This window comes from Ovis aries, chromosome 5, assembly GCF_016772045.2.
Source record: "Ovis aries strain OAR_USU_Benz2616 breed Rambouillet chromosome 5, ARS-UI_Ramb_v3.0, whole genome shotgun sequence".
NCBI classification, from domain to species: domain Eukaryota; kingdom Metazoa; phylum Chordata; class Mammalia; order Artiodactyla; family Bovidae; genus Ovis; species Ovis aries.
In genome coordinates, this window is record NC_056058.1 from 100,981,274 (window position 1) to 101,125,452 (window position 144,179).

Consider the following 144,179-nt stretch of genomic DNA (forward strand, 5'->3'; position numbering starts at 1 on the left):
ATTTATGTCCCGTTTGCTGGGACTAAAGAGGAAATGCAACCAGATCTTAGTAATGAAAGGTCAGGGCACTGAAACATTTTTATTACAATCTTTTAAAAATAACTGAGGGCAAGAGACAAGCAGCTCTTTCCACAATTTGCAGATTTCCACTTCACGTGGCACTTGTACCTCTAAGTCCTAAATTTGATAGCTATTTACATGCAATACCCTTCCCCCCTCCCCTTAAAACATTTATATCATTGTTTTTATTTGTTTCTCCAAGGTAAAAGAGTAGACTACATTTCTTTTCTTCAACCTTTTCGCATTTTGTTAAGTGATAAAGTGTTTTTAATTAGGTGACTGGAATACATATAGTATGAATAATCACTGAAATTAAGAATTGAAAGTTTTTAAGTTGGAAAGAAACATGAAGATAATTCAGTAATCCCTTTTTGACAGAGGTGTGAACTTGTTTCTTGAATGTTGCTTCTAATTTTTATAATGTTTGCTAACATACAAGTTGGAAACACATAGGGGATGGCTACTAATAAGCCCACTTTTACCTAGTTTTAAGTCTGAAGGACAATATAGTTTCTTCCCTGTCCTTGTGCTCTGAAATTATTTCTTGACACCAACTTTCAATAGCACAGTGTGAGGCTCTATGGAAGACAGAATGAATGAAACATAGACCCTGTCCTCCTAAGAAAAAAAAAGAAGTCTGAAGTATTGCTAATTCTCTCAAAAGTCACCCATCAGATGTAGCCATTTGAGTAATTTATGCATTTATCATTATTCTACTTTCGCAGTTGCTGAACACATTTACAAGAGAAAAGGATAAAGGGAAGTTCTGTCATTGTGGCATAGTCTAATGGATGAGATCACGTATATAATTATACACATGAATGCCTTGTAATTCTTAAGTGGGTAATCTTCTCTAGCTAGAATAACAGAGGAAGAAAGGAAACAATGATATCTAAATATTTTCAATGATTCAGGTAGACTCACTATATATATACATACACACACACACACACATAAATACATAAATATATTTGCCCTGAATAGGTGGAATAAAAAAACAGAATTGTCATGATTGGAGCTAACTGTAAACAACTGAATAATCAAAATCTAGTTTAATTTCAATTTAGGTATAACATGCCCATTTAAAATCATTAGATAAAAACAGAAGGTTTTGTTGCATTAATTATGTTTGATTATTAAGCTTGCTACACGTCTCATTACTTCGGTTAAAGTACAGCCAACACATATGCTCTTACAAACGTCGTCTTCTTTTTTTTTCCAGGAAAAAGAAGATAAAAAGAAAACAAATATTGAAGTGAAAATAACAACAAAATAGCTCACATGTATTTTACAATTCCAATCTTGCTTATTTGACAATTTTATAATTAAATTTCAGCAAGCACAATTACAAAAGCAAGCAAACACACCCACCCGATTCTTGCAAACTATCCTATAAGCAGAATAGTTTTAAAGCTGTTAGGTATTATATGTGTTTTTTTTTTTTTTTCTTATTCTGGATGAAGAAAAGCTAATGTTTTTCACTGAAAAACATTTTTGAGATAGATGCAAATTCACAGGAAGAGAATGAATGTAAAGTTATAAATCAAAGAAGTATTTTTATATAATGATGGAAACAGCAAGTCACTTACTCTTCCTGGGCTCATATTTAAGCTGAGAAGATTGGATTATCCTAAGGTTTCATCCAGTTCAAGCATTATGTGTTTTAGGATTTACTGCACTAGCTTCTCTTGCTTTTGCTGTTTTTTTCCTGTTAACTCACTCAACATTTACGGAAATGGAAGCTGTACCTCTGAACTAAAAACATTTCCCTTGTTAATAGCGACCGTGGGTCTAAGAATGCCCATAGATTTCTGGCAGAGCTCTAAGCTAAAAATTAGAAAGAAATAATTACAAGCTGGAGAAAAAATATACTGATATGTAAGAGAAGAGAATAGGGGATGATTAGGAGAGCCGCAACGAACACTTTATGAACCTCAAGAAACACTTTAGAGTAGGAAAGAGGTGGGTAGACAGAGAAGACAGAGAGAAAAAAAAAATTGTTTACATCTTAACCCAAGACATCTTTTTTTTTTTTTCAAAATTGGAAAAGGAAAAAAAACGGGTTTTAAATCCCCAAAGCAATATAACATTCATATTTTCTCTGTGTGTATGCTTCTTTTAGCACATTTGGGGAGATAAATATCTACCTGATTTTAAAAAATCAATTTTATATTGGAAAAATATTTAAGTTTTATAGGAAAACCCTAAGCCAGCTCTTGAATTAAAAAAAAATAGAAATAAAGGGATTGCCTGTCTCAGCTCTAATGAAAGATATCGTTCCTAGCCTTCAAATGAGGAAGACTGGACAAAGTTAAAGTTGTTAACTTTTCATTAGAGTATTGAAGTCACAAGTCAAACTACCACCCTGAATTCTAGAGGGACGAGTGAATCCAGACAGATCAATAATACACGTATCTGGAGCAGAGGCGGAATGCGCTGTAAACTGGTGGGAACACTTAGATGATAATTTTGATGAATTGCTGGACGCTTCATGAGGACACCCTGAGAGTGACAATCTTCCAGGCATTGGTTCTGACACCACGATACACTTGGCTGGATTTCAGTAGATTGGTGAATAGACAGCGTCTGAGGCCAGGCAGCACTGTCCTTTTGTAGTCAAAGGCTGCAGGCCGGCAAATGGAGAAGACGCAGTACTGCATTCAGTATCTTACAGTTAAGAGTTATATCAGTGTTTGCATAAATCAATATTTAAACTGAGAGAACTCAAATTTTGTTTCTTTTAGATAAACCAAAGGTATCGTTAGCCTTTTTCTCCCCTCAACATTCCTTTCTTCATTTTAGGTTCTCCTTTTCATCACACCATATTTTAGTCAATTTTTTCTTCTATTAGTTTTGATGCTATGCATCTTTCTCATTAGTCTTTTTCTCCTCCTCCTCCACTTACCCTCCCCCTTGTCTTACCCTTCCCCTCTTCTCCTGCTCATCCTCACCTCCCCCTTCTCAGCCTCCTCTTTCCTCTACTCAATATCTTTACAAGTGTTCTTTTATGTTTTCCACATGTTTACACTTTTCTTATATTAAGACTTCAGGTTTTAGAGATGTTTTAAGCTCACAGCAAAATTGAGAGTAAGGTAGAGATATTTTCCATATACTCTCTACCCCCATATATGCATAATTTCCCCCGTTATCAACATCCCCTCCTGAAGTGGGATTTTTGCTACAGTTGATGAACCCAGAAACATCATAATCATCTAGAGTCCATAGTTTATAATAAGATTTATGTTTGTTGCAGATTCTATGTGTTTGGACAAGTGAACAGATGTGTATCCATCATTATGGTATCATGAAGTGTGTTTTTACTGCCCTAAAAATCCTCTGTCTGCCACAGATTATTCCTTACTTCCTCAAACCCTGATAGCCACTTATCTTTAATGCTATCTGTATAGTTTTGTTTTTCTATACTTTACATTTTGTTCTTAAAGTTGCTCAATCATGTCCGACTCTTTACGACCCCATGGACTATACAGTCCATGGAATTCTCCAGGCCAGAATACTGGGGTGGGTAGCCTTTTCCTTCTCCAGGGAATCTTCCCAACCCAGGAATCGAACTGAGGTCTCCTGCATTGCAGGGGGATTGTTTACCACCTGAGCTCTCAGGGAAGCCAAAAACCTGACACTTGTAGCTTAAGAGAGAGATAAAAAGGTGTCTGACACTTGCAGCCTGTTTCCTCCATTTGGAGGCCTCTATCCTTCCTGCCTATTACCCTCTCATTCCCCCCTCTTCTTTTAGGAGAACTGTGTTGCCTAGGGAAAGGGGCATAAACTGGTGAGGCAACATATTCTCACCCTAAATTGGTGAGGCAACAAATTCTCCTAACTCTACTATTGAGGGTTTCTGATCCAGGGGCCCCAAGTGGTGGTTGGAGGCAGTAGCTGGAGGAGTGGTTGGAGGAAGCTGCTGCAGAGGCAGGAGTTTAAGCAACCATTTGTGACTTAAAAGCCTTCATAGGGCTACAAACAAATCCAGCTACACAGCTACAGATGCAGGGAAGATTCACATGGTATGTAGCCTTTTCAGGTTAGTTTCTTTTATTTAGTAAAGTAATATGCATTTAAGTTCCCTCCATGTCTCTTCATGGCTTGACATTCTTTTTAGCACTGATTAGTATTCCATTGTCTGGATGGACCTTGAGTTTATTTATCCATTCACCTACGAAAGTAAATCCCAGTTACCTCCAAGTTTTGGCAATTATGAGTAAGACTATTATAAACACCTACATACAGGTTTTTATGTGGCCACAACTTTTCAAGTAAATACCAAGAGGAATAATTACTGGATCATATAGTGAAAATGTTTAGTTTTGCAAGAAACCACCAAACATTCTCCAGTGTAGTTGACCATTTCTCATTTATACCAGCAATGAATGAGATTTCTTTTTGATCTAAACTGTCACCAGAATTTGGTCTTGTATATGTTCTGGAGTGTTCAGGTATGTAGTAGTATCTCAATGTATTTGCATTTCTCTGATGACATATGATGTGAGACATCTTTTCATCTGCTTATTTGCCATCTGTACGTCTTCTTTGGTGAGGTATGTATTAAGATCTTTAAACCAGTTCTTAGCTGGATTGTTTGCTTACTGATTGTTCCCACAGAGAGCTTTTTCCTTGTGAGTTCTACGATTCCAAGTGTTCTGTTTTCTTTCATCTTATTTAATGTGCAGATTTATATTCTTTCAGTATTTGCAGAATCTGCATAAATATGGGGAGACTTTGTTCAGTTCAGTTCAGTTCAGTCTCTCAGTCGTGTCTGTGACCCCATGGACTGCAGCATGCCAGGCCTCACTGTCCATCAACAAATCCCGGAGCTTGCTCAAACTCATCTCCATCGAGTTGGTGATGCCACCTAACCTTCTCATCCTCTGTTGTCCCCTTCTCCTCCTGCCTTCAGTCTTTCCCATCATCAGGGTCTTTTCCAGTGAGTCAGTTCTTCGCTTCAGGTGGCCAAAGTATTGGAGCTTTAGCTTCAGCATCAGTCCTTCCAATGAACATTCAGGACTAATTTCCTTTAGGATGGACTGATTTGATCTTCTTGAAGTCCAAGGGACTCTCAGGAGTCTTCTTCAACACCACAGTTTAAAAGCATCAATTCTTTGGTGCTCAGCTTTCTTTATGGGCCACCTCTCACACCCATACATGACCTCCGGAAAAACCATAGCCTTGACTAGATGGACCTTTGTTGGCAAAGTAATGTCTCTGCTTTTTAATATGCTGTCTCGGTTGGTTATAGCTTTTCTTCCAAGGAGCAAGAGTCTTTTAATTTCATGGCTGCAGTCACCATCTACAGTGTTTTTGAAGACCAAGAAACTAAAGTCTGTCACTGTTTACATTGTTTCCCCATCTATGTACCATGAAGTGATGGGACCAGATGCCATAATCTTTGTTTTTTAATGTTGAGTTTTAAGCCAGATTTTTTACTCCCTTCTTTCACTTTTATCAAGGTGCTCTTTAGTTCTTCTTCGCTTTCTGCCATAAGGTTGGTGTCATCTGCATATCTGTGGTTATTGATATTTCTCCTGGCAATCTTGATTCCAGCTTATGCTTCATTCAGCTCAGCATTTTGCATGATGTAGGAAAACATTGGTAGTCAACTGGAGTAGCATGCAAGTCTGACCTTGAAGGACTTTGCTAACCGTTACCAAATGATCAAGAATCCATCACCAGGGCTTATTGAAGCCCTTTAAATCTGAAACACTTCTATACTAGTACAGTATAAAACAAGCAGTGATGATTTAACTTAAATTGATAATGTTTCCAACCTCAAAATATGCCTTTAATTCTAAGATAGGGAACAAGGGAGGCAGGTGGGTATCAGTAAAGTAAATGAGGGGCAGAATGGAAAGGAAAAATTTATGAGGTAGAAGAAGGGAGAAGTGGATGTGTCAAAGATGTTTGAAAGATGTTTATTTGGAAATAATTGTTCTTGTGCCAACTTGCTCTTTTCTAGATTGTTTGCTGAATGTCATTCCTTAATTTTGAAATGGTAGTTGTTTGAATAGTCAGTATTTATAGTTATCTAATACCTCTTAATCTTTAAATCCTCAAAACTTTAATCTGAAATATATGGTCTACTATTCCTAGCTAAGGCTAAATTTTTAAAAGGTAGAGGGATGGTACAGGGAGGGAGGAGGGAGGGGGGTTCAGGATGGGGAACACGTGTATACCTGTGGCAGATTCATGTTGATGTATGGCAAAACCAATACAATATTGTAAAGTAATCAACCTCCAATTAAAATAAATATATTAAAAAATGAAAGGTTGGAGAAATATTGCTCTTAAAGTAGGAAAGTTAAAATTTGAGTATGTAGTAGGGATTTCTTCCTCCTACAGTAAATACTTCATTAATACCAGTGAGGAAGCATTGTTACTGTTCAAGAAAATTAAGCAATAATTTTGTTTATTTTTCATATAATCTCATTCTTCAAATGCAAAGAACTTCCTTATAGAGTTCCATTTAAAACTGTCAGTTCTTTAGGGAAATAGCTCTATTCCAGTGGAAAGGCATTTAATAGCATGTTAAGTATTTAAGTCAAGTTTTACTTGACTTTAGCCTTTATATACATGGCCACAACTTGCCAATTATGTACATGAACTGATTAAATAATTTATGATGTGTAATCTGTTTTGCATATAAAAATGGCATATGTTTTTCTGTATTTGTTTCTTTCACCTCTAGTAAGATTACAGTCTTCTCTCAGTCCATTTAGTATGGAGCATGTAGGGCAATTAAAGAGAATTGAGGTGGTATCTAAATTATCACTTCATATTGATGGAAACATGGTTGCCTCAATCATATTAATTGACTTTTTTTCTTAATAACAACTACTTCCACTCAAAGGGCTGTTTTTTCAATAAGATGCTTTAACATTGGATGTCAATATTGCTTAGTGGAATATATTTAAACTTTGGTCGCCAAACCAAAATTTCAAGAAGTATTTTTTATATTTTTGAGATGAGATTTTGGAAGAGTACTAGGAAAGGAAATAAATTGTCATATCTTCTTTAGCCATGTGAGTAAATTCTCTCAGAGAAATCAGAATAATCTTGAAATTTAAGGATTCAACATGGAAAATGACTTGAAAGATGTTTTAGACACATGGACCATCATTTGGGTGTCAGATTAACCAGGTATTTATTCGTTACGTCATCCTGGGCATGTTACCCGTGCTCTCTGGGTCTCCGTTGTTTCAAACTACAACGTGGTGATAATACCGACTGCTTGATGGAGTGCTCTGAAATTGCTGCAAGATAATGTAGGTAAAGTACTGATGCCGATAGCTCCTGATATAATCAATAAACGAAGCTGTCTTCTCTGCAGTGATTAAAAGGCAGAAGTTTCTTTCTTGTAAGGCAAGATAAAGAGCCCCAGATGACTCTGAATCAATATATTTTTACTATTCCCATGTAATCGTGAACAAGCCTTTATTTTAATAATGAAGCTTGTTCAAATGTAATCAGTTTTGAGCAGGTTCAGAATAGTACACAATTGCACACACACATGCACGCACACAAACACGATTGTTCCAGTCATTGCTTTTCATTGTGTTTCATGGAATCTCCATTTTAATAGGTTTCCTATGTTTACAAGTTCAGTTATAATAATCACTATGCTTTAAAATGCTAAAGTCAAAGTTGATGTAAAGCTCATCTCCACTCTCACCTATGTATCTGCCAGGTGTTGCCACACCTACTCTTCCTCTTTTTCCCATTGCAGAATCTTTTATTTTGTTAATTTGAGGTTGATTGATTTACAGTGTTGTGGTGGTCTCTGCCATCAGTTCAGTTCAGTCACTCAGTCGTGTCCAAGTCTTTGCGACCCCAGGAATCGTAGCACGCCAGGCCTCCCTGTCCATCACCAACTCCCGGAGTTCACTCAAACTCAAGTCCATCGAGTCGGTGATGCCATCCAGCCATCTCATCCTCTGTCGTCCCCTTCTCCTCCTGCCCCCAATCCCTCCCAGCATCAGAGTCTTTTCCAATGAGTCAACTCTTCTCATGAGGTGGCCAAAGTATTGGAGTTTCAGCCTCAGCATCAGTCCTTCCAATGAACACCCAGGACTGGTCCCCGTTAGGATGGACTGGTTGGATCTCCTTGTAGTCCAAGGGACTCTCTAGAGTCTTCTCCAATACCACAGTTCAAAAGCATCAATTCTTTGAGGCTCAGCTTTCTTCACAGTCCAACTCTCACATCCACACATGACCACTGGTCTCTGCCACACCTCCGTGCAAATCTGTCACAATTAGGTTCCTTCGCTCTTGAGCCTCCTTGACGTTCCCGCTCCAGGTTGTCACCGAGTGCCAGGCTGGGCTCCCTGTGTTACATGGCAGCTTCCGCCAGTTCTCTGGTTAACACATGATCATTTATCGATGTCAGTGCTACTTCCTCAATTTGTCCTAGCCTCTCCTGTACCCACTGTGTCTACCAGACTGTCTACGTCTGCATCTCCATTTCTTCTCTGGAAATAAGTTCATCAATACTGTGGTATTTTCCAGGCAAGAATACTGGAGTGGGTTGCCATTTCCTTCTCCAGGGGATCTTCCAGACCCAGGGATCAAACCCAGGTCTCCCACACTGCAGGCAGATGCTTTACCCTCTTAGCCACCAGGGAAGCCCTCATCAGTACTACTTTTCTAGCTTTCATACAGGTGCGTTAATATGCAATGTTTGTGTTTCTCCTTCTGACTCATTTCACTCTGTATGACAGCTCTAGGTTCATTTGCCTCACAACCACTGACTCAAATCTGTTCCTTTTTAGACTGAGTAATATTCCATTGTATATATGTATCACAGTTTATTTATCTACCCATCTGCCCATGTATGTCTAGGCTGCTTCCATGCCATTGCAGAATCTTGATATGAAAAGATGTGTGTGATTCAGTTTGTCGAGTCTGCTCTGGGATTCCCATACTCCTCCCCATATAGGTTCTAGCTCAGCCCCTCTCAAAAGGTAGCCAACATCTTCTAGTAAGCGTTATAATGTATGGGCACTTTAAAAAAAATTATCACAAATGACTGTAGGATACCACTGGTATTTGTCAGAGAAATGCATGATATACAGTAAAATTTTCCTGTGTAACTGTTATAATATAATTACAAATACATATTGGTAGTACTTTAACACAAAATAGCTTTGAAAAATATTAAAAGAAGGTGAATAAAAGTCCTGATAATTTAGGAAGTTATTATAGAATGGGAAATTTAAATGTTAGAAAAATATTACTTATTGATAAATTATTTTGTATATGTTTCCCCCTCAATATATCATTTTACATCTTGATATATTGGTACTGACTCAGTAATTCCACCTTTGTTTAACATGTATTCACTGTTATTAATGATAGATTTTGGGTATAGACCACAGCGTCCCTTAAAATTTTGCCAATAATATTCACAAAACAAACTAGAATGGAGAGTAGCTGAAGGTTTAAGAGCAAAAGGAAGACTAATGACCAGTGAGGCTGTAGGCAGTCTCTGTCCATTTCCGTTCAGATGGTAGCGCTCTCTTGTCTTTTGTATATTTCTGAGTCCAGAAACAAAACAAAAAATATAGAAAAGTAAACCCCAACTCAAAATTTAGTCCCTTAAAACAGTCATTTACTTTGTCTGCAGTTATTTTGACCAGGAGTGTGAGTAGAAAACCCTGAGATGGCGCATGTCTAATCCATGGTATATACTGGCTGAAACTAGAATGGCTCAAATGACCAGGAAACAATCAAATGACTGATTCACTCGGGGCCACTTACCAGGAATAGGACTCTGGTCTTTGCTGAGTATCTTGTTTCTTCCGCATACAGCATCTACTGGGGGGCGGGGTTAAAGTCAAGGTGGATTCTTTATTCATTTGTCTGTCGCCTCCACTGGGATGACTTGAACAACGCTGGCAAGTCACCTCTATGTTGCTGTGCATTCTCTCCGATGTGTCTAGCTTACTCTTTCTTATAGTAAGGCCGGCCTGTGATCCTTAACCTTCTTATGTTGGATTTGACATCCCCAGAGCCATTCCAAGAAGCCTAGGGAGGACTTAGTTTTGTCTGTGTCGCTTCTGCTGTATTCTGTGGGTTACAGAGGACTAACCCCATCGAGTGGAGAAGGGAACTACCCAGGGCGTGTGAAACAGGAGAAATCATCACTTAGGCTGAAGGCAAGGTGGGGCGGGGCATCTTTGAAATCAGCTTCCACACCATATATATACCCTCTGTTAGCTTCTGTCGTGGGGTCAGTGAGTCAGTTCTTTGGAGAGCCTTGCCCAGCCTCCTTCCTATACAGTTCACAGATTTGGAAGACTTGGCTTCTAAACATGTTCTGCTACTTACCGAACTCTATCAACAGTATGCTTTTTAGCATCTTGCTTTTTATAAATTCCCACTTTCTGGTAGGTGTCATCTCAGGAAGGATACCAATGGAATTGTCCCTATGTATTCTCTGAGAATTACTCCTTGGGAGGAAAGTTATGACCAACCTAGACAGCATATTAAAAAGCAGAGACATTACTTTGTCAACAAAGGTCCGTCTAGTCAAGGCTATGGTTTTTCCAGTAGTCATGTATGGATGTGAGAGTTGGACTATAAAGAAAACCGAGCACAGAAGAACTGATGCTTTTGAACTGTAGTGTTGGAGAAGACTCTTGAGAGTCCCTTGGACTGCAAGGAGATCCAACCAGTCCATTCTAAAAAAGATCAATCCTGGGTGTTCATTGGAAGGACTGATGTTGAAACTGAAGCTCCAATACTTTGGCCACCTGATGCAGAGAACTGACTCATTGGAAAAGACTCTGGTGCTGGGAAAGATTGAGGGCAGAAGGAGAAGGGGATGGCAGAGGATGAGATGGTTGGATGGTATCACCGACTCAATGGACATGAGTTTGAGTGAACTCCAGGAGTTGGTGATGGACAAGGAGGCCTGTGTGCTGTGGTTCATGTGGTTGCAAAGAGTCGGACACAACTGAGCAACTGAACTGAACTGAACTGATTCTCTGGGATGTGCAGTTAACCAGAGGAAACTCAAGCATCTTTTTCTCACCAGATTGTGAAGTATGTCAGTGTAAGAGCTGTTCCCTTGTTCTTTCTCCCTCTATGATCTCTCTTCAGTTTTGTCTTGTTTTTTCCCCCTTTACACCCAGTGTCCACTCCAGCTAGACCCAAAGGCAGAACAGATATCTATTTAAGGCAACAGTTAATCTCTGTCAGTTATTCTCATAACCTCTCCTCATTTGCCTTCTAGAACATAAACACCCCTCTATTTTTCTTGTTTACAAAGAAAGGAATTTTCATTCCTAAAACACATAGTACTTACCAGCAGATCCGAGAAGACCTTCTCATCTTCTGACTAGTATTTTAGTCGACAGTTGTGAGCAGGAGGAGGCTGTGACAGGGCCAGTTCTCTGCCTCTTAGTAAGACTTGAAAGAGAGTATATGTCTCTTTACAAGTTACAAGTGGCTTTCTTTGCAATGTACATAATTTATGTCCCTGGTTTTCTTTTACCTGAATGCTCTAGTAGCAATTCCAGGAAACAAAAAATTCCCAATCAATATTGTCTTAGACAAACCACATGACCTTTTGTCTGCAAGTTCCTGATTTATGAAAGTGTTCTGATTGATTATTCATTCTTGGGGAAAGGTATAAAAAGTTTGTTCCAACTATATGATTATATAGAGAAGAGGATACAAATCAATTTTGAGGGAATAGCAGCCACACATATCTAATTAGGTAAAAAGACACACTGATGGAAAATTAGACTTAGTGTATGGGCCTCCAGCAAATGATTTCTTCTCCTTCAAGTGATTTAAGTAATTTGAACATACAAACAGAAAATGATATAATGGAAAACAAAATAATTGTTTATATTATACTTTCTTTAGATAAATATAATATCTTCTACTTCTAATTTTAACTTGTCTTTTTTTTTTAATCTTGTGTTTTAATGTGCTAATCTTATGCTAAAACAGAGTCCTTTCATCTCATGTAAAAGAATATTTCAAGGACTATCCCCCATTATACTGGGCTATATGCTTCCAGTGTTAGAAAGGGAAGCTTCGATTGATATTAGCAGGAATCACTGTGCAGAGAATAAAGACACTCTATTCAATGTATCCAAATTTAGTTTATAGCTGATGGAACAAAATGCATCACTACTGTCAGAAGCAATCAGTTTTAGGATGGGTCAATCTGGAATGAGATAATGAATTTTGGCTTAAGTAAAATGGCAAATATTAACTAACAGAAGGTAAAAATATTAGTCATTTCTATCACATCTACTTATATAACAAGCAGAAACAGGAGACATTTGTGATTATAAGTGAATAAGGTGATTTATTAGTTACAACTCTTTTGTTTCCAGCTGACAGAAAGCCAATACACTATTGGTTAGGATTAAGTTTGTGGGATAGGGAAAAGGCAAAATAACAATTGTCTAAAAGAAAGAAGTTATTTATCTTTCATAGAAACATAAGCGTTCAGGAATTGGTATAGATATTGAACCAGCTTCCATTTAATGTTTTACACAGTCAAGTTCGATGTATGACTTTTTACATTGTGTGTCCACAAGGTGACTGCTCATTATGTCCATATTATATCCACAAAAGGCAGGAAAAAGGAATGGTATGGTCACACTCAGCTTCAAGGAAACCTGGGAAATTTATCTTTTTGTTTAATGGTAGTTCTGTATACCTGTTCTACTGCTGAGAAAGGCAGGCAGAATAGTTGTTGGGGATTAACTAGCAGCATCTGCCATGCCTAACAATATAGATTAGTGACAATGACCTTGGTAAAAACTGGGATGGTTTAAAAGAACCAAGAACACCTGAGCAGAAATAGACCTTCCCAAGCCATCCAGGGAGAAGGCAATGGCAGCCCACTCCAGTAGTCTTGCCTGGAAAATCCCATGGACGGAGGAGCCTGGTGGGCTGCAGTCCATGGAATCACTAAGAGTCAGACATGGCTGAGTGACTTCACTTTCACTTTCCACTTTCATGCACTGGAGAAGGCAATGGCAACCCACTCCAGTGTTCTTGCCTGGAGAATCCCAGGGACGGGGGAGCCTGGTGGGCTGCCGTCTATGGGGTCGCACAGTCGGACACGGCTGAGGTGACTTAGCAGCAGCAGCAGCCATCCAGATTCTCTGTCTCCCGTCTCCTCTTGTGTATGTTTGTCACGTTTCCTTCTCAGGCTTTCTACTCCATACTGCACCAAATATGACCGATGCTGCTGCTGGAGCTTCTGGAATATCTAATTCTGTTCTTCACTTTCAAAGTTCCCCGACAGTAGTTTTAGTTCAGCTTGGGTCAGCCACTGATTCTTGGACTGTGACCAGTGGAATGGAGTAAAGGGTATAAAACAGCCATTCCTTTGTTGACCACTGGTGAAGATGGGTTGCTTCCCGTAATGAAGAGGAGATTAGATAAAATAAATGAACAAACGGAATTCTGGGCATCTGTAACTTAACTGGGCTTCCCAGGTGGCTCAGTGGTAAAGAGTCCACCTGTCAGTGCAAGAGACGCAGGAGGTGTGGGCTTGATCGCTGGGTCAGGAAGATCCCCTGGAGGAGGAGACGGCCACTCTCTCCAGTCTTCTTGCCTGGAGAGTCCCATGGACAGAGGAAGCTCGCAGGCGACAGTCCATTAGGTCTCGGAGAGTCAGACACGGCTGACCATGCATGCAGGCTAACTTACTTACACATGTGAGGATAATTATATTTCAAGTTTCCTGGCAAGTAAGCTCAGAAATATTGTAGTCTCCAATAGCAAAGAGCTTTTGCTGTTTCTAATTCATAAATAACTTGGTGGTTGATTTTCCACTTTCATTCCTGATCATTTATGATTTTAAATGATTCAGTATTTTGAAGTACTTTGCATTGGGCCATTTGAGTATGAAACATCTGGTCTTCAGTCTGATTTGGAAAAAAATACACGAATCTAAGGGATATAAACTAATTTGGTAACTTATAAATTTATCCCGATAAACTATTTTATTTATTGAAGTAGACCTTGTGTGTATATGTGACTGTTTCTGAATCAGCCAGTAGAAGTGGTTCTACAGATAGCCTGAGTGTGTTTTGTTACATCATTACCTAATCACAAGTCTTCTGAAACCTGTGTTTCTTCTGTTCTTATAGCCAAGAGTGCTGCTTGTTAATTTCTGGGTCAAAAGTGAATCAGCCTCACACAGTAGGTCAATTTCTTAAGACTCGATCAACTTCAAATTGATTTAAGTTAATCGAAGCTGTCACTCTGGGACTTGATTGTGAAGTTCATGCCAGGAAGAAAAAGAATAACTTCTTCTCCCACATGAGAGAGGTTATTGTGATTTGTATTGTTTTGATGCGCTATCTAGTGTATAATAAAATCTCGTTGAGCAGGATGGAATAAGAATCACAGTAAATGTACCAGGGATTGACTTCTATAGCTCATCATGGTCCATCTTTCCAATATTTTACCCTACTTAGAAGGAGATATCATGTCTGTAGCTGCAAGTAGGTGGGGCAAACAAGACTTTAAAGAGATTTCTTTATCAACGAAGCATACAACAATAATCATTCATATTTGAAACTATATCGTATACTTCTTTTGACCGTATGTAATGCTTAATTTACTCCTCACAATATACCTGGGGAAGGCAATGGCAACACACTCCAGTATTCTTGCCTGGAGATTCCCATGGACAGAGGAGCCTGGTGGGCTATAGTCTGTTGGGTCGTAAAGAGGGGGCTGCAGCTGAGCGACTAGCTGGCACACACGCGCAGCACACTCCGTACTTTCCTGGTGGCTCAGATGGTAAAGAATCTGCCTGCAGGTTTGTGGAATAAAAGGATTCACCATCATTTTTGGATAAAGGAGTCAAAGAATTAATTGATGTCCCCAAGGTCACAAATAGACAAAAGGAGCAGAGCCACAATTTGAACATGGCTTGAGTAGTTTAAAACCTTGCACTCTAATTTACATTTTTTTTTTTTACCAAGTAACAGTGCTTCTAAGCTGTGTAAATTTATTAATAATATTCTAATTTGCTTCTAAAGTAAAGTGACCACATTGTTGTTTTGTGACAATCCTGAATTCTGTCCTGAGTTTCCCCTTGCACATATTTAATATACTTATTTTCTTAGGGCAATTTACTCGACAAGTGTTTGTGGCCTTAATATTCAAGAAGTACCCAAGGGAGTGTGAATGGGGTGATGAAGAAACCGTTTTAGTTGCTTTTAAACCTTGTTCTCATAGAACTGTTGTGTGATAAATAAGTGATTAGTATCACATTACTTGAACATTATTAGACACTAGAAATACTGTGGTAAACAGGATAGAAAAATAATTCTTGACTTTATGGGGCTTGTAACCTATGAGATTATAGTGAGTATGTTAACAGACATCTGTGGCCAAGATAATTTTAACACATAACTTCACAGTTAGATGAAAAATGCAGGCTTGCAGTGAGACAAGCTCTCCATTTCGAGTAGGGTGAGCAAGAGAGGAGACTGTTGGATGACAAGGTCAGAGAGACAGGCCGGGACAGATCGCACTGGTCTTATAGACGAAGACAGTGTGGTCATTAGTCTGAATGACATGGGGGCCACACAAGGTTTTGAGCAGGAAAGGGGAGTAATCTGATTGATGTTCTTCAAATATCACTGGGCATCTGGGTGAATGTGTTGTAGGAGGTCTGGAATGGGGCAGGAGAACCAATGAGCAGACTTTTGAAATCCTATACGCTTAGTGCTGTACAGCAACTCACAGACTGCAGTTATGAAGAAACCCATAGAAGTCAGCTAACTGTTTTTATAAATATAAAAAGCAAGCAGAGACCAAACTATTAACACTATGGAATATTCAGTTCAGTTCAGTTCAGTCGCTCAGTCGTGTCCGACTCTTTGCGACCCCATGAATTGCAGCACGCCAGGCCTCCCTGTCCATCACCAACTCCTGGAGTCTACCCAAACTCACATCCATCTAGTCGGTGATGCCATCCAGCCATCTCATCCTCTGTTGTCCCCTTCTGCTCCTGCTCCCAGTCCCTCCCAGCATCAGAGTCTTTTTCAATGAGACAACTCTTTGCATGAGGTGGCCAAAGTATTTGAGTTTCAGCTTTAGTATCAGTCCTTCCAAAGAACACCCAGGACTGATCTTTAGGATGGACTGGTTGGATCTCTTTGCAGTCCAAGAGACTCTCAAGAGTCTTCTCCAACACCACAGTTCAAAAGCATCAATTCTTCAGCAGTCAGCTTTCTTCACAGTACAACTTTCACATCCATACATGACCACTGGAAAAACCATAGCCTTGACTAGATGGACCTTTGTTGGCAAAGTAATGTCTCTGCTTTTGAATATTCTGTCTAGGTTGGTCATAACTTTCCTTCCAAGGAGTAAGCGTCTTTTAATTTCATGGCTGCAATCATCATCTGCAGTGATTTTGGAGCCCCCCAAAATAAAGTCTGACACTGTTTCCACTGTTTCCCATCTATTTCCCATGGAGTGATGGGACCATATGCCATGATCTTCGTTTTCTGAATGTTGAGCTTTAAGCCAATTTTTCACTCTCTTCTTTCATCAAGAGGCTTTTTAGTTCCTCTTCACTTTCTGCCATAAGGGTGGTGTCATCTGCATATCTGAGGTTATTGATATTTCTCCCAGCAATCTTGATTCCAGCTTGTGCTTCTTCCAGCCCAGCATCCCTGAATTTCACTAAGTTAAACATATTAATCAGTCTTGGCTTTCCTCTTGCTCTCATCTATCTTTTCAGTGATGGATTCAGGAGCGCTTTGCAGTTTCTATACATTCGGGTTCCACTTATTATAATTCACCAATATTGTCATTCTTTTAAAATGTAAAACAGGCTGTGAAATCAACTTCAAATAATTAAGTATAAATTGATCATTTACCTGAAAGAACCAGCTGGAGAAATACTAATCATTGTAGGCGCACTGGTCAGCTATAACATAAGAACTTTTTTCAAAGATGAAATATACGGGGATTTATAAAATAGCCACATTAATTTTTCCCCTCTATCATCAAAATGTCTGATTTCTTTCAAGATTTTTATAAAGGACTTACACAAAAATGGTACCCGATGCAGAAAATTTGTGCCCTTGCCATTGCTTTACACTTCAGTATTTCATCTCAAAGGAGCCAGCACTCTTAATTAAAGACAAAGATGGATAGGCCTTGGTGCAAAGTTGCTTTGATTTCTGAATGAGCACACTTAAACACTGACTTCCTCCAGAGCAGAGCCAGGTGGAGAGATGGAGGTCACCTCTGTGTAGCAGCAGGCTCCTCCCAGATCGTAGGAAGCCAGCAGAGCTGTCATCCTCAGTGACCAGATGGGTCAAGTCCTGCAGAATAGTCCAAGTTTGTTATTTGGTGCTTCAGGCTGTGCAGCTGATTTCAAGATAACAGACAAGAGGGAAAGGGCTGTCAGGCTTGACTGCCTCCTGTCAAGGCAGGAGCCCTGCCACAGTATAATTCAGAACATTTTTTTCAATGTGGGTAAGCTAGGATGGAATCCTGGCAGGGTGATTCTTTGCCGTGCAGTCTGAAGGTGCAGTGGGAATCTGGTCTTTGATGCCTGGGCAGTGACTGGCCCGGCTAGAATAGTCGGTCAAGATGCGTGGCTCAATTTCACAGGCAAGCCCCATGGAGGATTCTGTTTTCTGGGTAGGAAAGAATTTAAAAAGGCAGAAAGGAAGGGTAGACTTTATTTTTCGAAGCCTAACTAAGACATTCCATGTGTCTCAATAACTGCCTTGTCTTTATATTATAAACTTACTCTTCTGTCCGTATCTAAATTTCAGACATCTTCCTAATATAAAATTCCTTCTCTGCTTATAGTCAGATTGGTAACTTGGGAAATGGAGAAACCAATGTCTCAGGAACAAGGAAACATACTCTAAGTGTCGCTACAGTTATACTTTGACTTGGATTGGGCAAATCAGGCTGCAGTAACTGTGGCATATATGGATGGATTTAAAATCATGCATCAGGCTGTGCTAAATCATGTGAAAAGCGTTTGAATGAAAACATTAATTACATCTCATAGTAAACATCAAAGAGACTACACAAGTCATGCTTTTGTTTAACACTATAGGTGTCAAAGCTGCTAGACTACAGATTCCCTAGGGCCCCTTTATGTTGCTGTATTTCATCTGTTGTACAACTTTGCGGACATTCAGGCTGTTACTCCATGGTTTACAAAATAACAATAATGTCAATGGCTTTTTCCCAAGCTCTTACTAAAACTTTAAAATAGGAACATAGGGATCCATTGGAATGAAAGGTAACATTCTGTTCAATAAATATTAGAGTTCATGTGCCTGTTGGTTAGAAGTAAACTCCAGGAATAAAAGATAAGCCAGTCACAGTTTATTAAGCAATGGACAAATTAAGAGAGGTTTCTGAAATGAACTGTATTTTCTATTTGGAATATCAGGAAAATAAAGTGAAATGAATCCAAACCAAAAGAAAATAAGTACAATGGAGCTTTGTAGTTTTAGTTTAAGATGAAGTTTTTAAACAGTTCTGTGCTATAGATTAAAATACCTAAAAGACATGATCGATCTTTGTCTTCAAGGGGCTCATGTGCTGCTGGAAATACTCATCCAACAAATATTTGAGCAATTATTAGGAGAGGTTATGCAACTCTGGCATCTTTACTAGTATCACTGAAATATATTTTTAAATCTGAGATATTAAGTAAGAGTTTCATCTGAAATATTTGGTGATGTAGCATAAGAAGATTAATTTTCTCTTTTGGTTTTAAAAAATCCACGTACATAATTTATTTGCTTACAAAATTTGATGTTGTTTCACAAATGGGTGCAACATAATCAGAAATGATTTATGTAATATTTAAAAGAACAATTATATATATTTTACATATTTTATCATTCATAAATAATATATATAAGTTTGATTTGGGATTTATTAAAAGGACAAAGTTAATTTTCAAAGTAATATTTGAACTTTAGCTGTAATAAATAAAATCTTAGTAAACTGATTTTCTAAGGAAAGTAAGCATATCTCACGTGCTTATTTGCGGATAATCCAATAAAATGTGTATATCCCTTCCTTGCTAGTTTAATTTTGGTATTTACCAAAGGGTGTTAAATGTAGTGATATTATTTTTCTGAAACAATCGTATGGCATAAGATGTTTTATTTTTTTATATGTGTAGGACTAGATTTGTTAATATTTAAGGATTTTTGAGTCTATGTTCTTGAGAAATATTGACCTGTAATTATGTTTTCTTGTAAAGTCTATGTTTAGTTTGGATATCAACTTAATTCTGGCCTCATAAAATGAAGCAGTTTTAGTATGTTTTCAGGGATGTTTTGTTTAGGTTTGGCATTATTTCCACTTTCATGCTGATAGACTTCAGTGGAAAATCCATTTGGACAGGGGATTTGGATACTAAGGAAGGGATGGTATCCTCAGTGGGAATAATCTAAATTGTAGACTAAATTTTTTAAAAATATATAAGGCAATTCAGCTTTTCTGTTTCTTCTTGTGACAATTTTGACAAATTGTTTTCTAAGAAATTTGTGCTTTTCATATATGTAGTTGAAATTATTATCACCAAGTTGTTCACACCGCAGTCTTTTTAAACTATAATACCTGAAGGATTTGCAGCAATTCTTTCTCCTGATTTCTGATCATCTTTTTATTTGTTCTTTTTTTTTATGAGTAGAGTGGAATGATAGAAATATTCTTTCTTTTTACTACAAGTCAGTCTTTGATTTAATTTTTTTTTCTTTATTGTTCTTTCCCATTTGTTGATTTATGTTCCTCGCTTTATTACGTCTTCATTTTTGCTTGCTTTGGGTTTCACTTGATCATCTTATTCTAGAGTCTTATGATGAAAGCTTAGGTCACTGACTTTGGACCTTTCTCCTTTTCAAATATAGACCTTTTAAGGTGTAAAGAATCCTCTAAGTATTGTTTTTGCTGTATTGCACAAAAATAATGTCTTGTCACTTTAATTTTATTTCATGCAAAATATTTTCTAATAACTTTTATGTTTTCTCAGTGAAACTTATTATTGTAAAGAATGGTGAATTTCTAGATATTCATGGATCATCCAGATATGATTTTGTTTCTGATATCTGATTTGTATTAATTTTGATAAAGGAACATGTTTTATTCTTTCAAATTTTCAAAATGTGTTACCTGGCCCAGTATGTAGTATCCTTAGGCAAAAGGTTGCTTTCACAGTTGAATAGAACGTGATTCTGGTTGAAGGTGGTGGTCTTCAATGTTGTTGAAGGTGATGACCTTCAAATGTTAAATAGATCAAATTGCTGCTCCTGTTCTTTAGGTCGTCTGTATGCTTACGGATTATTGGTCAATATGTTCTACTGGTGAGAGGTTTTGAGTTGTACAACAATAATAGTGGATTTTTGAATTTTTCCTTTCAGTTTTCTCTAACTTTTCTCCATACATTTTGAAACTCTATTATTCAGTGTTTAATACTATTATATATTTGGCATTTACCCCTTTTATTATTAATTAATAACTCTTTATCCTGATACTGTTCCTCAACCTCTACTTTTTTTGATATTAATGTGTTCAGTTTGAATCTCTCATGATGAGAGACTGGACAAATTTTTTTCCTGTTTTTTAAAAATTAACATTTCCATTTTTTCTTGAAATATAGATATCATAGAAGTGGATTTTATTATTAAAAATATCAGAAAATCTCCTTTGTTTTCCTTATCTTGGGCATCACAATCCTCAGTAATCAATGTCCAATGTTATTTTACAAACTGTGTCCATTCACTCTTTTATTATTATTTTTTTTTCTGTGATGAGAGGACAAGTCTTCTACAAGTTACTTCAGCATGGCCAAAATAAAGCCTCATACTTTATTTTTAACTAACTTTTCACACACTAAAATGTGTGGTGTTTTTGTTTTTTTCATCAGTTATAAAATTATAAGAGCTATATAATACTCTTCAAAAATATTTCCTTCCTGATCTCAGGAAACTTGAAACTCCCCAAAGAAGGGCATTGACAAAATTGTTCAAACATCTGTACAACTGCACTCATTTCACATGCTAGCAAGGTTATGCTCAAAATCCTTCAAGCTAGGCTGTAAGAGTACGTGAACCGAGAACTTCTAGATGGACAAGCTGGGTTTGGAAAAGGCAGAGGATACAGAGATAAATTGCCAACATCTGTTGGATCATAGAGAAAGCAAGGAGACTCCAGGAAAACATCTATCTCTGCTTCATTAACTATGCTAAAGCCTTTGATTGTGTGGATCACAGCAGTGAAAATGTGTTTTAAAGAGACGAAAGTGCCAGACCACCTGACCTGCCTCCTGAGAAACTTGTATGTGGGGTCATGAAGCAAAGAACCAGATATGGAGCAACTGACTGATTCAAAATTGGGAAAGGAGTATAGTAAGTCTGTATATTGTCACCCTGCTTATTGAACATATATGCATATTACACCATGTGAAATGCCAGACTGGATAAATGGCAAGCTGGAATCAAGATTGGCAGAAGAAATGTCACCTACATCAGTTTGCACATGATACCACTCTGATGGCAGGAGGTGAGGAGGAACTAAAGAGTCTCTTAAAGAGGGTGAAAGAGGAGAGTGAAAAAGCTGGCTTAAAACTCAAGATTCAGAAAATTAAGATCATGGCATCCAGTCCCATTACTTCATGGCAAACAGATGGGGGAAGAAGTGGAAACTGACATGTTTTATTTTCTTATGCTTCAGAATCACCACGGACAGTGAATTGCAGCCATGAAATTAAGATGCTTTCTCCTTGGAAGGAAAGCGATGAGAAACCTCGACAGTGTTCTGAAAAGCAGAGACATCACTTTGTCATCAAAGGTCTGTATATTCAAAGGTATTGTTTTCCCAGTAGCCAGGTATGGGTGTGAGAGTCAAACCGTAAAGGAGGCTGAGCACTGAAGAATTGATGCTTTTGAACTGTGGTGTTGGAGAAGACTCTTGAGAGTCCCTTGGACTGCAAGGAGACCCAACCAGTCCATCCTACAGGAAATCAACCCTGAATATTCATTAAAAGGACTGATACTGAAGCTGAAACTAAAATAATTTGGCCACCAGATGTTAAGAGCTAAGTCATTGGAAAAGAGCCTGATGCTTTGATTTGAAAATCAAAGGAGAAGGGGTGACAGAGGATGAGACGGCTGCATAGCATCACTGACTCTGTGAACATGAGGGAGAGCAAACTCCGGGAGGCGGTGGAGGACAGGGAAGCCTGTCACGCTGCAGTCCGTGGGACCTGACTTAGCAACTGAACAACACTATAATACTCTCCAAAAAGGTTTCCTTCCTGGTGTCAAGAAATTTGACACTTCAACTTGTGTGCATATTTTGTTTCTAAGAATTATAACATAGTTTAATAAAAAAACTTTCAAGTAAAAAATGTATGTTATATGATATAAGGATAAACTACTTTATGGGGCATGTGGGATAAAAATATGGTTTCATGAACAAAACGAAATATGTAACATCCTAACAATTTTGGAGAAGATATTTTTAAAGGTGATGATAGATTTAAAATCACTAGGCTTTAAAATTATAGTGAATATACTTTAAACTGTCACATAACCATTTTATTTGATAGTAGTAATATCTATAAAACACTGGAAATTATGTCACTTTCATGTATTTAAACTGAGGATTACTTTTTTAAATATCACTTCAAATATGCTAACAGTAAACTGATTTTCATTTTTTTAATGATCCACAAGAACAAGAAAATGGAAGACCACTGTATTTCACAGATTTTTTGATAGTCAGCAATAGATACCTTGGTGAAAAATATTTCAGGTAATAAGTAAGAAATAATCAAAGGCAAAATAGTCATTTGTATTCATATAACAGGGAGAAGTCCTAGTATTTTAGAATAAGAGAAACTATTAGGGTAAAAACTTATATATAATATACATGTACACATATATGTAAATGATAATAAATACTTATAACATATATATATCATAACACACAGATATATTACACATGTTATAAAACATGAACACATATATATATAAGAATACATATAACCATTTATAGAAATTTTAATTTTAATTTGTGATAAAGTAAGTGCTACTATAGGTCTTTGAGAAAAGAAAATGACAAGATAGGGTATTATCTTCTTGAAGTCGAATTTAGTAGCAAATACAAAAATGAATGATAACTGGAAGAAGGTAGGTAAGGCGCTATTGGTATTATATAAGCAAGAGGAGCTTCCCTGGTGGCTCAGAAGTAAAGAACAACACAGAAGACTCAGGGTCAATCCCTGGATTGGGAAGAGCCCCTGGAGAAGGGAATGTCAACCAACTCCAGTATTCTTGCCTGGAGAATTCCATGGACAGAAGAGCCTAGAGGACTACTGTCCATGGGGTCACAAAGAGTTGGACACGATGGAGTGACTAACTCACACACACACACACACACACACACACACACACACACACACACACGGCTCTAAGGATCTGGGTGTATGTCTAGGGGATGAATGAAATGACTCTTTTGAACTTAGAAAAAATGTCATTTTTTTTAAACAACAATTTTATATTTAAAGCCAAAGTGTTTTATTCATACTAAGAAAATATGTTATGATGAAAATATCTAGCAGAATTCTATAACCAAGACAGCAAAGTTGTTTTACTATTTCAGCTGTCACTAAAATTAAATTTTACTGTATATCCATTTTTTACTTCATAAGAAGTGAAGTGAAGTCACTCAGTCGTGTCTGACTCTTTGCGACCCCACGGACTGTAGCCTCCCAGGCTCCTCCGTCCCTGGGATTCTCCAGGCAGGAATACTGGAGTGGGTTGCCATTTCCTTCTCCAGGAGATCTTCCCAACCCAGGGATCGAACCTGGGTCTCCCGTATCACTGGTAGACGCTTTACCATCTGAGCCACCAGGGAAGCTCATTTACTTCATATGTGAAGCCTCAAAATATTTTGTTACCCTAACTCCAGGCCACAGTTTTTTTTTTTTTCTCTTGGATGGCCTTGGTTTAACTGGCTCTTGCAAAGGTTGAGTCATCAAAACAGGTTTGGAGGGCTCAGCAGCCTTCCGGACATTTCTAGTTATCCACTCAGGCTCCATTTGGCCATGATATTTCAGCAGTTGTCAACGGTAGATTATGCCATAAAAACAAAGTTGCTCTGTGTGTGGCATCTGAACGCTTCAACTAAAATGAACGGAAGCAGAATCTTAACTGACACGGGGATCATGGTAGCATTTATCCTCGATGACAGTTGTTAAAGTTATCTCAGCCTGAAAGTCGGGGGCTGACAATAACAGCGTCTCGTTTATGACAATTCTTCGGGCTGACTGGTAAGTTCCGTTGCTTCACTCCCTCATTCTGCTGGTGCTCTCTTGCGACTGTTGGGTCTAAGATGCACTCATTCACAGGGCTGACTGTTGGTCCCAGTTAGCGGCTCAGTTGGCGCTGACAGCAAAGGGCTTCAGTGTTCCTCCGTTAGCGTGCATCTGTGTAGCTGCTTGCGCCTCCTCACAGCCTGGAGGTCTCAGGGTAATGAAACGTCTTACAGCAGCTGCCTTTGAAGACTTGAAAGCCAAAACTGCTAGGGTATCTTAAGGTTCTTGTTTGTAACTGGAAGTGTATCAGTGTTGCTATGTTCTATTGGTAAAAGCATATTACAGGACCAATCTAGAGTCAGAAGGGTTTATACAAGTGTATGAAACCAGGGTATGTATGCGTCAGTGGTGGCAACAGATACTGCGGCCTAATAATGTCCCATCAAAAATGGCTCATTCTCATTGTCTTCTTTCAGTGAGTTTTCTGGGTTTATTTTTACCATCCTACAAGATCATAGTTGCTTTGCTGTTGATAACAGTAAGTTGGCTAAATCTAATTTTCTAGAAATGTATAGCCTGCAAGGTTTCTCCTAGAAATTTCTCTTTCCTAGAATGTCATAAATATAACAGCTTCTAAATATAAAGAAATTGAAATTCTTTATGTTTTATGTGAAAATCCTTTAAAAATAATATTGATGCTATTTTCCATTAAACATTGTATTTTCTTAATTCTCTTGATAAATCTTATGCTACTCTACTTCTCATTGTAGAGAACAACTAACTCATCACATTGTGATATGTGTAGATTTGTGTGTGTGTGTATTTATGTGTGTGTATATATATATATATGTCATTGTGATATCACTGAATTATACAAGTAAAAGTGAAATCTGAGGAAGATTGTTTAAATATTCTCACATTCCTTCAAGTCATGGAAAGAATGTTTCAAAAATTTTTCTTAAAAGAAGGGAAACTTATAATCTTTAAAAAGCATTTATTCTTAATCACAAATTATTATTTTGGTTCTGTTGTTTTTTTTTTTGTATTTAGTTTACCTCTGAGAAAGAAAAACACAATTAGTATGGATAATAAGTTAAAACATAAAGCACTCTAAAATTTTTGTCAGCTCAAGTGTTTTTACTTTCCTGTTTATTAATCTCTTCTCTCGTAAAAGCAAATAAACTGTCTTCACCAAACAACATTAGTTTCCTGGTACAGAAATGACACTCACTCTTTTGTATTCAACACAGCCATGTCCAAGGGACCTGTGCCTTTGTGTCTACTTGGTATCACACGCGTGGATAGTGAATGCAAATGCTCCTGACAAATAGTTTACAAAGTTAAGTATATCTTGAGAGTTTTTCCTTGTTTGATTGAGGGTTTTTCAGTTTACTAAGACAAAAATTGCTTCCAGCACTTGAAATGTGACTGCACTGTTTAGATACAGATCCTCAAGTGTCCTGAATCACAGATATGTATCTTAAATGTCAATGGGGACTGTCTGCACTAATCCATCCTTTTTCAGACAAACATGCCCTTGGCAGTTCCACTCAGGATTCAGTGATGCTTTTTAATTGACAATTTAAAATTTGCAACATGCAATGCCTCTTTGCCTAATCCCCAAACCATATTTGTGTCTCTTGTAAGTCATAAGCAGGCCAAGGACACAGAGGTCTTTAAGTTTCAATAGCCTGTGGGATCTGGAATGTATATCAGCCTGTACATATGTAACCTGCTGAGAAATAGCAGTGGTGCAGAAAAATATGGTTCTATTTCTTGATCAGTATAAGTTAAATAGTTCTTTATATCCTCCCTTTCATTATGTATTTCTAGCTCAATGCTGTGAAACCCACTGACAGTAAATCCCTGGAAACTAGGGTGTGAGACAAGAATTTGTTTACTTGTAGGGAAATTGAAATTACCCCCTGCAGTTTTGGGGGATACAATTTGCAGACCACTTGAGTGTATTTTTTACCAAGGACAAATTTTATTTGCTTGTGATAGAATTTAGCAGTTTCTCTTGACATGCAAAGGTGGGGGGGCACAAATTTTGACTTGGGAGCAGTTGCTGTTATGCTACTAAAATATATATATATATATATATATATATATATATATATATATATATATATATATATGTTCCTAAGACTTAGCAGGATCAAAAGAAAGTAGGGGCGATTTGTGAAGAGAATGAGGACAGAAAATCACTTACTGAATAATTAAAAATCAGCAAAAGGCATGATTGTACTGTTCCATACATAAACACTATGAAAAGTTGCAATCTTTGATGATTTTAGAATACTTTTATAGTAATTCTAGGATAAAAGGGTTTTGTTTTAATTTGTTATTTCTCTGAAAGAATTGCATAAAAAGAGATAGGAGTATCTGCATATACTGTATAGTCCATTTTTTTTTCTCTGTTGGAGGCATAGACATGAAAGTTCAAACAAAGGAAAGCAAGAAAACTGATTTCTTAAAGAAGCTTTCACTTTCTGAAAAATCAGAAAGGAGTAAGATAAAAACTAGCAAAACCTTCAACAGTTATTTAAAATAATTTTTGATAATTGTGACCATTATAGCTTGTAGATAATTATATATCTATAGTTGGATATGAAACAGAAAGCACTACAGTGTAACAGATACAGCAAAGGAAAAATATAGGTCATGACTCCTAATTTGAGAGCTTTAGGAAAGTTTAAGAACTTTAAGAATATTTTCATATTGTAACTAAAAGCCTTCAACAACTTCTCTATATTTTAATCTGAAAAATGGAGACAGAAAAGGGAAGGAGACCTACCTTAACAGCTTTGCAAGTTTTTGTGAGGCGTGAGTGAGCTATTTAATTAAGAGAAGATTTTTTAAAAGCTGAAAACATAGCAACTGTTCCTTTGGCACAAAAGAGGAAGTGGTACTAGACGTGACCTTCCAAAATGTAGCAAAATGGTGTGAAAGTAGGCAAAATTTGAAAAGGCAGGGCAGGACTCGAGTCCTCTGCGGAAGGGAAGTGTGTGAGATGAGAGCAGAGTTCCCCGGCTATAGCCCAGGGATGTGAAGCCTTGGAGACCGTGATGGTCTCTCTGAGAATGGTGGGTGTAGAGAGGATTTCTGGAAATAAATAGGAGGACTAATTCTCATACGCCTCGTCTGGAATGAAGAACTATGGTTAGATAAGGAGACATCACTTCTGAGAGACTTGACGATACGGTATTGTAGCACATGAAAGGCAATTTAAATGCATCACACCTCCATACCGCTACGCATGTTACATAGACCGTTTCTTCTGGATGTGAACAGTTCCCCAGGTAATAGATTGCATACTCAAACCACTGGAAGTTCCAGATAAAATAAAGTGTAATTATTTCTTCTGGGAACTACATGCTGGCTCTTCTACTTGCTTCATTTTTCTGCTCAAATATCACCTTGTCAGTGAGAACTTTCTTGACACTCAGCCTAAAATATCACCCCTTATGTCTTGATCTGGGTGCTCATGTATTATATACGGAACAAAAATTAACAGAGCTATACACATAAGATTTATATACTTTGTAGGCATGTATGTAACTAAATTAATAAAGACAAAAACATGAAAAATAAAATTGCCTTATTTTCTCTGCTTTACCTTCTGTTATAGCATTTAGTACGTGGCATGTATACTCAAGGGATGTAGCTTTTATCCCTCTTTGGTTTGCTGCTGTATATACATTCCCAGAGCAGAGCCTGCACTTAGTGGATACTAAGTGCTTGGTGGTTGTCTGAATGAATGATGCTCTGAATTTGCTGCTGCTGCTGTAATTGTCATTTCCTAAGAAAGATATGCACTGTGGTGTTTTCAAATACCTATATGAAACTTGTTTTCTGAAGATTTATTTTAGATTAGTGTTCTGGGTAATTCAAATTTGAAAACAAAATTAATTTAAATGTCCATAGAATCAACTTTGAGGAATGTTATTTCTTATCATAATCCAGGCAATGTTGATGGAGAAAAGTGAACAGAAAATAAATGTAGCAAGGAAGGCGAGTAAAAAGAGGGAAACAAAAATCCAAACATGAAAGCTTAGACTGTTTTAATATGAAATTGAGAAAGGAAAACGACCTATGTTGCATACCAACACCAAGTTTAAAAATTGCGTGTAATGCGAAAGAACAGTGGAAGAGAAAGGTATTTCAAGTTATTAAGCCTGAAAAAAGTAGGAACAGGATACTGATTACTCAAGTTGAACAACTTTAGGGATGCCGTTTTAGGGAGGATTATCTCACATTCTGTGACATTCCGTTTCAGTTCTTTTCAGTCCTGCTATGAAATAAGAAACGCAGATTCTGAAATCAACTGGATTATGCTGCCTCAGAGAATTGTAAGACGACAAGAAACCCTTTCTCTATACGCTGCAGTCTACTGGGACCCTTTGCCGTCCCCTTCTGAAAGAAATAAAAGTTACTTAATGACAGTAATATTTTTATTGTGATATTTTCAGATGTAGTCTGTAATATAAGGGAGAAACTTTTCTTCAAGGCTCTCCTTATAGCTCAGCTGGTAAAGAATCCGCCTGCAATGCAGGAGACCCCGGTTCAATTCCTGGGTCAGGAAGATCCCCTGGAGAAGGGATAGCTGCCCATTCCAGTATTCCTGGGCTTCCCTGGTGGCTCAGCTGGTAAAGAATCCACCCTCAATGTGGGAGACCTGGGTTCAATCCCTGGGTTGAGAAGATCCCCTGGAGAAGGGAAAGGCTACCCATTCCAGTATTCTGGCCTGAAGAATTCCACGAACTGTATAGTCCATGGGATTACAAGGAGTTGGACACGACTGAGTGACTTTCACTTTTCTTTCTTTTAAGAAAATTTTATCTGTAGAATATGAGGTGGAAGATGCTTCATTACTGATGTCATCAGCAGTGATACATCAATAATAATCAACTATAGTTAAATCTTAGTATCAAATCAAAGCACGTCAAGCATTTACTTCTAGGCTTTGTTTGTTTGTTTAATTGGGTGTATTTGCTTTATAATATTGTTAGCCTCTGCTATACAATGAAGTGAATCAGCCATGTGTATACATATATCCCCTCTCTCTTGGACCTTCCCTTCAACTCACCGCCCCCCCCATCCCACCCATCTAGGTCCCCACAGAGCACTGAAAGGCATTCCATTGAGCTACTATTGGTATAAAGAAAGTGGAAACGTGCGATGGTCAATTTTCTTACGTCAAATTAGCTATGCCATAGAGACCAGGTGTTTTATTTTTATTGAAGTATAATTGACATGGTTGGATGGCATCACTGATGCAGTGGACATGAACTTGGGCTAAGTCTGGGAGATGGTGAGGGATGGGGGGCCTGGTGTGCTGCAGTCCATGGGGTCACAAAGAGTTGGACACGACTGGGTGACTGAACAACAACATAGTTGGCATACAGTATTATATTAGCTTCGGGTATGCAGTATAGTGACTCAACATTTATGTGTTATTAATTGAGCACCATAAGTCTAATAACCATGTGTCAGCACGCAAAGGTTCTGCAGGATTATTGACCATATGCCCTGTGTTGTGCATTGCATTCTCGTGACTTATTTTATAACTGGAAGTTCGTAACCTCTTATTTCCTTAGCTTCCCCTCTTCCCCAGCCTGTCTCCCCTTTGGTAAGACAGTTTGTCCTTTGTATCTATGAGAGATCAGATATTCTGTGAAACGTTATTCTGGATATTTCTGAGTGTGTTTGATGGTGAGAGTTACACTTCAGTCTGTGGACTTTGAGTAAAGCAGATTGCCCTCCACAATGTGAGTGGACCTCATCCGATCCAAGGTGTGAATAGACTCAACGAGTAAAACACAAGGCTGATCTCTCCCAAGCAGGAAGGAATTTCCCAGCAAAATGACCCTGGGTTTCGTCTATCACTCAGGCTCATCCTGCTTCACCAGCAGACTGCCTTGGGACCCAAATGACATTTTTTCTCGAATCTCTGGTCTGCCACCTGCCATCAGCTTTTGAACCCACCAAGCCACCACAGTTTCATGAGCTACCTCCTTGAAATAAACATCATTCTGTGTATACACACAGCCTCTTGGTTCTATTTCTCTGAGTCACTTTGACAAATACAGTATGTAATCATGAAATTTAGTAAGATAATATGCACATTAAAGAAATTTATGAAAACATACTTTACCCAAGTAGAGTTAAAACCATGAACATTAAAATTAAGAAAGTTGATTGTACTTGGGCTTCCGAAGTGGCACAGTGGTAAAGAATCTGTCTGCCAAAGCAGGAGATGCGTGAGATGTGGGTTTGATCCGTGGTTCAGGAAGATCCCCTGGAGTAGAAGATGGCAACCCACCCAAGTCAGTATCCTTGCATAGAAAATCCCATGGACAGAGGAGCCTGGTGGGCTACAGTCCACGGGGTCTCAAAGAGTTGGACACGACTGAGCATGCACACACATAGGCACAACATACGCTTACCTGAATGAAAGGTGAAGTAAGAGGACTGCAATGTACTTTAATCCTGATATTCAATTTTAAAAGTGAATTTAGAAATAAATGGTAATTTAGCAGAGTTACTTATTATAAATAGCATAATAAATTTTGTACTTTAAACATTGTATAATATTCATAATTTATTTCTTTGTTAGTTACTTTGAGGATTTGTAGTCTGTGTTCTTCTATCTTGCATCACAATTACAGATTAGAAAATGGATATTCTTTAAAACTCTCCTAATATCTAGCTTAATATAGATATGTTGAAATTGGGACTAAGTGAGATTGTATAGAAAATTATCTTTCAGTTGATATGCTAACATATTCGCTTTGAAAACCTATTGATTTGACATAAAAAAAAAGTCTACATTATTGGGTAGATATCATTTTAGCACTTTTATATAGATCATTTATTCTATGAATATCAGAATAACTCTTCATAGAAACTAAAATGAAAAAGCATCAGTTCATCTATTTTTAAGAAGAACTATGCCTTCAAATCATTTTCTCATGAATGCATTTATTCATGGAATATTAATAACTGGTTCTACAGGACTTCAGTTTCTATGAATACATTTGCTCAGATGGTCTGATTTTGATATATAGCAAAAATAATCATTTCCTAATGATTATAGCCTATGTGAGTAATACAAAAAATACAAGGAAATGTGTGGTTTAGAAATATAGTTTAGGAAATGGAATGAATTGCTAAAATGTGAAGGGAAATTAAAATTATTAAGTTAAATCCAATGGCAGTGTGTCCTTCAAATAACACAAAAACTTGAGAAGTGCCTGAAAACTGTAATATATTTTCTACCCAAAGCAAAGGAAAGGCTGGATTTGAGCTTAAGGAATCTTAAAATACAGATGATATTTGATAAGATGGCTTGCACATATCTGAGAATTTGGGGTCTTCTCAAGGGTACAAGCATGATTTTTAACAGACCTTTTTGTTGCTTGGGCTGCTTGGAATTCTTCTAATAACACGGTAGGCATTTTAGGGCTTTGAAAACTTCGCTGTTCTTTGACATCAGTTCCCAGCTGTTGGAAGATGGGATAGGGCTGGCTTACAACCCTTCTGGTGCATATTTTGTCCATATTTATCAACTATATCATTTTGGTAACTAAGGATTCATCAAGCACCTATTTCAGCTGATGTTGCTTTTATTTTAAAAATAGTTTGTGCCTAGATATCCCTTCACTTCGTGGGAAATAGAAGGGGAAACAGTGGAAACAGTGTCAGACTTTTGGGGGGGGTTCAAAAAAAATCACTGCAGATGGTGACTGCAGCCATGAAATTAAAAGACGCTTACTCCTTGGAAGGAAAGTTATGACCAGCCTAGATAGCATATTGAAAAGCAGAGACATTACTTTGCCAATAAAGGTCCATCTAGTCAAGGCTATGGTTTTTCCAGTTGTCATGTATGGATGTGAGAGTTGGACTGTGAAGAAGGCTGAGCGCCAAAGAATTGATGCTTTTGAACTGTGGTGTTGGAGAAGACTCTTGAGAGTCCCTTGGACTGCAAAGGTATCCAACCAGTCCATTCTGAAGGAGATCAGCCCTGGGATTTCTTTGGAAGGAATGATGCTGAAGCTGAAACTCCAGTACTTTGGCCACCTCATGCGAAGAGCTGACTCATTGGAAAAGACTCTGATGCTGGGAGGGATTGGGGGCAGGAGGAGAAGGGGACGACAGAGGATGAGATAGCTGGATGGCATCACCGACTCAGGTCGCAAAGAGTAAGACACGACTGAGTGAACTGAACTGACCTGAGGTATCCCTTAATATGAGTTAATAATTGAAATATTAATATTGCTAACACTATATATCATTTATTAAGTCCATACTACATACTGTGAACTCCACTAAATGGTTTACACTCCCACTATTCACTTAATACTTACAACCCATGAGGTAGTTAGTATAAATTATCTTCCTATAAGTACACCAGAACTTAGATATATTACTTTATGTGCCTAATAGCATGTTGGTAATCAAGGAATACAGGCAGTATATTTGTATTTCAAGCTCTAATCACTTTGTCAAAGTGTATTTTTTATTAAGAATTAAAAAACCCTAGTTAATAGTATTAATTATCATTTTAATATTACCTATGTTTTCTGTTCCATTTCCAACCTATTATCATTATTACATTACCAAACAGAGACCACCAGCATAATTTTGAAGTGGTATAAAAAGTCACACCATTAGTTTTAGACTTTAAAATTTTTCATATAATTTTTGTAGATATCTTTAACTCATCATAGATACTCAGAAGTCAAAAATTTACCACAGCTCCTCATGGGAGACATTTAGATCAGAAAGAGACTTTGGATGAAAGCTTGGAAGGCAGGTGTACACTGTTTGAAAATCAAATATAATGCTTAAATTCAAGACATCTCAGTTTGGAGAAACATAGATCATGCCTGGGGTGATGGATCTATTTAGAGTTCTCCGAAACACAGCACAGTTTATTTCACCTAGACAATAGGCAGTTTTTCCTTTGGTTAGTTTCCCGAATCTATCAACTTTACTTAATTCCACATACGGTTTCTTGCCGGGGTGTCTTTTGCATACATATTTTACAAGAGAAAAAAGACTTCTGATGACAGGACCCAGCACAATGACATTCACATAGATGAAAGACAAAACTCATTGTTCTCAAGATGCAGACAAAGAAAACTGCCAGGCAAGGCCACGCAGTGGGTTGCACTCAGGCACACATGAACAGCAAGCGGGAGCTACTGTGGGCAGCTTATGTCTGACAGGGGGGTAGGGTTGGCTAGCTTTTGTAGCTACCTGTGGAGCTGCCAATTTAAATGATTTCTCAGGTCTAGGCAAGGCATGGGGACTGTCCCTAGTGGTCTGCTCCTTGCCTTGGGTCAGTGAGGGCTAATGTGTGGTAACTCTGGGATATGGGAGCCAGAGAAAGAAAGCATCGGGATATAAGTTTAACCAGGTGCTCAATTAGAGGAGTGACCAGCCTGAAACCAGCCTCAAACCTGGGTCAAAGTCCCAGGTCGATGCATGAAATGGGGCACACAAAGCTGGTGCCCTGGGACAACCCAGAAGGATGGGATGGGGAGGGTGGTGGGAGGGTGCTTTGGGACGGGAGGACACATGTACACCCGTGGCTGATTCATGTTGATGTATGCCAAAACCATCACAATATTGTAAAGGAATTAGCCTCCAATTAAAATAAATTAATAAAAAAAATCCATGGAAACATTCATCAGGAGAACAGGAGAAGAATGGATAAATAAAATACAGTTGATTACAGTGCTATAGAGACTATGTAACAGCTACAGCTATGGATGAATCTCTGAGCCAAACAAGCAAGAAGCAGAAGAATATATACAAACATCCATTTGTGCAGATGTCAAAGCACGCAGAACACAATATACACAAGCACTTGTTTCGTTTTCAGCAAAGCTGTGTGTAAAATCAAGGCAAAATTATATACACATTTAACAATAGTGATTGCCTCTGTTTGGGAATGAAAGTGGTAATTAGAGCAAGACTTGCTAGGATTTAAGAGGTAAAGAATCTGCCTGCAAGTGCAGGAGTTGCCAGAGACTTGGGTTCGATTCCTGGGGGGGGAAGAACCACTGGAGAAGAAAATGGCACCCCACTCCAGCATTCTTTCCTGGAAAACCCCATGGACAGCAGAGACTGGCAGGCTACAGTCCATGCGGTAGCAAAGAGTCAGGACATGATTGAGAGGGGATGCACACACACACACACACACACACACACACACACATACACACACAGTAACTTTGAGGTGTGTCTTAAGATGGATAGCAGGAAATGGTTATTGCTGGGGTTTGCTTTCTTTTTTGGTAATTATTTTTAACTCACAGATTATAACCTCTTGAATATATTAAATAGTTTATATATATATATATATATATATAATTGAGAACAAGAACATGAAAACTAAAACTGTGTATTCCCTATTGCTTTCACTGTTATGGCACAAGTTCAATTCTTGGTTGGGGAAATGAGATCCCATAAGACTAAGTTACACACACACACGCGTGCCCGTGCATACACACACACCTGCATGCGTTGCCCTAAGCAGAATAGGAAGCAACTTTTTAAATTGAAGTGTAACTGATGCATACTATTATATAAGTAACAAGTGTACAGTATAGTAATTCACAATTTTTAATGGTCATATTCCATTTGTAGTTATTATAAAATGTTGCCTATATCCCCTATGTGGTACAGAAAACTTTTATTATGAGAATAAAATGGAGCAAAACAAATCAAAGTATTAGAATTCCTTATAGTCTAATAACAAAATCAGTTATATAACCTTAACCAGGAAAACAGGTCTGGCACTTCAGGGTCTTTAGTGGAGTTGTAAAGTGTATTAAAAGCATGAGTTATGCATATGTTGTTCATTGTAATAATATGTTCTGTATTCCTTGAGTCAAGGCGGCAGGTTCAGCAGTCATGTTGGAGCTTCTGAGCTGATAGGAAGGGAAGGTGGCGTGTGTAAGCAGGAGGAAGGGCTGCTTTGGTGGACACAGCCAGAGTCACAGGGCAGGGTCATTTTGGAAAGCTGGGTGGAGGGAGTAGAAGAAGGTCCTGGAGAATGAGAATTCTCTTCCCGAGGGGATCAAGGAGTAGACCAACATAAACAAGTACCTCCTGGAGAAAGCAATAATCTCCACTAATATTTTGAATGGTAACAGATATGGACTAGTACCCACCTCTATCAAATTTCTTTTCAGGTGTGAGAGGACAGAGCTGTACATTGTGGCAGACATCAAGGAGTCCAGGAGGACCAAGAACTCCTTGATAAGGAGTCCCTGAGATAAATATCAGGTTCATGAGATGTAACAAAATCCCTAATACTGTAGGAAGGGAAGTGAAAACTGTCAGGTCCAACTTGTCAATGACTTAGGAAAAGCAGGCTGTAGACGCTGCTGGGACAGTGGTCTGTTTCGGGGCCACGTCGTCTGTGGTGCAGAGTCATCCCGAGCAGCTGCATCATGGGTTGGCGCAATGTGCTCTGAAGTGATGCTTTCTCCTGGTAGATAATGGGGTGAGCTCCTCATGCAGTGATGTCTGGGGTGTGCAACTGGAGTATCCGTTCCTATCTTTGGTTGATGTTTTTGGTGAATCCACGGTATTATAATAAAGCTGAGCCACTTGTGGAATTTGAAGGAACCTGTGGGTCTGGGAATTCAACTTGTGTACCTTTTAAATCAAAGGGCATTGTGGAGGCACAGCCAGCCAAGATGATGCCAGAACGTCTGACACTGCTGTCATTGAACCACATGCTGGAATCTGACAGGCACAGTTAAAGCCCCGGTTAAAGGTGGCTGAATCTGAAAGGCCCAAGAATCCAAAACCTTGCCCAGATGGAAAAGGCAAGGGGTTCTCCTGAACACAGATTTTAAATTGCATGGCCTGCTTTCGGTGTATTTTCTCACCCAGTGTCAGACGGCCACCGGTTAAAGTGTTAGTGGCTGGAGGTGAGACTTTAGCATTAACCTGTAGCTATTCTCTTCCTGTTGAGCCAGTGACTGTGGGCCCTTGTCTCAGCTGTTGGTTTGATTGGTGACAGGGACGTCTTCAGTCAGCCAAATCCAGTGATGTGGGAGCCTTTACTGTGGTTGGTTGAAGCAATGACTTAGTTGAAGAGCTTGAGCCTCTGGATCACATATCAATGAAAATACTCAGACCAGTAATAACAGGACCAAGAGTCAGCAGAATGGTGTGCAGCGGCATTTGACAGACTGTTTTGTTTTTTGTTTTTTTTTTTTTTTTTCTGATGTAGATTTATCTCTAGCATGTATTATGACTACGGAGGGGTTGCTGTCTGGTTTTATTATAGGATATGGTATTAATGCCATTATTATCTCTAGATTTGATTTTCATTTACTAAGTAAATGTGGGCTTCTTTGGTTTGTTTGTTTTGTTTTTTAATGTCCCAACTTGGTGGTCTGCATTGTCTATGAGAATGGTCTGGGAAGATTAATTTTAATTTTCTGGAAAGGATCAGAGGGAGAACCTAGATTAATTATCCACATTCTAAAATCTGAATATTGGGAAAGATTTTTCTGGGCAGTGGAAGTATAGTCTTAAATGAATCCCATATTAGGTGATGTTATAAATTTGTCAAATTAATACCTATTAAGTAGAGTACTATGGACAATATCTCTTGTGTTGCTACACAAGAAAAGACTCTACACATGGACATCACCAGATGGTCAATACCAAAATCAGACTGATTTTATTCTTTGCAGCCAAAATTGGAGAAGCTCTATAGAGTCAGCAACAACAAGACTGGGAACTGACTGTGGCTCAGATCATGAACTCCTTATTGCCAAATTCAGACTTAAATTGAAAAAACTAGGGAAAACCACTAGACCATTCAGATATGACCTAAATCATATACCTTATGATTATACAGTAGAAGTGAGAAATAGAGTTAAGGGGAAAGATTGATAGACATAATGCCTGAAGAACTATGGCCAGAGGCTTGTGACATTGTACAGGAGACAGAGATGAAGACCATCCCCATGGAAAAGAAATGCAATTAAGCAAAATGGCTGTCTTAGAAGGCCTTACAAATAGCTGTGAAAAGAAGAGAAGTGACAAGCAAAGGAAAGATATACCCATCTGAATGCAGAGTTCCAAAGAATAGCAGGGAGGGATAAGAAAGCCTTCCTCAGTGATCAGTGCAAAGAAATAGAGGAAAACAACAGAGTGAGAAAGACTAGAGATCTCGTCAAGAAAATTAGAAATACCAAGGGAACATTTCATGCAAAGATGGGCTTGGTAAAGGACAGAAATGGTATGGACCTAACATAAGCAGAAGATATTAAGAAGAGGTGGCAAGAATACACAGAAGAACTGTACAAAAAATATCTTCATGACCCAGATAATCACAATGGCGTGATCGTTCACCTAGAGCCAGACATCCTTTAATGTGAAGTGAAGTGGGCCTTAGGAAACATCACTATGAACAAAGCTAGTGGAGGTGATGGAATTTCAGTTGAACTCTTTCAAATCCTGAAAGATGATGCTGTGAAAGTGTTGCACTCAATATGCCAGCAAATTTGGAAAACTCAACAGTGGCCACAGGACTGGAAAAGGTCCGTTTTCAATCCAATCCCAAAGAAAGACATCCGTTTTCATTCCAATCCCAAAGAAAGACAATGCCAAAAAATGCTCAAACTACTACACAATTGCAGTCATCTCACACACTAGCAAAGTAATGCTCAAAATTCTCCAAGCCAGGCTTCAACAGTATGTGAACCATGAACTTCTAATTCCTTGACTAGATGGACCTTTGTTGGCAAAGTAATGTCTCTGCTTTTCAATATGCTGTCTAGGTTGGTCATAACTTTTCTTCCAAGGAGTAAGCGTCTTTTAATTTCATGGCTGCAGTCACCATCTGCAGTGATTTTGGAGCCCCCCAAAATAAAGTCTGACACTGTTTCCACTGTTTCCCCATCTATTTGCCATGAAGTGATGGGACCGGATGCCATGATCTTCATTTTCTGAATGTTAAGCTTTAAGCCAACTTTTTCACTCTCCTCTTTCACTTTCATCAAGAGATTAAGTAGAATTTATAAATTAGGAATGTATTTAAACCAAATGGACTAGAATCTGTTAAAATGATATGTCCTTAATAAGGGTGTTCAATGTAATCCCTTGGAGAGAGGTGTCATCAGTGTAATATTATCAAGGTTCCTGGAGAAAGATGGATACAGTTATGATCTTCTGCATAAAAGGCAGTTTGCCTTAGCAAGGCTGCATAGATCCACCATGGGTAGCCCAGTAAAAGTGTATTCTGTCACCTTTGCTGGTGAAGGTCAGCTATGACTGAAGAGGATGTAGAGCTAGAAGCTGAGTAGCACACACTTGCCAGTTTTATAATAGCAGAATATTTAGTGAATGCAGAGTGGAGAGAGTTAGTAATTTAAATAAATTTGTGTTGTATTTGTTTGCTAGTTGTGCCATAACAAAGTACCACAGACTGGGTGTCTTAAACAATTTAAGAAAATACCTTTTCTCACAGCTCTGCAGGTTGATGAAGATACTGGCAAGGTTGGTTTCATTCTGAGGCTGTTCTCCTGGGCTTGTAGAAGATTTCTCCCTCTGTCTTCACAAGATTAGACAAGACACATATATGATGTCATTTATATGTATCATCTAGATAAATGGTAGAGATGAACCTATTTGCAAAGCAAAAATAGAGACAGGAATGTAGCGAACAAATGTGTGGACACCTAGGCAGAAAAAGGCAGACGCGTGAATTGTGGGATTGGGATTGATGGATATACATTATTATGTATGACATGGATAACTAATGAGAACTACTGTATAGCATAGGGAACCCTATGCTTCTCTGAGGTGACTTAAATTGGAAGGAAATCCCAAAAAGAGGAAATATATGTGTATGTTATGAGCAACCTAGATCGCATATTCAAAAGCAGAGACATTACTTTGCCGGCTAAGGTCCGTCTAGTCAAGGCTATGGTTTTTCCTGGGGTCACGTATGGATGTGAGAGTTGGACTGTGAAGAAGGCTGAGCGCTGAAGAATTGATGCGTTTGAACTGTGGTGTTGGAGAAGACTCTTGAGAGTCCCTTGGACTGCAAGGAGATCCAACCAGTCCATTCTGAAGATCAACCCTGGGATTTCTTTGGAAGGAATGATGCTAAAGTTGAAACTCCAGTACTTTGGCCACCTCATGCGAAGAGTGGACTCATTGGAAAAGACTCTGATGCTGGGAGGGATTGGGGGCAGGAGAAGAAGGGGACGACCAAGGATGAGATGGCTGGATGGCATCACGGACTCGATGGACGTGAGTCTGAGTGAACTCCGGGAGTTGGTGATGGACAGGGAGGCCTGGTGTGCTGCGATTCATGGGGTCGCAAAGAGTCGGACACGACTGAGCGACTGAACTGACTGACTGACTGATGGACTTCCCCGGCAGCTCAGTGGTAAAGAGTCCGCCTGCCAATGCAGGAGATGCAGGTCGGACGCCTCGGTCAGGAAGATGCCCTGGAGAAGGAAATGACACCCACCCCAGTGTCCTTGCCTGGGAAATCCCATGGACAGAGGAGCCCGGAGGGCTACAGTCCATGGGGCTGTGAAACAGTCAGATACAGCTTATCAGCTAAATGACAACAACATATGTACATGCATAGCTGATTTACTTTATTGTACAGCAAAAAAGAACACAATATTGTTAAGCAACTGTATTCCAATAAAAAAGTTTTAAAAAAGAACACAAGCAGTAGCATTTCATTTCTCTCCTACATATTAAAAGATATTTTATTGTACTATGACATTTACAAAAAGAAAACCAATGGGGAATTTGCCTTTGTTTTCTTAATTAAATACCAATGGCTGCTCTTAGGAAGGCCAAGAGTGACTTTAAGAAAAATTGTCACAGAAGTTTCTATTTTAAAATTTGGAGTTTTAAAGTATGAGAATATTCTCTGAAGCCAATTTTTATGGGAAATTACTAAAACACATGGAAAAAGCACGACTTTGTGGCTCATGGGTAGAGCTCACAATCTTGCATTACAGTCCTCATGCTGTGCTTTGCCTATGATTGGTAGCTCAAAGGCATCACTTTGAGTGGAATCATATTGTTTAGAAGTAGTAACTCATGCTGCTTTACTACAAAGCAATCAGTAACACCGAGATCAATTGGACAGGATAGAAGAAAAAGGAAAGAGGTGGTTGAAATGCTGTTATTTCTGATATTAAAGATATTAAGAGGGAAGAAATGGAAAGTAGACTGGGTAGGAATTATACTAATTTGTATAAAATCTGTTTAAATATTTACTCATGGCTTAATAACTTCAAAGTAAAGTATATTTTTCAAAGCATATATTTGAATAGGTAAGTAATATATAAATCATGATGTTTATAAAATACATAAATAAAACACTAATCTGATTGAAATTAGCTAATATTGATACACTGACTCTGCAAAGCTAATTACAGAACTTCCAAAGATGGTTTTACCATTTTCTTAAAATTTCCCTCAATAAAACTAAGTGTAATGCATATGTCTGAGATTATCTTATGTTAATGTCACGAAGAGAACAGTTGATGATGTGTGTAACTTTGTTATTTGATATGTCACAAGGCTTTTAAAATGTCTTTAATATAAACCAGAGAAATAGTGTCAGGAAATTGCACCTTGATGAAGATGAGCGATATACAATTTCCAGAGATTAAGAATTTCCTTAAAATTAACTAGTTTTGATTAAAGAAATTCTGTTCACAAAGCTTGAAGAATGGTGTCAAATAGAATGTAAGTGAAGACAAGTCTAGAGATCAAGAGAGCCACTTTCGAATCCTGACTTGACTTTGTGTAAGTTTCTTAGTGATGCCCGATGACCTATTTTCTTCTTTTTTAAAAAATAAGAATGCATAGCTAAGTTATCCTAAATTACTTCCTGTTGTAACATTTTTTATATTTAGCACTCACTGGATAACATCCCTAATGTGAGTTTCATGTACATTAATTCTGCACTGAAAGTCAATTTCCCATTCACATTCTATCAGCATGGATGAACATACAGACAGGGCAGTGTTGACCATGAAGATTCAATAGCCCAAAGAAGCAGTTCACTTATATTCAGCTTTACCAAATCTGCTTATTTAACTTCTATGCAGAGTACATCATGAGAAACACTGGGCTAGAGGAAGCACAAGCTGGAATCAAGATTGCTAGGAGAAATATCAGTAACCTCAGATATGCAGATGACACCACCCTTATGGCAGAAAGTGAAGAGGAACTAAAAGCCTCTTGATGAAAGTGAAAGAGGAGAGCGAAAAAGTTGGCTTAAGGCTCAATATTCAGAAAACGAAGATCATGGCATCCAGTCCCATCACTTCATGGCAAATAAATGGGGAAACAGTGGAAACAGTGTCAGACTTTATTTTGGGGGGCTTCAAAATCACTGCAGATGGTGACTGCAGCCATGAAATTAAAATACACTTACTCCTTGGAAGGAAAGTTATGACCAACCTAGATAGCATATTGAAAAGCAAAGACATTACTTTACCAATGAAGGTCCGTCTAGTCAAGGCTATGGTTTTTCCAGTGGTCATGTATGAATGTGAGAGTTGGACTATAAAGAAAGCTAAGCACCAAAGAATTGATGCTTTTGAACTGTGGTGTTGGAGAAGACTCTTGAGAGTCCCTTGGACTGCAAGGAGATCCAACCAGTCCATCCTAAAAGAGATCAGTCCTGAATAGTCATTGGAAGGCATGATGCTGAGGCTGAAACTCCAATACTTTGGCCACCTGATGCGAAGAGCTGACTCATTTGAAAAGACCCTAATGCTGGGAAAGATTGAGGGCAGGAGGAGAAGGGGATGACAGAGGATGTGATGGTTGGATGGCATCATCGACTCAATGGACATGGGTTTGGGTGGACTCTGGGAGCTGGTGATGGACAGGGAGGCCTGGCTTGCTGCAATTCATGGGGTCACAAAGAGTCAGACATGACTGAGCGACTGAAGTGAACTGAACTTACCAAATCATGTAATTTATGATTATTACGATATTTACATTGAGGCATGTTTCATCAGGCAGCCTTTCTTAATACATAATCATTTTCTGGGGGGATTGACATGTACACACTGCTATTTTTAAAGTGGATGACCAACAAGAACCTACTGTGTAGTCCAGGAAACTTTGCTCAATGGTAAACTTAATTTCTGTTTTATATTGGGGTATAGCTGCGTTACAATGTTGTGTTAGTCTGATGTGTACAACAAAGTGATTCATACACATGACCTTATTAACAAAACAGAAGCAGACTGATAGGCTTAGAAAACAAACTTATGGTTACCAAAGGGGAAACATGAGGGGAGGGATAAACTGGGAGTTTGGGATACATACATACTAGTATATATACAATATATAATCCACAAAGACCTACAGGTATAGCACACGGAGCTCTGCTCAGCATTCAGTAGTAACCTACATGGAAAACAACCTGAAAAAGAAGGCTATATGTATATGTATAATCAAAATCACTTTTAAAAATTCCTAAAAATTGTTATAGGAGCTTCCCTGATATCTCAGTTGGTAAAGAATCTGCCTGCAATGCAGGAGACTCCAGTTTGATTCCTGGGTCAGGAAGATCCCCTGCAGAAGGGACAGGGTACCCACTCCAGTATTCTTGGGCTTCTTTTGTGCCTAAGCTGGTAAAGAATCTGCCTGCAATGTGGGAGACCTGGGTTCATAGTTTTTTTTGTTTGTTTCTCTTGATCGTTTTGCGGCCCTGGATTGAATCTGGCCAGTTCCCTTTCTTGAGGGGTTAAATCCATGCCCAACCTCATATCAAAGCTTCATCCTACATCACCCATTTTTAGGTTGGGCATCCGGGTGTGTTTCAGGTAACAGCTGTGTTTGGCGGAGGCCTGTTCCAGGGGCTGAAACATCTGTGTCGGCGTTTTCTTTGTAATCATGTGGGGCAGAACTCTGGTTTGTCTGTGTGCTGTGGATTGGAGGAAAGTGTGGCTGGGCTGCCCAACAGTAAAGAGATGCCACGCTGATCTCCTTGTCACTGCTGCTCAGGCTGGTCCTGGGCTTCCAGTCTCCTTTGCTGCTGTATGAATTACCGTCATCATCAGTAAACTGCGCACCCCCGCTTCACGCCATCCCTCAAGGGTCTGGTGGGCTTCAGCCACCACGGTCATGGCCTGGTCAGCCATTCTGCTCACAGCATCAGTCGATTTGTAAGATTTAGGCTTTATTTTGATGGCAGTACACAACACGATGAATGAATCAGATGAATCAAAGGATAAACTCTTGTAACTCCAGACAAGAGAAGACTGCTCAGCACAGCCACATGGCAGTCGCACCTCGGACAGGGTAATGGCAAGCTGGAGCTGCAGCAGGCAGCTTATGCGTGCGTAATTTTGTTTTTATTTTCATTACTCTAGGAGCTGGGTCAAGAAAGATCTTGCTGCAATTTATGTCAAAGAGTGTTCTGCCTATGTACAGCTTATTTTCTGTTCTGTATTTGATTTTCACCTCAAGAGTAAAGCTTCCTGAGTAAACCACATTTTAATAAGTATTGGAATTCTAAGAACAATTTTTAATTCCACTTCATTTGTAGCTGCCTAAACTTGGGCCACAATTCTAACAAAATATGGGAATACTGCCATAGTAAAGGAAATTTAAGAGACAAGGGAAGGCAAATGAATTTTCATCTCTTCAAAAGTACTTACAATTTTCTTAACAACAAAATAAATGATCAAATTTCATTTTCTGGTTGGCAATAAGCAGTCTCTAGTTTTGTTTTGTTTTTAATGTACTTACACCAGTGGACAGGATGGAGAAACCAGAAATAAAGCCATGTGTATGCAGTCAGCTAGTCTTCCAGAAAGGTACCTAGAAAATAAAATGGAAATAGTCTCTTCAATAAATGATATTAGTAAAACTAGATACTCACCTGCAAAAAATAAAATTGAACCCTTGTCTTAAAACATACACAAAAATTAACTCATTAGTTAACGACTTAAATATAAGCATACAACTTCTAGAGGAAAGCATAGAACTCTGAGAGGAAAACCTAGGGGAAAACTTCCTTGACATTGGTCTAACAGCGATACTTTGAATTTGACATCACAGCAAAGGCAACGAAAGCAAAAAACAAGTAGAACTGCATCAAACTAACAGTAAAGGAAACATTCAACAAAGTGAAAAGATAAAGTACAGAGCTGCAGAAGACTTTTGTAAACCATGCTGAGCTTCCCTTGTAGCTCAGTTGGTAAAGAATCTGCCTGTAATCCAGGAGACCTGGGTTTGATCCCTGGATCAGGAAGATCCCCTGGAAAAAGGAGTGGCAACCCACTCCAGTATTCTTGCCTGGAGAATGCCATGGGCAGAGGAGCCTGGTGGGCTACAGTCCATAGGGTCATAAGAGTTGGACACGACTTAGCGACTAAACCACCACTTGGTGACCTTTACTCTTTGTAAACCATATATCTGTTAAGAGGCTACTATCCGATATTAGCCTCTTAACAGATATATGGTTTAACAGTAGAAACAGTGTCAGACTTTATTTTTGGGGGCTCCAAAATCACTGCAGATGGTGACTGTAGCCATGAAATTAAAAGACGCTTACTCCTTGGAAGATATGACCAACCTAGATAGTATATTCAAAAGCAGAGACATTACTTTGCCAACTAAGGTCCGCCTAGTCAAGGCTATGGTTTTCCTGTGGTCATGTATGGATGTGAGAGTTGGACTGTGAAGAAGGCTGAGTGCCGAAGAATTGGTGCGTTTGAACTGTGGTGTTGGAGAAGACTCTTGAGAGTCCCTTGGACTGCAAGGAGATCCAACCAGTCCATTCTGAAGGAGATCAGCCCTGGGATTTCTTTGGAAGGAATGATGCTAAAGCTGAAACTCCAGTACTTTGGCCACCTCATGCAAAGAGTTGACTCACTGGAAAAGACTCTGATGCTGGGGGAGATTGAGGGCAGGAGGAGAAGGGGACGACCCAGGATGAGATGGCTGGATGGCATCACAGACTCGATGGACGTGAGTCTGCGTGAACTCCAGGAGATGGTGATGGACAGGGAGGCCTGGCGTGCTGCGATTCATGGGGTCGCAAAGAGTTGGACATGCCTGAGTGACTGAACTGAACTGATATATATATATATATATATATAGCTCAATAGCAAAATAAATAGAACTGTTCAGTAGGCAAGGGACCTGAATAAACATTTCTCTAAAGAAGACCTCCATCGCCAAGGCATGGAAGCAACCTAAATGCCATCAGTAGAAGAGTGGGTAAAGAAGGTATGATACATACATACAGTGGAATATTATTCAGTCATAAAAAGAAAGGAAATTGGGTCATTTGTAGAAATCCAGAGAGACCTAGAGAGGGTTATACAGATTGAAGTAAGTCAGAAAGAGAAAAATATTGTACATGAATGCATATATGTAGAATCTAGGAAAATGGTCTAATCGATCCTGTTTGCAAAGCAGAAATAGAGACATTGATATAGAGAACAAGTGTATGGCTATCAGGATATCAAGGGGAGAAGGGAGAGGGAGGAATTGGGAGACTGGGATTGATGCATATACTCTATCGATACTATGTATAAAATGGATAACTAATGGGAACCTAGTTGCACAGGAAACTCTACTTAATGCAGGTGGTAACTTGAATGGGAAGGAAGTCCAGAAGGGAGGGGATATATTTATATGTATGCCGATTTATTTTGATTACAGTAGGAAGGCGATGGCACCCCACTCCAGTACTCTTGCCTGGAGAATCCCATGGACGGAGGAGCGTGGTGGGCTGCAGTCCATGGGATTGTGAAGAGTCAGACATGACTGAGCGACTTCACTGTCACTTTTCACTTTCATGCATTGGAGATGGAAATGGCAACCCACTCCAGTGTTCTTGCCTGGAGAATCCCAGGGACAGGGGAGCCTGGTGGGCTGACGTCTATGGGGTCGCACAGAGGTGGACATGACTGAAGTGACTTAGCAGCAGCAGCAGCAGGAACTAACACTGCATTGTAAACCAACTATACCTCAATCAAAATTAATCTAACAAAGACATATAAGTGCTTTCAGCTCAGTTCAGTTCAGTCGCTCAGTACAAGTACTTTACAGATACATAAAAAGATGCTTAACGTCACTAATCATGAGGGCAATGCAAATCAAACCACAATGAGATATGACCTCACACCTGTTAGGATAGAGATTAATAAAAACAAGATAACACATGTTTGTGAGAATGTGAATAAAAGAGTATGCTTCTGCACTATTGGTAGAAACGTAAATTGATGCAGTCAGTGGAAAACAGTGCAGAGTTTCCTTGAAACGTTAAAGAACAGAACTGGTGTGCATGCTAAGTCACTCAGTCATGTCCAGCTCTGTGCGACCCCATGGACTGTAGCCCACCAGGCTCCTCTGCCCGTGGGATTCTCTAGGCAAGAGTACTGGAGTGGGTTGCCATGCTCTCCTCCAGGGGATCTTCCTATCCCAGGGAATGAACCCATGTCTCTTACATCTCCTGCGTTGGCAGGCGGATTCTTTACCACTAATGCCAACTTGGAAACCCCAGAACTAGCGTAAGATGCTGCAATTCACTTCTGGATGTATAGCCAAAGAAAGGAAGGTCAGCATTTCTGAGAGAGATCTGCATTCTCATTTTCATTGTGCTTTATTCACAGTAGCTAAGATTTGGAAATAACCTGTGTCTGTAGATTTGTAAATGGATAAAGAAAATGTGATACACACATACAAATAAAATGGAATATTATTCAACCTTAAAAAGGAAATCCTGCCACTTGTGACAGCATGGATATACTCGGTGGACATTATATTAAGTAAAATAAGTCAGACACAGAAAGACAAATACTGCATGTTGTTGTTCAGTTGCTCAGTCGACACTCTTCGTGACCCCTTGACTGCAGCCTGCCAGGCTTCCCTACCCTTTGCCATCTCCCAGAGCATAATCTCACACATATGGAATCTAAAAAAGTCAAACTCATAGTGACAGAATAAAATGTTGTTTTCTAGTAGCCAGGGAAATGGGAAGATAATGGCAAAGGGGAACAAATATTCAGTTAAAAGATGAGTAAGTCCTGGAGACCTAATGTACAGAATGATGACAATATTTATTAATAATAATTGCAACTTTCTAAGAGTAGATCTCAAATGTTCTCAACATATACAATCAAAAGTAACTAGGTGAGGTAATGGTTATGCTACTTCGTTTGATTGTGTTAATAATTTTACAATGTATATATATATCAAAACATGTTGCATACCTTAACAATATATAATTTCTATTTGTCAAATGTTCTTCAGTAAAACTAGAAAAATATTGCTCACTCAAAATATGCTTTGTTTAATATAAAATTCCTAAATGAAAATTTTCAAATTTGCAATTGAATACGTTATTCTAGATCACTTTCTCCTTTAGTTTAAACTATCCTTTCTAATGAGTATTGAAATATTAAACAGCCTTTCCTTAATGAAAAAATATGAAAACAAAGTTCTCAATGAACAAAAGCATATTCACTTGGCTTCCCGTGTCCAGGCTGGGAAATGGCAGGGGTTAGGCATGCTGGATGGCAGTAGCAATATCAATACCTAATTCTTTTCAGGGCATTGGTTGTTGAATAGGAAAAGAACAAGAGATTTTACAGGGGAGATCTTTTTTATGATTTTAAGCAATTCTAGCACAGCTGGAATTCCAGAATGACAAACAGGATCTGGAGTGACTTTGAAGCCAGATCTACGTAGTCAAATTAACCATAGAATCACTTAAGGTGCTTTATTCAGTGAATAATTATGGTGTAGAGAAAGGGCTATGGTGATAGAGTAATTCAGGTTTTAAAGTATACATATTTTCACTAAGATTTTTCATTATTAAATTTTCTGGGTTGACAAGCCATTTCTCTAATTACTTGAGTAGTTCAGTATGATTCTTTTCTTTGTTTGTTTGTTTGTTTTCTTGTATGGTCTGCTGGTATAAAGACATGTAGAAGCAGGGTACCATGAATTTATTTGGTGGGAGCCAGAGGTGGGGGGAATTATTCTCCCCAAACACAAGGGTAAAGCATGAAGCCTGGAGCAGTGAGTTTCCCTAAACTAATTTATCAACTTCCAAGTGTTTCCTCCTGGCTATACCTGAGCAAAGCTCTAATGACACGGCTCGTATAATACATTTGTTTTTTTGTGCTTTTGTTTTATTAGAATGAGACTATCTGTAGCCTTCACACATTAAACTTTATTTTAATCTTTGTAAGAATTTTATACTTTATTATAATCTTATTTTTGTTTTTATACTTATTTTTATGAATCATTAAGAATCATATAACCTGTGAAATAGACTCCCGTGTATTTTTGGCCTGAAGCAGCAGATGATTAAGGAGGATGGCTTACTATAAAGAACATTAAAATAAGAGTTAGAAAACTAGTGATTATCCCCAGTTCTTTCAGAGATAGTTTGGGCTTCATGATTTAGGTCTTATAGATTCAATTTCACCTTATATAAAGTGAGGATTCATGACTAAACCATTTCTAAATCATCAGCATTAATATAATATAAACCAGTGAGCCCTCCCCTGTTTCCATACATCACTCTTGGGGCTCAACTGGGAAACTTTAACAAGAGTATATTCCATCCGTCCCTTTAAATTCTGGTTATTGGGCAGTGTGGGGAACAGAAGAGGTGTAGGTCCTAATCCCAAAACTTATGAATGGGTTTTGTTACAAGGAAAAATGGAGAATTATAGGTAGAACTAAGATTGCTGATCAGTTAGCTAATAAAACAGGAGAGTTATCCTGCATTATCTGGGAGGCCCCAGTCTAATCTCATGAGCTCTTAAAAGTAGAAGAGAGCAACCAAAGAGTGGGTCATAGAGACGATGCTAGAAAAGGGAGCAATGCCACGCATGAGAGCTAGCCAAGTAACGTAGAAACTCTTTAGTTAACCAACACCAACTCAGTTATTTGATGAACAAAAGTTGCACATTTCCTCTTATCTTACCATTTTCATTGTTTATTTATCAGCTGATGTGTTTTAGATTTCAGAGACCTTAGACTCTTCTATACTTAAAGAGTATGCTTCAGCCCTCATGCAAAATTAAGAGGCTAGTGTATATTGACATGTTTTAAATTAAAACGGAATTAACTTCTGTTTTCAAATAAAAGACTGGGTTGCAATTTATTGTGATCGCACAAGGACATAAATGTAAATTGTGTCACGATATAATGACATGTATTAGCAGATATTGGGGTATACAGAAGGGTGGTTCAGTTTATTCTCTGGTCAAGAAAAGTATTCCCTGAAATAGCTATATAAAATGAAATATCTAAAGCATAAGAAATTCATGATGCCAAGAATTTAAAGATTATACAATTTATTGCACAATTACAGTAATATTATGTTATTTGCTTTTATTTACTTAAAATAACTTACTCAATTTCTGCCATCTTCAAATACTCTGGCAGGCCCTGAAAATATGGAAATGAGTGAGACACAATCCCTCACATCCCCTCATGATCTAATTGCCACAGAATAGCAGCAATCAAATGTGTGTCTCTTACCTTCACAATTCTACATTCCATTGTATGTTCCTTCCCTTGCATGGGGGAAAGTTGCAAATACTTATGTCAATAACAAATGATACATTGATTTCCTGCATATTTTATTATTTACAGTTTCTTAGTCTTCTCTGGTGCTCAGAGGGCATCGGACATTTTTGGCAGGGCCTTTCTGCACTATTTTAGCCAGGTCACTCATCACTGGTACTGTAATGCCTGAACAGAAGCAGAGTGCTCTCTTTGCAGCTGGTTTTTTTCAGGTGTGCTCTTTATAGCAACCCTAATGGGCAGATAGTTCACTGCGTCTCTTGCTGTTGGCATATGGCATCCAGGAGGACAAGGCAGTCCAGACAGCCCATCAGATTAACCATGTAATAGACCCAGAAGCTGCTTTAAAGCTGTAAAACAAAATTGCTTATGGAGTCTGCCAGCACGCCAGATGCTGCTATTGGAAGAAATATCTTCCAGCGCTGAGCATCTGGGTCTCCTGGTTGCCAGGAAAAAAAAAGAGAGAGAGAGAGAAATAGAATTGGCAATTCACTATCAATGAGGTTTCTTTTGGAATATAAGAATTTTTATATTTTTTAAAATGTCAAATGCATTATGTTGCAACAAAGGTTAAAATTGGCTATTTCACGTGTATGCCACTATTAACACACATCCTCCATACAGTCCTTAGGCAGCTGGTTGGTTATTATCTAAATAAATCAGAACAATGAGAATCTTGAGTTTGAATGTGAATTTTCAGTCTGTTTCCAATATGCTTATTTTATTGATATTTTGCATAATAACCTTCTTGCCAGCTGAATATAAATTTTATATTTAAACAAGGTAAGAAATAATGTTTCATATTAGTACACACTAGTTTGTTTCCTGACTGCCAATTATATAATTGAATATTATAACTAAGATATAACTCTCAAATGTCAGTCAACTGTTTTTCAGTGGAATTGCTTTTCTATGCCAAATAAACAGTGGATTTGACTAATTTAATTTAAAGTCAATTAGATTTAGTTTTTTAAGCCCAAGCACAAGGTGAGTCATTCCTTGTCAGTTATATAATGGATCTATATTGCCTAAACTTTGGTAAAAATTACCTAATATATTTAATTTTAAAAAATTGATATATGACATTTAAAAATAAGACAATTGTGTTAAATCATAAACACTCACGTTTTACTTGACCTGCATGATCTTTTCTGCACTGCTCAAAGTAAATTTATTGAATATGAGAGATTACCTCAAATTTATAATTTTCTATGTTCCAACATTTAAAACTCTTACAAACAGTGATGCTCCAAACCCATTTATTCTCCAGTTTTGCATAGTGGTTAATTACACAGTCTAACTTTTCCAGAAATTTAGTAGTTTAAAATATTTTTAAATTCAAATACCTGCTTTTCTCCTAGAAGTACATTTAGTAGCCACTTCCTGTAAACGTGAATATATTACAAGTTTCAGTTGTTAATATGCTATACCTCTGTATTAATGAAACTATGATAGTTTGGGAGTTAAACTGTGCAGAGTTGGATTATAAACATATCTCAAAGACATTATAGGTTTGGTTCCAGACCATCACAACTAAGCAAGTATTTTAACAAACTGAATAGAGTGAATGTTTTGATTCCCCAGTTCCAATAAAAGTTGTTTACACTATACTGTAGACTAATAAGTGTGCAATAGCATGTCTAAAAAACAATGTATATACCTTAATTAAAACTATGTTTTATTGTTTAAAAAATGCTAACGGTTAGCTGAAACTTCAAAAAGTTGTAATGTTTTTGCTGGTGGAGGGTCTTGCCACAATGATGATAACTGCTGACTGATCAGGATTGTGGTTGCTGAAGTTTGGGGTAGCTGTGGCAATTTCTTAAAATAAGACAATAGTGAAATTTGCTACATTGATCGACTCTTCCTTTCAGGAAAATTTTCTCTGTAGCCTGTAATGCTGTTTGATAACATTTTACCCACAGTAGAATTTCTTTGAAAATTGGAGTCAATCCTCTCAAACTCTGCCACTGCGTTATCAGCTAAGTTTATGTAATATTCTCAGTCCTTTGTTATTTTAACAATCTTCACAGCATCTTCACCAGGGGTAGGTTCCATTTCAGGGAATCACTTTCCTTGCTCAGCTGTCAGAAGCCACTTCTCGTCTCTTCAGGTTTTATCAGGAGATTGCAGCAATTCAGTCACATGTTCAAGCTCCACTTCTAATTCTGGTTCTTATGCTGTTTTCCCCATATCTGTAGGTGAAGTCCCAAATGACTCAAAATCATTCATGAGGGTTGGAATCAACTCCTTCTAAACTCCTATTAAGGTTGATATTTAACCTCATCCCAAGACTCATAAATGTTCTTAATGGCATCTAGAGTGGTGAATACTTTCTAGAAGGTTTTCAGTTTACTTTTTTCCAGATCCATTAGTGAAGTAAACATGTACAGCAGCTATAGTTTTATGAAATGTAGCTCTTAAAGAATAAGACTTGAATGTTGAAATTATCCTTTGATCCACAAGCTACAAAATGGATGTAGGGTGAGGAGCCATGAAAACAACTTGAACCTCATTGACCAGATCCAACAGTGCTCTTAAAGGCGGTCAGACATGTCATCGATGAGCAGTAATATTTCGAAAGGAGTCTTCTTACTGAGAAGAATCAATCAGTAACAACACTGGGGTTAAAATATTTACTAAGCCATATGATAAGTAGACATGCTGTCATCCGGACTCTGCTGTTCTCTTTATTGAGTATAGGCAGGGTCAGTCAGTCAGTTCAATCGCTCAGTCATGTCCCACTCTTTGCAACCCCATGGACCGCAGCATGCCAGGCCTCCCTGACCATTACCAACTCCTGGAGTTTACTCAAACTCACGTCCGAGTCGGTGATGCCATCCAGCCATCTCATCCTCTGTTATCCCCTTCTCCCACCTTCAATCTTCCTCAGCATCAGGGTCTCTTCCAGTGAGTCAGCTCTTCGAATCAGGTGCCCAAAGTATTGGAGTTTCAGCTTCAGCATCAGTCCTTCCAGTGAATATTCAGAAAGGGTCTATGTAGGCAGGGTCGATATAGTATAATCTTTAAAGATCCCAGGATTTTAAAAATGGTGAATGAGCATCAGATTCAACTTTAAGTCACCAGTTTCATTAGCCCCTAACAGGAAAGTCAGGCTGTCCTCTGAAGTTTTGAAGCAAGGCATTGACTCCTCTTCTCCAGCTATGAAAGTCCTAGCTGGCAGCTTCTTCCAAGACAATGCTATATTTTGTGCATTGAAAATCTGATGTTTTGGGTAGCCACCATTATTCATTATCTTAACTAGATCTTCTGGATAACTTGTTGCAAATCCTGCATTAGTACTTGCTGCTTCGACTTGTACTTTGATGTTAGGTGCAGGTTTGAAGTTAGGGCCTTATTCTGGATTAAGCTTTGACTTAAAGGAATGTTGTGGTTGGATTGACCTATCCGGACCACCAAAACTTGATATGAGCCATAGGGCTGCTTCACTTTCTTAGTATTCATGTGTTCACTAGAGCAGCACTTTTCATTTCTTTCAAGAACTTTTCCTTTGCATTCATAACTTGACACAAGAGGTCTAGTTTTCTGCCTTTCTAGGCTTTCGACATATCTTCCTTGCTAAACTTAATCACTTCTAACTTTTGATTTAGAGTTAGAGACTCGAGGCTCTTCCTTTCACTTGATCACTTACAAGCTATTGTAGGGTTCTTAACTGACCTAAGTTAAATAGAGTTGTGTCTCAAGGAAGAAGAAGGCCTGTTGAGGAGAAGTATCTCTTGGGAAGGTAGTACAATAGGGAGAAATGCTCAAAGTCCATAACCTTGCACGCAGTGTATTCTAGATTGTTTAATTAAAAAAAAAAGCATATATTTATATAGCATTAATATAATAATTATAGATGGTTTTACACACTGAATTTCAGAAATACCAGCTCCATTCGTTTGTCTGTTTACTTACCGACTAACCTTTCTTGTATTCCTTCCGTGTCAGGAGCACTGTGCTAGAAGTGCATATATATGGCCTGTGGCATCATGAAGTCTGGGTGGGACAGTAATGAGTATATGCACAGTCCCCCAGAATAGTGCAAAAGGACCGCAGAAGAAGGCGTGGAAACCTGAAGGCACAAAGGGAAAGTGATGAATACTGGCTAAATGAATTAAGAAAAGCTCTCCAGAAGACTAGAATTGTGAAATAAAATTATAGATAATGAAAAGTATGCCAGGTAGTTAGAGGGCATATTCAATGTAGAAGGTCAGCCCAACAGAGAGAGAAATCATCCAAGTGACTGTAAGGGGAAAAGTGAAAGTGAAGTCCCTCAGTCGTGTCTGACTCTGCGACCCCATGGACGGTAGCCTACCAGGCTCCTCTGTCCATGGGATTTTCCAGGCAATAGTACTGGAGTGGATTGCCATTTCCTTCTCCAGGGGATCTTCCCGACCCAGGGATGGAACTCAGGTCTCCCGCATTGTAAACAGACGCTTTACCGTCTGAGCCACCAGGGAAGTCCGTAAGGGGAAAAGAACACCAACAAGCATTCAGGATTTGAGTGATGAGAGTAGTAATGAGGCCTAGGGATCAAACTGGAGAGTTCAGAAGGGCTGACTACAAAGGCCCTCATAGACCATGCCCCTGAGTTATCCCACTAATATCCTCCTAGAGAAAATGGACTTCCACTTGACATTTTAGAACAAAGAGAAACAATCAAACATGCCTGGTGAGGAGGATTACTATCTTGACAATTCGAAAATAGATTAGATTAGATTAAGTAGAGAAGCTAGATAAGAAGGCAGATAGCAAGGACATCATCTGGGAAGATATTTCACTAGTCATTATTTCAACAGCACTGTAGGTGTGTGCCTGTTTATGTGTATATGTTTGTGTCCATTTTATGTTAATTTTATAAATAAAAATATAATTCTTTAATTTATGTAAATATTTAACTTTTTGTTAACATTACATATGAGGGTAATATTTATGTTGTTTTATATAGCATGTGTTTTATACATGCAATATTATATATAATATTGTATTCTGGATAAAAAGAATGAGATATTTTTCTGTAGTGGTACAAGGAAAACATAAAGTTATAGTATTGAATATTATATATATATATATAGTATTATATATAATTATACTATATATATATATAAAGCAAAGGTCAAATGAGCATCAAGTTTTGAATTTTGAAGTGATCTTGTTTGACTGGTCCAAGGCATAGCATCATAAGAAAGACTATGATAAAAAAAGATGTTTACAAAAAGAAGGAAGAATCAAAATAGCTTGAACAAGTAATATGATAAAAAAGGGGGGGAACCCACAGATTTCTTAATATCTGGCAAGTGTAAGTACATTTGAAAACTGAATATAGAGGCAAACGTGTGTATTATTAGAAATTTACCTAGTACCTAACCTGACTACTCGGAGAAGGCAACCGCAACCCACTCCAGTACTCTTGCCTGGAAAATCCCATGGATGGAGGAGCCTGGTGGGCTGCAGTCCATGGGGTCGCAAAGTCGGACACGACTGAGCGACTTCACTTTCACTTTTCACTTCTATGTATTGGAGAAGGAAATGGCAACCCACTCCAGTGTTCTTGCCTGGAAAATCCCATGGACGGAGGAGCCCGGTAGGCTGCAGTCCATGGGGTCGGACGTGGCTGAGCGACTTCACTTTCACTTTTCACTTTCATGCATTGGAGAAGGAAATGGCAACCCACTCCAGTGTTCTTGCCTGGAGAATCCCAGGGACGGGGGACCCTGGTGGGCTGCTGTCTGTGGGGTTGTACAGAGTCGGACACGACTGAAGTGACTTAGCAGTAGCAGCAGCAACCTGACTACTTGGCTAAGTTTCTTTCTTTCAGATGTAGTAAAGCATATCTCTATTAATTTTTTGTTTTCATTTTGCTTTGATTATGCTCATGACTTAATGACTTGTTCCATGATTTGTTCTTTCTTCTTTTAAAGATGGTTGGGCATTGGCACCCCACTCCAGTACTCTTGCCTGGAAAATCCCATGGACGGAGGAGCCCGATAGGCTGTAGTCCATGGGGTCGGATGCGGCTGAGCGACTTCACTTTCACTTTTCACTTTCATGCATTGGAGAAGGAAATGGCAACCTACTCCAGTGTTCTTGCCTGGAGAATCCCAGGGACGGGGGAGCCTGGTGGGCTGCCATCCATGGGGTCTCACAGAGTCGGACACGACTGAAGTGACTTAGCAGCAGCAGTGCTGAAACCTGCTGTCATTTACTTAGAATCCTTTGAATCCTTAGCATCCTCTCAGGGAGCCACTGTTGTAAGAATTATAGGGATGCATGTTATTATTTCCATCTTTCACATGAAAACATGAAAACTTAAGAGAACGCAAGAGATGAGCCAAAAGTCATAGTCTCCTGGGGCAACCAAGTCAGAGTTTACGCCAGTATCAATCTGATTCTAGACCAGTGTTCTTTTCACTACACAGTGTTAAGTGGTTTAAATCAAATTGAATTAGGTGTGCGATCATAAATTTTCATGGCAGAAGTTGGTCTGTTAACTACATCCATATTCACTAAAGAAAAGCTTGATATGGCTGTTTAAATTGTTAGATTTTAGGTTTGGGGTTGAAAGCTCTTCTGACATAAATTTAATCTGCTAGATTAGAGTAATAGATCTCATATACAGAGGTGAAGTGATTAATGTAATTTTTCTTGGCTGTAGCAAGACTTTTTTTTTTTTTAGAACGGTAAATGCCTTTATTGCATGAGCTAACCATATTCAAAAGCAGAGACATTACTTTGCGGACTAAGATCCATCTAGTCAAGGCTATGGTTTTTCCAGTAGTCGTGTATGGATGTGAGGGTTGGACTGTGAAGAAGGCTGAGCGCCGAAGAATTGATGCTTTTGAACTGTGATGTTGGAGAAGACTCTTGAGAGTCCCTTAGACTGCAAGGAGATCCAACCAGTCCATTCTGAAGGAGACCAGCCCTGGGATTTCTTTGGAAGGAATGATGCTGAAGCTGAAACTCCAGTACTTTGGTCACCTCATGTGAAGAGCTGACTCATTGGAAAAGACTCTGATGCTGGGAGGGATTGAGGGCAGGAGGAGAAGGGGACCACAGGGGATGAGATGGCTGGATGGCATCACCCACTCGATGGACGTGAGTCTGAGTGCACTCCGGGAGTTGGTGATGGACAGGGAGGCCTGGCGTGCTGCGATTCACGGGGTCCCAAAGAGTCGGACACGACTGAGCGACTTAACTGAATTGAAGACAGGAGGGAAGGGGGTTTCTTGGCCTTTTGGCCCTTGATCTTCCTCAGCCAGAACTCCAGCTCCTCCTCTAACACGTGGCCCTGTGCTGGGCCACGCCTGCCTGGTCTTGGAGCGATGCAGGCAAGAAGCTTGCAGGGCTGAAGCCGCTCCCCTGGAAGACTGCTAATTGTGGCATTCTTTTTCCTTTCAAGGTATTTCTTCTGCATTTTCTTTGATCGTTTCTTGTTAAAAATCTCTTCCTCTTCGGGAGTCAGCCTGGCCTCCTCCTTGGCCCCCAGAGGTAGCGCAGGGGGCCACTGTCCCTATGGTGTGCTGTCAACCAGCAGAAAGCACTTCTTCACCAGGCTCCTAGAAGGGACCTGCCCATTGTTAGATGCGCTACAGACAACATCCATGATCCTCATCCGGCGCGTACAGCTCTGGGAGCCCAGGAGAAGTTCCCCACGTCCAGCCTCAAGGCCAGGCACTTGCTGCTCCTGCACATTGACTGTGTATATGCGGTGGGGGCCAATGTTTGGTTGGCAGCGAGGAGTCCCCGTTCATATTTTTTGGTTGGGCTTTCTTTTGCCTCTGGGTTTCTGAGGCTTGTGCCATTTGTCCTGAAAGATGGCCCATTGCTCAGCACTGGCTGGAAAGAGCTGTATCAAGACTTTTATACCACATTCCTTATATATCAATAAGTTTGTTAATAGACCACTTGAATCACTGAACTTGTTAGCCAAAAAGCCCTATTAACTAGTATCTTTCTTAAGAAGAGTGAATGAGAACGCAATTGGATGGATGCAAGAACAAAGAAAAAACTTTGTGATAGCAGGAAATATATGAGCTTTTAAGGAAGCTTCAAATGACAATTAGAATTTTTTACTATTATGGTGAATTTGCAATGTTGTGTTAGCTTCAGATGTACAGCAAAGTGGTTCCCTCATATATGTGTGTTGCCCCATCGTTTTTCAGACTCCTTTCCCATAGGTTATTGCAGAATGTTGAGTAGACTTCCTTGTCCTGTAGAGTAGGTCCTTGTTGATTGTCTGTTTCATACATAGCAGTGTGAATTTGTGAATTTCGAACTCCTTACCTATCTTTCCACTTTGGCAACCATAAGTGTGTTTGCAAAGTCTATGAGTCAGTTTCTATTTTGAAAGTTAGTTCATTTGTGTCTTTTTTTTTTTTAATTTGTAGATTCCAAATACAAATGATACCATATGATATTTATCTTTCTGATTTTTTATTTAGTGTGATAATCTCTAGGGCTATCCATGTTGCTGCAAATGGCATTCTTTCTTTCTTCCTCATGGCTGAGTAATATCCTATTGCATTATCCATCTCTCTGTCATTGGACAAGCAGGCCTCTTCCATGTCTTGGCTATTGTAAATAGTGCTGCAGTGAGTATCAGGGTGCATGTACGTTTTCCAATATGGATTTCTCTGGATATATGTTCATGAGTGGGATTGCTGGATCATATGGCAGTTTTATTTTTAGTTTTTTAAGGGACCTTCATACTGTCCTCCACAGTGGCTGTATCAATTTACATTCCTACCAACAGTGTAAGAGCGTTCCCTTTTCTCTGCACCCTCTCCAGCATTTATTGTTTGTAGACTTTATGATGATGGCTATTCCGCCTGGGTGTGAGGTGATACCTCATCATAGTTTTGATTTGCATTTCTCTAATAATTAGTGATTTTGAACATCTTTTCATGTACTAAAGTGCAATTTTTGAATAAAAGCTTTAAAATCTATGAAGCATTAGAAATACATCAGTTATCCTAGTCACCATATACTAAGCTGTGTTATTTATTTGAACATATGTATAAAATATTTGCAAATCAACATATATGCATATATGCTTACAAATATATTAGCATTTTCAACATTTTGCTATAACTTCCATATTTTAAAGAGTTATAAAATGTGTATTGTGTTAGACAAAGTTGTGGTTCCTCAAAGATGTGTGCCCAGAATCTGTGACTAATTAATCTCTTGGCAAAAAAAAAAAAAAAAAGACTTTGCAGATGTGATGACACTGGTGATTTTGAGATGAAAAGATTATCCTGGATTATACACCTGGGTCCAATATAGTCACAATGGTGCAGATAAGAGAAAACACAAGAAAATGGAGTCAGACAGGTAGAAATGAAAAGGGAACAGAGGAGAGAGAGAGAGTGAAATTGCTGCCTTGTTGGCTTTGGAGATGGAGGAAGGTGCCATGGGCCAAGGATAGAGTCAGGTAGACTCTGGAAGCAGGAAACGTTCCCCGTAGAGACTCCAGAAGAAACGCAGCCCTGCTTGAGACCGTGTGATGAGGACTCCCCAGCTCCCGGACTGCAAGGTATTGAATGCGTGCCATCCCGCGTCGTGAGGTTTTGTGGACGCGTTCCGGCAGCAGTGGGAATCTGGAGCACCTATATGTCACGTGTACACCGTGTACGCTAGTAAGCACTTGGGGAAAGCAAAAAGGGAAGAAAGATGAGAAGGAGGGGCAGGAGGAAGGAGCAACAGGACAGAAAAACAGGTTACTAGTGAAGTGATGTAATCTGAGAGTTTTTTAAAGAGACATTTACAAATTTTTTTTTTTAAGTTAAAACTATTTTAGGCATACAACATAATGACATACAAAATACAATATATACAATATACAACATAGGACATAATATTGTGAAATGATTACCACAATAAAGTTGGTTAACATCCATCCAAAAAAAATGTTAAAACTATTTATTAGCAAATTCTAACCTAGGGAATTGGATAGAGGGGGAAAAAAAAAGGCTTCTTATACCATAGATGACACCTAGCTATACTCACTAAAAAAAAAAAAAAAAACCCTATTATCAAGTATAAAAGTAAATCTTATATAGAAAAGGGACATTTTTCTTGAAAGACATGGATACGTAAAAGCAAAATGACAATGACTTCAGCCAGCAAATAGGGTGAGTGTGAGTGTTAGTCACTCAGTCGTGTCCAGCTCTTTGTGACCCCATGACTGCAGCCTGCCAGGCTCCTCTGTCCATGACATTTTCCAGGCAAGGATACTGGAGTGGGTTGCCATTTCCTTCTCCAGCAAATAGGATAGATTTATTTAAATTACTACTTAAAGAAAATATTTTGATTAAAGAAAGCAAATGTACCATAAATACATATGAAAATACTCATATTTATAATAAAACATAATTTTTCACAGTGAATGTATATATAATACTCAAAATTGTTCAAAGCTAGATTACATTTCTTTGAATGAAGGGCAGGGGATAAATGACTTCTTAAAGGTCTTCACCTGTCTATAAGAGAAGATCAAGAGAATTCTTCCTAAAGGGGTGTGTGTGTGTGTGAGTGTGTGTGTAGTTGGATTAAAGGGAATATGGGAGATAAAATGCATAAGGGAAGTTCTGGAGCAGAGAGGAATAACCTATGTTTCTATTAACACATTAAAAAATTAGATAGCTTCTCTTTAAGTGTATCCATTTAAGTTGGAACTATTTACTTTCTGAAAAGAGAAACATAATTAAATAGTCACCTTCTGAACTGGAAGGGAAGAGGATTTTATTTTAATACATTTATACCAAGGAAAGCTACTACATACTGTGATTTCAGTGTTCAAAACTCGTTCTTATTCATTATCACTTATCCAAATACATCACACTAACAGTTTCATTGGTACCTTAAACAGAAGAAATTAGACACACTTACCAACATCTGACAGGTGTAGTTAGCTGATATATTGATTAATTAGCATATTGCTATCTTAAATGAATACTATGATATGAGACTTACATTATTTTTCCAGAAGTTGATTTTGAAAGTAAAGGTTAGAGAAGAAAGCATAAATAAGCTAAGTTCCTGAAAGGGTGGTTCCGGAGGAAAAAATGCCTTCCAAAGTTTAATGGAAGGCACTGACATTTGAGGGCAGAAACACAACAAAAACAAACTGCAAACTACTTTTCATCCCAGAAAGATCAAGGTCAATAAGGTAAATGATAGAAATATCTCCGGATTTGAAAGGTATGCATTCTCTTATTTCATCTTGGAATCTGAAGGCACCTCTTGAAAGCGATTGCTTTAATTTTCAACAAACAAATTATCTATTATCAGAAAAGAAAACTAAAGTGAAATATTCCTTGTTAACCTATATAACGTAGGAAAAAATCCAAGCCACCCACCTTTTTTTTTTTTTTTTCTCCTATGCTAACAAGCTCCTTCTTCTGTTTTCAGGATAATTTTGGTGTTCACAAATTGAAAAAAGATTTGTGGAGTGGTTCTGGTAGAAGGTTGGTTTATCCTCTGCCACAGCTGACCTAACTTCTCTGTCCGTCACTCTCCTTTATTCGGCATTACGTGGCTTTGTTTTACCTCTCAGGTGTTTTATGGATACCTTTGCATTCCAAAAATTTTTCCTGAGCACCTGTTATGCACAGGACATATCTCTCTGTCTGTGCCTTAGCACAGAGGTGGTCATACCTTTTATTCAACTCCTGAATATAAGTATAGATTATCATAGTGTGTCCTCAAACCATAGTTTTTATTGATTTATAGTGAACATTCTTTTGTTAAAAATGTATTTAATGAAAAGTTGTCAAACATGACTTGCTTATCCTGCTGATACCAGACTCTCTTGCATTGTTTAACAAGTTGTTGTTTTTTTTTTTTTTAACTAACCCTTCCTTTGTCTTCTTAATAGTTTAGATTCCTAGAGGCTAGCCCAGTCACCTTGTTGGACTTCATCTGGGTTCTTTTATATTTTCATTCTCTCTATTTTCCTCAGATAAATGGATCCATTCTGTGGGTCTCATGTCTCTCTATATTCTAATAACTCTCAAATCCATGTCTCCTACCCAGAACTACTTTCCAAATTCCACATGCAAAAACGTAGTGGATACTTCCACTTGAATATTATCCTGAAATTACAATTTCAACATATAATTCACCAAAGCCAGTGTATTCATCTTATCCCAAACTCTTCTTCCAAGGTTACTTTATATTGCAATTAAAAGGATAAGCTAGAACCTTAAGTGTCTCTTTTTACTTTTACTTCTCATAGATGATCTGTCGTCTTCCTAATTATTCTTTAAGTGATTTATCCGACTTCATTCTCACTTCTAAATCCTTGGTTTGAATGCTTTCTCTTAGGTTTCATTGCAGAATAAACTCTGTTCTCTTGTCTCCAGTGCCAGTTCACCCCAACATACTCTCCAAGGTCTCTTGCAATTTTTTTTTTTATAAAAAATACTGCATATTTCACTTTTATAATCCATTGTTAAACCAATCATTCAGTGACTCTCCACTGGTCTAGAATGCCATCTGCTCTCGAGTATGACACCTAAGGACTCCAAGTCATATGACTGCATATGAGTATATCATACTAGGAGAATATTTCTCGCCTCATTTGCAGTGATCTCTCTCTCCCACTCTCCAGCATTATTCCACATAATGTTAACTAGCATATATATACTCCAGCCATACTAGAGCTCTTCGGGCATGTTCCTTCTCTCCTCTGGAAGTACCGTGTCCTTCCAGCATGTTATATTCTTGGCAAACATACTGAAAGCCATAAACTTTGTGTTTTTCTTCTTTTAGCCTTCCATGACAACCGCCTATAGTAGAGGTGATGACTTCCTCCTTGTACCATTTCAGAGCCAAAAAAGCATAGTATTATCATATTCCTTCATGATCCTTCTAAATTAGAATCTCTCAGTCTCAGCTCTATTGACAGTTTGGGGCCAGATAGTTCCCTGTTTTGGGGGCCTTCCCTGTGTATTGTAAGATGTTTAGCAGCATTGCTGGCCTCCATCCAATAGTACCTTACCCCAATTACTTTAGGAAATATCTTCAGACCTTTCAAATGATCCCCGGGGGCCAAAGAATTTCCCAGTTGAGAACTACCACTCTAAATATTTATATCTTTCTGATGTATGCCTTGCAGTGTCCCTTGGCATTTAATTCTGTGCCAGACACATGAAAGGGATAGCATCAACTCTTGTAGTTTGAATGAATAAAAGCAAATCAATATGTTAAATATGTTATTGAGTTAATTTCCCAGTGGAAATTTCAGAATGCATATTATTTGCCTACTTTTTAAATGAGTAGAATTTATAACACTTCAGTTTTGTAAGGACAGAATCAAGAAGGACATCAAGCTGTCCTTGAATTGATTCACATGTCGATTTATCTATAAATATGTGTATATTTATATAAATGCATATAAGTATGTGGATTTTTAAATTTATCATATATATATATAAAACAAAATATTTGATTAATTGGACCACTTCATTCTCTGACTAGATAAGATTAAAGCAGAGAGTGTTATGTTGAGAGTAGAATTGACGTGTATGTGTGAGCAGAAGGGTTCAAAGCTCTATATATTAGACGGATTCCTCATTATAACCTCACAAACCACAAAATTACTTTATTAAGGAAGATTTTTGAATCTTGTCCAAGCAGTTGGCCCAATATAAAGATTATTTTTCTGAGTGTATAACAGCAGAATAGTATAAAGGGGCAGAATAGTATAAATAAAGGAAGAGTTTGAAAGTAAATAATTAAAAAGATGGAAGCACAGAAAGGAAAAAAAAAAAGTTCATTCTCTTCATAGAAAACTAGGAAACTTCATGGAGCTGGTACCACTTTAAAAAGGCCTTGAAAGAACAGTCCAATTTAAGAAGGTTATTAGGTGGATATTATTGAGAGAGGGAGATTTATAAGGGAAGAAAAAATGGAAGGGAACGGAGATAGACAGTTATGAACCATATGAAGTTGACAACAATCATTCAGCCATTATTCAGTAAATATTACTCAATCCATGAAGTCAAAGCTAAATACCAAAGCAGAAAGGGGGCTCAGTGGGTTAAGAATCTGCCTGCAATGTAGGAGACACAGGAGATGCAGGTGTGATATTCCTGGGTTGGGAAGATCCCGTGGAGAGGGAAGTGGCAGCCCGCTCCAGTATTTTTGCCTGAAAAGTCCTGTGGACAGAGACGCTCGGCGGGCTGCAAGTCCGAAGGGTCACAAAGCATTGACACAACTGACCAGCTAAGCACACAGCACATAAAGCTGAGAGCGCATGGTTTTCACACTGAGGAAACTCTTAAGGATTTGAACTGAGGTCACAAATTGGTAGCCTGCAAACCACATAATATTTAAAATATGTGTGTACTCAAAGTTTTTATAATACTAGCCACTTTTACTTCTCTACCTTTACCCCCACACTCTGCCTTAAAAACTTCTAATCCCAGACAAAGGTGGTCTGTCTCACCTAGCATCTAAACACTTAAGCCTCTAAACACTTAGCATCTTCTTCCTTCCAAACCTCTCCATTTTCTACTCCTTACTCTGAGAAGTGTGATGCAATAAAACATCCCCTTGGGGAAAAAACCTGGCTCTGCTATCTAGAAATTCTCGAGAGAGTTCTATCTATCCCAGGACAAAGTTTCTTTCCTCAAAATGTCTGGATTTTTCAGGAACCCCTTGGGGGCCCTAGTAGTGAAGAATCTGTCTGCCAATGCAGGAGATAGGAGAGAGGTGGGTTCAATCCCTGGGTTGGGAAGATCCCCTGGAGGAGAGCAAGGCAATGCATTCCAGTATTTTTGCCTGGAGAATCCCATGGACAGAGGAACCTGGTGGGCTGTCTTAGGATTGCAAAGACTTAAACATGACTGAATGAATGAACACAAACACATTCCAAGAAACAAAACCTCTTCCCTCAAAATGTCTAGATTTGTTAGAAACCTAAATGGTACTTTTTTCTTGCCCCTAGCCTTGCAGCATTGGAGAAGGAAATGGCAACCCACTCCAGTGTTCTTGCCTGGAGAACCCCAGGGATGGGGGAGCCTGGTGGGCTGCCGTCTATGGGGTCACACAGAGTCGGACACGACTGAAGCGACTTAGCAACCACAGCAGCCTTGCAGCAAGCACTTTTGTGTTAAATACATTTAAGGATCAGTAATGTATTTGCCAAAGGCTATAATGATGAAATTTCAGAAGATGAGAAAACTAGTGAGGATTTTAAAGGGCTTCAGGTCAGAATGTAATTTGTGGTTGCATGCTAAGTTGCTTCAGTCGTGTCTGACTCTTTGTGACCCTATAGACTGTAGCCCACCACGATTCTCTGTCCGTGGGATTCTCCAGGCAAGAATACTGGAGTGGGTTGCCATGCCTTTCACAATAGGATGTAATGACTTAGTCTAAAATGAAAGCAAGTTAAACAGCCTTCAAGTATATTTTACTGTTCATTCATTTTAACTGTTTCCATTTACTTTAACTGTTTCCATTTACACAATTTCCCTCATATTTTATTTAAATTTTGCTATGATATATTACAGTTTTTCTATATACCAGAGGTCACCATCAGCAATGCAAGGAATATATTGCTGTATAAAATCTGCATTCATTAAATGGCACTAGAGTAGAGAACTCTAAATACGAGATTGCTTTGTCTTCATGCTTTGCGTTTTAGAATGTCACGAATCTTGCTTAAATTTAATAATTTTAAAAACCTAGAATATGGACAGTTATGGAGGCAAGGACTAAAGTTGAACAAGCAATATATTATTTGGAATAACTTAGATGGCACTGGTAGTTGGGAGAATTATGAATTATATTTTAATTATTCCATATTATTCAACGACATGAAACTCTCTTATATTCACATCCAAACATACTCTAAGAATGTGTGATTAACTCTCTGCTACATCTCTAAGATATCCTGCTTGAAAAAAATACTGTGATTGATTACAAGTCTGCAGACCAATATTTTTCTGCATCAGAATTCAAGTGCATTATCTTAGCACAGAGGGTGTTATGGCAGATGTCATCCAACTGCTTCATAGCTGCATGATCGATGGTGCGAATGGTGATTGATGCTATTGACACACCATGGTACCTAAAATAGAGTATCTGTGTGCATTTCATGGGGAGGGGAATGTGCACATTTGGATGAGAAAATGAAGGCAACATTATAGGACCTGGAAATGCTTGGCCACAGAAGCAGGGTGAAGCACACAGGGCATGTAACAGCTGCTTTTGGAAAGGAAAAATAAAGTCCCAGGAAGAAAACAGTGCTACAAAAAAAACAAGGGTTTGTTTCACTAAGCAGAAAATGTGACTGGCTCTCCTTTTCCTTTTACATGTATGTGTTACTTAGCTTCATTACAGTTTTAAGTGTGGGAGTGGAAAGTGGTGTTGAGCGTAAATGTTCTCTTATTTAACAGAAATGACATGGTTATCTGTTATACTCATCAGTGGAGGAATGAGGAAAGGAAAGGAATGTATTGAAAGATATCAGGTTAAAAGGTAAATTGAATCTGCTGTAACAATTTTGAACCAAGTCTTATCTAACATATTACCTGATTTGCAGCTCTAAAAAGTATAGGTAAAGACATACTTCAGAAGTCTGTTGATATTAATTTAATACACTCACTTTAGAAAAGCTTATTTTGAAAGAGTCTTTAAAAATAGGGACAAATTTGCTCAGCAATAAAAGTCTTATTAGAAAAGATTCAGTGAATATACATATAAATGCGAATACTTTTATGCCAGGCCCATGAGCAGGGAAGCTTAATATATATTATTGAAAAGAGATGGGTTGAGAGAAGAGAAATATGATCCTGATACACATTATACAATGCAGGATTTTTGTTGTTGTTCGGTCACTAAGTAGCATTGACCGTTTGCAACTCCAAGGACTGCAGTAGGCCAGACTCCTGCACCCTTCACAAACACCCTTCCTGGAGTTTGCTCAGACTCATGTCCATTGAGTTGGTGATGCTATCTAAACATCTCTTCCTCTGCCCTGCTCCTCCTCCTGCCTTCAATCTTTCCCAGCATCAGGGTCTTTTCCAATGAGTCAGCTCTTAGCATCTGGTGGCCAGAGTATTGGAGTTTCAGCTTTAGCAACAGTCCTTCTAATGAATGAATATTCAGGATTGATTTCCTTTAGGGTGGACTGGTTGGATCTCCTTGCAGTCCAAGGGACTCTCAAGAGTCTTCTCCAGCACCACATTCCAGAGCATCATTTTTTTGGTGCTCAGCCTTCTTTATAATCCAACTCTCACATCCATACATGACTATTGGAAAACCCATAGCTTTGACTACATGGATATTTGTTGGCAAAGTTATGTCTTTGCTTTTTAATAACTGTCTAGATTTGTCATGTCTTCCCTTGGAAGAAACAAGCATCTTTTAATTACATGGCCACAATCACTATCCACAGTGATTTTGGAGCCCAAGAAAAGAAAAACTCGCTTTTCTCCCTTGTATTTCCATTAAGTGATGGGTTAGAATGCCGTGTTCTTAGTTTTTTTAATGTTGAGTTTTAAGCCAGATTTTTCACTCTTTCACTCTCATAAAAAGGCTGTTTAGATCCCTTTCTCTTTCTGACATTAGAGTGGTATCCTCTGCATATCTGAAGTTATTGATATTTCTCCTGGCAATCTTGATTTCAGCTTGTGATTCATCTATCCAGGCATTTCGCATGATGTACTCTGCGTAAAAGTTAAATAAGCAGGGTGACAACATACAGTCTTTTCATGCTCCTTTCCCAAATTTGAACCAGTTCATTGTTCCATGACTTGTTCTGTTTCTTCTTGATCTACATACAAGTTTCTCAGGAGGCAGTTAAAGTAGTCCTGTATTCCAATATGTTTAAGAATTTTCCAGTTTGTTGTGATCCACACAGTCAAAGGCTTTAATGTTGTCATGAAGAAGATGTTTTTCTGGAATTCTCTTGCTTTCTCTATGATCCAGTGAACGTTGGCAATTTGATCTCTGGTTCCTCTGCAGAGTTCCAGAGAATACCAAGGAGAGATAATAAAGCCTTCTTAAGGGAACAATACAAAGAAATAGAGGAAAACAATAGGATGGGAAAGACTAGAGATTTTTTCAAAAAAATTGGAGGGATCAAGGGAACATTTCATGTAAGGATGGGCATGATAAAGGACAGAAATGGCAAGGACTTAACGGAAGCAGAAAAGATGGCAAGAATACACAGAATAACTATATTAAAATGGTCTTAATGACCCAGGTAACCACGATGGTATGGTCACTCACCTAGAGCCAGACATCCTGGAGTGTGAAGTCAAGGGGGCCTTAGGAAGAATTACTACAAACAAAGTCGTCAGAGGTGATGGAACTCCAGCTGATCTATTTCAAATCTTGGAAAACTCAGCGGTGGCTACAGGACTGGAAAAGGTCGGTTTTCATTCCAATCCTAAAGAAGGGCAATGCCAAAGAATGTATACTACCATACAATTCTTTATTCTGCAGAAGGCTTAAGCCTCTAAAATGCTTTTTTGTCTTTTGTGGAGTACCTAAATTCTCTTCTAATTATCAATGGGAAATTTGACCAAAACTGTATATGAATAATTTATCTAATCCCAACTCCTAATTTTACCTGTAAGAACAATGAGACATAGATCTTTTGTTCGATCTGTGAATGAGCTAACTATAGATGACTTTAGCCAGTGTGTGACCTCTGATGGAAGGAAGAGCCTGTGCTCTGTGGGGAAAGCAGCAGTGGCCTCTCAGGGAATAAGAGCAATGAACAGAGCCTGCGATGGGGCCCATCACTGACTCAGATTCTCTGGTATCTCAGATGTTTGCTTTGCTCTATCTTCACTCTTCGAGCTGTGTTAGTCCAGCCCTCACTCCACAAACTTATTTCACTTTTTGATATTCAAGATTTTGAAACTGCATCTGTCAAATATACGCTGCTGAAAATTATTTTACAGAATTCTATTAATAGTTTTATATACTTGCATAGTTGTCTCCTCTCATTCTTCAAACTCACTGCAGATGGTGACTGCAGCCATGAAATTAAAAGATACTCCTTGGAAAAAAATATTATGACCAACCTAGACAGCATATAAAAAGCAGAGACATTACTTTGCCAACAAAGGTCCATCTAGTCAAGGCTATGGTTTTTCCAGTGGTCATGTATGGATGTGAGAGTTGGACTATAAAGAAAGTTGAGCACTGAAGAATTGATGCTTTTGAACTGTGGTGTTGGAGAAGACTCTTGAGAGTCCCAGGGACTGCAAGGAGACCCAACCAGTCCATCTTAAAGGAAATCAGTCCTGAATATTCGTTGGAAGGACTGATGCTGAAGCTGAAACTCCAATACTTTGGCCACCTGATGTGAAGAACTGACTCATTGGAAAGACACTGATGCTGGGAAAGATTGAAAGCGGGAGGAGAAAGGGACAACAGAAGATGAGATGGCTGGATGACATCACCAGCATGATGGACATGAGTTTGAGCAAGCTCCGGGAGTTGGTGACGGACAAGGAAGCCTGGCCTGCTGCAGTCCATGGGGTAACAAATAGTCGGACACTACTGAGTGACTGAACTGAACTGATTCTTCATTAGAACTGAAAACAAACCTATAACAAATCTATCAGTCTAGTTGTGTGTGTGTGTGTTTATTGGAAACAGGATAGGGATGAGAGCTTGACTTTGTAAATGAATGTATAATATACTAAGATGCGAAATATTCTGCATTAGCTTGGGGGACATGGCTTTGTAAACTTGAATTCTGAGAAACTAGATTTCTTATTGACTGAACTTAGCAGCATGAAGTCCTAAAACACTAAATTTTGGTGCAGGATATAGACAGCCTTAATCCAGACGAAGCCAATCCTGAGAAGATTATTCATGATGCAATCCAGTGCTGCTGGTAGCAGTGTATATCACTGAAGATAAACCCAGAATAAATAACATGCTTGGTGCTGCTAATTCCTTAAAATCAACATAAAAACCTTACAAGCTATTTCATGCCAGGATTGACGAGAGGTGATAATGTCTGAGAAGTCAGGGGACATACTGCGGTGATAGCAATGGACAGAGCACTGTTTAAGGTGTGCTTGCGTGGAGAGCGAAACAAACATGACAAAGTGAAGTTGGAGTGTTTCATAACAAACCGCTCTACTTTAAACCGCCTCGGAATATTGTCCACATATGGAGAGCTTCAGAGATCATCATCACATAAAACAGCATTCAGATGAAGAGATGGATGATGAGTATGCAAAATGGAAAGAGTTTAAAGAGAATAAACTCTGAGTCACAAAATGAAGATTTCTGTTTTTTAATCTGTGACCTCACCATCTTCGTGGTATTAATGTAAGACTTCAGATTCGTAAATTCTACAGGTTTCCACTAATTACAGGTTTCCACTTTGTGTCTCTGTGCACTATGTACCTTCACCTGTCAATACTCATATCAAAAGCCTCTTTTTATTTTGAAGTGGTTTTTTTAGCACATGAAATCAGGTAAGAACTGTCAATTTTTTTAGTGCTACGCTTAACTCTATTTGGTTTGTGACAATTAGATAGAGATATCACCTTATGAAGTATTTTGTATATTAGCTACTAAATGTAGAAACATATTAAGTCTTCAGAATATGCTTCCTAAATTGAATTAAAAATTAGACAAATAATATTTCTAGTAGATTCTCTTTTTTGAAAAATAAAAGAGTTGGAAAGCAATAAATAGAAAGATAATCTGTATCAATCACAACATAAGAATCTATATGAAAGTTTTATTCTTTTATTTTTTTAGAGCCAGAAAAAATTATTTTTAACTAACATCATCAACTTATTTAAGAATAAAATTGATAAATGGCTTCTATTCTTGCTCTTAGAAATAATTTTAAAGTCAATGAGAAAGAAAAAAATAAAGTCAATGAGATATGTTTGTATGCTTCCATGTGTAATACAACATATACTATAACTTCTGAAAGAATTTCTGTATCATTTCCTTTCTTCAATAAAATTATTAATATAAATTTATTGTATTTCTACTAAAAGTCAAAAGTGAAGCTCAGTGTATTTCTCAAAGATAAGTAGATCATGGCACAGTCCTCAGATCGTTAGGCAATTATAGTTTAATTAAGAAAGGTTTAAGTAGTATACTTTTTAAAAATGTACATCAAAATTAAAACATATACTTGAAACAAGTCAATCTTTTCTGGATATCTAAGCTTCCACGTAAGTCACCCGTGTTGTAGATAATGACATCTTGTTCTTTAGAAGGGTAGAAAAACAACAGTCATAGATTAAAGAAACACCTGAAAATTTAAGGAACAGTATGTTAATTTGACTTCTCATCATATTCAAAAGAAGAGCATACTACAATAATATTGTGTGAAAAGTCTTCACTTCTAATATGCAACACAGACTGTAAACATAGATATTCATTTGACACTTCTTTCAGATAATTTTATACCTTGGATAATTTTCTTCATTTGCACATGAAATATTATGAAGTTTATGTCCCAAATTACATGGATACGCATTATTTTCTCTTTATGGGGCAGCAATAATGTCAAAATTGTAATCCGAAACATAGATGTTTTATTTCAGTTTCTATTTTTACATAATTTGTGTGAAAATGCTGTCTCATATCCTTAAAAATTATGTTTGTAGGCAAGAAGGAAGAGAGACTGCAAAATGGCATGAAATGAATGAAAGTGTTCTGGAAAGCAATTATATGTTTCTGCACTTCTTAAAAAATTCAGCCAACAAGCTTGTATACATTTTACATTCAAAATGGTTTACCTTTTTTTTTGTATTATCAAATATTTTAAATATCTCCTTTTAAAAAAATTCAGTAAGCAAGTGTTAGTTGTATAAATTAAAAAGTTATTGTGAAAAATATGAATTATTTATAATTTTAATTTTATCCTGGAAGTTCTCATTTTTTTTTTCTTTATTGTCTTTCTATATGAAATAAGACTGGTTTAAGCATAGGTGTTTGTGAATTTTTCTTTGATTTTTATTTTCTGTGTTTTTTGTTAGGCAGGTAATTTTGTTCTTTCTGTCTTATAAATGGAAAGTTCAATGAAAATATAGAAATGATTGGAATGCATTCAAGTCCATTGCCCCTTAACTCTTCGAAAGCCTAAAATGACTGCTATTGAAACATCACACTAAGTTATTTAAACAGAGCTAATTTTTTCCTTATCATCACCACAGTAAACAATTTTTTTTTCAAAATGAGAAAATTCATAAATACTGCACAGTGGAATGTTCCTAAAATATTTTTATCTATAAATGAAACTTTATGCAAAAGATGAATTTTAATAGTCACCTATACAGTCAGTGCAGGTTTAAAATAATTTTGTGGTAAATGAGTGGGTTTTGGAATTAGATTCCATGCGTAAAGCATAAAATATGAAAGACGACACGCTAGCAAGGGAAAACAAATTCTCCTTCCACTGAGTAGCATCCAACATCACCATCAACGATCGCTGAGTAAAGCTGTGGCTTTCACCCTGTAAATCATGATTAAGTTTGAGTATGATCCTTTAATGATGTTAAGTAATGAATTTTCCTCTGGTGTTCAAACAGCAGGACAGGTCCCTGTGGTGGGAACATATGTCTGTCTTTAAACTGCTGATCTGCACTGGTACCCCTTGAAATTTTCTCATTATAAACAGCCTTTCATAATGGCTCCATGTTTTCCTTCTAACAGTATTATTTTCTAAAATGAATTTGCTATCTGTTTGAGAAGTCAATGTCCGTCCCTAGGGATGGATTCTTAGACACTAAATTCATTTTAGAAATTAATACTGTTAGAAGGAAAACGTAAAGCCATTATGAAATGTTGAAGGGAGGCATCCTACACAGTCCTGACAGACAGAGAAGGGAAAGCAATCTTAAATCTTGGCTTCTCTCGTCACACAGATGATGAGGGTGCCAATAAGTGCTGATTATGATGGCGGTTTTTATGAGGTAGACACCTGTTAAGTAGGAACTGGACTGTGACCATCATCTCATTTCCCACACACCACTAAACAGCTATCCATTTTTAATGACTTTGGGCCATCATTTCTAAGCCAGTAGATCCGCTGCGGCCCAGGTTGGTATTGCAGTGTGTATTTAAGGTCCCTTATGTGTGAGAATGAAACAAAATGGAGTTGCTCACTTTTTTGCATATATACAGATTTTTACTTTTTTAACCTAATGAAGATTTATACGGTTTTCACACAACAGCGAGATATAAATGTTATTTAAGTTCCCATAGACTACAAACCAGGAGACAGTGGAACATATCCAGGGACATACAGCAAGATGTAAAAATTTCATGGTCTAAAGATATTGAAATCATACAGTCTTTTATCCTATCACTGTGGAAGTATGTTAGAAATCAACAAAAGATATTTGAAGATAATCCATGTGTTTTCAAGTGCAATGTGACATTTAGCAGGAATCTTTGACTTAGCCATTGAAAGTTAAAAGACTGAAAAAACAAGAAGGCTATTACAGAGAAGAAGAAATGCTCACTTTTGTACCAAAATATAATATAAAACGGTACCTTTTGTTATGGTAAAATTAAAAATATTTTTGACTAAAATTTTATTCTCACCTCTACATTCAAGAAATATGTATATGTGTTTGGTGTGTGGATGCTCAGTGTTGTCTGAATGTTTGCGACCGCATGGACTGTAGCCTGCCAGGCTCCTCTGTTCATGGAAATTTTTCAGGCAAGAATACTGGATTGGGTTGCCATTTCTGACTCCAGAGGATCTTCCCAGCTCAGGGACTGAACCCACATCTGCTGTGTCTCCTGTATTGCCAGGATGATTATATACCGCTTTGAAGCCCATACACGTGTGTATGTATGTGGATGAAATACACATGTACTCTTAATGTTGTAGCCATATTTGCACATAATTTTATGAAGAGAGGCATGCATGAATACATTGCAGCATTTCTGCAGACCACTTTAATACCAAATCATGCTACTACATGTACACTCCATAGAGTTTCTATATAGTATTTTTAAAACATAGCTGCAGACATATCAGTACTTCAGTAAAATATCTTCAGTGACATCCTATTTCCTATCATTTCTTAGCACGGCAGTCCATGACCTATCCAGTCTATCTTTCTAGACTTACCTTCAAATATCTCCATCCTTCCCCACAGGCACCTGCACCTTTATTCCAGATAGACTGATCATTACAGGTCCTGCACTTCCCAGCCCTGTATCTCTTCTCATGTTACTCTCGCTGACTTAAATCCACCCACTCTGTAAATCTGCTTAGAAAATCTCTGTGAATTTTCCTAAATCCAAATCAGGTGTTGTCCTCTGTCCTCTTATTCAGAATTAATATCTCCTTCGTTAGTGCTCACAGAGGATATTTTTACTTCTCTCATATCACTGGTCAACCGTGGAAATATTTTATACTCTCTTATGATTGTATCTGTTCAAATGGTTATATTCCTAAGTAGACTTTAAAAGTTCCATGGATTCTGGGGATATACCCTTGACAACTGGTTGACTGGAGACAATGCCCTGTTCTGACATCAGTTGGTGCAGATTTGGGTCAAAGCACAATGGAAGTGGGGCAGTAAACAGACCCTAGGTAGTCAGTTGGTAAGAGAGAAAGCTCTTAAGAAATACTTTTGGATCACATTTTCTGCTTTGCCGATAGTTCACATTGCTTCCTTGAAAATATTTTTCATCTCTCCCTTAATAGTCATGTCAAATATTACACTTTAAAAAGTTTTGTTGAAAGGGTGTCACTTTTGGAGACTTTCCCCAGGTGAAAAGCCTGCTGACTCCACTTCCACTCTACATATCTTTGAGCCCCAAACTGTACAAATATGATAATGGAGATTCCGAGAGGCTTGCTGATGTTCTATATTTCAGTAAGGAAGCCTAACATCCTGATAAAAATAAAGTCTACTGTGATTTCTACACTTATAAACTGAAATGCCATCTGACAACTGGACAGCAATATGCAAATAGCCTCACAGTGATTTTAAGGCTCTTTCCCTGTAATTCTGTGCACACGGCAGAAAGTCTCCTGTGCTTTTCACACATGTCCAATGTAATTGTTCTAAATCTGATATGAACCTGTCCTCTGTCCCAGCGCTAACAATAGTACTACAGGAACTAAATTGGGCTGGGAGAAATCAGCCTATCAACTCTTTTCAGAACAACCTCAATGGTTTTTCTGTATCTTTCTAATTTGGAACTGACATTGATGTTCAAAACTCTAGTGAATCAGCTCCAGCCCAGACATCCCTGGTTTTATGTGTGTAGACATGAAATGAGCTTTGGGTTATAGCTAATCAGCTGAATAACAATATCAGCATCTGCTCAGTCTTCCTACTATTCTTAATCTTGGTTAGGTTCCTATTTTGCTTTCCCATCTTCCATGAAGTTTCTTCACATTATAACCTAACTCCCTGTCTTGTACCTAGGTGGTTTCCAACTGCTGAGTGCCATTTCTTCTTTTTACACTGCAAAATTTACTCTCATCATGTGGATATTTCCTTTTGCCTGCTCTGTCTATGGAGTTTAGCAATCTTGCTGTGCCTTGCTTGGCTTTTCAATGTGATTGTTTATCTATGTACCTCACGTAGAGGATTTCATTATTTACTGCTCTCCTCCAGTACTTCTCTTGCTCTTATTTTTTTTTTCATTACTAATAAAATATAAATTAAATTTTATGCAATGACTTGTTTTAATTTGTTTTCGGTATTGAACTAAGCATTTCATGCAGTTTGGTGATATGTGATTAGGAGACCTTATTCATTTGTTGAGAAACACCATGGTAGAGAACCACTAGCCTGGACTTAATGGTTATCATCTGCTATTCATGCTCTTTTATAATTGTCTCTCCTTAAGTGGGGTCTAGGATTACTGGCTTCCTTCTAAGAAATTGAAATGACAAACATGATGGAATGTTGCTGCCTAGGTTAGGTTATAAGGATACTGTGGTTTCAATTTCGTACATCTGCCCTTGTTCTTCCCTGGTGGCTCAGAGGTTAAAGCGTCTGCCTGGAATTTAGGAGACCCGGGTTCAGTCCCTGGGTCGAGAAGATCCCCTGGAGAAGGAAATGGCAACCCACTCCAGTACTCTTGCCTGGAGAATCCCATGGAGGGAGGAGCCTGGTAGGCTACAGTCCATGGGGTCTCAAAGAGTCGGACACAACTGAGCGACTTCCCTTTCACTTTCACCCTTGTTCTCTTACTCACTAGTTCTGAAAGGAGGTCAGCTGACGTGCAAGGAACAAGTTGAAGTCCTCAGTCCAATAGCCCATAGGGATGGAATCCCGCCACCTACTATGCAGCTGAGTTTGGGAGCATAGCTTTCCCTTGGAGTCCTCATATGAGCACTAGCCTTGACTAATTAGTACCTTGACCACGGGTTTACAAGAGTCTTTGCAGTAGAGCCACCCAGCTACACCATGCTGAGATCTGTGACCTATAAAAAATGTAAAATAACAAATGTTTATTGATGTATGCACTAAGTATTGGAGCAAATATTAATAACAGGTACCTAATACTGCCATCAAAGTCATGAGCTCTTGCTAAAAGTTATGACAATGAAGAAAATTGTCTAGCGGTGAAAAAGCTCCAATGCCACCCTCTTGTCACGTATAGGAGGACAACAAAGGAGAGTTTCTCACTTGCCTCATCTGCCATTCCTATACCTCCTGGCAATCATCAAACATAAAGTATAAAAATTTCTCACTGCTATTCTTGTTTGATTTAAAAGGGTTATTATAACATATTATGATCAATAAATAATACACACTATATCTACACTGGTTTTCTTAACTTTTATTTTTTGTGTGTATTTATTATAATGAGTCAAAAGCATCAACTTGTTCCATACAGATCAGCTTCACTGATTTTCTAAAGAATATCTTTTTTACGCATTTACTCTTTTAAGGGGCTTCCCATGATTCTCAGTAGTAAAGAACTTGTCTGCCAATGCTTCAGATGTGGGTTCAATCGCTCAGTTGAGAATATTCCCTGGAGAAGGAAGTGGCAACCCACTCCAGTATTCTTGCCTGGGAAATCCCATGGACAGAAGAGCCTGGTGGGCTACAGTCCACAGGGTCACAGAAGAGTCGACACAACTTAGCAACTAAACAACCACAGCAAATCTTTTAAATCTTTTAAGACACTCCGGTGTGCAGATTCTTCTAAGTCCCTAAAACTTTAATTACAGAGGCTCTTTCCCAGGATAAACTTTCCTCCACATTTTGTTCTCCTGTGTGTGCTTTTTAATGACTATTTTACATATCTGTTGCTGTTATATAAATCACCCCAAAACTTAGTGAGAAAATAACAACCATTTATGTGCCCATGATTCTGAAATTTGGGCAAAGATCATTTTTGTTCCACATGATTGGCTGAGGTCACTCATCCAGTGCATTGGTCTGGGATTTTGATTAGAGCTGAAACATCCGGCGTGCCTCAGGTCACAGGAGATGGGCCTCAGTGGCTGTGTCTGCAGCAGCTACGGGCTGTGCAGGCAGCTCTTTTTCCTCTGCTTGGTTTCTATAGCAGTGCAGCCAGAACTTTTTACGTGGTACCTCAGGGTTTCAAGAGGTTGAAACGTGAAGCTGGCAAGCCTTTTTAGGGCAAGGCATAGAACTAATTCAATGTCAATTCCACATTCTATTGATAAAGATAAATTCCAAGGCCAACCTAGAATATGAAAGAGAAAACAGATAAGATCCCTTGATGGGAGGAGTGACTTCTGTACCCAGGAATGGTGATCATCTTTAGGAATTAGAGATCACGTGCAGTGATGCCTATTCCTGGTCATAGTTTCCAGAATGAAAAACAGATTTGGTAAAAGGCAAGCAAAGCTTGCTGAACTTTAATGTATGTGTGTGTGTGTGTGTGTGTGTGTGTGTATATATATGTATATATTTACACATATGTATGTGTGTGTATATGTATATTTATGCATAAATCAGTATCAGCATTTGCCTGGTCTGTGTACTTGAAATTATAACACTAAGACCACAAACCCTAGAAAAGGTAGAAGAGAGTGGAACATTTTTAGATGGAGCAAGGGATATTAAATTCCCAAAAGAAACACTGCCCGAGTAGCAGAGGAGTCAGCAGAAACTTTAAAGTTTCACAGAAAAAGACGATAAAAGGAAAGCATTGAAGGAAAAAGAGCAAGTAAAGGTAATCTTTAAACAGTTAGAACATGCCTGTCTCTATGGTTTAAACAACTGAGAAGAGAGGTAGTTTCCTTGTCAAAAGATACTAATAAAAGAAATAGCCGCATGATGTGTTCTAGAGATTTATGGTCCATGTTATGGGTTTTTTTTTTTTTTTTTGCGCCCCTGTTGCTTCTAGAAGTATATAGTATTCACATTGTTAAAAATACAGTGGAAGTCAGATAAACTGTGTTTGTAATCTTAAAATTTTAGCTAACTTTAAAATATGAAATCTTATCTTATTTTTGGAGGAGGATTGAGGAGGCTGCTATCAGTGAGTAAAAGTAAATGGAAGGACCTCTGTAAGTTATTTGAAATAGGATATAATGTGCACATTCAGGGAATTTGTGGAATCCTGCCATCAAAGAAATAAAAAACCACATTTACCAGAAATTGGAATAAGAGCATGTTCCTAGACAATTAGAATGGTATCCAAAACCTATACTATTTCTGTCATATTTATCTTGTACATTAATTGCAACTAAACCGTCTTTTAATCAACTAGTACATAATTCTATGTACCATCATTAATCAATGATATTAAGCAATTTATTAAGAAATGGTACTAAAAATGTTGGTCTTATGTATATATTTTAACATTTTCACTGATATGTAATTTTACACATTAAAATTCACCATTCAAAGTATATGATTCAGTGGTTTTTAGTGTATTTACAGAGTTGTGCCAGCCGTTGCCACTGCCAGTACTCAGCCACTCAGCCGTGTTGTACTCTTTGTGACCTTGTGGACTGTAGCCCACCAGGCTCCTCTGTCCATGGAGTGTTCCAGGCAAAAATACTGGAGTGGGTTGCCATTTCCTACTCCAGGGGATCTTCCCCACCCAGGGATGCAACCCCTATCTCTGGCATCTCCTGCGTTAACAGGCAGGTTCTTTACCACTGTGCCCCTGGGAAGCCAACCCATTACTAAAATTTGATTATAGGACATTTTCATCATGCCTAGGATAAATCTGGTACACTTTAGGAGTCACTCTCCATTGCTGCTGTGGCTACTGCTAAGTCGCTTCAGTCGTGTCCGACTCTGTGCGACTCCATAGACGGCAGCCCGCCAGACTCCGCTGTCCCTGGGATTCTCCAGGCAAGAACACTGGAGTGGGTTGCCATTTCCTTCTCCAATGCATGAAAGTGAAAAGTGAAAGTGAAGTCGCTCAGTCGTGTCCGACTCTTCGCGACCCCATGGACTGCAGCCCACCAGGCTCCTCCGTCCGTGGGATTTCCCAGGCGAGAGTGCTGGAGTGGGGTGCCATCGCCTTCTCCACTCTCCATTGCTACTCCGTACTAAACACCCACGTGCTGCTAGTGGTAAAGAACTCGCCTGCCAATTCAGGAGATGTAAGAGACTCAGGTTCTATCCCTGAGTGGGAAAGATCCCTTGGAGGAGGGCATGGCAACCCATGCCAGTATTCTTGCCTGGAAAGTCTCATGGTCAGAGGAGCCTGGCAGGCTACAGTCCATGGAGTCGCAAATAGTCCAATGGGGTCTAGGCAACCAGTGGGCTTTTTTCTGTTACCATAAATTCTCTTATTTTGTATTTTTCACAAAAATATTACATATTGCTTTGTCTTAAACCCGATATAATGTTGTCAGTGTTTACCCATATTTTAAGATTGTGTGACTACTTCATTCTTCTTTATTGCTGGATAATATTCTATTGTGTGAATATGTTTGTATTATTCCATTCAACAGCTGATATCTGAATTGTTTCTACTTTTTGGCTATCATGAATAATGCTGCTTTGATCACTCATATATGAATTTATATATGGACATAGATTTTCATATTGGCTATACCTAGGAGTGAAATTGCTGGGTCATATAGTAACTTGATGTTTAACATTTTGAAGTATTGCCAAAAAATTGTTTTCCAACATGGCTTTACCATTTTATATGCTACCTTCAGTGAGTGAGGATTGTAATTTCTCTATATCTCCTTGCTATTTCTTCTTTTTGATAATCATCTTTCTGGAATTGAACTGCATCTAATTGTGATTTTGATTTACATTCCCTAATGGCTACTGGGACTTCCAGGTGGCTGGTGGTTTAAATCTGTGGGTAGGAAGAGTCCCTGGAGAAAGTAATGGCAGCCCATTTCGGTATTCTTTCCTGGGAAATCCCATGGACAGAGGAGCCTGGTGGGCTACAGTCCATGGTGTCACAAAAGAGTCAGACACGGCTTAGTGGCTAAGCAGCAGCAGCAGAATGTCAGATAACCTTGAGCATCTTTTCTGGTGCTTATTAGGCAAGATGGAGAAATATCTATTCTTTGCCCAATCATTAATTGGATTAGTTGTCTTTGTTTATATACTCTGAAGATAGGTCTTTCAATGTATGATTTGAAATACTAGCCTTCTGTGGGTTACCTGTTAATTTTCTTGGTGATACCATTGGGTGGCTGAGTTGAACACAACTGAGCCACTGAGTACACATAATTGATTAGCCAGGATTTTGTTGAGGATTTTTGCTTCTGTATTTGCAAGGTGTATTGATTTTTAGCTTTCTTGAAAATGTATTGTTTTCTTTTCCATCTTGCAGTTTTCTTTTCTTAGCCTGATTTTGTTATCAGTTTTTGCTTCATAAAATGAGTTGGGAATTGTCCTGCCTCTTCAGTATATTTTGAAGATTTTGTGAAGAATTGACATTTACTATTTAAAGGGTTAGTATGATTTACCAGTGATGCCATGTAGGTCTCAGCTTTTCTTTTGTGGGGGTTATTTATTACTAACTTCAGATATTGTACTTTCTTTGAATCAGTTTTGGTAGATTTTGCTTTTTGTAAGGAAGCTGTCCAATTCCTTTATTTTATTTTGTTAGCTAAAAATGCCTCTAGTATTTCCTTACTTTTTTGTTGTTGTTTTTGGCCTTTGTAAATTCTGTTGTAATCCCCCTGTTTCTGTCATGATTTTAGTAACTCGAGTCTTCTTTCTTTTTCTCATAATCGATCTAGCTAAAAGTTTGCTAATTCTGTTAATATTTTCATGAATCATTTTTTGTTTTATTGATATTCTTTATTGTACTTTATTTTCTATTTCCTTTATTTTCATTGCATTGCCTTATCTTTGATTTGAGTTTGCTTAGTTTTCTCTTCTTTTTCTAATTTCTTATGGTCTAATTTCTTTAGCTGAGTTGAGTATATTTTGATATTTAGTGTTTTTATTTTCATTTGTCTCCAAAATATTTTCTAATTAATTTACTTCCAAGTATTTTATAAATTTCCATGATTTTTTCATTTAATTATCAATTATTAAGGAGTTTGTGTATTTGTAACTGTCCTAAATTGCTTTCTGTTATTTGAATTATAATTTAATTACATTGCATTTAGAGACATATTTTGCATTTTATTTATTTATTTATTTTAATTTATTTTTTATGTATTGAAGCTTGTTTAATGGCTTAGCATATGGTCTTTTCTGTAGAAAGTTCTGTGTGGACCTGAGAAGAATGTGTATTCTACTGCTATTGGGTGAAGGGTTCTATACATATTTCTTTTTAAAAAAATTAAATTAAATTTTATTTATTTTATTTTTATTGAAATATAGATTTACAATGTTGTGTGAGTTTCAGGCATACAGCAAAGTTATTCAGTTATATGTATATATCTATATTTTCAGATTCTTGTCCCTTATAGGTTATTACAAAATATTAAATATAGATCACAGTGCTATATAGTAGAGTCCTTGTTGGTTATCTATTTTATATATAGTAGTGTGCATAAATTAATCCCAAACTCTTAGTTTATCCCCTTTTCTCCACTAATTTGGTGACCAAACATCTGTTTTCTGTGTCTGTGGGTCTACTTCTGTTTTGTATATAAGTTAATTTGTAATTTTTTTCTTCAAGATTCCACATCTAAGCGATATTTGTCTTTGTCTCTCTGGCTTACTCCACTTAGTATAGTTATGTCCAGGTCCCTCTATGTTGCTTCAAATGACGTTATTCCATTCATTTTTATGGCTGAGTCTCATTCCGTTGTACACGTATATCAAGCCTCTATTCACATTTATTATTTCTAGTTGATTTATAGTGTTTACAAGTCTTCTGTTTCTTTGGTGATCTTCCAGTTTCTCTTCCCCTTACTTACAGTAGGCATACTGAAGTCTGTCACAGCAGTTGCTCAGTTTTATATTTCTTCCTTAATTATTAGGTTTCATTTCATATTTGGGGAGGCCTTTTTCATATTTATAATTTGAAATTAATTAAAATAAAGGCAGCATACTAAAATGTATGCAGTGCACCTGAAGACGGCTCAGAAGGCACTTTCTTGATAAAAATATCAAGGTTGTTGTAGAGATAAAAATATAATGCACATTTGCTTTGATTACAGTATTTGCTAAAAAAAAAAGTAAACTAAATAGACTACAGTTTGTTTGTTTGTTTGTTTTCTCACTGTGTCTAGATAATATACACCAGATTGGGATATTAAAATTACTCCAACTAATAAAGTTTTTAAATTCTGTCAGTTAACTGACCCTTTTAAAACAGGAATAGCTGATACATTATTTGCACCGATGGCAAGTTTTTATTCATTTTATGTCTCTTATCAGTTTTCGCATGTTCATTTGCACTTGTTGGAACATAGCCCACAACTGTGTCTATCACACTCAAATGAATCAGCACATGTCTGTGCATTGGAAGCGCTATGTTAATACTACAAATTTCTTCCATTGCGAAAGTACCCTTGCCTCTAGTTAAAGTGTATTTATGACATGGAACTATAAAAAAATAATCATACACAAGTTGAAAATAAATTATGACAAGATAATTTATACTAGTGAATATATTATTTACAAATAAATTATTTTGAAAACAATGAGATCCAATGAAACTGAAAGTCAATCAAAAAATAGAGGCTGTGTATCAGTATCATAAACTGAAAACAATGACAAAGTGATGTCAGTGGGGATTTACACTGAACTGAACTCTGGAAGGGTGGTAGGATAGATCAAAACATTGAATTTAGAATGAGCTATTCATATGGGAAAGCAAAAAAAAATAAGTATAGATTCTAGGCATATAAAACTGTCAGCTTGAAAATATACTGCTTGCACGGTCAATCACTTGGATAGAATCATTCTGTGATATATTAAATATAGAAGCTATTTCTTATGGCTTTTGAAGTATGACAAACAAAACATTCAGAAATCTTTTTTTTTTTAATGATATGTTCAATAAAAGAAAACTACAATGAAATTCATCCAAGCTAATATTGGATAATGATAGGTATTAGTGTTCTTTTTATTCTTTTAATAATTTATAATACATAGTGAAGTCTTACTACATAATCAAATAGTATTTATCATTTGAGATTATAAGTAGCTTTCCGATTCTATATAAAATTCAGCAAGAGAAATTAATTCAACTACTCGTTCAAAGTTTTACAATATAAACTTTAATTCAATTAAAAATACAGTATTGAAATAGGAAAGCAAAATGAATCTATTTTCACATCTCTTTTTGTTTCCCAAGTTCTGTGTTATAAGATAGTCTGCACAGGCAAACTATAGGGAAATATCAATATGTCAGTTTTACCAGTTGATATTTATTTTAAAATGCTGCTTAAATGATAGGACTTTATACTAGCTTTTGGAGCAATTAAATCTTAGAAAAGTTAATTAACTTACAGCAAAAATTGTAGACATACCTTATTTTGTTTTCCTGGTGTGTCTGTCAGTTCGGATAGACATTTTGAAAATAAACAGCCTGGATATTTGAAATGGGCAGAAGGAAAGTGAATAAGAAAACCTCTGAAGGAAAATAGGAAATATTGTGGTCTACTGAATATTTGAATTATACTTGAATAGTTTACCAGAGATGTGTCAAAGATTCATGTTCTGCTGAAATTTCATTTTTCTCTTCATTCTATGAACTGAGATGCTCTCTGCATGTAAATAGCTCTGTGGTGTTTTTTGGATAGCCACGGTCACTTTGTGACTCTAAAAATTAACTCTATGTAAAACCAGAAAATAGGGATCCCTAACTGGGAACAGAAAAATGTTTTTTATTTTTACTTTATTTTCACTCTCTACACACTGGTGAAATCTGCAAATATTGCCAACAGTTATATAGTAGTTATAAATTTCCCATACATATGATCTTGGCTTGAGTTTGAAAGACAAGATTACATTCATATTCCACAATTTAAGATGCCCATTTTCAGGACTGATTATGAATTTTGTAAGCAATAAGATTTGGCATGCATGCTTTATTGAAAGTCTCCTTAACAAATAATACCCTTTTTTTCCCAGTGATTTTTGGTGTTGAGGGAAAATGCTTTCAGAGGACAATTTGTGGTTAATGCTTTTCTGTGGGTAAAATCCCACTGAGAAGTGCTCTAGCTAACTTGCCCTGGGTTGTGTTCCAACTTAGTTTAAGGGACTTTAGGGGACACACTCCTGCTGATTCCACTGTTCTTCCCTGTCTTCCTTTTTTTTGTAATCTTGACCCAAAAACTATTTTAAGTGATGTCTGATTTGGCTTCCTATGGTTCTCAAATGTTCACTGGTAAAGGGTTATTGAAAGAATGTGTGACTCTCCCTTTCTTGTCTTGAATTCAGAGTTTCTGATGTTGATATTAATGTGAAAGGGTCATCCACAAAGAGACAAAGAACACTAATGTTGTAAGGCTTCTCAGCTCTTTTCCTTTATCACAGCTGGGGGACTCCAAACCGTTGGGATCAAATATCTTCTATCACCTCCTTAAAAATACGAACATCTGTGTCATCATTGGCCTGTAGGCTTGTCAGGCTTATTCCTAAAGTATTCCTCTCTCTGTATAGTCCATCGATTGAACATTACAGAACTGTAAGATTTTCAGGCTAAAGGGCACCTTAAAGGTCAAATAGTCCAACCCCTTTACTTTATGGAGTTAGGAAATCGAAGCCTATGGTGAGTAGGTTATTTGTGGTGTGGACAAAGGTACAGAAATGGAAGAGAAAGTAGCGTCCCTGTCTACAACAAGGGGACTCTACATGGCGTTTGGATTAGCGTTACTTTCCCCTGTCCCCTTAATACTTTCCTATCTTATCAAACCTTGCCCAGATCCTGGGGAATCCTCTAATATGATAACTGAGTTGAAGAGGCAACAGGGTTTAACATTCAGGACACACTGAATGGAAGTTTAAATTAAAGAAGCTGAAATATGTCTAAAGTGTTTGTTTTTCTAAACATATCATATTACTAATCTAATTTTCATAAAACACACAAAAAATGGTAGAGTTTTTTCTTTTTTTTTTTTTTTTAAATCCAAGTCTTTGGTGAAAATAGAGTACTGTCTTAGCTAGATCCCTGTAGGAATAGTGAATAGGATTCCCGGTGGAGGATGTCTACCACAATTGACTTTATAAGCAACTTAGTTTTTAAAAAATACATTCGGACTTAAAAATCACCCTGAGGACTTCTGAGAGAAAAAACAACTCAAGATCTTTAGTTACATAGTTCTTTAAGGTATAGGATAACTTGAAGCTAAATGACTCAGCATGAGTCATGTAAGTAATGGCTTTTGGTAAATTGTACTTGTACGAGGACTTGTATGAGGAACATAATAAATTCTTCCTACTGGAGTAATAACATTTCAACTGAAGGGAGACCAGAAATAAAGGAATAATGTGATTTATTTTTAGTGGTGTGACACAGATGTATCTATTCCAGGGAAGAGGAATGGATAAGAATCTTCTTTTGATTTTGAAATAGAATAGAAAGGGTGCAGAGAACCACTGAGAAAGACCAGCCAATAAACTATTCTCCTAAATATGTTCAAAGGGATACAAAAGCTTTTAGAGACATCCAGTCCGAACTTATTCCACATAAAGGTGGAAGAAACATTGATTTGTCCTTGATGTAAATGCTTTCCATAAAGGTGAATCCACTTCTTAATGAAGTAGTCTCTTCAATTCTTAGCTAGGAATTTTTATCTTCTTTCATAGACTAGGTGAAAATCTATATCCATGTATTAATATCTACTTCAAATATATACCTTGTCCTTTTCTACAAATTTTAGGTCAAACTTGGAAAAGAATATTTTCAGTACTGAGGCTAATTTCCATTTATCTATGATAGTGAATGAAACTGAAAATATTAAATACCAACAACTAATGAGAGATATATCAATAACCTCAGATATGCAGATGACACCACCGTCATGGCAGAAAGTGAAAAAGAACTAAAGATCTTGCTGATAAAAGTGAAAGAGGCGAGTGAAAAGGAGGCTTAAAGCTCAACATTCAGAAAACTAAAATCATGGCATCCGGTCCCATCACTTCATGGCAAAGAGATGGGGAAACAGTGGAAACAGTGTCAGACTATTTTTCTGGGCTCCAAAATCTCTGCAGATGGTGATTGCAGCCATGATCTTAAAAGACGCTTAACCCGTGGAAGGAAAGTTATGACCAACCTAGACAGCATATTAAAAAGCAGAGACATTACTTTGCCTACAAAGTTTCGTCTAGTCAAGGCTATGGTTTTTCAGGTGGCCATGTAGGGATGTGAGAATTGGACTGTAAAGAAAGCTGAGTGCAGAAGAATTGATGCTTTTGAACTGTGGTGTTGGAGAAGACTCTTGAGAGTCCCTTGGACTGCAAGGAGGTCCAACCAGTCCATACTAAAGGAGATCAGTCCTGGGTGTTCATTGGAAGGACTGATGTTGAAGCTGAAACTCAAATACTTTGACCACCTCATGCGAAGAGCTGACTTATTGGAAAAGACCCTGATGCTGGGAAAGATTGAAGGCAGGAGGAGAAGGGGATGACAGAGGATGAGATAGTTGTATGGCATTACCAACTCAATGGACATGGGTTTGGGTGGACTCCGCGAGTTGGAGATGGACAAAGAGGCCTGGCATGGTGGGGTTCATGGGGTCCCAAAGAGTCGGACATGACTGAGCAACTGAACTGAACTGAACTTATCATTCTAAAGCTTTATGATTTTTGTAGCTTTATGAGAGTAAAAGTTCTTAAAGGAGAAATACATAAAACTAGCATATTAATCGGAGAAGGCAATGGCACCTCACTCCAATGTTCTTGCCTGGAGAATCCCAGGGACGGGGGAGCCTGGTGGGCTGCCGTCTGTGGGGTTGCACAGAGTCGGATATGACTCACGTGACTTAGCAGCAGCAGCAGGAGCAGCAGCAGCCTATTCATATATAGTCAAGTTATGTCTTCAGTTTAATTGACATGTTTACAGTAACAGAGTATTTTCATTGATAGTCTTGGTTTATATGAAGAATCTTGGAGAGTTTTATTTCTTAAAACTATAAAATTATTGCTTGCCCAACATTATTTAGTGTGAAATACAACAATTTTTAAACTTTTATAATTGAATATTTGGTCTCCTGTATTTGGTTTTCAAATTTGCCTACTATAAGTAAGTGTTCTGTTTAAAATAAAAATTGTGTTCTAAATGTTTAAACATTTGTATTGTTTCAAAAGTGGTTCATAATGGCCCAATGTGAGGGCCACATGCATTTGCCTTGATTGTCATGTTCAACAGTTGAAATGTATGAGAGGCAGAGAGTCATCTAGGTGATATTAGTGCTTCGATTAGGAAAGCATTAGGAAACCTTCTTTTGCAATTTGAAAACATCACTTTGAACACTTAGAACTGGCTATCCAGGACACAGATGCAAATGATGGTAAGATTAGAAGTCATGTTCTCCAGTAAACTCAAGTCCATACAAGCCTGTGAATGTTTCATAGCCAGGTAGAAGAAAGCTCTCCTAACTCTGAAATTCACTAGCCTTTAGGATTACAAAAATTTCAACTGAAAAAATTTAGATTGCTTAAGAATCCCATGGAGTGCTTGTTTAAAACAGAGAATCCTTGACTCTTTTCAGAGCTGATAACTTGCTGTGAGACCTATAGAGTAGCACAAAACTCCAAACTCAGAAGGGCCTCTTACATTTATTTTAATGCTCTGTTTCTTTCTTAGTAATTTTATTTTGAAATAATGCTTTATAAACGAAGTCCAGTGAGACAAGTATGTGCTTTACCAAAGAACATACATTTAATGTGTTTGCTTTCTAATTCTTATCACTATGGAATGCCATATCCATTCACATAGAGCATTTGTGATGCTCCATGACACAGAATTCTGCTTTGTGATGGCTGGGAATTCAGGCAGACTCAAATGAATACAGGGTTAGCATGTTACATCTACAAAATAAGCAGAGGAACAGGGAGCTCTGAGACAGGTTTATTCAAATTTCCTTTAAATCAGAATTTGCTTTCAACTTGAAGGCAGTGAAACTCTAAGAAACATGAACAATCAAGAAGCTCCATTATATCTTTTCCTACCTTTGCTACTTCCCTGTGTGTCCAACCACTTATGCTGAAAATAATGACGTGGGCAGAAAAGGAAAGATTAGACAATCCACAGCTTATTTTCTTTCTGTCCTTTCTTACTCATTGCTAAGCCTGAGGTAGAAAGTTCTGGCAGAATGTGTGCTTATCAGGAAATGAAATAACTATCAAGTTAGTTTCATGGAGAGTTTAGTATTTCTAAACTAAAGGTTGAAATACATTAATGTGTACCATATTCACTAAAATTAGGAATTGCGTAAGTTAAGTAATTCCATATACAGATTAAATGTGTTTTAAACTGGCATTACACAATATAAAAATAAATACAAAATTCATGCTACTTTAAATTTTTATTTCTTATTTATTTGAAACAACATTAAATAGCAAACAGCAAATATGGCAAGATGAGCGAGAAGGCCAACAGCACAAGGAAAATGGGATTATATTTTTCTGTTTAATGGCACGTTTTTCCTTCTTTTTAAACAAGAGCACACATGTTTTCATTTTGCACTAGACACTGAAAATTACTATTTCAGTTGGTGTAGAATAGATTTGGACACCTGCATCTTTAACAAGCTGTGATGCTTTTAAATATAGAACATACTATACCTATACCTCTCTTTTGATTCTTGTGAAACATACATTGTATTATTATTTGTATTTACATGAATATAGCTCTGATCACATAAGATTGCAAGGTTCATTGAGGTTAAATATATGAAATACTTCAGGTATTCTGCAGTGTTTAGCTGCCTGTCGTCCATTGGGCATCTTTTTAGAAAACATTTGTTATATAGTAAAATTATATAAAGAGATACCTGACAATCGTCAAATGAAGTAAGAGTAGATAAAACAATTTACCAATAAGATTGCATTTATAAAAAAAAAAAGGTCCACTGTGGCTGTCACGACTTACTTTTGCATGAAAAAGTGAAAGCCGCTCAGGCGTGTCCCACTCTTTGTGACCCCATGGGGATTTTCCAGGGAAGAATACTGGAATGGGTAACCATTCCCTTCTCCAGGGGATCTTCCCACCCCAGGGATTGAACCCAGGTCTCCTGCACTACCTGTGGCTTCTTTACCAGCTGAGTTTTTTGCAGAGTATCCATTAAAATAAGTGTTAAGATGAGTCATTTCCATATACAAATTGTAAACATAAAATATTTCTCCAATTATTCATAATTAAAATAAATGATTGAATATATAGGGGCTTTCTTGATGACTGAGATGGTAAAGGATGTGCCTGCAATGCAGGAGACCTGGGTTTGATCCCTGGGTCGGGAAGATCCCCTGGAGAAGGAAATGGCAACCCACTCCAGAACTCTTGCCTGGAGAATCCCATGGACGGAGGAGACTGGAAAACTACAGTCCATGGGTCTCAGAGAGTCAGACATGCTGAGCGATTATCACTTTCACTTTCATAGAATACATAGTAGATTCATGCTTTAAAACAAGATTTTATGAAATAATTTTACTTACACAGATGTTTTTCTAGTGAAAACTCACTGTATTAAACAATTATTGGCTGAACTCTTCTCTGAGAGAAAGAACAAGGGAGCCAAGTTCCATCCTCCGGGCTGTAGCCTGCTTTCCTATCTACAAACTGCAGTGCAGAACTGGAGAAAAACATGTTAAGTTTCCAAATAATTTAATCACTGTATGGTCGCCCCCCCCCAAAAAAAAATCTTTCTTATGAAGTTTAAAATATGCCAGTCCCCCTTGAAATCTTTCTTATGAGGTTTAAAATATGCACCTTATCTTTTAATTTAAATTATATTTATCTTCACTTTTAAATTAAGCCAAAATGCCCTGGAAAGACTGAGGGGAAGATTCTGACCATTGCTAAGATGTTAAGATGTTAAAACATTATTAAAACAGGCCTACTAATTTTTAGAAAATAAGTATTTAATAATTGGAATTGAATACATTCAAAACCAGTGGCTACCTGAGCCACCTGTAAGACTGAACTTCTTCTTCTTCTTCTTTTTTTTTTTTTTTTTGTAAAACAAGTGCACAAAACAAGGGTAATTTAGTTAGGAGTTTTACCTTCTAATCTTACAGAATGAAGTCTCTAGGGAGTCTCTAAGTCTCTTACAAATGAGAAAGTGTGAAGTTATTCATAAATTCAGCAGCCCTTTTAAAAAATGTGTAATAAAGCATTTTATGTATGAATGCTCCAGAGGGTATAATCATTGAATACTTATTAAAGCTTACATATGGGCCTTAGTCCTGTGAAAAAGGTGATCTGAGTAAGAACAGGTTGTTGGGTAGGAAGAGCTCAAATACTTCTAAGTATTTGAGGCCAATTATCTGAAAACTCAGGAGGACTTCAATGGTACCTCGTAATTACTCATTTGGAGCGGTAAGTCAGTTAGGTTAAAAATCCCTATTTAAATGCTGTCATAAATATGGTTGGTCAAGGTAGATGAGAGCAAGTTTGTGCCTGCAGGTGTGCTGTCTGTTAACAGGCCCAAGCCAGAGACCCCAATCAGCTTCTACAGTCCTGAGAAAACTGTGCTATTTTATTCGGAACTTTTTTTTTTTTTCCCCAGAAAACATAATTTGGAGCAATGTAGAAGGAAATGGCAACCCACTCCAGTATTCTTGGCTGGAGAATCCCATGGATGGAGGAGCCTGGTAGGCTACAGCCCACGGGGTCACAAAGAGTCGGACACAGCTGATTGACTTCACTTTCACTTTCTTTTCTTTTCACTCTGCCTTTCATAAATCTTTGACGTCATAGGTTTCCTCTCTTGATCTAAGACTGCATTTTCTGTGGTAGTACTTTCATTAGTGTAATCAACTAGTTTTGAAGTTGTAATGGGATTTTGTCGAGTTACTTGACATCCTCGGACAGTAGTTTCTTCTGTGTGTAGAGTGTGAGTGAATTGCACCACAGGATTTTGAGTAAAGGTTTATGCAAATGAGCATATTTTGCAAAGCTTATGCTCCATAATATGCTGAGCTTCGTCGCTCAGTCGTGTCTGACTCTGCAACTCTATGGACTGCAGCCCTTCAGGCTCCTCTGTCCATGAGATTCTCCAGGCAAGAAAACTGGAGTGGGTTGCCAGGACCTCCTACAGAAGATCTTCCCAACCCAGGGATCGAACCCAGGTATCCTGTGTTTACCATCTGAGCCACCAGGGAAAGGGATTCTGCTGGTCCAAATTATCCATAATAATAACATTCATTGTAGTTTAAAATTAAGAAATTGTGATAAGGAAAAGCTTTACATTCTGATAATTTAATAGGATGTTTTTCTTATTGTCTATCAATACAGACTTTTGAAAAAATATGTACATTTTAAAATGTGTTGCCTTTAATATATGTCTTATTGGTGCTAAAAATCTGGAAAAAGACTTTAGAGCCAATTTGTTGAAAAGCTTGACATGGCATTTTGTGAACATCATGGAAGATAAAGTTCATGGGGGGGAAAATTGGTCATAAATATCTGAGATGATCTGAAGTAATAAAAACACTGATGAATCCATCACTGTGCTCCCCGGCCTGTGAAGGAGAGCTGGGTAGTCGTATAGAATGTTGTCTTGCACCCATACTTCCATTACTATTGAAAACGAAGGTAGTGACCTTGTCCACAGTGGACATACGCGTTTCTCCTTGCTTAATAAGAATCTGATATTTAGGCTGCGATGTTCAGGACTATCTCAGGGGAGAATGAGATTTCAGTACTTGCTATTCACATTCCCTTAACTCCTTGCATCCGCACATCTAAGCACAGTATGTGAACTTGCTTTTTACTTACATGTGTCTGCTCTTGCGTGTGTGTATGCAAAGTGTCCAGTTCAATAGTTCATTATAAGAGAACTTTATGTATTTAAAATTTCTTTCATTGCTATCCTAATTAAAAAAAATCTCTGACTCTCAAAATAGACTGATAATGATCTAACGATAGTTCAATGTGATATTATGCTCCCCTTGCAAGTTTTATATAGCCAAACAGCTTTGATCATTATTTCCAAAGTCAGCAAAGTTTTCTCTTTTTTTAAACTTTTTATTTGATGCTGGAATATAGCTGATTAACAGTTTTGATAGTTTCCAGTGCACAGCAGTGCAACTCAGCCATACATATACACATATATCCATTTTTCCCCCAAACTTCCCTACCATCTGGACTACCAAATAACACTGAGCAGAGTTCCCTGTGCTACAGAGCAAGTGAAGTCTTCTGACATGAGAAATGTGTTATGCTTCTAATACCTCATCTGAACCTTCGCTTTACTGTTCATCTTTTATCCTATATTCATTTAATCATTCTAAAAACAACTTTTGATCAAAGATGAGCTGTTTCAAAAACTCTTACTTTGCTATTTCTGTTACTGTGGCCCTTCACTTCATTGCATGGAGCAAATGGATGAGAAAGGACATCTTAAAAAAACCCTGTTCACTGTTGACTGGTACACAAATACATCCAGTCAATAAAAATCCAGAAACAGCTTTTAGGGGCTAAAGAAACATCAGTGAGAACAAATATGACATGCTAGACTTTCCATATAAAATGAAACAGCCCAACAAGCATTTCGCTCTCTCCCCACTTTCATAACCCTGATAATTTTTCCAGGCACCATTTGATGCTACTAAATATATATTTACTCTATAACTATCCAGAACAAAGGAATATGGGAAGTAATATTGTTGATACATGAAGTACAAGACATTCTCACTTGCCCTTCCCCAGTTGTGCTGGCAGTTGCTGACAGTTGTAAAAACTTGTTGTTGTCATAAGCAGAGACAACCCAAAGGCACGCAGGGAATAAATGTATGCTATAATAATAACAAGGTGCCACTTTAAAAAATATTTCTTTTCAGCTTAGGGCTACATTTAAACCTTCAGGTACAGTTCATGAAACTTATAATGTGGGAGAGTTAGTGCTGGTAGTGTCTTTGAAAGTCTCTAGGGAAAAAGACTCTGAGATATTGTTATCATTATTACCATCTTGCTAACTGAATCACAGTTAGTGCCTTGGTTACTACACCTAAGGGAATGACTTACTACCCTCTAGGTTGAAATAGAGGACAAAATGAGATTCTTTCATTGTAGGGAGGTGGAAAAAATTCAGGCCGCACAAAGGAAAAGACATTCTATTCAACGTCAGTCTTTTAAAACGAGAGAACTAAATTAATCAGAATCAGTCCTCTACTTGGCCATATAAATTCATTGAGCATACATTTCAACTAAAATAAATGCACGTGACAATTTTTGCATAATTAAATACATTTTTCCTTCTAAAACATACTCATGCTTTGCTTTCATAGAAAGCAAAATGAAAGAGGCAAGATCTCATGCCAAAGCAGAGCTGCGCTTGAAAACGAGAGGTGGATGGGCCACAGTCTGCATTATTTTTTTTTTCCCTCTCTCAGTCACTTGAGCTGTAAAATTGTAAGATGCCGTTGAAGTAATTCAGTCAAATAAAGTAGAAGTAATATTGATGAAAATGCTTTCATTTTTACTGACTCCTGAATATTAAAGTGTAAATATGTAGACTTCCTTCAAACCCTGTAGATGGAACTAAATGTTCCAACTTTAAATATCTGGAAAGAAAATATAAACTGTATGTTACGCTTGAACCTGAAATACACTGTGTTTTGATGACACACTGAGCCCTTTGATAATGACCTATTTTGCTCAGCAATTATTTTTTATCCCTTTTCCTTATGTAGCTAATTTTTGTATTTGATCCCTATGTGGCCCTCATTTATTTTTAAACTAATTGTTAAGTGACTTGTCTGTTTGAAGTAGTTCACTGTGGATTGGGCAGATGAAAACTTTCTCCTCAAAGTCAAACCTGGCCTGTGATTTTGCATTTCTGTGCTAAATTACCTTGGTCTGAGAAATGGTTCAAAGATGACAGTGCCACTGGGACAGTCTTCTCAAGTACTTTCCAACTAATTATTAATGATATGGACTTTTAAAACGCTGGAAATATGTTTAAAAATAAACTGGGATGCTTTCTACGAAGGTACAGGAAAGAGAGATTTTAACTGAAAGAGGTGACCACTGACGTTAAGTATAAACCAGGAAAATAAAGGAGACTGTCCTTGATCATTTACTCAGCACTGGAGGCAATAATCAGTTTCCTCAAATCAGTTACGCCACTGAAGAGTGATGGCAGAGAGCAGACGCTTTATCAGCAAACCTGTGTATTTCGTATCAGTTTGTCTCTTTGTATTTTTAGACATAAATCTTTCCCATAGAGCTTATGTTCAGACAATGTTCTCTCCTCCCTCCAGGTGTGGAAACACAGTAGGATTTGAGGATTTTGAGCACCTGAGGGAAAAATTGTAATGTGAGTAAAAATTTATATTATTATGTTATAAGAAGTTTTATACTTTAAAAAATATACATCTTCACTTCAGTCAATAGAGTGTTTGGACAATTTAGAAAAAAATGGTATAAACTGTATCGAATTACATTTTATATCATATGTAGATATTAATGTGGATAGCTGGGAATACTGATCAGTTTTATAATGCATACTTGTGCAGATATGTTTTATGTATTGTGTAGATATTATTGGCGAGCAGTGGCACAAACACATCTATTTTATAGCTCTTCATATCAAATCAAGAATGCGATATTTTGACTCATGCCAGATTAGAAACAGCAATATTTTCTGTTGATTTTCTCAGCGAACACTCATATTTCCTGTTTTGAAAGCTGTCATAGTGAACTTAACATCAAAGTTTTCAGATAATGTATTTTCCAACATTATTTCAGACTAGCATTTTCACTGTGTTTTATCTAATACTGAATAAATATAAACTTCTTAATGCTATGGAGTAAGGATAAAGAGGACATGAAACCTGTTGATTGCAATATGAATTTAGCTCTCAACAAGCATGTCCCTGAGAAACACAAAACAATAGAAATGAGATCACAGAATATCTCTATTTTCTTATCTTCAGTCTATTTCAAATTGATAGATAACACAATGCCAAGCTATAAATAGTTCATATAGTGAGAAATGCTTGAATTGCATAGGACCATGGCTGATGAATTTTATTGTATAAAATGTGACTCAGTTTTGCTCTTCTAGTTAACTTGAAGGCCATCACAAAACAGTAAATATAAAAAGACTTGAGACATTACTAAATATCAACTGTAGTTGGTAGTTATACATTTACCTCAAGCTTGATGCAAGTTATATGACCAAGTAACCAGGTGTACAGTAGGAAGGATCCACTTCCATTTTAAAAGTGACTTGTGAAAATAATCATTTGTTTGATAAATTTATAATATGTTGAAGGCAAAACCATCTAATTGAATATGAGTTTGCCAACCATGAAAGATACACCACACCCATTTAAAAGCTTTATAAAGTAATAATTTTGTCACTTAAAAATTTAGTAGTAAGTATGTGTATTATGTGTGTGTGGGTACATATCTCTCTCCGTAATAGAATGCTTAAAATGTCTACACAGATATGGAGGCCTACTCCTTGCTTTGTCTACTGTGCTGTACATGGAATAGTCATATTGGGTAATTTGTATATATTTGTTCCTCTCATGCCATATAGTTGCTTGCTAAAATTATACATTTAATGTTTGCTTGAGCCATTAAGTTTTGTGAGTGCTTTCTTGTTGAAAGTCATTATTATAATATGTGGATATTATCCTATCATTTCCATCCCTGAATGGAGGATATCATTATGAGAATTTTCCAATGGATGATCTATCTAAAGAAAAAATTTGATTATTTTTGTTTGAAGGAAATGCAAAAAGATTTGCATTCCCAAGTGATGGATATCACTGATGTATAAAATTGTGTCTTACTTTTGCTTTATTTGAGATATTATTTTGGTCTCAAAAAATGCAATTTTCAAAAGTAAAGTAAAAACTATTTATCTACATCAATAGATATGTGTTGTGATTAGTAGACCGTTCAAAAACTAGTGACTTTATTTCCTAATGCCCAAGGTTAGAGAAGGCAACAAAGTATATGCTAAATATTTCAGTAATCTAGCATGTACAAAACTAGATGTTTGGAAACCAGAATCGCACATGATTCTACACATATTATCAAATGGCATTGTATATTTAACTTCAGCTCAAATATATTGTTAATACTCTTTGTGTTGAAAGTATTAAGTTCAAACAAGTATTTATATACTATAATCAATAATCTAGTCAGATGTTTAAATTGTCAGAAGTCAATTAGCAGTGGCCTACCATATGTTTGAATTTTGACTGTAAGTAAACTACCATCCCCAAGAAAAAGTAATGCAAAAAGACATAATGGTTGTCTAAGGAGGCCTTACAAATAGCTGTGAAAAGAAGAGTAGCTAAAGGCAAAGGAGAAAAGGAAAGATAAACACATTTGAATGCAGAGTTCCAAAGAATAGCAAGGAAGGATAAGAAAGCCTTCCTAAGTGATCCTCAGTGATTGTTAGAGGAAAACAATAGAGTGGGAAAGACTAGAGATCTCTTCAAGAAAATTAGAGACACCAAGGGAACATTTTATGCAACGATGGGCACAATAAAGGACAGAAATGGTTTGGACCTAACAGAGCAGAAGGTATTAAGAGCTGGTAAGAATACACAGAACTATACAAAAAATATCTTCATGACCCAGATAACCAGGATGGTATGATCACTCATCTAGAGCCAGACATCCTGGAATGTGAAGTCATGGGCCTTAGGAAGCATCTCTATAAACAAAGCTAGTGGAGGTGATGGAATTCCAGCTGAGCTATATCAAATCCTAAAAGATGATGCTGTGAAAGTGCTGCACTCAATATGCCATCAAATTTGGAAAACTCAGCAGTGGTCACATGATTGGAAAAGGTCAGTTTTCATTCCAGTCCTAAAGAAAGGCAATGCCAAAGACTGTTCAAACTACTTCACAATTGTACTCATCTCACACACTAGTAAATAATGCTCAAAATTCTCCAAGCTAGACTTCAACCGTATGTGAACCGAGAACTTCCAGATGTTCAAGCTGGATTTAGAAAAGGCAGAGGAACCAGAGATCAAATTGCCAACATCTATCAGATCATAAAAAAGCAAGCAAATTCAAGAAAAACATTACTTCTCCTTCACTGACTACACTAAAGCCTTTGACTGTGTATCACAATAAACTGTGGAAAATTCTTCAAGAGATGGGAATACCAGTCCACCTGACCTGCCTCCTGAGAAATCTGTATACAGGTAAAGAAGCAAACAGAACTGAACATGGAACAACAGACTGGTTCCAAATATGAAAAGGAGTACATCAAGGATGTATATTGTCACCCTGTTTATTTAACTTATATGCAGAGTACATCATGAGAAACGCTGGACAGGATGAAGCACAAGCTGGAATCAAGATTACTGGGAGATATATCAATAACCTCAGATACGCAGATGACACCACACTTATGGCAGAAAATGAAGAACTAAGGAGCCTCTTGATGAAAGTGAAAGAGGAGAGTGAAAAAGCTGCCTTAAAACTCAACATTCGGGAAACTAAAATCATAGCATCTGGTCTCATCACTTCATGGTAATTAGATGGGGAAACAGTGGAAATATTGACAGAATTTATTTATTTATTTTGCTCCAAAATCACTATAGATGGTAACTGTAGCCATGGAATTAAAAGACGCTTATTCCATGGAAGAAAAGTTATGACCAACCTAGACAGCATGTTAAAAAGCAGAGACATTACTTTACCAACAAAGGTCCATCTAGTCAAAGCTATGGCTTTCCCAGTATTCATGTATGGATGTGAGAGTTGGACCACAGAGAAAGCTGAGTGCCGAAGAATTGATGCTTTTGAACTGTGGTGTTGGAGAAGACTCTTGAGAGTCCCTTGGACTGCAAGGAGATCCAACCAGTCCATTCTGAAGGAGATCAGTCCTGAATATTCATTGGAAGGACTGATGTTGAAGCTGAAACTCCAATACTTTGGCCACCTGATGGGAAGAACTGACTCATTGGAAAAGACCCTGATTCTGGGAAAGATTGAAGGCGGGAGGAGAAGGGGATGGCAGAAGATGAGATGGTTGAATGGCATCACCGACTCGGACATGAGTTTGGGTGGACTCCGGGAGCTGGTGATGGACAAGGGAGGCCTGGCGGTGCTGCCATCCATAGGGTTGCAGAGAGTCGGACACAACTGAGTGACTGAACTGAACTGAACTGAACTGAAAGAAACAATATCCTTTTAGGTAAATAGGAGATAATACTGGGACAGTATTTCTGCAAAATTTCAGTAAGTATTTACACACACACAGATACACACAGAAACATACTTTTATGGATCAACTACAATGGGCAGCTCTTGGTTAAATAAAGGCAAACAAATTTTGTTTTATTTTATTTTTTTACAACAAGAACTCTCATATACCAATACCACGATAACTCAAACTGTCTGAATCTAAGCTATGCATATATTAGGTAAGATATTCCAAAGTGAATTAGCCATAGAAACTGCTTTTTCATGGAAAATCATGCAGACATCGCATTCTCTGAAATCTTAAAGAAGTGATATAGATATGTTTATTGTCATTAAATCTGACTAGCACTCTGAAATCACATCTAATTTAAACTCTCATTAATATTTACCATGTTTTACCCCTTCAGTGTTGGTTCTGGACACCTTGCTCTCCTTCCCACTTGAATTCTTCCATTCACACGGGAAAGCAGATGCAATATTTCTTTAAGGCAACTCACGAAAGAGGTGATTCATGCCAAGGGCTTTATCCCCTTATAATTCTGCTTTACAGTATGAGGCAAAGTTGTTTTTTTTTTTTTTCCTTTTCCCTGGTAAAATGGAGGAAAATGAGCTTTTATTCAAGTCTGCTGCTGCTGCTGCTAAGTCACTTCAGTCGTGTCCATCTCTGTGCGACCCCAGAGATGGCAGCCCACCAGGCTCCCCTGTCCCTGGGATTCTCCAGGCAAGAACACTGGAGTGGGTTGCCATTTCCTTCTCCAATGCAGGAAAGTGAAAAGTGAAAGTGAAGTCGCTCAGTTGTGTCCGACTCCCAGCGACCCCATGGACTGCAGCCTACCAGGCTCCTCTGTCCATGGGATTCGCCAGGCAAGAGTGCTGGAGTGGGATGCCATTGCCCTCTCCATATTCAAGTTAAATATGAGAAGTGTTTTGTTGGGAGGTAAAGTTCAATTTGGGGTAACAAAGGTCCCTCAGAGTACCCATGTTCCTGATGAAACTACCTCCCCCCCAGCTTTGACATTCCTCACATCAAGACTGAAGGTGGGGGCATCTGAGAATCCCCCAAGCATATGGTGAGACCACTTCTGATCGCCAACCCTTCTTGTTCCAGAACCAAACTTTTAAAATATCGTTCCATAGAAGACCATAACCGGAGCTGATTATCACATTCTGTAAAGAAACAATAAAAGCTAATCCAAATACGCTCTGTACCCTCATTTATGTCAGTATCCTAAGTAGCCCAAGACTCTGAGGTCTCCCGTAGTCATCTAAATTCTTGAAGACACAAGGCTCTGTGTATCCACTGAGATAACTCATCCTCTCACAGTGTAAACTCTTAATGGTGATCACTGAACAAAGAAAAGTCCCTCTACCTTCCTTGTGTCTGAATGTTTCTGCCACTTCTTGTTCTAACTGAAATCTAGCCATCTAAGTATACTGTGTCCACAGGAGGACTCTCTAGTAGTCTTTCACTCACACCCCAAGAAGCAGCAGTCCAGGAGTTGGGATACATTTTCATCTCTCCTCGAAACACGCAAGCAGATGAACAACTTGTTTAAATTGTATCAGGGAAAATTGTGAATGTGAAGGTTTTCCTAATGATTGGGAACACCTACTGAAAAACATCACTGATGTTTTATCAACTTGTTTACTACCTTCCTTCCGCCAGTGCTTTTATTTTTTATTCTTTGTGTCATCAATCAATATCTATACAGATAATCTATGCGACACATTATAATTTTAGTTTTGTACTTGCTCACCTCCAATAATTTTCATCTACAATTCACTTCAATCACCCATTCCATCATCACTCTATCTAAACATTATCATTACCAATTTCTGGACCACCTCCAAAATCTTAATTAAAGCTAACACACCTCATATTTTCACATTAAAATATGAACTCTTCAAGAACTCTAACTCTCCATGTTATTTGATTCTGCCATGACCTCTACCCACTGAAACCAGTAATTTTTTGTTGATCTCCTTACTTTTGAAGTTACCAACATACATGCTAATCCTCACTCTAAATATGACTACAGAAGCTTGAGACTGCCCTCAAAGACACATACTGCATTTCCCTACAGCATGTTTTCCTTGTCTTTTCTCTTTGCTAACAATTTTTCTCCTCCTCCACCCAAATCAATGGCTATCAGCAGTATTTAGACTGCATTTGATTTCAGGGTACCAAAAAGAAAAAATACATTGGACTAATTTTATCAGTATCCTTACTCAGTGAGTGAAAGTGAAAGTCGTTCATTCATGTCTGGCTCTTTGCAACCATGCAACTTTACAGTCCATGGAATTCTCCAGGCCAGAATGGGTAGCCTTTCCCTTCTCCAGGGCATCTTCCCAACCCAGGGATTGAGCCCAGGTCTGCAAACATTGCAGGCAGATTCTTTATCAGCTGAGCCACAAGGGAAGCCCAAGAATACCCAGTTTAACTCTATTGAAACTACTGTTTTCAATGTCACCACATACCTCTATCTTGAGGTATTCAGTGGCATATTTTCACTATCTTATCTCAGTTTGTTTCATCTTGTCTGACGTTCTAAGTCTGCAGAAGCATATAATCAATCTCTCTTCAAACACTTGTTCACTGAGTTACTGAGACTCATATTTGTGTGTATGTTTTTATACCTCACTAGCCATTGTTACAGAGAAGGCAATGGCACCCCACTCCAGTACTCTTGCCTGGAAAATCCCATGGACGGAGGAGCCTGGTGGGCTGCAGTCCATGGGGTCGCACACGACTGAGCGACTTCACTTTCACTTTTCACTTCCATGCATTGGAGAGGGAAATGGCAACCCACTCTAGTGTTCTTGCCTGGAGAATCCCAGGGACGGGGGAGCCTGGTGGGCTACAGTCCATGGGGTCGCTGAGGGTCGGACACGACTGAGCAACTTCACTTTCACTTTTCACTTCCATGCATTGGAGAGGGAAATGGCAACCCACTCTAGTGTTCTTGCCTGGAGAATCCCAGGGATGGGGGAGCCTGCTGGGCTGCCGTCTATGGGGTCGCACAGTCAGACACGACTGAAATGACTTAGCTTAGCCATTGTTATCAGTTATTTTTACTGGATTATTCTTTTCATGGTTCTAAAAGTTGGAGACCACTCCACCTTTCTGGTGAAGAATCTTTTCTCCTGTCCTTCTGTAATCACAACCATATCACTTGATTTTAGTTACTATACATAAAATGATGACACACAAATCTGTGATAACAGCTTCAGCTTTTCCCTTGAAATAAGGATTTCCATATCCAATTGACTTACTGATATTTCTACATGGATCTTACTAGAAACCTCAGGCATAATATACCCCAAACTAAACTTTTGATTACTCAAAACCATGCCTCCTATGGTATACCACATTTCAGTAAATATTATAATCATTCACTCAGCTGTTCAAGCCAAAAAGCCTAGAGTTATCCTATAACTCTCTGTTATAGTCATGTTCTCTATTTAGCGTTAGAAAATACTTCAGTTCCACCTTCAGAAGATGTCCTGAATCTGATCACTACTTATCTGTACTTCCTCCACTGTCACTTTTATCCAGGCTCCATCACTTCTTGCCTTTATTTTACAATAAAGCCTTTACTTGCAGCTATGCTTCTATTCTTATGCTTTCATTATATTTATTGTACAGTCTTTTAAGACGTAAGTCAGATCATGTTTCTTGCCAGCTTAATATCCTCCAGTGGCTTCTTGCTGGGTGACTGTATCAGCAAGTGTGAATAGCAGGTACATATTGGTGAATAGATCAGATAGAGACATAATTTAGCCACATTAAATAGGATTCGTATATCTAAATGATTTGTAGAGAAGTCAGTAGAGTCAGAATTCACTGTAGAAGGAGGAGAATCACAATGCAAGAGGTTTGACCAGAAGCTGTAGGGTCATAGAACTCTGCCAAGCTGAAATTTTAAATGTCAGTGAAAGACTTGGAGTCGTAGCACACCTCCGGGATGTTTAACCATTTTCGATGAGGCTTATAGCTACATGAAGCTGGAGCAGCCCAGCGTACAATCTTTTAGGATACTTGTCTCTGTTCATTCGCCTGGGCCAGAGTTATCACTTCATTCTTAGAAATATATTTGCCAGAGTATAGTATATAACCTTTAGGTATAAACAAAATTTCTCATCTTTAGACTTTTTATCTAACAGCTTACTCTATCTTTCCTTAACCAAGCTGAGGAAGTGGGTTTGGTTGTCTTCCAAACTCATCTGAAATCATACTCCAGGATTTATCTAGCACTTGCCGTCACGCTTAAAATAGAATCTAAATTCTCTACTAATGCCTGTAAAATCCAGCTAAATCTAGTCCCTGACTGCCTCTCCAAACACACTTATTACCACCTTCACCTTATTTTTTTTTACCGTGCATCAGATACCATGGCTTCTGACCTTATGTTTAAACATGCTGTCAACTCCCTGGTGTCAGAATTCTGTATGTTCTATTCTCTGTACTATCATGCTTTTCCTTTAGAAATCCAAAAGGGATTACCCCTCACTTCATTAGGTTTTGGCTCATTGTCAGTTCCTCAGAGAGACCTCCTATTCCCAATCTGAAAGGTGAGCCCACTTCCCTCTAGGTTCCACTGCTTCAATTTTTCTTCATAGCACTTGTTAGTTTTTGAGACTTTTCTTGTTTATTTGTTAGTTTTGCTAAATGAATGAAAAATAATTTATGTAATTAAGTGTATGTGTGTATTTACCTGAAATGTCAAAGTATAAGAAAAAATTTAATAACAAATCCCTGTTAAGCTTTTAGTTTAACTGAGAAAGCTTATAGGCTTTCCGTTGTTTCACTTCATGTTCTAATGAGTATCACAATTAAGTGTTGCTTTAATTAAAAAACAGTTTAAATATATGTAACCAAAGTAGTTTACCCTGCCAGATTATGCTGACACATTAGTAATTTCAAATTCATTCGTCTAAAATGGAAATCAGCATTATATTTAATGCTGATTTTATATTATATTTTATATCATTAATTTTATATTATATTTTCATAATTGTATATTATTTTTATATATTATTAATTTTATAGTATATTTAATTAATTAAAAGATTATTTGGCTTGAAAAACTCAAATGAAAACACTCCCAAGAACTAAGAGAATAAGGACTCTTAAGACGGAGATGTCAGCTTTTTTCTGATATTTGTGTTTTCAACTGAGGAGCAATTCTTCCTCTGTCTCACCTTTGGGGAATCAAAAATGAGAACTCAACAAGAAAAAAAAGAGTGTGATAGTGTGTGTTGTTTGCTCTTGAAAACTTATTAAATTCTGAGAGAAAACAAGATTCAAAATAATTGAAAATGCTCATTTTCAATTTGCCTTGTTCCTACTAGTGGATGCTACTGTTGACAATGTAAAATGTGAAATTAACAAGTACTATTATGTATTTCTAATATGTGTTTTTTACTATAAATCACTGAAGTCTTTTACATTGGTATCCTCACTCCCCACCCCACCCCCACACACAAAACATGCGCATTTAACAAATATAATGTATATACAAAAACACAGTTTTCTGATTTACCAAAAAATGTACCATGGATAGAATTACAAAAAAATTCCATGAAGAGGGAGTATAGTTTTTTAAAGCCTTTGATCCAAGGAACAAAATACTGTTTTGGACTAACAAAGAGTCTGCTGTTGACCTCACTGGTATCTTAGCGTCAAGCACAGATACTTCTTCATTTCTGATGCTGCTGTTGTTGACGTGTGCATCTTCTCCCTGAGGTTAAGTGTGCACATATTGCTGCTTCTCTGCTTAGCGGAAACACTGGAAGTCATCAGGTGAGACCAGTTTCACTCTGTCCATGTGGTTGGTTTCACGTTTTCCTATTGGTTAAGACAATTCCCAGTTCTTTAAAGAGAGGCTGTAGCTTAAGTTTTAACACTTGATGACTAAATGCCCTTTTATTAATTTTCTTTATCCTTCTGAAATTACCTTAGATTTGTTTTCCTATCCTAATGTAGGTAATAGTTTTGCAGAATGAAACAAAAATATACTATATTTTGTGTATGATAACTTTTGCAATCTGAAAAAAAAAATTTGCTTTCTCTGGCTCAATATACCATAAAATTTGTTCCCACATAGAATGATGTTGTTTCTTTCTTGCTGTGAAAATGTCAAGTTCAGTATGAGGGAAAATGTGAATTAAGCACTAAAGTAAATTTTCTTTACTTAGTATACTTGAAAGAAACAGAATAAATTATATTAAAAATAAAAATACTAGAAAGGTTGTTTAACAACATATATCAATATTTTATTTATTAAAATACCACTATTATCTAAGAGATTTTATAAGGAACAGATAAACTATCTTGTAAAAATATGTTTTATTTAATAGAAATCTTACGGTAGCATTAGCCTCCTTCATCTTATCCAATCCAATTCTTTGAAAGATTTCCCAGCATGCTCTCCCCAAGTGCACATAGAAACAATGTGTTTGCTTTAGTTTGAAGATACGCGAAAGCATTAATGTCACCTCGGGAGGTCTCAGGTCTCCCATGCGTGGCTTGTCTCTTAACATTAGTCAGGCAATTTGACCAATGCATCCCTGGATCTTCTCTTCACTTGTAAAGATACAGAAAACCAATTTTGTTATTGAGCTAACCGAACTCATCAGAGATTGCAGTGAAATGCATTATGCAAAAAAAATTATTTAAATAAAGTATCTTTCATTCTATATATTATCTTTGGAAAGATGACTATTAGGCTGACTCATTTTGTCCTCCATCTCTCCTGAGTTCTTTGTTTTTAGTCTTGTCCCACTCTGCGCTGTATTCTGGGTAATATCTTTAGATAATTTTCATTTCATCAAATCCGTGTCTTTAGGATTGTCTGAAATACTGTTTGCCATGTCTGGCATACATGTTAGTACACAAAACCATTTGTTAACCCATTTTCAAATACATTTGCTCTCTTTCCCTCCCATGCTGATTTAAGCACTATCTTTAAAATATGTGTACATAATGGGCCAAAGAACTGAACAGACATTTCTCCAAAGAAGACATACAGATGGCTAACAAACACATGAAAAGATGCTCAACATCACTCACTATCAGAGAAATGCAAATCAAAACCACAATGAGGTACCATCTCACACCAGTCAGAATGGCTGCCATCAAAAAGTCTACAAGCAATAAATGCTGGAGAGGATGTGGAGAAAAGGGAACCCTCCTACACTGTTGGTGAGAATGCAAACTAGTACAGCCACTATGGAGAACAGTGTGGAGATTCCTTAAAAAACTGGAAATAGAACTGCCTTATGACCCAGCAATCCCACTGCTGGGCATATACACTGAGGAAATCAGAATTGAAAGACACGCATGTACCCCAATGTTTATCGCAGCACTGTTTATAATAGCCAGGACATGGAAACAACCTAGATGTCCATCAGCAGATGAATGGATAGGAAAGCTGTGGTGCATACACACATTACTCAGCCATTAAAAAGAATGCATTTGAATCAGTTCTAATGAGGTAGATGAAACTGGAGCCTATTATACAGAGTGAAGTAAGTCAGAAAGAAAAACACCAATACAGTATATTAATGCATATATATGGAATTTAGAAAGATGGTAACAGTGACCCTATATGTGAGACAGCAAAAGAGACACAGATGTAAAGAACAGACTTTTGGACTCTGTGGAAGAAGGTGAGGGTGGGATGATTTGAGAGAATAGCATTGAAACATGTATATAATCACATGTGAAATAGATTGCCAGTCCAGGTCCTGTCCATGAGACAGGGTGCTCATGGCTGGTGCACTGGGATGACCCTGTGGGATGAGATGGGGAGGGATGTGGGAAGGAGGGTCAGAATGGGGAACACATGTACACCCATGGCCGATCCATGTGAATGTATGGCAAAAACCACTACAGTATTGTAAAGTAATTAGCCTCCAATTAAAATTAATTAGAAAAATTAAAAAAATAAAAACAAAACAAAAATGTATATATGACATATTCATATGTTATTTAAATAAATTTATTTATATAAATATTAGGGATATAATTTGTGTACATGCTTCCCTAGTGGCCCAGACAGTAAAGCATCCGCCTACAATATGGGAGACCTGGCCTTGATCCCTGGGTCGGGAAGATCCTCTGGAGAAGGAAATGGCAACCCACTCCAGTACTCTTGCCTGGAAAATCCCGTGGATGGAGGAGCCTGGTGGGCTACAGTCCATGGAGTCACAAAGAGTCGAACACGACTGAGCGACTAAACTTTTTTTTTTTGCATACGCAAATTCATGTTGCTGGCTTACTTACTGTTTTTTATGTGCAAAACGATACTGGCCAGTAAGTATCCTTCATGCTGTCATTGCATGGGTTTGGTATCAAGGGTGGGAGATTTTCCTCATTCAGAAGACTGGAATGCCAGGTTTCTTGAGTATGCATGTATTCAGATACTTTGACAAGTACTATATCATTGCTTGATGTTTTCACCAAGTAAACAAATCCAATTTGTCACCACTACATAAACAATATTACCAGTATCTAGAACTTCCACTCTGGGAGATGGTAGAGAACAAGGAAGCCCAGCGTCCCACAGTCCATGGGGTTGCAAAGAGTCAGACATGATTTAGCTACTGAACATCAACAGCAGAACTTCCTTGCATTCCATTCATTAATCTTAACGTTCCTCAAGGATAACCACTGTTCTGATATAAACGACATAGACTAGCTATGAATGTTTTTTTTTTTAACTTGATAGGAATTAGCTTTTTAACATCTGATATTTTAAATTCAACATTAGGTTTGTAATTTTCATCCTAGCTGTGTTTAACAACAGTTAATTTCCATAGTTTAGTAAAAATGTTTCATGTGAATATGTCACAACTTACCTATTCTATTGTAGCTAGGCACATGGATTGCTTCATTTTCTAACATGAATAATGCTTCTATAAGTAAGCATTGCACATGCCTTTTGGATACATATATTTTTCTGTTAGTCTGTAAGGGAGGAATTGCTGAATGATAGAATCTGTGAAATAATTTTCCAATATGGTTGAGCTAATTTGAATAAATTCAGTAGGCAGATTTTAAGTACTAATTCAACATACTTAATGTTGAGTATCCTATATATTTTGGAGAAGGGAATGGAAATCCAGTATTCTTGCCTGGAGAATTCTATAGACAGAGGAGTCTGGTGGGCTACAGTCCATGGGGTCGAAAAGAGTCAGACACGACGGAAGGACGAACACACACACACATTCTATATATTTGCAATTCTATATTAAAATAAAAAATTGTTTTTGAAGACTACTTCAGAATAGGTTCAGATTTACAGAAAAGTTTTCCATATAATGTTCAGAGTTCCCACATACCCCATATCCAGTATCCTCCATTTTTACAGCCTGCATTATTAGTATGGCATATTTGACAAGATTCATGAACCATTATTAATACCTTTGTATTAATTAAAGTTCATACTTTCCTTAGCTTTTATCCACTATTCTTTTCTTTCTTTCTTTTCCTTTTTTTCCCACAAAATCCCATCTAGGATACCAAGTTATATTAAAAACTTTATGTCTCCTTAAGCTACTTCTTGTCTATGACAATTTCTCATACTTTATCATTGATGACCTTGAAAATTTAAGGAGTGGTGGTCAAGTATTTTATAGAATGTCCATCAATTAATATTTCTCTGGTATTTTACCATGATTATACTGAAGTTGTATTTTAAAGAGGAAGATCACAGAAGTGAAGTGTGATTTTTATCATATAGCAAATTGCATACTATTAGCATGGCTGAATTGCTGTTTCCATTTTGTTTATTAGCTTGGTTATGGTGGTAAAATAAAACATATACCATAAATATATCATTATTATAACTTTTTCAATTTTATTGAGGTAATATTGGCAAATTAAAAGTTATATATGTTAAAGGAATGTGATATGATTTTTTAAATATATACAAAGTGATGATTTAATTACACTGTGAAATGCTTACCACAATCAAAGTAAATAACCCCATGTGGTAACCTTTTTTTTTTTCTGCAGAGAACATAACATCTACATACACTCTTAGAGAACTGGAAGTGTACATTATAGTGTTATTAATTATAATCATCATGCTGTACATTTAAATCCCAAGAAGACAGTCACCTTATAATTGAAACTTTGTACACTTTGAACAACATCTATTTCTCCAACACCCTTGCTCCTCACAGCCAACATTTGACTCTCTGGTTGTATGAGTTTGACTTCTTTAGATTTCCCATGTAAGTGAGATCATATAGTATTTGTATTTCTGTGGTTGGTATATTTCATTTAGCATAACTTCCTCCAAATTTACCCATGTTGTCACAAAAGGCAGAATCTCCTTTCTCTAAAAGCTGAAAAGCATTGCACTATTTATGTCGCTCAGCCGCTAAGTCATGTCTGACTCTTTGCAACTTCATGGATTGCAGGCTCCACTGTCCTTCACTATGTCCCAGAGTTTGCTCAAATTCATGTCCACTGAGTTGGTGATGCTATCTAATCATCTCATCCTCTGATGTCCCCTTCTCCTTCTTCCCTCAATCTTCCCCAGCATCGGGGTCTTTTCCAGTGAGTCAGCTCTTCACACCCCGTGGGCAAAGTGTTGGAGCTTCAGTTTTAGCATCAGTCCTTCCAATGAATATTCAGGGTTGCTTTCCTTTAGGTCTGTCTGCTTTGACTTCATTGATGTCCAAGGGACTCTTGGGACTCTCAATGGTGTTCTCCAGCACCACAATCTGAAAGCATCAATTCTTCAGCGCTCAGCCTTCTTCATGGTCCAGCTCTCACTGACTGACCCCAATAACTGACTACTGGGAAGACCATAGCTTTTGCTATATGCCCTTTGTCCACAAAGTGATGTCTCTGCTTTTAGATATGCTCTCTAGGTTTGTCATAGATTTCCTCCCAAGGCACAAGTGTCTTTCACTTTTGTGGCTGCAGTCACCGTCTGCAGTCATTTTGAAGCCCCTCCCCCCCAAAAAAAGAAAATCAGTCACTGCTTCTACTATTTCCCCTTCTGTTCGCCATGAAGTGATGGGGCCAGATGCCATGGTTAGTTTCTGTCATGTTGAATTTCAAGTTGGCTTTTTCATTCTCTTCTTTCACTCTCATCAAGAGACTCTAGTTCCTCTTTACTTTCTGCTGTTAGAGTGGTATCATCTGCGTGTCTGGGCTTCCCTAGTAGCTTAGATGGTGAAGAATCTACCTGCAATGCAGGAGACCCAGGTTGTATCCCTGGGTCAGGAAGATCCCCTGAAGAAGGAAATGGCTACCCAGCCCAGTATTCTAGCCGGGAGAATTCCAAGCACAGAGGCTACCGTCCATGGGGTTGCAGTCAGACACGACTGAGGGACTAACACACATATCTGCATATCTAAGGTTAATATTTCTCTTGGCAGTCTTGATTCCAGCTTGTGATTCATCCAGCCCAGCATTTCATATGATGTACTCTGCATACAAGCTAAATAGGCAGCGTAACAATATACAGCCTTGGACTCCTTTCCAATTTTGAATCTATCAGTTGTTCCATGTTTGGTTCTAACTGTTGCTTCTCGACCTGAATACAGGTTTCTCAGGAGACAGATACGGTGGTCTGCTGTTCCCATCTCTTTGAAAACTCCACAGTTTGCTTGATCTACACAGTCAAAGGCTTTCTCATAGTCAGTGAAGTTGAAATGGATGCTTTTTCTGGAATTCCCTTGCCTTCTCTGTGATCCAATGAATGTTGGCAATTTGATCTCTGGTTCCTCTGCCCTTTCTAAACACAGCTTGTACATCTGGAAGTTCTTGGTTCAGGTACTGTTGAAGCCTAGTTTGAAACATTTTGAGCATAACCTTACTAGCATGTGAAATGAGCACAGTTGTGTGGTAGTTTGGATATTCTTTGTTATAGCCCTTCTTCATGGATCACAGATTTGTCATTGTGAAGGGACTTGTATGAGCCATGCCATTCAAGACCACCCAAGATAGATGGGTCACAGAGAAGAGTTCTGATTAAATGTGGTCCACTGGGGGAGGGGATGGCAAACCACTGCAGTATTCTTGCTTCAAGAATCCCATGAACAATATTACATTTAATATATGTATCTATTTGTGTAAATATATATATATATGTAAGTCTACATATAGAGAGATATCCTTATATAGATATCTCACACAAATTATCTATCTGTTCATCCATGATGAATACTTTGGTTGTTTACATATCTTTGCTACTGTGAATAGTGTTGCAATGGACACGAGAATATATATTGTTTTCAGACAGTGATTTTAATTCTTTTGAATATGTACTCGGAGGTAGAATTGCTGGATCAGCTGGTAGTTAAGCTTTTAATTTTTTGAGGAAAGTCTGTGTTGTTTTCCTTAATGGCTGACCAACTTACATTTCCATCAGTGGGCTTCCTTTCCTCTACCCACTTGCCATAACGTACCATCTCTTATAGTTTTGATAATAGCTGTCCCAACATGTGTGAGGTGACATCTCATTGTGGTATCCATTTGCGTTTCCCTAATAATCAGTGACATTGAGCAGCTTTCTGTCTGTCTGTTGGCCATTTGTGTGTTTTCACTCAGGAAATGTCTAGGGCCTTTGCCCCACTTTCCGTGGAGCGATCTGCTCTTTTGCTACTGGATTTTATGAGCTCCTTATGTATGTTGGGCATTAATCCCATATCAGGCACTTGGTTTGCATCGGTTACCTCCGCTTCTGTAGGCTGCCTCTTCATCTTGTTAACTGTCTCTTTTACAGAAGTTTTCAGGTGGATGTACTTCTGCCTATTTGTTCTGTTTGTCCTTGTGATGGTATCCCCCAAAAATCACTGCCAAGCCTGGTGTAGGGGCATCCCCCCTCATTTCTAGGAGTTTTATAGTTTTGTTTTTTAATAGTTTTCTACACTATTGTCTTCTAGGTTTTACATTAAGTCTTTAATCCATTTCAATTTCTGATTACTGTAAGAAATGGGTCTTTTGTATTTAGATATCTAGTTTTTGCAGCATAATTTATTATAGAGACTATATTTCCCCATGACTGTTCTTGGCATTCTTGTAAAAGATTAGTTGACTATATTTGCATGGGTTTACTTCTGAACTGTATAGTCTGTTTTGTTGATTTGTGCTTCTGTTTAATATGCTAGTGGACTATTTTGATTTCTGTTTTTCTGTAATACATATATAGTTTGAAATAATAAAGTGTGATGACTCTAGCTTTGTTATTAAACTATTTCTCAAGATTTATTTGGCTATTTTGGGTCTTTTGTGGTTCTGTATAAATTGTAGAATCACTGTTTCTATTCCTCTGAAATATATCATTGGAATTTGATGTGTTACATCCAATCCATAGGTTGCTTGGGATCATATGGGCATTTTAAAAGTATGAACTCTTCCTATCCGTCAACATGTACTCCTGTGTATTGTTTAATTTCTTTCATCAATGTCTGTCAGTTTTGAGTGTACAAGTCTTTTGCCTCCTTAGTAAAATTTCTAAGTATTTTATTCTTGTTGATACTTTGTATATGATATTGTTTTCTTAATTTCTTTGTTGGATAATTCATTGTTAGTGTATACAAATACAAGTGATTTTTATGCATTGATTTTATATCCTACAAGTTGCTACATTCATTTATTAATTCTAGCAAATGCTCTATGGAGTCTTAGGGTTTTCTTCTGACATATAAGATTATATCATCTACAAAAAGAGGCAGTTAAGCATTTTCCTTTCTGATTTGGATGGCTTTAATTTCCTCTTCTTGCTTCATTAATCCAGCTAGAATTTCCAAATACATGTTGAATAGAAGTGGTGAAAGTGGGCACCCTGGTCATTTTCCTTACCTTAAAGGAAAAATTTTCAGCTTAGCCATGGATTTGTCATATATGGCCTTTATTTAATTGAGGTACATTCCTTCTATTCCTAATTTGTTGAATATTTTATCATGAATAGATGTTGAATTTTATCAAATGTTTTATTTTGCATCTATTAAGATGATCATATGATTTTTATCCTTCATTCTGTTAATATGGTATATCCCATTTATTAATTTGTATATGTTGAACCATCCTTGCATTCTAGGGGTAATCCCTCTTTTTCATGGTTTATAATCCATTTGATATGCTGTTGAATTTCATTTTATAGTATATTATTGAGGATTTATAATCATTATTTATAAGAGATATCGGTTTGTAGTTTTCTTGTGTTTTCTTTTTTCTTGGTCTGACTTTGCTTTGTTATACAGACCTCATAGAATGCATATAAGAGTATTCTCTCCTCATTAATTTTTCTGGGGAAGAATCTGAAAAGGATAGACCCCTTTAAATGTTTAGTATGGTTCACTAGTAAAGCATTTATCCCTGAATTTTCCTTTGTTAAGCTTTTGATTATCAATTTAGCTTCCTTATTAGTCTTTGATCTATTCAGATTTTCTGTTTCTTCATGATTCAGCCATGCTGCTTCATTTTTTTCTGGGAATTTTCCATTTCATCTAGATCCATGATTTCATTTCTCACTGTTTCTTAAGATGGAAGCACTTTGTAACTGAACCAGTGGAAGCCACTCTGTTTTGCATAATCAGGGGTGCAGAACTTTTTTGGTAAACATAAAACACTGTCAAGTTGGCACAAAAATGGCACCAATGAAACATCAGTTCAAGGAAGGAATGAAAAAAATGAGTGTAAGAAAGGAATTTAAACCTTCAATTCTGAAATTGTCGAACACATCTAAAAATTATAGAAACTAAGAACGTGGCTCTTATTGAAATCTGACCATTTTTACTATAGAGTTATCTTCCCCTTTGGGATTCTACAGAGCTCACAGCCTTTTGACAATGAAAATATAGTATCCATTCATATCTCTTTTAGTCTATATCACTAGTTGGAATTGGAATCCCAGTCATTTTGGCATTCTTACATTATTTTTCTCTCTCTTTCATGCTTAATGTACTGTTTTTACATGTCAATAAAATGTTCAACTTAAAGCACTGATAGTTCAGGCACTGGTCTGTAAGAGTCACTAATCTTTCTATGAGCATTACCGTGGGGTTGAGATGAGGAGTTTACTTACTTAGAGATCTTAGAAACAAGTCAGTCAGTCTAATCAACAGTCTTCCTTTATCAATCATGACTTTATTTAAATAAATTTTTAAAAGTGTCTCTCTACATGAAAATCTTCCAGATATTTCAGATGATGATTAAAGGCACAAAATATTCAATAAAACTGACTTGGAAAGAGATGCAATGGAAAATGTGTTCAGCAAATTCTTTAAATTACCTTCACTGCTAGAACTGTTTCCCTTTGACTTCATACACTAAGACTTTATAGATATGTTTAGCTAGTTGTGTTCTAGATTTATTCTGTGCAATAGCATAGACACTAGCCAAAGGTGACTAATGATATTAATTAGAATTCAATAGAATTGGAAATTTAGTTTCTTAGTCCAAATAGTCATATTATAAGTGCTCGGTTGTTGCACTTGGCTTGTGACTATTATGGATAGAGCAAATATAGACCATTTCTATCACTTCATAATTTTCTATTTGACAGTACTGTTCTAGACCTTAGTGGCTAATTTAGATAAATTTTCATTTTATTCACAGTATCTCAGTAATTCTCTTCCCCAAGATCCTACTGGTCACATGGGATTCTCACTTCGGCTATTGGATATATCTCTAAAACTCACTTTTCTCTTTTTATACTCTCTTAAGCTCCCTTACCCAAAGCAACTCTGGCCTTCCGCTTTAGGCATCTTCTCTGCCTACATTGTTATCACTTTCCAGGCAGAGCATTGTTGCATCTGTGGATTCAGAATAGGGAACAAAGTAAGACTCCTTGCTGTTCTGTGACTCTGAAGAGAAATATTAAACTGCATAGAATGTAGGTGTCAACATTAAAAAGATACTGTTCATATACATTCCTTTGCCATTGTCCCTCGCCTTGCTCCTATTGTACCTGAGCTTTCTTGCAGACGGCTCATGATAGAGGTTTAAAAGCTTTGATTCTGGAGGCACAGCCCTGTTCTGTGATAAAAAATAAGCTTTAATATTTTTTTCCTTTGCTTTATCTGTTTTTATGTGGGCAGCAGATAAATTCCAGAATTCCTATGAGATGTTCTAATGGAATAGCAGGTTGAGCTGCTCGCAGTGTCAGTATTTCAAGATAAAAACATACTGCCATGAATCTTTATATCAAATGTTGTGTTGCAAATGAAACACTATCTATTCCATGTAAAATCAGCTTCTCAGCCCTATCTTTGAGCCATTTTTCTTTGATTCCACAGTGTCAGTGAACAGTTTAGGTAACCCACTTCTTTCCCCTCTTGAGGCTGTATGGATTAATTATTTCAGCATTGGTTTATGGAAGGGATATCGACTCACTGGTTGTAAAGAGAAAAATATAATTAAACCTTGATAAAGAGTTTGTCACTGACTCATAGAAGACACGCTTATGTCTTGCTTGTCTTGAACTCACAAGAATGGCCTAAGGATTGGTAATTTTAAACGCCAAGAGTAATATACAGGCAGGGGGACGTGTATGCTTCAGTTCACTAAAAGAGTTACAGAAGATTGCAAATTTATTATATATTATGAAACCATATTCATTGGCTCTGAAACTTGATTAAGAGTTATCTACATTATCGTATAAATGATAAAATCCTAGGAGAATCCTTAAGCAGTATCTTTGGAGACGTATACCATGATGGGGGTCTGCCTGATTCAATGTATTACACTGTGATTTCGATTTATAGCTGTTTGGATGTTTTTCAATCCCTTTAACTGAATAAAATGAAAATAAAAATCCCTGCCTACAAAGTTAAGATAACTTGCAAATTAAAGAGTCCCAGTTTGATCCCTTAACCATTCTTTGATTCAGAATCTTCTTTCTGCCCACCCCCACAACAGACTTTGATTCACAGATAAGGTTTATGACTTAACAATTGCTAGGCCTGAAAAAAATGCCCTTCACAAAAGAACGGCAATGAAAGTAAAATCCGTCACTAAAAGCAATAAAAAGATTAGGGGAATAAAGTGTCCGGGTGTAAGGGTGTGGGGTGTTGAAAGAAAGGTTCAGAAATCTTTTTGGTCCTTCCAGTCTAAAGGCCATTGTGAAGTTAAAAAGTTGGGAGATAAATGTTCAATCTCACAGAATAAAGATGCCAAAGAATAGCTCAAATGACCAGAATGGGAATTGAAATTTAAGAAGCAGATGGAATAAACACAGCAATAGGCATCAGAATTAAAAGAGACTGACAGAGTGAGAATTAAGGAAAATCAGTTATGAAATTTAGGTTATGTGATTTAGGTAGCCTTCCCAGGTGGCACAGTGGTAAAAATCTGCCTGCCAATGCAGGAGGTGCAAGAGATAGTAGTTCAGTCCCTGGGTTGGGAAGGTCCCCTGGAGGAGGGAATGACAACCCACTTCAGTATTCTTGCCTGGACAATCCCATGGGTAGAGGAGCCTGGCAGGCTACAGTCCGTGGGATCACAAAGATTCAGACATCACTTAGGCACGCATGCACCAGGACAGTCAGATGATCTGCCAAGGCTGCAACATCTAGGTGTTTCTCTGTGCATGCTGACTGTTGAGACATTCAAAATCACAGTGAGGCCTCTAAGTCCAATAATGGTTTTCTATCAGTCTTAACCTTTTTGGAGCTATTGCATTTTTTTCAGAGTCTGACGAAGTCATGTACTCTCCTTTCCTGAAAAATGAGCTAGGCTCATGTACCCACATACACTCCTGATCCTTATTTTGTATTATTGCTTTCTATAGCATCTGTGGTTTGTCTTCCACGCTTTGCTATTCTAATTCCTGTGAGCTATATTTTGTTACTGTGTATAGGAGCCCTTTCTCCTGACAGACATCTATTTGCGGTAAATTATTTGCCACTCTGAGGGTAAATGTGCCTACATGTAAACTAAACTGGTAGCTCTAGTTTTGCTGTCTTGAACAATATAGAACAAATCTCATCTACCTGGTGGACCTTTTCATATCACAAGATAAAAGGTGTACTCCACATACTGGGTTTTTTAGACTAATTTCTTCACATTTGATGCCCGGCTAAAAGGATTTTGTTCTTGTTGTTGTTCAGTTGCTAAGTCGTGTCTGACTCTGCGACCCCATGGACTGAAACACACAGGGCTCCTCTGTCCTCCACCATCTCCCCGATTTCGCTCCAATTCCTGTCCATTGAGTCAGTGATGGTACCTAAGCATCTCATCTTCTGCTGCCCACTTCTCCTGTTGCCTTCAGTCTTTCCCAGCATCAGGGTCATCTCCAGTGAGTTGTCTCTTTGCATCAGGTGGCTAAAGTATTGGAGCTTCAGCATCAGTCCTTCCAATGAACCTTCAACTAAAATGGTACTTGCTAGAAAAGGAAGATTCAGCATTGTTAAAGTGATGTTCAGTGGCCTTTCAAATGCTATATACAATTAATAATAATTCTAATCCAGCTTGCAATATTATTGCTAACCCTATAATTCAACTTCATGCGAATTGGTCTCTATATATGCTGTGGACTTTCCACCTAAGACCTTTATGCTTATGTGCTTATCCCTGCCTAGAACTGACATTCAATACCTGCCCCTTCAAATCCTACCCATTTTTTTTTTAATAACACTGGTAACATATAGACAGTGCTATGTATGTAAAATATTTAAGGTTTTTACATATGCTATATTATTTAGCCTCATAAGAAAATCTGAAAATAATATCACAAGTTTTACAAGCAGGGACTGTGATGCTCAGTATGTTGAAAGCATACAAGGTGATGAACCCACGCAACTTTTAGCTACCTCATTGGCCTTAAAAGATCCTTCATACACCACATCATTGCATTGCTGATCCTCTTCATGATGCCAGTTACCTTGCTGTTCATACTGCCCACAGTGTTTGCTGAACCCAGGTCAGGCAGGACTCAACCCAAGATGCTGGAAGGAGGCTTGAGGAGCCGTAGGAACTGCAGACACCCTTGTTCTCTGTTGGCTGGCCCAGCAGCCTTAACAGCCTGGCTGACACAGCAGCTGTAGCAGCAGCTACAACATGCCCATAACGTAGCCATAACAGAGCCATAAGGGAACCTCATGCAGCATAATTGTGGTGTCTCTCCAGTGTGGCGCCAGCGCAGCGGAAGCCAGGTCTTTCACAGTGAAGCTCACACAGGCGTTCTGCACATGGCATCCGTGAGCAAGCCGGTACCTCGCGACACACACGCACAAGGCTGTCAGTGATCTCAGCTGTTCCATAACCATTATTTACAAAACGTGGGGTGACAGCCTGACCACGCTATTTGGCTAATTTGCTCTTTCCCTACAATCATACAATAATTTTCTTTGTGATAATCTGATATCTCTGTGAGGGCAATAACAGGGTCCTAGTGTCTTTAGCTGGAGAAGGCAATGGCAACCCACTCCAGTACTCTTGCCTGGAAAATCTCATGGGTGGAGGAGCCTGGTGGGCTGCAGTCCATGGGGTCAGGAAGAGTTGGACATGACTGAACAACTTCACTTGCAATTTTCACTTTCATGCATTGGAGAAGGAAATGGCAACCCACTCCAGTGTTCTTGTCTGGAGAATCCCAGGGACGGGGGAGTCTGATGGGCTGCTGTCTATGGGGTCGCACAGAGTTGGACACAACTGAAGCTACTTAGCAGCAGCAGCAGCAGCAGTATCTTTAGCTAAGATAAATCTATGGAATTGTATTGGACAATTCATTTACAATATTGCCATTTTGGAAGGGAACATTCAAAGAGAAGGAATGGGAAAGGCATGATTTTAAGATTTTAGATTTCTTGATTTGAAATCTCCAAAATTTCAAGATTTTAGAACATGGAGTTTTATAATCAGGTGCTCAAAACAGGAGAACTAGGTATGGAAAGGATTGGGAAATGAAGATTCCCAGCCATGGGGATTATAGAATAAAAGAAATGGGTACATCAGGGTTCCTCAGAACCAAATTGTATACACAAAACCAGCTGCATTTTCATCTGTGGGTAAGTATGCTCAAAAGGTGGGTTTCCTAAGTGGTGCTAGTGGTAAAGAGCCTGCCTGCCAAAGCAGGAGATATAAGAGAAGTGGGTTTAATCCCTGGGTTGGGAAAATCCCCTGGGGAAGGGCATGGCAACCCACTCCAGTATTCATAGCTGGAGAATCCCATGGACAGAGGAACCTTGCAGGCTACAGTCCATGGGGTTGCAAAGAGATGGACACAACTGAGCAACTAAAGGACACTGCCGCATGGCGCTGGAGTAGCCGTGAGGAGATACCCCACATCCAAGGGGGTACGCCAAGGCTGCATTTTGTCACCCTTATTAAACTTATATGCAGAGTGCATCATGAGATGTACTGGATGCGCTGGATGAAGCACAACCTGGAGTCAAGATTGCCGGGAGGAATATCAATAATTTCAGATATGCAGATGACACCACCCTTATGGTAGAAAGTGAAGAGGAACTAAAGAGCCTCTTGATGAAAGGGAAAGAGGAGAGTGAAAAGTTGGCTTAAAGCCCAACATTCAGAAAACTAAAATCATGGCATCTGGCCCCATCCACTTCATGGCAAATAGATGGGGAAACAGTGGAAACAGTGTCAGACTTTATTTTGGGGGGCTCCAAAATCACTGCAGATGGTGACTGCTGTCATGAAATTAAAAGACGCTTGCTCCTTGGAAGGAAAGTTATGACCAACCTAGAGAGCATATTAAAAAGCAGAGTCATTACTTTGCCAACAAACGTCCATCTAGTCAAAGCTATGATTTTTCCAGTAGTCATGTGTGGATGTGAGAGTTGGACTATAAAGAAAGCTGAGCACCAAAGAATTGATGCTTTTGAACTGTGGTGTTGGAGAAGACTCTTGAGAGTCCCTTGGACTGCAAGGAGATCCAACCAGTCAACCCTAAAGGCAATCAGTCCTGAATATTCATTGGAAGGACTGATGTTGAAGCTGAAATTCCAATACTTCAGCCACCTGATGCGAAGAACTGACTCATGTGAAAAGACCCTGATGCTGGGAGGGATTGGGGGCAGGAGGAGAAGGGGACGACAGAGGATGAGATGATTGGATGGCATCACTGACTCAATGGACATGAGTTTGAGTAAACTCCGGGAGTTGGTGATGGACAGGGAGGCCTGGTGTGCTGCGGTTCATGGGTTCCCAAAGAGTTGGACACGACTGAGTGACTAAACTGAACTGAGCAACTAAATAATATTAGGATGTTCAGTCTTAAAATTGCTTCTGCCTCCTGAGAGAATCAAGTTCAGAGAAAACCCCACATCCTGGAATTCTTCCGCAAATCACAGAACACAAGCCTAAATCCTACAGTCTTTTCTAACATCCTCCTGGGCTTCTCTGGTGGCTCAGTGGTAAAAGAATCTGCCTGTAATGCAGCAGAAACAGTTTCGATACCTGGATCAGGAAGATTCCCTGGAGAAGGAAATGGCAGCCCATTCCGGTATTCTTTCCTGGGAAATCCCATGGACAGAGGAGCATGCTGGGCTGTAGTCCATGGGGTGGCAGAGTCGGACATGATTTAGCAACTGAATAACAAACACCTTATTGCTGAGATGCCCCGTGAGTCCTCATAGGGTGCATTCTCCCTTAATGCGGTGAGTCAGTAAACCCTGTTTCTTTCTTTAAGGGTATACCTTGATGGTCTTTGGCTGGAAAATATTGGCGATATTGTGTTTGAATTCTTTTTTTTGTTGTGTTTTTTTTTTTTTTTAATTTTTTTACTTTATTTTACTTTACAATACTGTATTGGTTTTTCCATACATCAACATGAATCCACCACGGGTGTACATGAGTTCCCCATCCTGAACCCCCCTCCCACCTCCCTCCCCATACCATCTCTCTGGGTCATCCCAGTGCACCAGCCCCAAGCATCCTGTATCCTGCATCAAACCAAGACTGGCGATTCGTTTCTTACATGATATTATACATATTTCAATGCCATTCTCCGTGTTTGAATTCTGTAATCTGCTCATCTTCATCAAGTTGAATGAAGGCTTCTCAACCACTCTTGATTTCGAGATTTCAAAACCAAAAGTGAACAAACAACAACCAGTCTAATGTTTAGGCAAAAGCAGGAAACCGTAATAGCTGTTTGTATACCTTCAAAAAAGGGGCGAGTGGGAGACCTTAGTAAACAATTGTTGATAATGATTCTATCAAGAAAACCTAGCCAAAACAAGCTGTCAAAGTCTCCTCTTTAAGGGATGGAGACAGTTCCTTGATTAGGAACCAGTCACGTTATGTTCCCTGGAAATGGTTCCTCAGATATTATACTCTCCTACATCTGAGTCTCTCTCTGAGTGGTTGCCTCTGCTCTTGAGTATTTCCTTTTCCTTAAGAAGTGGGTGTGTTTGAAGAGGAATGGATTTTTCAGTATAATCTCTGTAAAAGTTGAAGGCCCAGAAGCTTCTCTTCTTGATTTGTTTGTGACCCATTTTGACGAAGAGCATACAGTTATTTTAAAGAATTCTTAGTTTTATTTGAATCTAATTATGGATTATTTAATGCTCCAAGAGTCATATACGTAATTCTCTTTGGGCCTGTTAGACTCTTTGGAACAATATCTGCAGAAGTCCTAGAAGTTGTTTCTTTTCTTTAAAATGTATGTATTCAAACATTAACTTCTAATCTTGAAAGTCTTAACACAGTATCTTACAGCAATGTTCTTGAATGATCCTTTCTCTGAAGCCATTTTTTTTTTTTTTTAGTCTTTTGTTTTTGTCAAGTTGGGTAGATCTAAGAAATAGTTTTTTTTAAATTATTTTTTACTGAAATATGGTTGCTGTATGATATTACATAAGTTACAGGTATGCAGTATAGGGATTCATAGTTCATAAAACGTTATACTCCATTTATAGTTATTATAAAATAGTATCTGGTTTTCCTTGTTGTATAGTATTTCCTTATAGCTTATTTTATATGTAATAGTTTGTACCTCTTACTTCTCTACCCCCTGTAACCCCTCCCCACTACCTTCTCCCCATGGGTAACCACTGTTTTGTTTTCTATGTCTGTGAGCCTGCTTCTTTAGTTTGTTGGTTTTTTTTTTTTTTTTTTTTTAGATTCTACATATAAGTGAGATCATACTTTATTTGTTTTTCTCTGTTTGACTTATTTCACTTGGCATAGTGTGTTTTGTATTGCTACAAATGGCAGATTTTTTTTTTTCTTTTATGGCTGAGAAGTATTCCATTATACAGAGAAGGCAATGGCAACCTACTCCAGTACTCTAGCCTGGAAAACCCCATGGGCAGAGGAGCCTGGTAGGCTACAGTCCATGGGGTCGCTAAGGGTCAGACACGACTGAAAGGCCTCAGCAGCAGCAGCATTCCATTATACACAGACATACATGTCCACTCAGAACCAGTCCTCTTTATAATTCAGCTGTTGGTGGACACTTAGGTTGCTTCCGTATCTTAGCAATTGTAAACAATGCTGCTATGAACACTGGGGTGCATACATCTTTTTGAATTAGTGCTTTTGTTGTTATGAGGTGTATACCCAGGAGGTGAATTGCTGGGTCCTATGGCAATCATATTGTTAGTTTATTGAGAAATGTGTTTTCCACAGTGGATGCCCCAGTTTACAGTCCCACCAACGGTGGATGAGAGTTTCTCTTTGTCCACATCCTTGCCGACACTTGTCATCTGTGTTCTTTTCGTTGATTGCCAGTCCCATAGGTGTGGGATGATAATTCATTGTTGCTTTGATTTGCGTTTCCCTGATTGTTTGTGATGTTGAGTATCTTTTCATGTGACTGTTGGCTATGGGTTTTATTTTTTGACCTAAAAGTTCTTTTTTTTTAATATAAATTTATTAAATTCTTCAATGCTCCATATTTTCACAAAATTCTATTTGAAAGCTAAATAGTCCTTTCCCCCCCCCCTCTTTTCCTGTATGCCCCTCTATTTTTCTCCTGTGCAGCTAAATGCTGCCAATTAACCCTTTATCTATTCCCCTGTTACTTTACCACTGTGAAAACTGCTCTATCGTCCTTCTAGCCTCCATTGTTAGTTTCCTCACCATCTTTTCAACTCTCACTACCGGTTTGTTCACCATTTGTCCACCCAAATCACATCACAAATTCAGGGTAGTATGTTTAATGTTTTTAAAGGCCTGCATCCCAGCTTTAGGCTCTAATTTAAGTTGCAGCTACTTGTACTTAAAACGGCAACCGTTTATTTGCTTGCTGTTTTACAATCTAAGCTGAACTCAATGGGACAGTTTATTTGTTGATTAAACCTGGGGTCACTTTGCACGGACTCAGTTGTCTAACAACTCTCCTAGGGCTGAGTGATCCAAGGTCGGAGCAACATAACTGGAGGTTAGCTGAGGTTTGAGGTCAGAGAATCTTAGATCTCCTCCATACGGTTTCTTTTGAAGGATAGTCCAGGTTTTTTACACAGCGGTGGCAATGTTTCAAAAAAACAATCATCAGTGCAGAAGTACTCTATCAAGCCTCAGCTTCTATCAGTTTTGCTAACACCTACTTGCTAAAGCAAATCACAGGGCCAAACTCATGTTAGTAAGCAGAAACTTAAGATACCATATTACTAGATGCTAATGTAATAATCTACCCATTTATATCTATAGATATTTGGGCAATGGGTAATAGTATTTTTTATGGATTGCATATCTATCTACAATGCTGTATTAGCTCTATAATAAAACTATATTAAGTAACAATAACAATGAACTGTCTTGCCTGTATACCCATGTTGTTTCTAAGACAGAAACAACTCTTTATATTTTAAAACATTAAAACTTCATAATAAAATTACAGTTTGTTTATAGGTTATCAAAAAAAAGCAAATTTCCAAAATTTTACTGATAGCATTTAATGATATTTGTATATATATTTTTTGCTTTCTTCACCTGTATGCTGTAGCAGAGTGTGTTAGCATACCACAAGAAAGTTTGTAAACAGCAAATGCATTTTCAGTTTTGCTTAAACAGTGTTCTTACAAAGAAAAGCCAACACAGATATTTAGGTAAATTCATATCTAATTATTTTGTTTAGTACTTATCTGACACTTAGTTGATACGTTTCAAAATAAAAGTCACACCTTCGTTCCAAGTTTATTTTCTGGCTTTCAAGAACACAGTTTCTCCAAGAAATCCACCATGCATAATAATTTTAAAAGATCCCACTTCCAATGTACTATAACTGTCTAACATTTTTACAGCAACTTGGTTGGCTTCAACTAGAAAGATGTCTTTTTTTAATAGAATAACAAATAATGCAAAATCTTTACGCCTTCAGGTACGTAGAGGAAGAGTAGCTGGCATAAAATCTATGTACTCTTCTGTATCTTCTCATAATGCAAATGTTTCTAGCCATATAAAAATCAGGGAAATTGCTAAATCTCTTTTGTAAGCATGGCAAATAAAATATCTTTATGATCACCTCTTGCTCCTCCATTCATGATGTAGATAACTTTCGAGGTCACATAGACTTCTTTATGCTTTTTTCAGCATTCCCTTTGGCATTAATAAAATCATTTTCTGTTTAAAAGAACCACTTCCATCTCTTCCTATGGGCCTTTTTTCAAAGTGAACACAGATAATAGTTTGCAGAGAATAAGTATGCAACCCTGTAAATTGAAGAAGAATAAAACAGAGTAAGTTTTTTGATGTCTGATACCTAGACTCACTTATCATTTGTAATTATGAATCCTCCACAATTTTACTTGGTTTATTATTAACCAAGATAGTCATTAAATAGAAAATCAGAAAATAGGGGAGAAAAGAAGGAAATTAGACAGAATTGTGATTTATCCTGTTTCTTATTGTGTACACATGATAATTGATAAGGAAATGTATAATTGTCGATTGTATGGATTTGAAGGAAATGTGCTGCTATACTCTTTTTTAATTTATTTTTTAATATGTGAAAGTATACATACATATAGGTTCGAAAAGGAGAAAAAAATGGACAGTATACAAATACAGTATCCTGGTATCCTTTCTGAGTCAGTGAAAAACATACGGATATATAATCTGTCCTAAGGTCTGAAATTCTGTGTGTAAGTTTCACTGACAGTCGTCAGTAGAGATTTATTTGGTTGTGTTGTTTGTTTCTGCCATTGAATGGGCCTGGTTAACACCTAATACAGATGCACAATGCTTATTAGAAGGGAGGGAGGAGGTCAAAATGCGCAGAGAAAACTTTGTGTTTAAATTTTTCTTATCTTGCCTTAAAATACAAATTTTTAATTTCATCAACTCAAAGCAGATGGGATAATATCAACAAACTAGAGGAAACTCACTTAAAAAAAAAATTCAAAGGTAATAGGTACAGCAGAGATGGAAGCTAGTGTATAAGATGGATCCGTACATCAAGTTCAGGCTTGGAGGGGGCAGATGAGAGAGCGGGAGAAGGCCTTGAAGTGGAAATCGTGGACAGAATTTGTCAGACTGCCTTAAGAACTGCTGGGTCAGTCAAAACTCCCCCTTCGTCCATAAATGCAGGGCTGCTGGCTACAGCATTTGCCTTCCCCTGGACTTCAAAGAAAGGATGAGAGATTTTCCTGGAGAGGACACAGAGGATGGGTTTTGGACAGAGGGGAGAGAAAGGGCAGCTTCTAACATTACTGTGAAGCCCCAAGAAGAGCATAGGAGTGAATAAGCTGAGCTCTCTCCACAGAAGAAAGGAAAAAGAAATACTATCACTGGCTGAAACTAAGTAATTAAGAAATCATCATTTTCTTTATCTTTACTTTAGGATTTCTGGTCTCAGCTAAAGGAGGATTGACTCTACTCTGAAAGTAATTCTCTTTCCTCTTGGCGAGCAGAACAGCCTGGTTTACACTGGGCTCCCTGGATGACTTCTTGACAGAGAGACATTGGTATTAGAGCTGGAGCTGTCTAATTATTTATCCTTCCAAGGCCAGTGATAAGATAAAGATAATAAAATAAAGGAGATGAAAGAGTCATGAATTGAAATAAATTTTCTGGATTATAAATTGAGCTTCTTTGCTTTAAATAATCTATTTCATATTTGCTAATCCTCCTGCTTAATTCTGTCTGGACGGGGAGTAGTGGATATGGGTGAGTTAAGCTAAAGGGCAGGGAGGAGAATCAGCAGAAAGGTTTTTGAAGTTTTAGCAGCTTGTTTATAATGCTGAAAATTCTTAGAACAGAAGGTGCATCATTTGTAAAGGCTAACATACATGGCTCTGCCTCTTTCCTTATCCTTGTTCTCTTTCATCAGCATGGATAATCACAAACTGGATAAACAAGGATACGTGTTTACAATACTGTCCAAATCTGTTACTGTAATGGCATAAACATTGCTAATCAGATAAAATCATATGACCTAAAAAAAGTAGTGAAAATCACACGGGCTTTTCCTTTATTTATCCTTCTCCTATACAAATAACTATAGCAATACTATGTGGAAAAGAATAGAAATATTAAGATAGTGTCCAAAGAGTACAGGTCGACTCAACCTTGTCTAAATTTATAAGTAATGTGTAATCTCTTAGCTTCACTTTAAACTGGATTGACTTTGCAAGATTATATTATGACCTTGACATCCATTTGTTACTTTATAGTTATCTTTAACATTTTCGTCTAGATTAATCAATATGCTACAACATTGATCCTTTTAAAGTTAAACCCTTTTAAACTCAGTGTTCTTAGAATATTCACAGAGTTGTGCAACCATTGGCAAAATCTGTTTAGAACATCCTTATCATCTCAAAAATAAACCCTATGACCAACAGCAGTCATTTCCCATTCTGGTCCCTCTCTACCCCTGCTGCTGCTAAGCCACTTCAGTCGTGTCCGACTCTGTGTGACCCCATAGACGGCAGCCCACCAGGCTCCTCTGTCCCTGGGATTCTCCAGGCAAGAACACTGGAGTGGGTTGCCATTCTCTTCTCCAGTGCATGAAAGTGAAAAGTGTAAGTGAAGTCGCTCAGTTGTGTCCGACTCCTAGAGACCCCATGGATGGTAGCCTACCAGGCTCCTCCATCCATGGGATTTTCCAGGCAAGGGTACTGGAGTGGGGTGCCATTGCCTTCCCCGTCTCTACCCCTACATTCATCTTTTGTCTCTATTCAGTTCAGTTCAGTCACTCAGTCGTGTCCAACTCTTTGCAACCTCATGAACTGCAGCATGCCAGGCCTCCCTGTCTATCAGCAACTCCTGGAGTTCACTCAGACTCACATTCATCGAGTGGGTGATGCCGTCCAGCCGTCTCATCCCCCGTGGTCCCCTTCTCCTCCTGACCCCCAATCCCTCCCAGCATCAGAGTCTTTTCCAATGTAGTCAGCTCTTCGCATGAAGTGGCCAAAGTACTGGAGTTTCAGCTTTAGCATCATTCCTTCCAAAGAACAGCCAGGGCTGATCCTTTAGAATGGACTGGTTGGATTTCCTTGCAGTCCATAGATATGTTTGTTCTGGATATGTCATATAAATGGAATTAATAACACATAATTTTCTTGGGCTGGCTATTTTTACTTAGCCTAATGCTTTCAAGCCTCTTGATGAGAGTGAAAGAGGAGAGTGAAACAGTTGGCTTAAAGCTCAACATTCAGGAAACGAAGATCATGGCATCTGGTCCCATCACTTCATGGGAAATAGATGGGGAAACAGTGGAAACAGTGTCATTTTGGGGCTCCAAAATCACTGCAGGTGGTGATTGCAGCCATAAAATTAAAAGACACTTTACTCCTTGGAAGAAAAGTTATGACCAACCTAGATAGCATATTCAAAAGCAGAGACATTACTTTGCCGACTAAGATCCACCTAGTCAAGGCTATGGTTTTCCTGTGATCATGTATGGATGTGAGAGTTGGACTGTGAAGAAGGCTGAGCACCAAAGAATTGATGCTTTTGAACTGTGGTGTTGGAGAAGAGTCTTGAGAGTCTCTTGGACTGCAAGGAGATCCAACCAGTCCATTCTGAAAGAGATCAACCCTGGGATTTCTTTGGAAGGAATGATGCTAAAGCTGAAACTCTAGTATGCTGGCCACCTCATGCGAAGAGTTGACTCACTGGAAAAGACCCTGATGCTGGGAGGGATTGGGGGCAGGAGAAGAAGGGGATGACTGAGGATGAGATGGCTGGATGACATCACTGACTCGATGGATGTGAGTCTGGGTGAACTCCGGGAGTTGGTGATGGACAGGGAGCCCTGGCGTGCTGTGATTCATGGGGTCACAAGGAGTTGGACACGACTGAGCGACTGAACTGAATGCTTTCAAGATTTATCTGTGCTCTAGTCTGTATCAGAATTTTATTCCTTTTTGTTGCCAAATAATGTACCACCGTTTGTTTTTCACCTTTTGACCATCATCAATAATGTTTCTGTAACATTGTTGTGCACTTTTTTGTGTGGACATCTGATATCTGTTTTCTTTGGTATACGCCTGAGGGTGGAATTTCTGGATCATATGGTAGTAGTGTTTAGCATCCTGAGGGACTGTCAGCCTTACAGACTACAACGTGTACTATTTCTCATTCCAGTTTCTTCCTATTTTTACTAGCATCTGTCTTTTTTATTATACCTGTCCTAATAGTCGGTGGTACTGAGCATCTTTTCATGTGCGTATTGGATATTTGGGCTTTCCTGGTGGCTCAACTGTTAACGAATCCACCTGCAATGCGGGAGACCTGGATTTGATCCCTGGGTTGGAAATATCCCCCGGAGAAGGGAGAGGCTACCCACTCCAGTATTCTGGCCTGGAGAATCCCATGGACTGTATAGTCACAAAGAGCTGGACAAGTCTGTGTCATTTTCACTTTCACTTTCTTTCTTTCTATTGGATATTTGCACATATTTTTGGAAGAAATGTCCTTTTAAATACTTTGCCAATGTTTTGATTTGTCTTTGCACTACTGATTTGTAAGAATTCTTTATGCATTCTAGATACAGGTCCCTGATCAGATATTCAATGTGCAAATATTTTGTTTCACTCTATGGGCCATATTTTCACATTCTTGATATGTAACATAAAAGTTTGAGATTTTTATATCATCCAATTTTTTTATCATGATTCTTTTGCTTCTGGTGTCCCTAAGCTTTAAGTTCTCATTGTGTACCAGATATTGTGCTACCAGGCAGTGTAATAAAGATGACTCGGAATAATATTTGGCTTCAAGTATTTCACAACCTAGGAGTGTTATATTTAAAGAAATTGGTATGATATATGTGTATATTATATGAACTCTAAAAGAAAGGAAATAAGAAATAGTAAAGGAAAAGAGATTGTTTTCCTTAGCTGTTTATTGTTTTTATCATTATTCATTTTTAAATTAACCTGAAATTTTAGAAGTATATGCTAAAATCTTTATTAACTAATTTCTTCAACAGATATCTACTGAGTGCTACCAGCGTGACAGATGTATATTATGTGTTGAATCTATCAGTGAATATAACAGAAAATATTCCTATTTTATGGAGGTTGCATTTTATTGGAGAGAGAGGAGAGCAAACCAACAAAAAAATACAAAAAAAAAAAAAGTAAATTATATTCTACTTTAGAAAGTGCTAAGGGGAAAAAAAATGGAGAGAGAGAGGTTGAAGGCATTAGGAGACCCTGTGAGTAATGGGAAAGTTCGAGGTTGAGAAGGATGGATGTTATAAGTACCTTTTAGAAGGAGGAGTTTGAAAGAGATGGAAGGGATGGCCAAAAAGGGTATCTGAGGAAGAGACAGGAGAATCTGAAGCAGAGAACTTAAGAACATTTGGGGAGCTGTAAGACAGGGGAAGAGAACAATGTCGGGGTGAACTAAGTAGAAATAAGAGAGACAGCCTTAAAGTTAATTGAGACAAATTGTAAAAGACCTTGTAGGCCATTGAAAGATGCAACTTTTTTTTCTTTTGATGATATGCATAGTTGCTGTGGGCTTTTGAACAGAGATATAACACAGTGTTAAAAGGACTGCTTTTACTGATGTGCTGATAACACACTGTGGGTAATGAAAATGGCAGGTCAGATAAGAGCATGATGGAAGCAAGGAAACATGTGAGAAGAAATCTATCGGAGAAGTGACCAACTCAGGTAAATGATTCAATGCTGAGAAGTTACAGGATGAAGTCTAAATTTGGTCGTTGGTCATAGCAAACTGAAGTCTTAAGGACCTTGTCAAGAGCAGTTTCTGTGAAATGGTAGGGAACAAAGACTGACTAGAGAGAGTTTCAGAGAGAAAAGAGGAGAGAGACTGGAAAACTGGAATTATAGACAATTCTTTCAATAAGTAGTGTTGTACAGGAGAGCATGAAATGGAACAGTGAGGGGAAGCAGCTTTCAGTATGTGTTAGTCATTTGGTTGTGTCTGACTCTGAATAGAAGCACAAATGGGAACAAAAATATCTTTATTTACGACTTGTAAAATTAAGCATTTGCAAAAACTCATATATCGACACAAAAGTGTTACAAATGAGAGTGGACTAGAAATTTAATTTTTTGCTCACTGAAAATGCTGAGAGCCTTGGTGAATATTTAATTTTTTGTTTTATTCTATATTGAGCCCTTTCTCCCTTTTCTTAATAACAGTACCATTTCACTGTGATGGTTTCCTCGTTTGCTATTTTACTTACTAATAATGCAGTGAAAATATTCGTCTTCTTTCTTAGGAAACAACATTGATTACTTTTTTCTGAAAAACACTGTCTGGATTTTAATTCACAATATCATATCCCTGCTGAGTCTTAAAGAAAAAAAAAAGAAAAAAAAGTTCTAAATGAAATTCTAAGAATCAGTAATCAGGCAATTGAAATCAATTTTTCAAACACATAAAAGGGAAGGCATCAATGTGTTTTGCAACTCTCGCAGACTCCAGACTGATATTGATTTCTTTATTGATTTTCTTAATATTTTCTGGGGAGTATTATGTGTGCATACTAAGGAACTGGCATTTTAATACCTTTCTTTGGGGAAAAATGTGTGAAAGTTTGTGTTCAAAAGAGATGCTAAATAATTGTACCACTTCAATATAAACAGATAGGTGAAAATAAACAGATAGGTGAAAAGTTGGCTGCTTTTGTTGATTGCATCGGATGTGTCTCCCAAAGCTTAGTTTCCCAGAGTCATTTTAAAAAGGCAAATGCCTCCAAATTATTTACCTCTTTATAAGACTTTACAATGAGGTCTTCTAGGCACATGCCTCGCCTATTAAAATCTGATCATGATGTGCTAAAAAGTCAAGAAACATCCTTTACTAATGCACCACCAGGCATTTTAAAATAATGATCCTTTTAGGGCTTTAGCAAAATGGTTAGCAGGTCCACCTCAGAACCATTTTGAAGAAGCACATTCTTCTATTCTCTATGACTTATTTTGGGGCTTGGAGATAACGAATGATGGTAAGTGAAGTGAAGTCAAAGCCGCTCAGTCATGTCTGACTCTTTGCGACCCCATTGACTATACAGTCTATGGAATTCTCCAGGCAAGAATACTGGAGTGGGTAGCTTTTACCTCCTCCAGGGGATCTTCCCAACCCAGGGATCGAACCCAGCTTTCCCACATTGCAGGCAGATTCTTTACCAGCTGAGCCACCAGGGAAGCCCAATGATGGTAAATGGAATGCCAAAAAATAGGCTGTGATATTTGTTTCTGAAGAATCTCTTTGGCACTGACATACTTTCAAGCTCTTTTTTAAAAAATATTTTTTGTCATTTTTCTGTTTTCTCAAGATAATATAACATTAATAATATTTGTGAATGTCTGAAAGGTTTATTTAAAAACCATTAGATTGAATGTGATTAATTTGCTATATTATCATAAGTTTAAAATATATAGTATGACTGAAAAAGCACTTTAGTAATCTAAATATATTCAAGTAAATGCAACTTTCCCCAAATATTGGAAACTTAATTTTTATAGAATGTCACTTTATGAGTCAATATATGTATTTATATGATAAACAATGCATCTTAAGTAAACTAAAAAAGTTATCATAGATCGGTTTCAAATTTCAGCCAAACAATGCGTGCAGATGATATAGTAGGTATATAATAAAACAGCTCATCAGTAATTTTTCACATGGAAAACAATTTTTAAAAATCATAAAGTAGATACGATGTTTTCAGAGTAAATAGAAATGTGTAATTGTCATTTATTGTTTAAAAGAGAAGGCTACCCTGTTATTCTAGACAAGACAGAAAATGCTGGAAAGGTAATCACCCTGGCTTCAGAGGTAACCTTCTTCATCAAATATGAAGGTGAATATGGCTTCTCTCTAACAGCATAAGAATTAAAGACTCCTCAAGAGCAAAATCAAAGAAAACAACCAAAAACCTCAGTTAGGGTCATTTCTACAAGCAATAATTTAGAAAAGATTATCTTTTTGATCATTTTCATTAAAGACCATACTGAAAAAATGATAATATTTTGTTTGACAAAGACATGCCATAATTACTATGCTACATTCTTTGAAAATGAAAATCTATTTCTGAATTGTGAAGAAAAGTGGGTGATATTGCTAGGTGTTTTTCTTTTTGATTCCTAATCTCTTCACATAAAGAAAATATATTGTGCAAAGGAGAAATAGTAAACTAGTTTAAAAATAGAAGAGGTTCTGTATGTCCCAAGATTGTACTTATATTTCTCACTGATAATCCTGGGCCAGTAGACAAAGACTTTCTAAAAAAAAAAAAAAAAGATTAAAACATGTTTCTTATTTTCTTTTGTTAATATGCATGTGTTAGCATTTTATATTTAAATATTAAGGCTATTTAGTTCCAGTTGAATATTCAGATTACTATATAACAATGCCACAGCCCTTAAATGGCTTCTAAGTTAAAAGACGTAAATGATTACTCACTCTACATAAGAAATAAGAACCCACTTCACTATTGTATTACTCCTGTAGAGAAAATAAATGATAGAATAGTATCTGAACTTGCAGCAAGTGATACCTACACAGTTGAAATGATATATTTTGTTTATTTAGTTTTCAGCATTTAAAATCAGCTAATTTAAGAATATGCAATTACCATTACAGAGAAAAATGTGAATATGAAAGCCTCATCAAGATTTTATTTTCACCTTTGTGTAAAGTTCACTTTAAAAAAAGGCCACCTTGGAATGTAGATGCAAGCAGAAAGAAAAATGAGAAATGAAAAAGGGAATATCCTCACCTTTGGAAAGGAGAGGTGCATACATGTAGCCTCTGACCAGTCTTGGGGAGATGTGTAGACGTAGCACTAAGGTCCACGGAGGTAATGGATAGGCCTATGAAGGCAGTTGGCAAAACAGACAGCCAATGGGGATTTGGATGAGGGTTCAAAATAGATAGGACTTTTAATTACAAGCTTTTGCATATTATTTTATCTACACAACGGAGCTGTAGCTGTTAAATAATATACTATATGAGAGTAGGCATTTTTCAGGTGGTTCACCTGAGTCCAGAATGTTCTTAGCACTAGTAGGTCCTCAGTGCATACATGTTGAGCTAAATAATTTTGGAAGAATTTCCATTATTTAATACTAGCCGTAGGTTCAGAACCTGTCTCAGTCAGTCACAAGGTCTTGGAGGAGCTGCTTAAATTTTCATTTAGGTATTGTCTATGTGTGATTATTATTTTCCTGACGGTGACAGACTTGAGTACTTATGACAGAGAGAACTGGCTTATAAAACCTAAAATATTTAACGTCTGGTCATGTACAAGGAAAGTTTGCTGACCTCTGCCCTAGAGCAAGATAAAGAAATAAAGGAGAGTTCCTATCTCCCCAGGCATGTGCAAGCGGGAAAGCCACATTCCTCTGCAGAAATGTTCAAACTGAAAGATGTTAATTTGTCACGGGCCTGGTTCAAGCCTCAGGGTGGACTGCAGGATCCCAGGCTACCGTGACATCCATAATTAGCACACTCAGGTCACCCCACAGATAGAGCAAAATTTCAGGTCGTATGAAAATGTGGTTTCCAGGGACAAAATGGAGTGGCAAGTAAAGAGCTTGGGGGTTCTCCTCTGGTTCTGCCTAATTTGGAAGTTTTACCCATCACTGGTCTTAGATCCTGGGATGCTGAAAGCAGTCACAAGAAGGGTAGAGGTGGTCGTTGATAAAGATTTAAGATTGTGCCGAGTATGGAAATAGCTTTATGGTTTTTTGAGAGGTCAGGTAAAAGCAATGAAGAGTAGTGAGGAAAATGAACAGTAAAATAGTATCAAGTGATTTCATGGTAGGATAATCCAAAATTTGAAAGAAAATAGTTTATTTATCATGTATGGATGTGAGAGTTAGACTATAAAGAAAGCTGAATACCAAACAATTGATGCTTTTGAACTGTGGTGTTGGAGAAGACTCTTGAGACTCCCTTGGACTGCAAGGAGATCCAACCAGTCTATCCTAAAGGAAATCACTCCTTGATGTTCATTGGAAGGACTGATGTTGAAGCTGAAACTCCAATACTTTGGCTACCTGATGCGAAGAGCTAACTCATTGGAAATGACCCTGGTGTTGAGAAAGATTGAGGTCAAGAGGAGAAGGGGACGACAGAGGATAAGATGGTTGGATGGCATCACTGACTCAATGGACATGAGTTTGAGTAAACTCTGGGAGTTGGTGATGGACAGGGAGGCCTGGCATGCTGCAGTCCATGGGGTCGCAAAGAGTCAGACGTGACTGGGTGACTGAACTTAACTGACCTGAACTGAAAAATAAAGTGCCACACAAAAAGCATTTGCAAATTGTGTATAAATTGAATGTACCTGTGAACTTCCTTTTTTTTCTATGCTGGTGGGAAGAGTTATAGTGATACTATCAATGCCTCTGCTCTACCAGAAGGTGGATATATGGATCAATTTTAATCAGGCCAGCAAAGCAATAACACTTTTATTTTAGTTAGAGTAATAAGAAAGCAACTTATGCACCCAGAATTGTGCTCGTCTTGTAAAACAGTCATTCCAAATTTTGGAGATGTTAGGAAGTTAAAGATGCTTTCCAACAAACTATTTTGTGGCACACAAGCTTGTTGATTTTTGACTGGCACATTAAATGACATGCATTTAAGTTCCTCCCAACAGCATCCTGATCACTGGAGACCTCATAAGACCATGATATTTCAAATATTTTTGCATTCTAAAAGTTAGCATTTAAAATTGATTAAAAAGTGGTTTTATAAAGTGATCCCAGACGTGACTACTCTCCAATTCTGTCATTTCTCACCCCCTTCTCTTCTCTCTTTCTTGGCCCAAATCACTTAGTGTTTCAAGCCACATCCTGTACAATCCTGTGCATCCCACTGCAAGGGCCTGGTAAATGCACTGAGCTAGCATTGTTAAGTTGCTAACTTCTGGGACCTCCTGTCTTCTCCAGACCCACTGTTACAGTCATACACAATACATACTGATAGTTGATGACTAAATGTACAATTTGATTACAACAACAAAACTCACCCCCAAATCATCCTTTCATGTATTCATTCACTGTATATCCTACAATTTAACTGTGCTTTTCACAGTGTTTGAAACTAAAGGAGGAAGGAAAGCAACTGAAACTATATCTCCCTTTTGAATGATAGTTGATCATTTCCAAAGTGATTAAAAGCAGACACATTTAATCCTCACACCAGCAATAATAGGGATTATCATCCCCTGTTTTAAAAATATGGAGACTGTAAACCAGTGAGGCCAAATAACTTGCCCAAGGTCACAAAACTAGAGAATGCTAGCACTGGGACTTAAGCCAAGGTCTTTTGATTTTCTTCCAAAATTCTTTCCATTATGTGTGGATATGTGCCAAGCTGAACTGAATACTGGGAGAGAAAAGGCTTGTAGCTGGATAATTTGTATTTGTAATTTGAGATTCACTTGTAGTTTAATAACATTGCATGATTGCTGGAGAGAAAGGCATGGTGAAGTGGGTAGGTCCTACAGGAAAAGGGCAGACTTAATAACTGTGATTCCAGGGGGCACAGCTCTTCTGCCGAAACTGTAATTTCCCTAGATGATGACATTAGAAGTTTATTCAGCTGAGAAAGTGATGGCCTTGGGAAACTTCTCTAAAGAGATACCTTGAGTTTTATTCTCCTCATCACACAATTAATACTCTTTTCTGATATCCAGTATGAAGTTTTCAAAAGCAAGTCTGAAGTTGCTGAAACATTGCAAAGGATTCCTATTAGTGTTAATGCTGTTTGTGTTTGGTGCATTTCTTATTTGTTTTTCTATTTCCACCATTCTCGGCAGGACGATTTTTCTCTGTGAACAGAAGATGTTTACAGAAAATCTTATTTTGGAAAAGTCACAGATTTAGCTATGTGCAAAAAAAAAAAAAAAAGTACCACAGTATCATCTTTTGTTTGAAGACATAAGCCTTTGTAAAATAACAAACAAACAAACAAAAAGCCCAGGAAAACAAGGAATAGGTAAACAGACGAATGGAACCTGGAAGTGGTTACATAAGATTGTGTGAACATTTTAAATAAAACAGCATGACATACAGGATCTCAGCTAGGCTGAGGCTAAGGATATCTATATTGTTTCCAAAACTGTTACTTTAATCACTTTATGATTCTGAGTACTTTGTCTTGCTTATCCATGTTAAAGCATTCTTCAGTTGAGTTCAGTTCAGTTGCTCAGTTGTGTCCGACTCTTTGCGACCCCATGAATCACAGCACGCTAGGCCTCCCTGTCCATCACCATCTCCCGGAGTTCATTCAGACTCACGTCCATTGAGTCAGTGATGTCATCCAGCCATCTCATCCTCTGCCGTACCCTTTTCCTCCTGCTCCCAATCCCTCCCAGCATCAGAGTCTATTCCAATGAGTCAACTCTTCGCATGAGGTGGCCAAAGTACTGGAGCTTCAGCTTTGGCATCATTCCTTCCAATGAACACCCAGGGTTGATCTCCTTTAGAATGGACCGGTTGGATCTGCTTGCAGTCCAAGGGACACTCAAGAGTCTTCTCCAACACCACAGTTCAAAAGCATCAATTCTTCGGCTCTCAACTTTCTCCACAGTCCAATCTCGCATCCATACATGACCACTGGAAAACCGTAGCCTTGACTAGATGGACCTTTGTTGGCAAAGTAATACCTCTGCTTTTGAATATACTATCTAGGTTGGTCATAACTTTTCTTCCAAGGAGTAAAGTGTCTTTTAATTTCATGGCTGCAATCACCATCTACAGTGATTTTGGAGCCCCCAAAGATAAAGTCTGACACTGTTTCCACTGTTTTCCCATCTATTTCCCATGAAATGATGGGACCAGATGCCATGATCTTTGTTTTCTGAATGGTGAGCTTTAAGCCAACTTTTTCACTCTCCTCTTTCACTTTCATCAAGAGGCTTTTTCATTCCTCTTCACTTTCTGCCATGAGGGTGGTGTCATCTGCATATCTGAGGTTAGTGATATTTCTCCCGGCAATCTTGATTCCAGCTTGTGCTTCTTCCAGTCCAGCGTTTCTCATGATGTACTCTGCATAGAAGTTAAATAAGCAGGGTGACAATATACAGCCTTGACATACTCCTTTTCCTATTTGGAACCAGTCTGTTGTTCCATGTCCAGTTCTAACTGTTGCTTCCTGACCTGCATATAGGTTTCTCAAGAGGCAGGTCACATGGTCTGGTATTCCCATCTCTTTCAGAATTTTCCACAGTTTACTGTGATCCCACACAGTCAAAGGCTTTGGCCTAGTCAAGAAAGCAGAAATAGATGTTTTCTGGAACTCTCTTGCTTTTTTGATGATCTAGTGGATGTTGGCAATTTGATCTCTGGTTCCTCTGCTTTTTCTAAAACCAACTTAAACATCTGGAAGTTCAAGGTTCACTTATTGTTGAAGCCTGGCTTGGAGAATTTTGAGCATTACTTTGCTAGCATGAGATGAGTGCTATTGTGCGATAGTTTGAGCATTCTTTGGCATTGCCTTTCTTTGGGATTGGAATGAAAACAGACCTTTTCTAGTCCTGTGACCACTGCTGAGTTTTCCAAATGTGCTGGCATATTGAGTGCAGCACTTTCACTGCATCATCTGTCAGGATTTGAAAGAGCTCTCCTGGAATTCCATCACCTCCACTAGCTTTGTTCGTAGTGATTCAGCCAATGATAAATATTGTTCAGCCAATGATTGGCTGAACAATAAGCATTGGCTTACAATAAGCATTGTTCAGCCAATGATAATCTAATTGGCCAGGGATACAAAAAGTGTGATTAAGCTAACAGTGGATTGGGGCTTGTGACAGGAGTCTGTTTCTCAGGAACTATGCAATGGGAATGTCTGTTGCAAAGCCCTGATCACACGTGACACTCGTCTACTCTTCTTCTCAGGTTCATGGAGCCACTACGCTTCTACTCCATTGTTAATAATCCGAAGCCTGCTAGCTACGTGCTGGTCATCTGTGGAGAGAAGCTGATGGTCCTCCACAAAGAAGCAAATTATAATCAGAAAGGTCCAGACTCTGGGGACAGACAAACTGAGCTTGATTGCCAGCTAGCTGCTTTGTTTGTCCCCTTTACTTTGGTTTAGTGACTAACTCAGAGCTTTGGTTTTCCCTCCGTAGTAGTAATATTAAAAGTAGAAAATATTTAGACACTCAGTTGTATCCAACTCATTGTAATCCCATGACCTATAGTCTGCTAAGTTCCTCTGTCCTTGGAATTCTCCAGGCAAGGATACTAGAGTAGGTAGCCATTCCCTTCTCCAGGGGATCTTCCCAACACTGTCATTGAACCTGGGTCTTGTGCACTGTAGACAAATTCTTTACCAACTGAGCCACCAGGGAAGTCCATTAGTGGTATTAACAATAACAATAACATTGACAGTATCAATCTTTAACATATTTTCAGCACTTACTATCTGCAGGGCATTGTTCTAATTTCTTGGCATGTTATTCAATTTAAACATTGCAGCAACTCTTGGAGGCAGATACTATTATTATCACCTTGTACAGAAGAGGTAATTGTTGCGGAGTTGGCCATCATGAATGACCTGAGTCATATTACTAGGAACTGAAGGAGGCAGGATTTATCCCAAAGTAGTCACCCTCAAGAGGGTATGTACTCAATCACTACACCATGATACTTCTGTCAATATCTATTTGTTTTTCTGCAAATGGATGTAATAAAATCCCTTGCTCTTTTATAAAGATTAAATAACTCAGTAACTATATTTAGAAAAATGCCTAGCATAGAGTAGGACTTTATAAATATTTGTCAAATATAATAAGTGAAATTTTAAAAAATGCCCGATGGCAGAGCTGGCAATTGGTGAAACAGAATTCTTACCTACTTATTGTAAATCCAGATCCTTCACTCTCCACCATTACAACATTCTGTCTCCAGATATTGCTTCTAATTAAAACTGGCTTGCACAGGTATGTGACATTATAAATGATATCTGTGGATTCCTGGTACATAGGAAAGGAGTTAATAACTAACAACATTTATTGTTGCTCTTACCAGCATATCATAATTGACTTGAGAGAGGTATAGTTTTGATTACTTACGATAATAATCTTGATTGACCCTTTACTGTGCACCAGGGACTCTGCTAAGACTCTTCATAATTCCTTTAATTCTCACTAACTATACTACGAAGGTACTGTCTATCACAATAAACTAAGGAAGGCCCAGACAATTTAATGAACTTGTCCAAGGTGCCAAAGTTTGTGAATAGGAGAAAAGGATATGAACATAGACTTTCTGGCAACAAATTTTGCCCCGTATCCCTTTCACTGTAGCACTATTTCACGCTTGTGGAATTTATTCAGACAACACAATTTGGTAGAAAGCTCTAGACCATGACTTTTAGATTTGGTTCTGCCATTGAAGAACTCTGTAACTTTAAACATATGACAGCCTTTTTTCCATCACTCTCATCTGTAAAATTAAAACCGTTGAACTAGATAAAGTTGTCATTTATTCTTTTTTCATTTGTTCATGTAAGAAATATGTTTTGAGTGTCTGCCAGGTGCTAGATGCAGTGCTAAATTTTACCTCACCAAGATATCTAGGCAAAGAATTCACACTTCTGTTAGACCAGCAGTTCAGACTCTTTCTTTTAAGAATACATATTGAAATGAAAACTCCTTGGGGGAATCTGACTTCCAAACATTATCAGTTTACCCTGCTGTTACCATCATTATTGAAAGTAGAGTGCAGACTATAGACTGTTCATTTAGAATTTTTTTTTAATAACAAATACCCCACAGTCTTCTCTGTACACTATTCTTAAAGATGTGATTGTTTAGTGCATCTTGGGGAAAACTTAAATTAACATGGTTATAGTTTAATGGCTCCTGTGTGCTAATCTGATAGTACCTGGCTTTCTGTTCATTTACAATGTACTCATACAAGCTTGAGTCAATAACCATTTTGAGCGCTCCTAAATTCTAGATATTTTTGACTTCATGTAATTGCATCTTTTAACTTCATATTTGCTCAGTTTGTTTTATATATGAGCCTTTAACATCATTCAGTGATGAAATAAGATATACGTGTGTCTGCTTGCATGTTCAACCCAGAACGGACTTAAGAAGTGTGATAAAGTTTGTTCTTCCCCCCATCTACAGATAGTATTTGTGAAGTCCTGCCTCACCATATTAAGAATTATTTAATAGGTATTTAAGAAAAGTTAACTATTAATATATTGTCTTTATTTTGTAAATGTATTATATTTGTATGTATACATATATATGACTAAATGTTTTGATGATTACTAATTTAGAAATGATCTTTTGTTTTAGTTTCAGGTGGAGAGCAAAGTGATTTGCTCTTACATATATATATATATATATATATATATATATATATATATAATTTCCTATTATTCTCCATCATAGGTTATTATAAGATACTGAGTATAGTTAACTGCTGCATACAGTAAGTCTTTGTTGCTCATCTATTATATGTATAGTAGTTTGTATCTGTTAATCTACTCCTAACTCATCCCTTCCCCCTTCATTTTCTCCATTGTAAACATATTGGTTTCTATGTGAGTGTGCTTCTGATGTACATATTTGTAAAGTTTTTGGCAAATTGGTATCCTATCTTTAGAGTCCACATGTAAGTGATCTCGGGTAATATGTCGCTTCCTTTGTATGACTTCCTCCACTTAGTATGGTGATCTCTAGGTTCATTCATGTTGTTACAAACGGTAATATCCCTTCATTCTATGGCTGAATAATAATCCCTTCATTCTATGGCTGAATAATATTCCGTTGTGTATATATAGTGCATCTTCTTAAGCCGATCATCCACTGGTGGGTACTTGGGTTATTTCCATGTCTTGCCAACTGTAAATAATGCAGTTATGAACTTGCGATGCATGTATTTTTTGAATTATAGTTTTCATCATTTCTGGGCTTTCCTGGTGGCTCAGATGGAAAAGAATCTGCCTGCAATGTAGGAGACCTGGGTTTGATCCCTGGATCGGAGAGACCCCACTCTAGGATTCTTGTCTGGAGAATCCCATGGACAGAGGAGCCTGGCAGGCTGGAGTCCATGGGGTCACAAAGCGTCAGACACGACTAAGCAACCAACACTTTCACCTCACTTTTCATCTTTTCTGGATATATGCCCAGGAGTGGGATTGACAGATCATATAGTGGTTCTGTTTTTAGTTTTTTAACGAATCTCCATAAGGTTTTCCATAGTGGCTGTCCAGCTTACATTCCACAACAGTGTAGGAGGCTTCCCTTTTCTCCACATTTTCTCCAGCATTTATTATTTGTACACATTTTTTATGGTAGCCATTTTGACGTATATAAGGTGATACCTCACTGTAGTTTTGATTTGCATTGCTCTAGTTATTAACATGGAGAAGGCAATGGCACCCCACTCCTGTACTCTTGCCTGGAAAATCCCATTGATGGAGACACGACTAAGTGACTTCCCTTTCACTTTTCACTTTTACGCCTTGGAGTAGGAAATGGCAACCCACTCCAGTTTTCTTGCCTGGAGAATCTCAGGGACGGGGGAGCCTGGTGGGCTTCTGTCTATGGGGTCGCACAGAGTCGGACACGACTGAAGCGACTTAGCAGTAGCAGCGGTTATTAACAAAGAGTCAGACACAACTGAGCAACATAGCAGAGTACAGAAATTAACAACATTGAGCATATTGTCATGTTAGCCATCAGTGTATCTTTGAAAAAAGGTCTGTTTAGGTCTTTGGCCCATATTTTGATATTTTTTTTTTGACATTGAGTTGTGTGAGCTCTTTGCATATTTTAAATATTAATTCTTTGTTGGTCACATTGTTTGCAAATATTTTCTCAAGGTTGATAGGTTGTCTTTTTGTTTCATTGATTTGATTAGGTCTCATCTGTTTATTTTTGCTTTTATTTCCTTTGCCTTTGGGGACTGATCTAAGAAATATTGCTTTGATTTATGTCAGAGAATGTTTTGCTTATGTTCTCTTCTAGGAATTTTATGGTGTTGTGTCTTATATTTAGGTCTTTAAGCAATTTGAATTTATTTTTTATATGGTGTGAAGAGCTGTTCTAAATTTACTGATTTACATGTAGCTGTCCAACTTTTCCAGCATCACATGTTGAAGAGACTCTCTTTTCTCCCTTGTATTAATATATCCTGGCCTCCTTTGTCATAGATTAATTGACTGTATGGATGTGGGCTTATTTCTAGGCTCTCTGCTCTGTTCCGTTTACCTGGATGTCTGTTTTTGTGCCAATATAAGGCTGTTTTGATTACTGTAGCCTTGTAGTATAGTCTTAAGTCTGGAAGGATTATACCCTCAGCTTTGTTCTTTTCCTCAGAATTGCTTTGGCAATTCTGGGTCTTTTTGTGTTGCCATATAAATTTGGAGATTGTTTGGCCTCCTCCTTGTTGTTGTTCAGTTGCTAAGTCATGTCTGACTCTTTGCGACCCCATGGACAGCAGCACACCAGGCTTCTCTGTCTTTCACCATCTCCTGGAGTTTGCTCAAACTCATGTCCATTGAGTCAGTGATGCCATCCAAACATCTCATCCTCTGTCGACCCCCTCTCTTCCCACTCTCAGTCTTTCCCAGCATCAGGGTATTTTCCAATGGATCAACTCTTTTGTGAAAAATGTCATGGGCGTTTTGATAGGGATCTTATTAAATATGTAGATTGCATTGGGTAGCATGACCATTTTAACATTCCTCATTCTTTCAATTCAAGAACATGGGTGTCTTTCCATTTTTTGAATCATCTTCAGGTTACTTTATCAGAATTTCATGGTTTTCAGTGGCTAGGCCATTCACTTCCTTGGCTAAGTTGATTCCTAGGTATTTTATTCATTTGACTCAGTTTTAATTGAGATTTTAAAAAGAACTTTTGCCTGATATGAGTATTTCTACCCCTACTGTCTTATAGTTTCCATTTGCATGAAATATCTATTTCCAACCACTCACTTTCAATCTGTGTGTGTCTTTTGCCCTGAAGTGGGTCTCTTGTAGGCAGCGCATTGTATGAACTTTAAAAAAAAAAAAAAAAAATCCAGTCTGCTACTGTCTTTTGATCAGAGCACTTAGCTCATTGACATTTAAAACAATTATTGATAGGCTTTCCTCATAGCGCAGTTGGTAAAGAATCTGCCTGCAATGCAGGAGATCCCAGTTCGATTCCTGGGTCAGGAAGACCCCCTGGAGAAGGATAGGCTACCCACTCCAGTATTCTTGGGCTTCCCTTGTGGCTCAGCTGGTAAAGAATCCGCCTGCAGTGTGTGAGACCTGGGTTCAGTCCCTGGGTTGGGAAGATCCCCTGGAGAACGGAAAGGCTTCTCACTCCAGTATTCTGGCCTGGAGAATTACAGGGACCATACAGTCCATGGGGTTATAAAGAGTCAGACAGGACTTAGTGACTTTCACTTTCACTTCATGTACTTATGACTATTTTAAACTTTGTTTTATAGTTGATCTTGTAGTTCTTCTTTGTTCATTTCTTCTTTTTGTTTTTCCTTTTGTGGTTTGTAGGTTTTCTTTTGTATTGGGTTAGCCAAAATATTCATTTGGAATTTTCCATTACATCATACAGAAAAACCCAAACTAACTTTTTGGCCAATGCAATATTATGCTTGATTTTTTTCCTGTTTTTATTAAAATGAATCTTTTGTATGTTTTTGATTTGTGGTTGCCTTGAGTTTCAAGACTGTTGACCCATAAATATATATACTACCTTTAAACAAGTATAAATTCAAGTATAAATATAAATTCAAAAACATTTATAAAGGTCTACATCATTATTGTCCTCCCCCTCACATTTTGTGATTTTGGTGTCTTATTTTATATCTTCATATTTATCCTTTTGCTATTAATTTAGTTATATTCATTTTTACACAAGTTTTAAAAATTCTTTTTTAGTCTACATATGACTTAAGTGATCTTCAACTCTTTTATATATTTTTCTTTCCTACTTAGAGAATATCTTTCAGTATTTTTTTTAGTATAGGTTTTGTATTGATATATCCTTTTAATTTTTGCTTGTCTGAGAAATTCTTTACTTTTCCTTCTATTCTAAGCAATAAACTTGCTGGGTAGAGTATCGTAGTTTGCAGGTTTTTCTGTCTCAGAACTTTGAGCCCATCATGGCATTCCCTTATAGTCTATAAATTTTCTGCAGAGAAAACAGCTGATAACCTTATGTGGATTCCCTTTGCAAAGCATAATAATTGCAAAGGATGGGGG

General features: G+C 37.8%; 1 pseudogene; it reads right to left on the bottom strand.

Moving 5' to 3' along the window:
- Positions 1-43,413: 43,413 nt before the first annotated feature.
- Positions 43,414-111,352, bottom strand: LOC114114975 (small ribosomal subunit protein eS8-like; annotated as a pseudogene).
- Positions 111,353-144,179: the final 32,827 nt, after the last annotated feature.